At 38.4% G+C, this 125,126-nt stretch overlaps 6 protein-coding genes across 11 annotated transcripts; 4 read left to right on the top strand and 2 right to left on the bottom strand.

The window, feature by feature from the left end:
• Positions 1-5,313: 5,313 nt before the first annotated feature.
• fdft1 (farnesyl-diphosphate farnesyltransferase 1) lies at positions 5,314-20,221 on the top strand. Of its 2 annotated transcripts, XM_088626240.1 has the most exons (8): positions 5,314-5,527; positions 7,630-7,727; positions 10,029-10,212; positions 11,308-11,436; positions 12,464-12,655; positions 16,375-16,551; positions 17,410-17,562; positions 17,862-20,221. In XM_088626240.1, the coding sequence occupies exons 1-8, from the start codon at positions 5,429-5,431 to the stop codon at positions 18,081-18,083; spliced, it is 1,254 nt and encodes a 417-aa protein (XP_088482366.1). In that variant the 5' UTR covers positions 5,314-5,428; the 3' UTR covers positions 18,084-20,221. The 2 variants fall into 2 exon arrangements, with proteins under 2 accessions (XP_088482366.1, XP_088482365.1); XM_088626239.1 differs by lacking the exon at positions 5,314-5,527 and having other exon boundaries at positions 7,205-7,727.
• Positions 20,222-23,152: 2,931 nt separating this feature from the next.
• Positions 23,153-36,468, top strand: ctsba (cathepsin Ba). The gene is made up of 10 exons (XM_088626246.1): positions 23,153-23,311; positions 30,584-30,707; positions 31,626-31,711; positions 32,224-32,338; positions 32,665-32,780; positions 33,470-33,555; positions 33,783-33,929; positions 34,311-34,427; positions 34,788-34,916; positions 35,225-36,468. The coding sequence occupies exons 2-10, from the start codon at positions 30,585-30,587 to the stop codon at positions 35,299-35,301; spliced, it is 996 nt and encodes a 331-aa protein (XP_088482372.1). The 5' UTR covers positions 23,153-23,311; position 30,584; the 3' UTR covers positions 35,302-36,468.
• A 1,351-nt stretch (positions 36,469-37,819) lies between these two features.
• Positions 37,820-46,015, bottom strand: LOC148675176 (uncharacterized). Of its 2 annotated transcripts, none has more exons than XM_088626248.1 (5): positions 45,878-46,015; positions 41,777-42,094; positions 40,557-40,745; positions 39,656-39,699; positions 37,820-39,337 (listed from the first exon to the last, which is right to left on the bottom strand). In XM_088626248.1, the coding sequence occupies exons 1-5, from the start codon at positions 45,918-45,920 to the stop codon at positions 39,236-39,238; spliced, it is 696 nt and encodes a 231-aa protein (XP_088482374.1). In that variant the 5' UTR covers positions 45,921-46,015; the 3' UTR covers positions 37,820-39,235. The 2 variants fall into 2 exon arrangements, with proteins under 2 accessions (XP_088482374.1, XP_088482375.1); XM_088626249.1 differs by having other exon boundaries at positions 40,557-40,724.
• Positions 46,016-53,160: 7,145 nt separating this feature from the next.
• On the top strand, positions 53,161-66,953 carry LOC148675175 (protein ABHD1-like). 3 transcript variants are annotated; one of them, XM_088626243.1, is made up of 9 exons: positions 53,161-53,346; positions 54,878-55,038; positions 58,588-58,770; positions 60,929-60,974; positions 62,634-62,746; positions 64,586-64,759; positions 64,852-64,900; positions 65,008-65,173; positions 65,582-66,953. In XM_088626243.1, exons 1-9 carry the CDS (start codon positions 53,332-53,334, stop codon positions 65,788-65,790), a joined length of 1,116 nt encoding a protein of 371 aa, XP_088482369.1. In that variant the 5' UTR covers positions 53,161-53,331; the 3' UTR covers positions 65,791-66,953. The 3 variants fall into 3 exon arrangements, with proteins under 3 accessions (XP_088482369.1, XP_088482368.1, XP_088482370.1); XM_088626242.1 differs by having other exon boundaries at positions 53,164-54,250; XM_088626244.1 differs by having other exon boundaries at positions 53,164-54,353.
• A 9,518-nt stretch (positions 66,954-76,471) lies between these two features.
• Positions 76,472-103,821, top strand: prkg3 (protein kinase cGMP-dependent 3). Of its 2 annotated transcripts, XM_088626237.1 has the most exons (23): positions 76,472-76,713; positions 80,402-80,445; positions 80,971-81,068; positions 82,395-82,457; positions 84,254-84,389; positions 85,109-85,275; positions 86,305-86,418; positions 87,338-87,443; positions 88,774-88,837; positions 89,427-89,504; positions 90,432-90,520; positions 92,039-92,104; positions 92,655-92,702; positions 93,238-93,279; positions 93,748-93,859; positions 94,838-94,974; positions 95,563-95,652; positions 96,431-96,572; positions 97,597-97,760; positions 98,385-98,501; positions 99,309-99,371; positions 100,219-100,294; positions 102,593-103,821. In XM_088626237.1, exons 2-23 carry the CDS (start codon positions 80,405-80,407, stop codon positions 102,677-102,679), a joined length of 2,100 nt encoding a protein of 699 aa, XP_088482363.1. In that variant the 5' UTR covers positions 76,472-76,713; positions 80,402-80,404; the 3' UTR covers positions 102,680-103,821. The 2 variants fall into 2 exon arrangements, with proteins under 2 accessions (XP_088482363.1, XP_088482364.1); XM_088626238.1 differs by lacking the exon at positions 80,402-80,445.
• cgref1 (cell growth regulator with EF-hand domain 1) lies at positions 103,822-111,435 on the bottom strand. The gene is made up of 7 exons (XM_088626247.1): positions 111,337-111,435; positions 110,727-111,003; positions 109,834-109,945; positions 108,016-108,093; positions 107,582-107,655; positions 106,173-106,297; positions 103,822-105,613 (listed from the first exon to the last, which is right to left on the bottom strand). Exons 2-7 carry the CDS (start codon positions 110,734-110,736, stop codon positions 105,236-105,238), a joined length of 777 nt encoding a protein of 258 aa, XP_088482373.1. The 5' UTR covers positions 110,737-111,003; positions 111,337-111,435; the 3' UTR covers positions 103,822-105,235.
• Positions 111,436-125,126: the final 13,691 nt, after the last annotated feature.

The raw sequence follows: 125,126 nt of genomic DNA, 5'->3' as shown, positions 1-125,126 counted from the left end.
GCAAAAAAGACACCGGCACACAAAAACAGACTCGTCGGGTCACCTGGGGTACAGGAATTTTAGGGTGGTTAAGTGGGTACAGGTATAAAAGGGTATAAACCGGGGATAACTATTTACATGGCAGCCCAACAGCCCACAACAATGTCCAACCACACAAGATAGTTGACCCGCGCTGGCCGGTAGTCCTCGGTCCCCACTTTGGCTCCTCCTCCCCTCCTGCCCTTCGCCGCGCATCTCAGCCGGGCGCTCTCCGGCCACAACGCCAGGCCAGGGCGCCACAATGTTCAGACGTAAGAACAAAACTGCAACAGTCGAACCACACTAGCAAAAACGTAAACAGCGTAACTACACACTCATGACAACTAGTGATGCCCGGTTGAATCGGGTTAAAAAAAAAGATTTTTTATCAGGTTGGGCAGGTGCGGGTACCGGTAAAAAGCCGACCCGTGCATCACTAACAACAAAAGACTGCTGCACAGCGGCAAGGACAACTGTCTCGTTTTCAATGTGTGACATCGTTTCATTCGTGGTGCATAAAACTAAAACATTGAAGCGATAGGCACTGATGGGGAGAATGAAGAGGCGAGGTGGTCCGCCGTAAGTCAAGCTTCATTAAAACACAAAGGCAACAGAAGGGCACAGCCAAGGAGAATGAATGGAAACTTTGCCCTTTCGTCCGACCCTCACGCCAGCCAAGCCTACGACTAGGCTGGTGCTCGCCAGCTCCGTGAAGATGCCCCACTACAAACCCACCTCATTCGTTAGTGCTTCCTTTGTGCCGTTTCATGTTGGCAAATGTGCTTTGCATAAAAAAAGAGCAACACTGGTTCAGAAAGTTGTAAATTCAGGTCCAATCTTCACATGTCCCTTCATGCCTATGTTTATTTAAGAAGGAGACAATGCTAAACTTTTTACTTCTTCAGATTTTTAAAAAAGGACACTGCTATGAGGTATTAAGACGTGTTCGTTAAAGCCTCTTTGTAAGAACATTCAATTGTTTGCTGATGTTTGCTTTTTAAGGCTACACCCGCAACTCTTCTGATTCGGGTATGATATTGGAGACAAATTTAATTTCCCCGTTCACACAAACGCATAGAAGATAATGATATTAAATGGAAAATCCACCGCCGTACCTTCACCAGGGAAAACAGAGGAACAAAGTTGCAGAATTGTTACTCTCGCACCGGTAACAGACGCTTGAACTCGGCAGGCGGGGTCACTGGAGGTCAAAGGCACCGTGCATGGTCACGTGATCACCGGAAAAACAAGGCACAATATCTCGGGAACGAAAGCAGCACAAACGCTATTTTCAACGGCACAAACGTAGCACTAACGAATGAGGTGGGTTTAACCGTTTCTCAACTCTCTCCACAGAGCCTGCACAGTGGATCCTCCCTCATACCAAGGGGCAGATTAATGAACAGGCTAGCATAGGCTATAGCCTAGGGGGCCCTGATTGGCCAGAGTATTTTTTAAACGGACCTGTGGGCCCCCATTGGTCCATAAAAACGTAGAATAATTTCTGAACCAATGATTGGTTAGATTCAATGGGTTCGCAGTTCAAATTTATTTTGGCGGATTCATTGTGATCTCTGGTGCAAGTTTACGGTAGCCAGCCTCTAATGTGCGATAGAAAATATGATAGTGGTGCGCAAAAACGAAAAGCACGGCGGTTAAAAGAGCAGTGTGAGCGGGATCTACTTAAACAGATTTCAAGTTTGCAGAGCCGGACCCCGATCCTGGGTTTACGGTTAACTTTGCAACCAGTGCTACAACAACCGCGGTTGAAAAGTTAGCTGCAGCTAGCTCTAGCCTGGGCGCAGTCTACATCAACGCCGATCACGAGGACCAGCCAGCTCCCGCAACGGAGTCAAAATAACATGAGTCAGAGGCAGAGCCATCTGAAACGCCACCACTATCCACCACCATCTCCACAAGATCAACGATCCACGTCCAAGGCACGCACCATGGCTGTTGCACCTGCTGCCGTGGAGCTAACAGAGGCCGCAACAGCAGCTCCTGCTTCCTATAGCTCGGACCCAGCATGCTGGGGTAAAATAGATGAACAGATGAGGGTATACTAGGTGAAGCTGGGTCTGAAATCGTGTCAAAACCATGACACGGATGTTGCAGCATCAGAAAGACAACATAAACACCAAAAGAGGTGGTTCTCAAAAGAAAACTCGGAAAAGGCGAGTGTGTGTCATGAGAATGGCTGCCGTATTCCCCTTCGAAAGGCGCAGTGTTTTGTTTCGCATGTAAATTATTTGGGGGCGGCGATAATCAGTCCGGACTGACCGCAGGCTAAAGTGACTGGAAAAACACGAAGTGTCGGAGAGCCAAAGAAAGGCTATAGTTGCATACATTATGCGCTGTGCTGATAATGGTCTAATAGATTCAGAACTAAAAAGTCAGTTTGACAATGAATACGAGTATTGGACTATCGTCTTGAAAAGGGTGATTGCAGTGTTGAAGTTTTTAGCAGAGCAAGGGCTGCCTTTTAGGGGACGCAGCGAAATGTTCGGGCACCCTGACAACAGGAACTTCATGGGTGTCCTCGAAGTTATCAGTGAGTTTGATCCCTTCTTGAAAGGCCACATAGAAAAATATCTAATCGTCAACGCAGTGTATTGACCGATTTGAGTCTATTGACTGCAATGGACTTGGGACGAGTTGGAAGTGTCCTGCTGTTCTTGAAATAATGCGCTCAAACAGGGTGGTCATTGGTCCCTGCTGTGTTGATCTTGTTGTTGTGCATTGTCAGTTTCAAAGTAAGCGTGCACGTGATTTCTCTTGTCAGCTCGCAGATTGGCTGTGAATCTGATTTATTGGTTGTATTGCTGTACTTACATTAAAGGCTTTTGTAGTGTGTGTGTATTTGGGTTCCCTGTGTACGTGTGTGTTCCCTGCGTGTGCCGCGTTACATTCCATTCAAATTGGCGGTAGCAGGCTCTTACTCTGAACGCGTTACTGAATTATTACAGAATTTTCTCTCGCTTTTTTCCGGTAATGGGATGGGTGGGAGATGGGGGGCTACACAACGTGTAACCTAGGGGCCTCTCATCACCTTATTCCGCCACTGCTCATACCCCACTTGTACAGGTTCGTTACGGATGGGAGGGTGCTGCAGACTACCCGTAACGGGAAAGAGATTTGAAAGAGCTCCAACCTCTACAGCTCTGTCCAAGTCAATCTCCTTTCAGGAAGATTCCTCTTTGTCCTGCACTCCCAACTCCACTGCTCTGGACTTCTGATTCTCTTCCTCCAGATTCCTCACTATTTCCGGTACTGTGGTTCTCCTCTCCGTTGAGCTGGCTTTTCCGCACGGCTGGAGGTGTGCTCTTCCCAGGCATTGCCTGCCAGTAGATAGGTTCCCAATGATCATATTTCAGTACTAAGAAACTTAAAATTCGAGAGTGAAATAGTTAATTCTTTTGGGAAATACACTTTGGAGATAAGTAACAGCTACAAGGGTGTTCTACTGGTCAAGTCACAAAGCACAAATGATTGCATTGTGTGTGGACTGTAATGAAGAGACATCATGATCAGACAGCAGCATTACACAGAACATGAGAGTGACTACTGATGATCAGAATTATTAGAATGTGATGATAAATAATATTGGTAAGCTTAGGGGTTGTAAATGACATTTCTAATCACTTCATACATGGAATACAATAATAAAGTATTAATAGAGTAATATAAAAGTGATGATGACCAATTGCTACTGTAAATTAATTACATATTTATTCTCTATGAATTGGCTACATTACTCTGCACTCCTCCCCACTGATAGCTGATGTGTGGTGAGCGTTCTGGTGCACTATGGCTGCCGTCGCATCATCCAGGTGGATGCTGCACATTGGTGGTGGTGGAGGGGAGACCCCATTACCTGTAAAGCGCTTTGAGTGGAGTGTCCAGAAAAGCGCTATATAAGTGTAAGCAATTATTAAAATTATGAATTATATAAGTAAATAAACTTTAAACTTGAGCAAAAACATGAACTATACTAAATCTAAAAGGGTTCATAACATTATTAATAACATGCTGATAATTCATTAATCGATCAATACAAATGATTACAATAAATCATTCAAAACACAAGAATTACCAGAATGACATCTTATAGCAAATATTGGGCCTGTTTAAAACGTTAACAGTTACAGTACAGTTGCTTCCTGCTACAAAGGACAGGAAGGAAATTCATTATTCTGTATAAAGTTATTATTGTTTTTTAACCAGACCTACCTAACTCTCTCTCTAGTGAGTCCTTTGCATTCCTGTGACTGCCACCTACAGGTCACACAAAGTCATCCCTTTGATAAAGACTATTGTCCTGGCCTGCTCTTGCTCTGGTGCCTCAGATCTGGTTCAGAGATTTTTTTTCCCTGACTGTTGTATTCCACATTATTCTGGGTCTTCCACTGTCTTCTGCTAAGTATACATTTTAGTTGGGTGATCATTTAGTTGTTTTGTTCTTCGGTTCAGTTCACAGCACTGGTTCCTGTTCTGTTTAGCATTCTAATAAAAAATATATATATTAAGCCCACAATTGTCAAATGGAAGCATAGATACTGTAAATGGCAATTAACAAAGGCTATTCTTGTGTCTGTTAAGATTAAAGTATTTTGTACGACATCTGTGACACTACTGTATATAACTACTGTATGCCCTAAATACTTGTAAGCCATGTACAAGCTGACACACAAAAAACATAACAGACTTTTTAAGTTTCTTTAAAATTTTAAATTATTTCGAAATCGCAAATGTGAGATATAAAGTCGTAATTCTGAGTTTTTAAGTCGTAATTCTAAGATATAAAGTCGCAATTCTGAGATACCATAGCGCTGTTTTTTTTACTCCCTGACGGAAACGGGCTTCCCTAACAAAGCGCTTTGCAGATTCGTATTGTTGTTTTCATTATAGCAACGGTTGATTGGACTCAGAGGACAGGGAAACCAAAATAATCTCCAAGTAGGAGAAAATTAAGTTTTGGAGGTACTGTACCAGGTCCAGTCATTTCCCCACTCCTGGTAATAGAAGTTATGGTCTAAACCTTTTGCCCATTTCTCTCATCTTACGCTAACACACGCCTACAAGCCACAATCAAAATCTCTGCCCAGTAATCGCTTTGCAGCTGAGTGAAATGTCCTATGCTTGTAGGTCTGCTCAGCGAGGCGGGCCATCACACCAGTCTTCCCGTGCAGTGATTGGTCGCTCCCGCCTGAGCCCATGAGGATCGGCCTATCGCCAGCGTCAGTCCATCTGACGTACTATTTGATCGACTGGAGAGTGAGTGGAGGAGGCGGTACCTGTCTTGGCCGACCATGCTAATGTCAAATAGGAGGCTATCGAGCAATAAACCTGCATCTTTCACCTGTACATCTTACTGCAGCATCACTACTGCTCTTACAGATCAAGTGTAAAAATGGATATACTGAAATCACTTGGCCACCCAGAAGAGATATATAATCTTTTCAAATTTAAAATGGGAGGCTGTAGGACGGTTATGCCAAAACTGGACTACGTGAGTATCAAAATAAATTTTGTCAGGAGACACTTTGTTACATTGTAGTAGGTTTAGCATTTTAAGAAAGGCACTGTACTGTGTAGTGAGGTATAGCAATACAATGTTATCTGAAGGTGTCGTTAATATTAGTTTTCTATATTATTTCCATCAAGGCAGAGTAGAGTAAAAAACTGAGTTATAAGGAAATTAAGTGATATTAAGTACCACATAACACACCATTACACAAATCGAAGGGAAATTACAGTTTCAATTAAATGTTTTTATTCAAACTTGTCGTTGCATCTTTTAATCCCGGTAACAGCTGTGTAGATTGCTTTTCCCCCATTGGTTTCGAAAGATTGGAAATGCACTGTAGTGCATAGTTTAATTAAATTAGCATAAAGATGGGTTTTAAACGTACACATTTGTTTTTTTTCCCACTATTTAAAAGTAAAGCCATAGAAACAAATTATATTAATACATCATAGATAGCAGCGATAGTAAAAAACATATATAGCATTTATTAGTTAATTCCTGTTGATTTGAGTGTTTAATGGTTTGCTCTCATACGCGTTAAATAACTGACCTCTTTTTAAGAATGCAACTATTTGTATGTGGAGTCTTGAATAGTCGAACACTGTAGAAGCAGCAAACCCTGCTTGTTGACTTGCACTAAAGTATACAAGCAGAAAATATGATGTTTCACCAGTACAACCTAGATAAAATGACAGTAAAGTAATTATATATGAATATTAAAAGTTTACAAGCAAGATGAGGCCATTTCGTGAAAGAAGCCAGTGTATAGGCTTTAACTTTAAAATAACAAACAGGAGTTTGTACTTGTGTTCTCTGGTTTGTTTCACTGTTCACTTTAAAGAAATATGATATGGTGACTGTATGCATTTAAAGATTTTGAATACCCAAAAGATATTTTCTTCAGCTTCTCAATGTAGGACATTACCTTAAGCCCCAGCCTGTACTGTACCTTTTCTATAACATGGTGACCAAAAATGTTACTCAGTATTCTAGGCCTTCTACTTTTAACTATGCTAGCATTTTTCTACCTTCTTAATTGCCTCCCCATATTGTCTAGAGAATGTAGAAGGTGTGTGAACATATAAACACCTACGTCTTTTCCTAAGTATCCTCTTCTAGTTCACAGTTTCCCATTTTATATTATAGTTAATGATTTTTTTTCTGCTTGTACTTAAATCTCAGCAGTTGTTTGCATTACACAGAAGCTGCCAGGTATCTGCCCACTTTTGAATTTTATGGAAATGTTTTTTAATTTAATTTGCTGCTTCTGCTGAATTTGGTATAATCTGGAAACATGGGTAGTTTATTAATCAGTCCTTCTCACCTGACAAAAGCTAGATAACCATCAAGCATTTACAGCGTGTGTTTGTGATGAAAAGTAAGCAATGAAAAGGGTCACCAGTTGCCACTAGGGGGCGGACCAGCTATATAAATTATAATGTATCGAGGCTCCAAAATTATACGATAGCGTCCATTTTCTGTATTTCCTAAACCGTTAAGATGATTCTTAAAGATAACCACGTCCTGCAGTACACTTTATGTATTAAGACGTTAGGTTATTTTTCAATATGTACTGTTTAAAGGATGTATAAAGTCTGTGCTGTCAGTAACAGATCCGGGCGAGTCGAGGGGGCAGTACAGTGTGTGTGTTTTGGTCTGTAGTTGATATGGGTGAGAGAGGCGTGGTGCCATGCAGCGCTGTTTTGGGGGATGTAGGAGGAGTGGAAGGTGTTGTGTGGACTGGGGCGATATGGCTGCCATGCCCTTTCCCCCTGAACAGCGAGCACGCACGGGATATTCAGACACGGAGATGACAGGAATATAAACAGTATAAAAGTTTAAAACTGCGGCAGTGCAGTCCTTTCATGGCCGGCCCATGCTGCAAGAGTACCTTGCCCTTCTCGGTGTTCAAACGGACTCTCTCTGCGCCACCACGGGGCCCCGTTACAACTTCGCGGCCTCTGCTGTCGTGGGGCAGGCGAAGTGAGAGGGGTACCCAGGAAGGCTGGTGGGCGGCCCGTCCCCCTGCCCTGAAGACGGGGCTGTCTTACCGACGCCCGGTGTTTCTGTGTTTCTCATGCCAGGAGTCGATGAGCGAGAGCCTGCGAACCTGCTACCTCTACCTCAATCAGACCAGCCGCAGCTTTGCAGCCGTGATCCAGGCTCTAGACGGAGAGTTACGGTAGGTGTCCGTGAGATTTGGACAGTGTCACTGACTGTACTGACAAGCTCGGTCGGAGTCTGCACGAAGTGCCGAGTATTGCTTGAGGTAGTAAACAACGGAAGAGTTGGTCTTACCCGATAACACCCATTAAATTAATGAAAATGCAATTCACTTTTAAACTGTGTTGGCTAATAACTACATTATGAGAAATAATACGCATAGAAGACTCTGTTTATTTTAATTTTATGGAAACAACATCCATTGACCTTGAAAACGTCAAAATATTACCAAAGAATTACATAACGATTGCAACTTTTATTTTAAATATGAGGGTGGTAGATGGGATACCTGTATATATATATATTGACAATCTGGGAGCAGATCCATGTTGATATTATTACATAATATGCTTACGTATATCCGTTTAAACTCCGAGAGAGGAAGATGAACAGTCTTTAGGGCGGTCACGGAGTTTCTCTCAGAACGTTACTGTTTGTAAACAATTTCTAGTCGCCCTTGTGAAAGGTTAAACACGGACGTTGACACCAGCTCAGTGCGCTTTAGAAAATGTAGATTTCCCGCATGAATAATATAGGATAGTTGCTGACCGAAGTTGAATAGTATTTTTTTTTCGACAGCCAGTCGTTCCTTGATTTTAAAATAATTGAGACAGTATCAGCCAATGAGTGCTAAAGCAACCAGTACTATTCGCTATACAATAAACAACTGCCTTTTAATATTAATTTATACTGTATACCAGAACTGTGTTCCATTCAAAATAGACATTTACGATAATACACCGTGATCTAAATACGTTCTAAAATATTTTATGGAAGGTTAGGTGGGCAGCATGATGGCACAGTGGTTGTCATTGCTGCCTCACAGCGCTGGGGCCCTGGGTTCAGTTTCTGAGTTTGTACTGTATGTCCTCCCTGTGTTCCTGTCGGTTTCCTCCACAATCCGACGACATACAGTACTGGTAAGTTACTGTAATTGGTTTTAGGAAGATTGGCCCTGGTGTGAGTTTGCGCATGTTTGCTTTTGTACATTAGGAGCGCAGTAATGGACTGGTGTCCCATCCAGGGTGTATCCTGCCTCATGCCCATTGCCTGCTGGGACAGGCACTGACACCCTCCCGACCATGTGTTGGATAAAGCAGTTAGAAAATCGATTAATAGAAAGTAAGGAAACTTGTATAATATAAATAATAGATAAGAACAAATAACTCAAAAAGTTGCAAGGACAAAACAAGGTAGAGTGACATAGATTGTAGACATAAATCTACAGGAATAAGTGACGCATAATGACTTTGCAAACTATTCATCAAGTATGGTTTAGGATAGCTATACAATTTATCTTTGTAGCAATACAGATATATCTTTGTGAATCTTCCAATCTCAGGCCAGTTATAAATATTTTTTGGGCCTCTGCCCTCTCCTCTCACATTACACACTAATAGCACTATAACAAAGTAACTTATTTATTTGATTTTTATCTTCTGAGCCAACGATCATTGTTTTGGGTAACGTCTCTAAGGAAAGGCCCAGGGAGTTCACAGGAGCCATTTGGTACAATATCCTGCTTTACTTGTCTAGCTGTTGTATTTTCTGTAAAATGTCCCCTTTCGGTTAGATAAATAATTCACTGCCCACACCATTATTGGAGATCATGGGTTTGGTGAATACAGTACCTCTTCATCGGAGTAGGTACCACCATTTCCTCACTAGTCACCGCAGGAATGGCTAGGTGACATGTTGCTAACAAGCAATGAGCAAGAGTTAAGATTGCTTTGTATTGAAGTCTTCATTGGTGGTAGCCTAGAAAAACCCAAACTGCTCCTTTTTTACTTTTCTTTTGAGAGTCCCACTTTTCAACTTTTGTGGTATAGGTGACATAATATGACTTTATGCAGTGGTGAAGTGGCAATGACCTGTGGGTATTTAAAAAAAAATTGCAGCAAAGTTCCATTTGCTTCCTAAAACTAGTTTGTAAGTATCATTTTTAAATACCCGAATCAATCTATTTATCACAGACCTTTATGTGGTCATCTGGATAAGCCCTGCCAATTATATAAGTAAATTTTAATTAAATTGTATATCGATATACCTAACTTTAACTCACTGTGGGTTGTACTGTGAGTTACAAGTGGGCCCATACTTGAAACACACTCCATATACATACAGTATGTGGGGGGAGGTCAGTTCTGGGCTTCTCCTATGGCAGGTTCCCCTGTGCGGTCATGTACTTTATCTGTCACTGTTACCCATTGCCCCTCCTCTCCGGGTGTTTGAGCAGGTGCGCTCCTCTCTGTTCCCTCAGACACGCAGTGTGTATCTTTTATCTGGTGCTTCGTGCTCTGGACACAGTGGAAGATGATATGACTATTCCACTGGACAAGAAGGTCCCACTGCTACACAACTTCAACACCTTTCTGTACCAGGAAGACTGGCGCTTCACCGAGAGCCAGGAGAAGGACCGGCAGGTGTTGGAGGATTTCCCAACGGTCAGTATTCCCAATGGGAAGGAGTTAACTGCCCTGAGCTGAGTTCCCCTTTGAATTTTGTCTTCTGTTTATTAACGGATGTTCTCTCATTTCCAATACAGAGGGGTTTTTAATAGAGCATGAGTGTGTTTTACCACTTGATAATAAATCATAGGGATAATAAATGGAGCATTCAATAAACTAATGATAAATTCAGTGCTCCAGAGTAGAAATTAGCAGCAGTATGTACTCTGTAATATTTATAAGAGTCAAGGATGCAGTAATATTTGTGTCATGCTACTGTAGCTGTGCCTGGACAGCCACTTACAGTACAGTCTGTCCAATTACTTTTAGTCCTCTAAAATGGGATGACTGTGTATAAAAAGGGCTGTAATTCATATACGATTCACCCAATATAGATCCTCGAATTAAAGCTGACATTCTGCACTTTAACTTCATAGTCATTGTTTAATTTCAAATCCATTGTGTTGGAGTACAGAGCCAAATCAACAAAAATGTGTCACTGTCCAGATGCTTATGGACTGCACTGTATGTCATTGTTAACTCGTTTCCCTACAAAAGTTGCTGGGGAAGTTAATCACTAGGAGCATCTGGAGTTGGTTTGTGACCGTGCTCATTCCAGGTGTTCTTCAAAATAAATCCCCGGATGTGACCCAGCTTGGGGTTCCCTCTGGTCCTGGGAGCAGGCAGTCTTGGACTGTTCTTTGCGTGCTGCTTTTAGGTTCCCCAACTCGACTGCCTCTTGCCCGGAAATTGGGTTCTCTCGTGTCCCTGGATCACGCTACAAGTCCCACTTCAGTAGACTGCCACTGCAACATTAGGATGTTTTCAAATGGATGATTTACTGTATTTTATTTGTATCTGTCTGCAACAGAAGGTGGCTCACTTTAGCAATGACTTCACTTCTATCACTGACCAAGTCAGCATGACCAATCCTAAGAACATTAGTAACCGTTGTGAAGGTTTCTTGAATAACAGGGTGTTGAACAGAAAATGCTGCGCACCGATTACAAAACACATTCCTGTGCTTGAGGGCATATTTCTTCCCAGTTAGTCCCTGCGCATGATGTTGTGATTATTATTTTCTTGATGCAGATCTCATTAGAATTCCGTAACCTGGGCCAGGAATACCGGGATGTGATTTTTGACATCTGCCACTGCATGGGAGTGGGCATGGCAGAGTTCCTGGAGAAGAAGGTGGGCTCCATGAAGGAATGGGACAAGGTAACTTAAGCCCTCTTCCTAGCCTTAGAACGTACTGCCGTACATGGTTATTTAGAAGATTCTGCTGTTGTAATTCTGATTGTGTGTTCAATGTGAATAGAAATGTAGTTCTGTCCTTCAAATCTAGAGCAGAGAAAAAATTAGTGGAGATTTGTCATGTTGTACAAAAATGATGTCTCTTAATCTGTCTATTCCTATTGCCTTGGATTCAAACACAATCTTGCAATGCTGAAAAATGACTAGTGAGACAATGCTATCAGAGCACTTCACTGATTGTTTTCAGAAGCAGAGTCTTGGAATCGTAGGCTTTCTGACTGAAGAAAAAAGGAAAATCTTCCTTAGTATGGAAGTGACTTAGAAAAGCATGCTAGCATCCAGCAATCAAGTATCTGTCATTGTGTTTGAGCACAAAGCTTTAATAATCATTTTACTTTACAATTTCATATCGGATCCATCAGTCAGAATTCATACATGTATAGCTTTGGATTATAACAAACCCTCACCCTTTATCTGTAATAGAGTCCCATCCTTATAAAGAATAAAATGCAAATCATTACTATTGATTTTAAGTTTGCACAAAGTTCCAGTGTTCCTCCAGCATCTTCTATTGTTGTTTTCTAAAGAAAACAAGACTAAAAAAAAAGAAATGTAATTAAAAAATAAAACAAACTAAAAAGGATTAATTGAATAAAGTGCTATACTGTATATGCTGAATCCTTTTGAAAACATATCCATAAAAATATAAAAGCAAGGCATTCATCTGACACTATTCCAGAATATGTATTTAAAGTTAGTAGAGTTTTTCTTTAGAGAATCAGATATAGATTAAGGATACATGCTTGTTAAGCTTACTAGTTATTTGTGTTTGTCTCAGATTTACAGATGTGTAAAAGGTACTTATAGGGGAGTGAGAAATAAAAAGTCTTAGCAGTCAACTGCAGCAGTGATCAATGGAGTCTTTTGAAATGCCTTACAGCAGTGTGCAATCCCTCAGGTTTAATGTCGTCGTGTTAATTGTCTCTGGCAGTATTGTCACTATGTGGCTGGTTTGGTTGGCATCGGGCTGTCGCGCCTCTTCTCTGCCTCCCAGCTGGAGGATCCTGAGGTGGGCAGAGCCACAGACCTCGCCAACTCCATGGGCCTTTTCCTGCAGAAGACCAACATCATCCGGGACTACCTGGAGGACCAGAAGGAGGGCCGGGCATTCTGGCCAAAAGAGGTAATCGTAGCCTTTTCTTCCCTTTTAGAGATGTCCCTTTCGCTCAACTGGCTGGGTCCCTGTTGAGTGATGCCGGAGGCTCGGGTTCGAGTCCCCAGCGGTGGGGGGCCGACCTGAGGCGGCAGCGGTGAGGCGGCATACCCACTTGAACCCGAGAGCGTTACACTATCGTTCAATTTGTGGCATGAAACAGCGCTGTCTTAAGGTTTTCCTCACTTTCCCTTCGGGATCAACAAAGTCTTATCTATCTTTTGTATTTTAATAAGAATTCCTTACACTTATGTAGAACTTTTCTGTTCCACTCAAAGCGATTTACAGGTAATGGGGGCTCCACCACCACCAATGGTCACCGCACACCAGCTATCTGTGGAGAGGAGAACAGAGTGATGAAGCTGATTATTTGGAAGCCATGATTAGTAAAGATCAATGGGAAATTTGGCCAGGATGCCAGGGTAAAACCCCTACTCTTTTCAAGAAACACCCTGGGTTTTTTTCATGACTACAGAGAGTCAGGACCTCTGTTTTATGTCTCATCTGAAGGACGGCGCCTTTTTACAGTATAGTGTCCCCATCACTATTCTGGGGCATTAGGACCCACACAGACCGCAGGGTGACCGCCTTCTACTGGCCCCACTGACACTTTTTCAACAGCAGCCTCAGCTTTCCCAGGAGTCTCCCATCCTGGTACTGACCAGGCTCACACCTGCTTAGGTTAAGTGGATTGTAAGTTGTGAGTTGCAGGGTGATATGGCTGCTGACATTTTGGATGCATGCAGCACTAGCAAGGCTTTGACATAACATGTTCACTGTGTGTAACATATTCATGGCAGCACATAATGTGTAATGTTAACATTATTGGCTTAGAGAACTAGCCTACTGCATTTGACATTTTGCTGTAATTACATTTCTCAGTGATGCGTAACTTAAAACTGAAACATGCTCCTTACAGGTTACCTTATGTGTAAAAAATCATGGTACTTTTTTTTTAGAATTAAAAAAATGGATTTGCTCCAGGGTAGGGTGTGTCATTCAGGATGTTGCTGCAACTGATAATATTATCAGTTACACAGTTATGTTGCACAAAACAGATTTGTTCCTCTATATAAAAGTTCAGACCCTTGATGGAAAAGTAGCTGGAAGTCATAGAGCCTGACTTGTCCTTTAGGCAAACTGTGGGAAATGGACTCTAATTTTATCTACTGTGAAATGGGCTGTTTTCCCACAATATAAATAAGGACCACAGTCTCTTTAATGCTGATTTTTTTCACAAACCACATACTTGAGCAATACTTTTTTTTTCAGCAGAGTATTTCTTAACTCTGAATAGTCACAGACTTGACCAACAGTCAAACATAAGATATCTCAAAAATAAGAAAAAGTTGACGGATAGTACAGTGATTTATAATATATTTTTACTTTTATACTTTTAATACTATTTTTACTAGATAGTGTTGGCATTTTATATCTCATAATTACAATTTTTTTTTCTTTTAAATACCATCAATGACATTTAGCCTAGAGTAGCCTTTTTGGCCATTGCATGTTTGCAAAAGTTAAAGCATTGTATTTACATTTTAAGAAGTATGAACTCCAAACATATTGGGACACATAAGTCTGACCTGTGAATTTTACTGTGAACTCTAAAAACCGTTTTCTTACAAAAACATACATCATTTAAGTAGTATATTTTTACTAAAGTAAATTGATTTCTACCCCTTTGAGCCAATTAAACAAATGAAGTGTGCTCAACAACTTTATTTTGAAGAACCAAAAGTATTGGAACAACTGAATGACAGTTGTCAGTGTTTTAGTGAGGTCAGGCATAATTAGGCACTCATAAAAGAGCAATCCCCTGTTGCTTTGACTTCACTCTGTGGACTTTGTAACCGAAAGTCAAAGTGAAAACTACAGTACTTTGTTAAAGAAAATCAGACTATTTTGAAGCTGAAAGAGTACAGAAGGAAAAGCACTGCAGATTCTGAAAAGGCTCTTTCTCCAACAGCTATGAAGCATTGTTGAGGAAATGTCGTGGTTTGGGCATGTGTGGCTGTCTGTGAAACTTGCTCACTGGCCTTTACTTATGATGTAATAATTATGGCAGATTGAACACTGAAATTTGCAGAAACATTTTGTCCGCTTATATGAAAGACAAAGCTTCCATTCGTAGTGTTTAGAGCTTCACCATACAATATGACAATGAAACCAAAATACACAGCTAATAGAAACAAGATGTGCATCAGAGAAAAAAGCAGAAAATCTTAGACTGGCCAAGGCAATCTCCAGACTTAAATTCGGTTGAGTGAACATTTTACATGCTTAGAAAATCACTGATGTCAGAACACCCCAAGAATAGGCATGAACTCAAAATGACTGCAGCAAAGGCTTGGCAAAGCAGCTCACGTAATTACGCAGTGTCTGGTGAACTCAAAGGGCCATAGACGTCACTAAGGCACTTAGTAACTCAAGGGAATATGCAACCAAAAACTGACTTTGAACTTTTTGTGTATCCCTATACTTCTGGCACATGAAGCCACTGATTCTAACATAAAACATGTTTTCTAATATAGATAGATAAGACTTTATTGATCCCGAAGGGAAATTAAAATATGATCAAATGTGTGGAATTACCCCAAAATAAAACATATTATCTGATGAATTAGAGAGATATTATACAGCACTTCTAATTCATTTTAGTCTCTTCATCACAGATAGAATGGGCTTGACTGTTAAGCAAAAATAACAGTTTTGACCTTGCTGTCCCAATACTTTCTGAGGATATTGAAGGTTTTCTAAAGGCATAAGAGATTTCAATTCCATAGATGTATTTCATCTTAGGATATGTTTGTTAAAAAATACTTTATTATGATTGTTATCACAGAATTAGAGCTATGGTACTATATGTGTATGTATGTACATCTTTTTGATGTAAATAAAAAAATAAACAAATGGAAATGATGTACTCTTAGAGTAAGATAATGAATTCTACATAAAATCACTTTCTGTATTTAAATCATTGTAATGGTCTAGATGGATTTGTTTTGTTTTTTGAGTGGATTAGGTTTTCTTTTCCTGGTGTAAATCATAATTTACATTATGATAGACTACATATGGGGTAGCACTGGGACCCTGGGTTCGATTCCAGAGCTGGACTGCTATCTGTGTGGAGTTTGTATGTTCTCCCCGTATTAACATGGGTTTTTGCTAGGTGCTCTGATTTCCTCACACAGTCCAAAGACGTACTGGTAGGTTAATTGGCTTCTGGAAAAACTGGCCCTGGTGTGAGTGTTTTATCTGTCTGCCCTGTGATACACTGGTTTCCAGTCTAGGGTGAACCCTGCCTTGCTTTGCTAAGATGGGCACAACCTTGAAGTGGATGAAGCGGCTACATGGTTATCTAGAGAATGACATTTCATTTGTGCAGCACCTTACTTTTTTTGGTGAATACAGTATGACACAAAACAGGTTGTGACCTAATACACTGATAGAGCTGAGCGCTCTAATGTTAAAATGAGCACCTCCGATCTGTTTCTATTTTGTTATGTTTCCCTAATAGATGATACTCAAAGTTAAGGTGTCATGTCCAAACGCGTCTGTACCAGTTTCATCTTTCACCTGATATCAGGTCGGCCATTCTTAATTAGGCAGGTGCCTTATGTTCTAAGGGCTCCTGTTTAAAAGTATTGTGTTTTTGTGCACGTTGTGCTCTGTGGTTCCTCCAGGCATGGAGTCAGTTTGCTGCCAGGCTGGAGGACTTTGCACAGCCGCAACACCTGGACTCAGCCCTGAGCTGTCTCAACCTCCTGGTGACAGACGCTCTCCGTCACGTGCCAGACGTCATCAGCTACCTCTCCCGCCTCCGGAACCAGAGTGTCTTTAACTTCTGCGCAATCCCCCAGGTGGGTTTCCTAGACACCTGGACCACCCTGCCCTTGTTTCTCTTAACAGGGACTGGGAAGGATTCTCACATCAAAATTGCTTTGAGAAAAAAGGCACATTTGCAGTGTTGTCAGCGTAAGTTAGAGTAGAATCCTCATACAACCCTTTCTGAGCACACTGGGGAAGGTTACCTTGAAATCCAAAATCCTAACATAAACAAGGGTAGGAGTGTGGAGTAGAGGTTAGGGATTCTGGACTCACATTTAGTAAGCTGAGGGTTCAGATCCCAGGTGGAGCTGTTGTACTGTACCCTTGAGTGAGGTACTTCACCCAAACTTTCTCTAGGTAAATATGCAGCGGCTTAAGTGGGTGCGGAAGTAAATGACTTTTGAATAAGTGTCAGTCAATTAAATTAGTAATCAGATGGAGATTAAGAATACCTTCAACTAATTCTAATTTATTTCATTTTAGCAATCCTAGAAAGAGTAAAGATTTAACTCTTGAGAAGATTTTTTGTAGAGGTGCATGCAAGTTAAGATCGTGTATAAATGCTGATTATGTACACAGGATTTAATGGATAATGTAAAACGTAAAAAATGTATTTTATTTTGCGTTTTATGTTTACTTCAGAGCATGCTAACCTACACGGACACTACGGCACAAGCTGAATTGAATTCAGTTCTTTATGTGTATACAGAGCTTTAGGTTAAAGGGGGGGTTCCTATGATTACACTATCATCTGATGATTGCTTGATGTTTCCAAAAAAAACTCTAAAGGGATGTCTGCTTTCATGATGTGTACACTACAGAGAGCAAGGCAGACCACGTTTTCCTCTTTGTAACCTCAATTGTTCATACTTCTCTTTCTTTCACCCCAGGTGATGGCAATAGCCACTCTGTCAGCCTGCTACAACAACCCACAGGTTTTCCAGGGTGTGGTGAAAATCCGCAAGGGGCAGGCAGTGACCCTCATGATGCAGGCCACCAGCATGGGAGCGGTGCGGGTCATTATCTCTCAGTACATTCAGGAGGTGGGTTTTAGTCGGTCAGTCTCTAGGTATGAGATGTGAAAGGAAGGATGTTCGTGTGTGTGAGAGAATATGCAAGCGAGGAACCTATACTATGGCTATTCTGTGAAGTGAGTTAAAATATTTACTGTCTGAACTGCCTTTGATCAGACAGATTATTTTTTTTATCTTCATTGTTCTCTCTTTCTGTTTTGTATAACAAGTGACTGGTATTTTATTGTAACCAGCAACTAAAGAGAATAAAAGTTTTTTTACATCAGATCTGAACTAAAATACATTTTTGGCTTTCTCATCCTCACCAGATTCGACAGAAGGTGTCACCCACAGACCCTACACAGGACAGAACGTTACAAATCCTGGATTCCATCCGCGATAAGAATCTGTCCCAGGACCCCCTGCCCTTCCGTGTCTCTAGTCTCTCTCCAGTCTATCTTTCTGCTGCCATGTTGCTGGCTGCTCTGAGCTGGCAGTACCTGAGTGCCACCACAGGGCCGAACAGCACGGGCAACATGCAAGGACACTGAGGGAGCCTGGGAACCTGACTGGCAGGCTGGGGAGCCTTCTTTTTCTTAGGGAAGCATCCCACCTTTATATTCACACACTTGTGACTAAAAAATAGATGTAAGGGATCTTAACGGTGGTTGTCAGCAGGGTAGCACTTTATTATTACTACAGTAGTGCTTTTGACTTTAATTTCTCTTACTCAATATGCAGTGGCTGAAATCAATACCTTGTCAGTGTGGGTAACGCATTGTAAACTTCCACAATCCTCTGCTTACAGGGCAGTTCTTGAGAGGACGTTGTTGTGATCAGACGAGAACAAGGGAAGGTGGCAGGCCATTTGAAATTCATCTAGCGATTAAACCGATTGCAATGTTAATGGAAAATACGGTATAGCAAGATTTGTTTTAACAAAAAAGTCACACTGTAGTCTGAAACATAGTTGCCGTGAAGAGTAAAGGTAAAGTAAGGTAAACGACAAGGTAAGCATTTTAATTTCCCCCTTGATAGATTTTAAAAGTTATTTAACATCCATTTTAAAATTATACTGTGCTATACCTTGGAAAAACATAAAATGTATTGAAGCACATTGAAATCAAGCTAAAGAATGATAGAACACACCATGGTTTGGGGAAGCTAAATGGAAGTCAAGGCAAGTGCTGTAAAGGCATTGCATTAGCATTGTAAAACAATGGGAAAACTGAAAATTTAGTTTATGCGAGTAAAGGGACAGGACATAAGGGACAGAAATCAAGCACAAATCCAACATTAGGTGTTGCGGTCTTTTTTCAGATTTTGTTTTTCTCTAGCATCAGTGTTGAGGTCTTTGTTTTAAATAACAAAGATCACACATGATAGGAAGCCATTTACTGTAGCCCGTCTAGACAAATTATTAGTTTCTAATTGATCTAAGGATTTTACCCAACCGTTTCCAAAAAAGCTAGGGTGTTGTCTTTGATAGCATGGCTGGGTAATGTGTTCCATACTCCTATAATCCATCCTTTTCTGGAAAGTGCATCCTGTTCTTGCTTTAAAATGCATTTCCACATTTTATGGAAGTAAAAAGAATACGTGTCCTGTACAATAGTTTACCTTCTGTAAGAAAGATGTTTGTCTGTTCAAGTTATATTTTATAGTGTTGCTGTAAATGTCCCTCATTATTAGGGCAGAATCAATAATTAACTATAAGTTGATGTGTTAGTTACTACTGTATATCAACTCCAGTGAGCAATTTAATTGGAGTTGATGTTCTGAGGTTTTAACCTGAAATGCTGGTTCAGGTGATACTACACACTGACGTGTGAAATAAAAATAAAAAAAACGACTTATAAGTTGATTTAAGAACAAAATACACAGTAGGTCAATTAAGATCCTGCCTTAACTTAATTCAGTGTAGAGATTTAATTGACCCCTAATGTAAGTGCTTTTGTTCAGATAAGCCCATGGTGTTTTTTATGGACTGTGCCAGAGTGTTTGATTATACCAACTTTCAGTTACATTAACACATTCTCGATTTTATTTATTTTAAATCCTATTAAAAGCATACAGCGTCCTAAAAGAGAAGACAGTGTTTTGTGCTGCTAAATTCATTCATTGCTTGTGTAAGTGAACAACTCACTGTAACATATTAATTTAGTCCTAATTGCAACCTCTAAGTAGTCATATCTGGCACTTTGAGAGACATTTAACCTTCAGATAAGATACATGTGATGTTTAAGATATTTGTTGATATTATAGTCTTACTAAGCTAGCTCTCATTGGCCTATTGACTTGCTGATAATGCAATGCATGTGTGCCAGTCAGACAAGTTAAAACACGTTTGAAAATAATTTTACCTTTATTGTTCATTTTTAATTTGGTGATTTTGCTAAACCAACTTATGTTAGAAGGGTTAATTACAACAACAAACTTGTAAAAAAACACTTCTGTATGATGGAACCTGCAGGAGAGTTATGGACAGCCATGCATTCTTTTGAAGTATTTGCTGTATACCATATTGCAGCATTATTTTGCTGTTAACTATTCTTAACACAGAGCTTTGTTCTGTAGAAGCTGGCATGATTGTATTTTGAAATAAATAAGGTGGCGTTCTACCATTGCTATGTAATGTGTCATCTTGATTTGTACATAATTGATTAAATAATAAATGTTAAAATAGAAACTTTGTTGTGTTTTCTTTTGCCAGTGTTTTTGCTATTTCCTTCAGTTTCCTAGCACCCCAGGAGTGTAATGGTCATTATCCTGTTTGGTTTCACAAATCACTGAAATTACTCAACCCACATTGCTCTTGTGATATTCCCAGAATGTATGAAAATAATTTGATAATGAATGTGCAGTCTTTCAGCTCCTCTTCCCTTATGACAAAAAAAACAGACAGGTGAGCATTAGTCTTGTTTGAGCTTTAGCAGTCAATTACAAGATTTTCCATGATTCTCTGTTGAGCTACACTTACTTTACTTTATTGTCCCAGATGGGAAATTTTCTTTGCAGGCATGTACTGTAAATGAAACACAACATGAATCCATTAACAAATAATAGACATACCGTACTTGTATCATACATGAATGGTATGAGAAAGTATGTTGTTGGTTGAAATGTAGCTACCTTTCCGCAGCTGGGACTGAGTTTGGAGAACTTGGACCACAGATTTGCTGTTCTCCAGTTACAGTATGTGTCAGTTGTTTCTTTTTGTGTTTCGGAGAACGTTTTCAGTAAAGGGACTTGGAAGGTTTCTAGCTTGTCCTATGATGCACAGTCGCACAAGGGTGTGGATTTACATGTTCTCTTCATGTTCATTTAGGTTTCCTCCCACAGTCCAAAGACATACCGTTAGGTTAGTTGGCTTCTGGGAAATTTGGTCCTGGTGTGAGTGTGTGTCTGTGTCTGCCCTGTAATGGACTGGCGTTCCAACCAGGGTGTACCCTGCCTCACCCGTTGCTTGCCAGGATACACTTCGGCTCCCCTAAGACCCTGGATTGGATGAAGCAGTTAAATGTGGATGGAGTACATTTCTTACGTGCAGCATTCTACTCCTTTGGTGAACACAGCATGTCACAAAACAGGATGTAGTCTTTTACACAAAATCCACAAAACAGGATGTAGTCTTTTACAGAACGGAGCTGAGTGCTATAATGTTAAAATACCTTGTAAATCATAATGTACATTATGATAGAGTAAATCTAGGGTGGCACAGCAGTTAGAATTTTTGCCTCGCAATGCTGAGGCCGTGGGTTCTATTCTGGATCTAGATTTCTGTCTGCATGGAATTATACGTACGTTCACCTCACGTTTAAGTGGGTTTTTGCCAGGTGCTCTGATTTCCTACCACAGTCCAAAGACATACTGAATCAAAAACACGTGACTTTTTTTTTTAAAAGAGAGAGCTCCCAAGAAACTCCATTGTGATGCAGCCCCTTCCTTCTCACTAGTCACTGCATTGACCAATGTAATGCGATGTACGAGCGAATAAGTACAGGTTGTACTTCAGAAATGTTTCAGCGTGATCAGCATGCAGAATTAACAAGTATGTAGTATTTGTAGGGAAAACTGTCTTGAAATCGAGAATAATAGTTCTATTAGATTAAAAGAGATGTATTCACAAGCCTGCCTGTTTACAATGTCATAGGGCCACATCACCTCACCAGACGTTTTGATACCTCATTTTGAATCGCAGAATATGGTTTTGCACGTTCCTGCAAATTCAGTCTACTTCAGTGGTCATATGACAAGAGATTTAAAAAAAAAGAATCATTGTGGTACAGTGAATTTGAAAGAAGAAGTGACTCATCACTATTGTACAGCTGAATCCTGCGACCTCATCATTCTGTCACACTATCTTACACAACTTCAGGGAAGTGTTGCAAGCACTCATGCTACTGCATACTTGCACTTCTGTGGGTCACAATTAAAGTGTCACGGTATCAGCAAAACCAGCTGCTTCTTTCTGGTGTCTTATTTGCCCATTTCAAAAGATCGACTCAACAAGTTTTTGTTTGAAAAAAATGGTCTATATAGAAGGGTTTCTCCAGTCTTGGACATGGAGGGCCGGTGTTTCTGTAGGTTCGTTAGTTTTCATTAGAACAGTCGGACCTGGAGCTGTTGAACTATCCCAGATAAACGAGTATAAACGGTGAAAACTATGAAACATCTAATAAAATCTGTTTTATATGTGCTGCTGTCTGCTCATAAGAACTTCTTCATCGCATTTTTCTTGTATCTTGCTCAGTAGCTAACCTTCTGATCTCTTAGAATGCTGATATATACTGGGTGCAGTTGTATTTTGTGTTGTAATCCCCCGAGAGCTGAGACCCACCTGTTGGAAGTCTAAAGTAGAGCCAGTGTAAGCGAAGAGCATACGCGTACAGTACCTATTCAGTTCGGGATTTCCACTTATTCTTTTCCCACAAAGGTTTTCGATTCGATATGGTTATTGTGATCGTACTTTGCTTATAGTCATAGACGTGTCTGTTTCGCTGCCGCGCTCAGTTTTCGTTCTGAATGAGATGAATAGATATTGGTACAAATACCACCAAAACCCGGGAGCCTCCTCTTTTGTGAATGTTCAAATCTGACTACCATAACTAATACCACTGGCATTTTATTATAATCAGGAGCTCGTGGGGATAAAGTTGACATAATCTGTTTTCGTGCAAGTAACACAAAAACCGCAGAGGATCTTAGGGTACTGTTGTGAAAGGAATAAATCTTACTACAGCAGGTAGTAATCGATTAGTTATCTTCGAGTGCCACCCGAAGAAGGCTCCGCCGAAGAAACGTTGTTTCCTTTCTTCTCTTTTCAGCACGGAATAAACCTATTACTCGTTCCTTTGCAGCCTACGCATGCTGACGCAGCGACCTACTTTATCTATGACTTCTAAGTTTCCTACCGCCAAATTTAAACAAATGTCAGCCACCCCAAACTAAGAATTAAAAATATATATATATACCAACAGAAGTAACTAGACACGTCGTCCAACCTATCAAATCAGAAAAAAAATGCGAACAATGTTAAACACATTTGTCTAGTTCTAGCAAATGCATAATTCCCACCTATACTTGAAGCACTCGCTTGACTCGACTCAGTCAAATCACGTGAGAGTCATCAGCGCCCTGGTGCACATGACCGGTCATATGACGACAGCCTGGCCGGAGGCTTATTTAGGGCAGGGGCACAGGCGAGGATTGAAACCTGCGGAGAACGCTGAGAGTTGGGAGACCATTAGAAGAGTTGGTTGTGGACTCGAAATAACAGGTATTAAGATATTGTGATGCCCATGGCGGCCTGTTTCTGTTTGTCTAGAGAAGCTGAGAGTTTTAAAACAGGAAGCTGGTTTTAGAAATGCAGTGATTGCTTGGTCATGCTAGAGTTCAAGCGTGTTTGCCCTTTGCCCCGATTGTATGCCTGGGGTAAAGCATTGTTCAGTGATCCTCCAGGCTGCTCAACGTGTTAACCGATTGATTTTTCTCGAGTTGGTCTGTGGGTGAAGTAGCTACCGGTGGCTGTAGTAATTTAATTCAGCTAATTTGGATCGCGGTTACCGAGTCATTTGAAGCGTCGGTCTAGTACTGAATGCTTTCATTACCCAATTCGCGCCGTTTTCCTATGTGAACAGGTTTGTTTAAAACGCATTGTTTGTTTTGGTTAAAATTATACCCATGTTCCGCTGTGCACTGTACAGGTTTGTTTTACTGGTATCGTGTGAAAAAGTGTTTTATGCCGTTGAGTGTGATCGGCATCACGTGACGAGAAGTGAAATTAAAGTACGAAATGGTTGGCTAGGGTTTCTTTGATAAGAGATGTACAGGGTCTGCATCGCTTCCTGTAGTACACTAGTTTTAGTACGTATGGGGATCGTGATCTGAGTATCTTGGTTGTACTTTAAGATTAATATGGGGATGATGAGTGAAAAGCACGTTTCCTTCGAATGTAAACAGCCGTGCCCTTCCATGTACAGTGCGGAGTTCTAGGGTTGGGCACTGCGTCTCGGATGCCCCGTTCTCGCTGGTAGTACGATAAAGTTGCCTTGGTAGTCTGGTAGCACTTGGAGGGTGTGACGCTGCTGCTCTTAATCTATTTGGTGTGTGTAACTTTGATAGTGGAAATGGGGAACAACTACAGTGACTGCTTTGAGAAAGAAAGCAGTCGTTTTTCTTTGCCCTCTTGGCCCCTGATTATAGATTTCCATTGCTGTTATGTTTATCATCCAGGGTGGAATGTGTACTAGTGGGGAGAAATCTTTCCTCCCTACATGATGCTTTATATTACTAAAACAGTTTGAGAGTCCAATTTAGGGGTGAAAAAGCACATTTTGGTAGTCATCTTGTTAATATAAAATTTATTCTGTGGACTGTGGCAATTGCCATCAGTTCCCCCCCCAAGTGGAGCTCTCCCTCTGGATTCTTTAATTGTAATAATTTCTAATAGTGGCCTTTTATAGTAGCCTACTTGTCTGCAAAAGGAAGTCGCAATGAAGAAGGATTTTATTTCAATATTGTCATTCAAAGCCCGTGTTGGGGAATCTTGCATGGTTATCCATCTTCCACCTGGGTACTGTTGCTGGGTTAAGAGCCTTGATCTTTAAAATTCCTGTTTGATGCTAGAAAATGAATGTGGCTTTATTTTATCTGAATTAGACTATTGTATTGACTTACTGCGATATCCTCTAAGGTACTAAGCTTTGGTGTGTACTGGCTATATAAAAAAATCCTCTGCATCAGCACAGAACACCTTTACTTTGGGAGTTTCATTGACTCCCTGCAAAATTTCGGGTTAAAGTTCTTGTTTTCGGATGTCGCAAGTAAAATCCAATACTTTATTCTACGATCTTGCAGTTAAGGATTTCTTGCCCCACAATGGGTGATAGACCTTCCTTGTGTGCAGCACCAGGTCTGTGGAACTTGCCACTAGAAACTGACTGCCATCTGTGAAGCTCTCTTAAAGACTTGTTCATTTTAGCATGGAATATAATTTGGTTCTTTAGATTTAACCAAGTTGGTTTGTTCTGGTTTTCTGTTTCATTTCTGCTGTGTCTAGTTCTCATAATGAATTTTGCAATCCAATGCAGATCTCTGTGATAAGAATATAATCGTGGTTTTGAGTTTTCCAAATCGATTCTGAAATGTGTGGCCTGCAACTGAGCATGTTAACGTTTTTATGTGGAAATGGCCACGAATGTATAGTACACGGTTTTAACCTTCTTGCATACAAATGATTATCCCACTACAAGTACCCTGTAAGAGGCTGTTTTTAAATTGGGTATTACTGAAAACAAGAGAAAAGCAATCTTTTTATATTGGCAAATGCCTGCTTGGGCTACATTAGGCCATTCAATGTAGTAAAAAAACATTACTGCAGACTTGTCTGGGTGCATCTTTAATTTAGTCCATTAAAACCTCTACTGGTTTCATGAGTTTGTTATAGTGAGACTTTCTTTACAGTGGGTATAATTATTTGGACAAGATGTCTAATGAAGATGCTATCGGATTCTAGATTAATAAGGGTTTGGGATGGATTGGGGGGGGAGGGTTTTTCTCTCTCTCAAATGGCAAAGACTGAGGAAACCTCAATTAAATCCTTTTTGGGTAGGTCTTCAACCAGCAATTAAATAAGCTAGATGTGCTGAATGTTGGCATCCTATGGGCAACACTGATGGGGAAGGCGATTAAGAACTCCTGCATACTTGATTTGTGTATGTTTGGCTGAATTACAATAGTTGACTGAAAATGCTGGATATAGTAGTCTGTTCACTGACTGGTACATAATAGCTGTTAACTGTATTGGGGTGGGGGGGTAAACATCTTGTATGACTGGTGTAAAACAAACTGCTAAAGTGAAAACTGATTGCCAGAATTGGAAGAGCTCAGAAGTACTTGTACAACAAGAAAAGCCTAGTGCTGGGCCATGATAGAGAGGGCTTTCAAGTTACCATTTTAAGCTGTAATTGTTTAACTAAATTTGACACTGGGGAAAATAACTGGGACAGTTTGGCTGCTTCTGAAATTAGTTGTAGCTTTTTACTCCCATAGTAGTGATGTGATCCTAGGACACATGCTCGTTAAGAAGCAGATGGGTGGTTGGAGGGAGCAATTAAGTAATTTCCTTTCTTCTTTAAGATTTTCTTGTATGCTTGTTCAGTTGAATAGATTCACAGAAGTATGCATTACAGCTAAGCCAATTTTTAAAATCTGGCACATCACTGAAAATATGCAGTTAATGCAAATGCTTGAGCTAGAATTTAAAGCTTAAATGACAAGATATTAAGATTGAAAATTGTTTTTAAATAGTGTAATTCTAAAGTGCTACAGGAGTATCCTAGAAATGACCTGCACCTTTAAAAAAAAAAAAAAAAAAGTGAGTGGCGCTGAGCCTAGTACTAGTAATGTAACCTCAAAGATAATAAATTAGATGTGTGACCTGAGTGTAGTTTTACTTGTCCTGTCAGTCAGTGACCTTTGTTGATGCTTACTGTTACATTGCGAGTGTGAGCCCAGTAAATTTTGCTTTCATTTTATACGGCATGTTTCAACAAATGTCCTTGCAGGTATAATTTTGTCTGCTGTGAAATGTTTTGGAGAACTTAATGGGTACAAAATATTTAAAAAGGTTTTGTATGTTAATGGTCACCTGAAAACTTAAAATGGTAACTTACTTTGCAGGTCAGTTTCCCCAGTTGTGTTTTTGTGATCATAATTCAATAAAAATAATCAAATGGATTAAAAGAAGTAAGCAAATATTACATTATCAGTTGTCATACAATTTACATTTGAATTGATTACTTATTACCTTTATTACTTGAATTCATATTTGTGCTCTGAAGCACCATTTTATAACATGTATGCCAATAACAGACAGGAGTGTCTTGCATTTAAGTGCTGGAGACCAACATTGGTGACACCAGCCCTTCATGTATAAGCCTTTTCTCAATGGAGACTTTAACATCACTTTACAGTGACCGAAAGTGCTGTCCATGTAACTTAACAAAATATTAAGTTAAAAATCATACGTTTAAACAAATCTATTTGCAAAACAAATGAGTAGCGGATATTTGTCATGGTAACTTCCTTTTCTGGATAGTCATGCCTTTGTGTGTGTGTGTGTGACTTTCTAAATTGCTCAAAGTTTCCATTTTTTGGTTCTTTCATTATTGGTTTAGTTGCACTGAAGCAAGTACCGGTATATGTGGCTGGGGGGAAAAAAAACAATGAAGCAAGTGAATGACTTTACAGATGAGAAGTATTCTACATGAGCTGTTGTGCAGTTTCACCTTTGTGCTGCTTAGTGCAATGCAAGAAATGTATTGCCTCTGAATCCATTTGGTTCAGCCACTTTGTACAAATATTCCAACCAGTCCACACAAGCCTGTTTGAAGTATACAATATTAATGCAATAGTCTTAAAGCAGCCTTTTTTCAAATTCATTTTTTCCCCTGTTTTCGTAAATTTCTCAGTTCCAGTTGTTACAGTACATGTACTTGTGTAGGCTTGAATACTCTTGTCCTTGCACAAAGATGGGCATGCGGGGCTTCTCCAGAAAGAAACTTAATTTTTTTTATCATTAAACACTTGTTGCATTTTCACAAACCCTCTCCATTCAAACTTGTTGTATATGAGGAACTAAATTCTTTTCTGGGTTCCTATTTCAAACCTCAGTCTTGTGCTTCTCTGTTCTCCGTTTGTCCTTCCTGGTTTAGGTTCTATTGTTTCATCTTGTGATTATCTCGAGGGACTGTCTGCGCTAGTGTTAAAATAACAAAAACAAGCTATCTGATAAGTGTGGTACTCGTTCGAAATCCTCTTCCTCTTTTTGCTGTGCCCCACTGGCAGCGGACCAAAGAATTGGTTGAAGGTGGTAGTGGTTGTTCAAAAAGCATCTGGCAGTAAAAGGTCCTGCTGTATTTCTTTTTAGTAGCATGCGGTTCTCGGAAGAGGAGTTTCTCCACAAGACCTTGTTCTTGCTGCATTCCCAGCAGCCCTCCTACTGCAGTGGGCAGTATATTGGTTATCTCATTTGCTAAGTGCCTTCCTGTCTCCAGTGGATCAGACTTGTTATCCATTCACGTGTAAATGGTTGCTGAGTTTTTTTTCCTCCCTAGGCCTATTATATATATATACACTGTAATGCGATTTAAGAGCCCTGAACAACCTATTCTGATGTGATCTGCTGGGGTCGTCTTTGCTTTTGAATCGTCTAGGCTTCATCCAGAGTCTTTCAGTAACATAAAAATAAATCTGGTTGGAGACGAAAGAGGAATTGGCAAGTAAGAGTGCTTAGTACTCGCCTCTCTACCTTGGAGGACAGAACGCGTTCAGCTGGAATGAAAAGCAGCAGGTGTGTGGGGCCTCCAGGATTGGTAATGGAAAGGTGCTGAAGAGACTTTAGTATGTCCCAAATTCAGCAGTTTGTTAATTCAAGTTACAATGCATCAGCATATAACTACAGTCCTGTGCAAATTGCATTGACTTCCCGTGAAAGTTAGTGGGACTTCAGGGTTCTTCTGCTGGTCTGTTAGGACACTAAAGCACTGTCTAGCTGCAGTCTGTGTATACTCTATTTCATGTTCAACCCTTCATCTGTAACTTGCCGATTCTGTCCCTCTTACTTTTAGTGAAGTCCACGTTTCCACCCAGTGAGATACACAGCTTTGTTGTACAGCTCCACAACTGGAATTCTCTCCAGTATCTCCCAAATGCACTTTTGAAAAACTACATTAAGCTCAAATGTAAATTTTATGGTCTGCTTAATCATTTGCTTCCCAGAAACAGTTATGCAACTTGAATTATTTTCTTAAATTGTCTATATGCTTTTGTAAAGTAATGAGTTGAGAGAATTAAACGACATCTTCATTACCGGAGTAACAGTTCACTTGCTGGCCATCTTTAATCAAGCAGTTAGCAGATGTCACTGTAGAATATTTATACTATTGGGGAGGGGTTCCTGCTTTCTCAAACCCTGCTTCTCCTTGCTCTCTTAATTTTCTAGAACTTGAGGAGAAAAGTCATCCGGAACATCACACTCTATGGGGGGGGGAAAAGCACTCCTGAATAAGTTTGTTCAGACTGAGTACTTCAAAGCCCTCACAGGGGGAACAAACAGTGCTGAAAACCTCCTGTCAGGTTTTCAGCAGAACAGAAGGTCCCGCGTTTTAACGGAACAAGTGGTTCACATACCCTTTCTTTCAATAAAGTCTGCATGGATGAACTAAAACATGACTGATTTGTTAGGGCTCGACTAACGTGTTATGTAATAAGTGAATAGTTTGGCGTGTTGACGTTTCCAATGTATTTGTGGCTTCACAGCTCGCACTGTTTCAGGAGGAACAAAGATTTGCAAAGAGCATTTAAACTGGCAGCATCAGGTTTCCCTTAGTCCTAATCGATCAAACATCCTGCTGGGTTGAGCCTTGGGGCTATTGCTTTTTTTTATACAGTATATGCTTCCTCTGTCAGATTATGCGCAAACATGGTCATCAGTTTTGTTATGTAGGTGAATTTACATTAAAACATCTTTACCCTATAATCTCCTGCCTCTGTCAACTATTTCTGTGTGACATTGTACTCTGGTTGCCAACAAATTCCTTGAAGCTAAGTAGTGATAAATTTTACTGGTGGGCAGCAAATAAGCACTTTACAGTAAAGGTGGATGGCATCCCCAGTTTTTAATGCATTTTATGGGAGCAGGTGACATAATGTAACTTGCATTGAAAAGCAAAAATACCTTATGACAAGTTGAGGATAAATCTACACCCCAGTTTTAAATTTGTTCCACCTGTTTCTTTTTCAGTAGAACAATTGAACTTCTGCCGGAGTTCACAATAAAGCCGGTTAAGAAAATCGGTAGTGGGGCTAATGTTTTTTAAAAAAGCTGACTCAAGCACGGATACTGGGGTTGGAGTGGTAGAAGTATAAAAGGGAACTTTAGACTTTCCCATGATTAATTTGTCACGGGCAAAAACTGAAGTCATCCATGACTTGCTGTTGCTAAGCAGAAGTCTGTACTATAGCTGTGATAGGGGAGAAAAATACCTCGGATGTGGCATTTATATATGAAGTATGGGGTAGAAATGAGCACAATATAGGGATCTGTTGTATGTTATTTTGAGTTTCCAGTTTTAAGTTTTACAAAAGTGCTCATAAGAATTTGAGACTCGCAGTGGGGAGGATAACTCTTGGGACACAGCAATATGAAAGATCTTCGACTTACTGCAGTCTTTTACTCCCAAGATTCATTTGCAGAGATTTAAGGTCAAATAAACTGAATCCGAAAGTGTTCTATGTGTTGGTGTACTTACTACCGAATATAAGTTTTCTGTAAGCAGGGCATTTTCTTTTTACCTCCCTTTTGCTAAAAAGGGATGAAGCCCATATCTGGCTTCCAGTTTATTTGACCTCACCATCACATACAGTAGTTGTGTCCCTCTGACTCCCTTGCTGTATGCACCACTTCAAGCCTTTGGGGGAGGGGGAGCAGGGATGTTTGTCCATGGTTGATTAATCCTTTGCTGTGGCTTTTTTTCACCTCTCCTAGAATGGTGCGCCTCGCCTTTCTCTGCCTGCTCTCGGTTCTGACCATTGCCTGGGCCCGACCACGGATCCACCCGATGTCACAGGACCTTGTCAACTATGTCAACAAGATCAACACCACCTGGAAGGTAAATGACCATCTATGCCTGAAGATTTCCCAAGAGTAACGTTTGTCGTTTTAAAAACTTGTCATGTGGAAACTTCCTGCAGTGTCAAGGATGTACTTTTCTTCTGACAAGGTCACTGCATTTCTTTATTATAATTCCAGTGTTGGGGGGGGGAATTTAGATTGAGCATCCGTTATCCAATAGTGTAAAAAGTCTATAAACCTTTTTCTTGTGATGGTGACTGGTATTTCCTCTTTAACCTTTTGAAAGCTAAAAGATTCTCTTCAATCCACTTTTTATTTTTTTTCCCACTTTTTTTGCTATCAAAAGTGAATGATTTATTATTTTTTCTGTCGCTCATAAATCAGAATGACAGAACTTTAGTTTAGTTTATTTTCTTCATGATTTAAAGACATTAACAGCTTACGTTCAAGTGAGGATGCGATGTGGCTTTTGCGGTCTTAAAAACTATCCGGAATTAAACACTGGGCAGTACTCAAGGCACATTCCCGTTTTCCTAAGAAAATGTGTATATTTAGAAATTGGGTTAGGAGAACTAGTTAACTAGGTTCCCCAGACGAACAATCCATGAAAGTCAGTTTCATAAGGCTTAACGTTACAATTATTATTTTGCTTTTTAGATGGTTGTCAGAATGCATAGTATGTTTTAGTATTTAAATACTACATGTAGGTACAGTAGACGTAGGTGTTTAGGTAGATTTTAGTCACTCTAATACTGTTTAAAGCATCATAGAATGTCAGTTTAGGTGTCTCTAATGCATTGTGTAATATGGTTTAGAAAAGGACTCAAGCCTCCCTCTCCCATACTTCTGTCCCTTTGTTTTGGAAATGGCCTTCCATGTGGGACATGGAAACGGTTTCCTTGGCCAACAACAGGCAGAACGATGAATTCTCTAAACCAGATTTTTCTCTCCCCAGGCTGGACACAATTTCCCAAATGCGGATTTCAGCTATGTAAAGAAACTGTGTGGAACACTACTCAAAGGCCCCAAGCTCCCAGTTATGTAAGTCTCAGAGTTGATTGGGAAGATGAAAATAAACCATTTTTTAAAACTAGTATTTATAAGTAGAATTAACTCTAGGCTTTTAATCTAGAAAGTAGTTGGTAAAATTGTATGTTTTTTAATCTTAAAAATACACTGTAGGAAAAGTGGTGCCCATATCAGCAATTGAAATCCTGTTTTATTAACCTTGCCCTCTGTGCCTTGCATGATGTGAGGTTGTAGCAGGGGTATCCAGTCCTGGAAGGCTGGTTTCTCTGCAGGTTTTATTCCAACCTTGCTCATATATTGTTCTGGTTAAGCTACCTGATAGTTTTACCGCTTCATCTGGCTTATCAGGAGCTGGTACTTCAAAGATACTTTGAAACCCTTGATTAGATAGCCTTAGACTAGTTAACCTGGTTTCAGAGTATTTTTGGTGGTTACAATTCATAATTAGGGGAAGCAGTCCCCATCACAAACTTGTGCTCTAGTTCACCCTAAAAAGCCTTGTTGGTGCCTTTTCCTCACTGCAGGGTGGAGTATGCTGGTAAAATTAAACTGCCTAAGAACTTTGATTCCCGTGAGCAGTGGCCTAACTGTCCCACCATCAAGGAAATTCGAGATCAAGGTTCCTGTGGCTCTTGCTGGGTAAGATCTTGCAAGCCTAATAAACTACATTATAAAATGTGAAGTGTAGATAATGGCTGTACTACATGAAAAATGAATTGTAACATTTTGTGCTCTATACAAATGAGAAATTTACATAATATGGCTTAAAGAAATGGTTATTTCAGTGACAGTGGTTAAGTCTCAAGTGAGTTTTTAGAGCAGTTATAGTTTCACTGATCCTAATCTAACCAATTAATTTAATCAATTAAGCCATAGCTTGCCAGATTTCTACTATAAATACGTTTGCTAGTAGGATGAGGGTATCGGTGCCTGGATGTACCCTAATTGCATGCCTTTTGCACTAGGCTTTTGGAGCAGCAGAGGCAATGTCTGACCGTGTGTGCATCCACACTAATGGCAAGGTCAGTGTGGAGATCTCTGCTGAGGACCTGCTCACCTGCTGCGATTCATGTGGAATGGGGTAAGAGCCACACTCTTGTCTAGTGGCCGTTAACTTTGTTTTTCTTTGTGCCCTCCAATGCATACTTGACTTCAGCCAGATCTTTTGTCTTGGATGTACTATTGAGAATCTGAATGTAATTTTTCACTTCATTCAAAAGCTTTTTTTTTTTACTTTTAAATGTTTGTCAAAGCTGTTAATTGTTACACTGCCATGTGTAGTTGAAGGAATGTGTGTGTATATATATAAATTTGGAAACTTGAGCTGGTGGAAATGCATGCTGTATTCAGTTACTTTTTAAAACGCTGAGCTGGTGGTGAAGATGCAGGATCATTGATAACTCCCTCTTTACTAATTTGAAGGTATTCCTTTAGTGTAGGCATAGAGTGAGCAACTTTGCCGGATTACTCAAGTATATCGAGTGGATAACTGCGTCGGCATACATGGGCTGCAAAGGAACGGGTAAAGGTTTATTCCTTTACACTCGAAGAAAGTTCTATAGCTGAAACGGTGTCTCTTTACCCTTCAGCGTGGAATAAACCTGTTCCTCTATGGAAGTCCATGTTCTGGTCTTGAAAACTGCCTTGACCTAAATTCCACCTTTTGTAAAACCAAGGATAGTTTTGTAGGTCTCAAAGCTGAATGCTTCAGTTGATGTATAAATTTAGTTTGGAGTTCTGTGATGAGTGAAATTGGTGTTTTCTGTATAGGTGTGATGGAGGTTACCCTGCATCAGCCTGGCAGTACTGGACCGAGAGTGGGCTGGTGTCTGGAGGTCTTTACGACTCTCATGTGGGTAAGTATCCCTTGGGAAGACATGCCTGCCGCAAAGGACAGCGCTTCCCTCAAGTAATGCAGTTTAACGCCATTATTTTTTTTTTAGTCATTTTGGGGAAATGACCAAACATTTCAGTACTACTAGTTAGACGGAAGTAGATTGTAACTGAAATGCACGTTCCTGGGGCTGTTGGTTTCACTGGGTGAAAGTCCCCGGGTCTTGATTGTCTCGTGGCTCTGACGCAGGCTGCCGGCCGTACACCATCCCTCCCTGTGAGCACCATGTGAACGGCACACGCCCCCCGTGCACTGGGGAGGGCGGAGACACCCCGGAATGCCGGATGCAGTGTGAAGCTGGCTACACCCCCTCCTACAAAGAGGACAAACACTATGGTAAGAGGCGTCTGTGAACATTGGACTTTTTTTGTCCCTCCCCCCGTCCTATGCAGGAGGAATGCAATAGCCTCTTCATATATTTATGCTGTTGACTTTTGGCACGGATCGTTTTTTCTGCACAGTCCAAGCTCACTTTCCGATTTTCCTTCTCCTGCATACGTCTGATTTCAAGTTTTTTTTTTAATCCAACGAATTAAAAGTTATGCAAACAAAAAGAGGTTTCTGGGTTATGTGCTTTGATACTATACTTATTTGATCCCACTCTTCTAAATAAAGTAACTTTTTCAATGCTTTCCCACTCCTCTTCAAAGAGACTTTTTTGCTGCTTGACCTTTTTCGCTCCTGTATGTAATAGTGTGTGCGTCTTGCCTTCTGCAGGGAAGAAATCGTATGGTGTGCCCTCTGACGAGACGCAGATCATGACGGAGATTTACAAAAACGGGCCTGTAGAGGGCGCTTTCACGGTGTATGAGGATTTCCTCATGTACAAATCAGGTAGGCTTCTCCTCTGTCCAGCTGCTTGTGGTTACCTTTAGCGTTTTGCAGACAGACACCCTTTGACTCCTTCCACCCTGGGATGGGATGCTGGTCTGTTGTGGGGACTATTGCCCAACAAATGGCCACTCCTACTGTAGTCCATCCCCAAGTATGTGCCTTGCTCATGGGTACAACAGTATTTACAGTGGGAACTTCAACCCAAGACCTGTCGGTTAAGGACCCAGAGGCTAATGCGTTACTCTGTGCCATCCTTTCCATCTTGATCTCCAGGCTGACCTAAAAACCAGCAGCTTAAAGCTGTTAGAATGTGAACTAGTGCCTTGATCCAGATGACTATTTTTTCTCCTATTCTTTCAGGAGTGTATCAGCATGTGAGTGGGTCAGCAGTTGGGGGCCATGCTATCAAGATTCTTGGCTGGGGGGAGGAGCAGGGCACCCCCTACTGGCTGGGTGCCAACTCCTGGAACACAGACTGGGGTGAAAATGGTAAGAACTCTTCACAGACTTGAACAGGATAATTCAGAATGCCATGTTTTTGGTAAAACATAAATGGCAGTCTTAGGCTTACTTGAAACACTTCATTTATAATTGCATAATTTCTAATGGGTCCTAGAAGTTAATTTTGTCTTACGAAAGGCTTTTTAGAAATTAGTAACAGTTTTAACATTTTTTGTTGGTTTTGTTTTTTTTCCCTTTTTGTGCTTGGCTTTTTTTTCTGAGTATTCACATTTCAGAATATCTGAGATTTAAGCATAGATCTGTCTATCAATCTTAAAGGCTTGTTTCCATTTTAGGATACTTTAAGATTCTTCGGGGGCAGGACCACTGTGGGATCGAATCGGAGATCGTTGCTGGAATACCCCGGGATTAGGACTCCATACAGCTAGCTGCCTTTTGTGCAGGGCTGCAGTGAGGATCTGGTTATGGTTAAGCACCACTGTTCTGGTGTCTTGCTTGGAATGGAGGGGATTAATGATCTGCCCCTTTCCAGCTTTTAGCTGTATAATATTAGGCTTCAGAAACCTATTATGCTGGCTGTCTGCAGATGGTATACAAGAGTTTTATAAATATTTTTAGCCACATTTTAGTTTTTTAGTTGAGAATCACTGACTTTTTTTTTTAGTGCTTTCATGTGCTGCTTGAAATTTACTGCAACATCCATCAGCTGGTGTGTTATTGTAGTTGACTACTTTGATTGATTTGCCTTCTGAACATGGAGTGAAGTTGAAAATGTGTTGCAATAAACGGGTTGATGCAAGAATAGGATAAGTTAAGAATGCAGGTGACCATTCACACTTCTAGTGTACAAACCAAAGGACTAAGTGCAATGTGATAAGAACAGAGGCCATCAAACACCAAAGCATTTCCCTCCATAATGAAAAACAACTAATGGGGAAACCTTCATCCTTATTTTTGATATTTTAGCTGCCTTTCATTTATGAAGTTTGAACAAATAGTGAATTTGTTCTACCCCAACATGATGGCAAGGCTCCAAGAAATTCTTTAACACATTAAATGAGGTGCACACGATTTGTCTTCAGTTGGTTCTTTGTGAAACTGTTGTAAAAGGTGACCAGTGTTGCTTCCTTAGAAGTGGATAACTGACTGAAATCTGCTTGAGAGGCTGGGCTGCTGGGGAAACTAGGTGGAGATTCTAATGGATACGTCTTAGAACTGGTTTCAGAGAGCAAGATGGAAAATACAGATCAAGTGCTGTAAGTGTGAATGGAGCACATAGCCCGCTACTTAATCCTGAAATGTCCTGCAAAGCAGGATGAGAGTTGTAACAAACTCAGCACTATTAATAATCACTGACAAATTGTTTTGTATTTGATGCATTTGGAATTTTAGGGGAATATTTGTTTTTAAAGATGAAGCTTAGGTTAATGTTTTATTTCTGGAATTTTGATTTCCTTCTGTTCAAGTTGTATTTTTACTATTCTTCCTCCTTCTGCCCAATTGTATCATGATAAATGGAAGACCACCTTGAGGTGGTGTCACCATGGAAAGATACTCAAAATAAAGATCTGAATCTGAAGTTGGTGTTGATCATTGCAGTATATTTGACTTTGACCTTGCTGTTGCTTAAATTTTCTACACATCTATAAATTCAAATGAAATTGCAAAACATCAGCATTTGTGGGTTTTTGTTTGTACTGCACCAGTTCTCAGTTCTGGAGTTAAAACTTCCTGGATTGGTTTTAACTTGATCCTAATTCACCTGTGCTAATTGGTACCTGTGATTTGATTTACTTAGTTTTTTTTTTTCTCTACTCGGCCCTTGGTTTAAAAAATACTGTAGTTGTTTGTGATGACTACATCACATGCAACATTTTGCAGTTGCAGCTTGATAATTAAATTTGTCCTTATTTCGGACTAAACTGCTTTTAATGGGTGATCAATTCATGATGGCTGGTGGGAGTTATAGTTTTGGACTCCAACAGCAGGCCAATGGTTTTTCTTTTGGATAGCACACCTGATCTGCAATGTAAATGTACCAGGTAACCAGTATTAAACCTAGATCCCCTGAGTTGATGTATGGTTTCCTCTGTGAGGTTCTGGGACATCTAAACTTGCCCAGTTAGTCTTCCTAGCCCTAGCTTTAGTGACCAAGCAAATAAACTTGCATACACCAAGCTGACACTGTGGTGGGGGAAAACATATGGGCGGAGTGGTGACTCTGTGGCTAAGGATTTGCGCCCGTGACTGGAAGGTTGCCGGTTCAAATCCCGCAGCCGGCAGAGGAATCCTACTCTGTTGGGGCCCCGAGCAAGGCCTTTAACCCCAACTGCTCCAGGGGCACTGTACAATGGCTGACCCTGCGCTCTGACCCCAAGCTTCTCTCCCCGTCTGTGTGTCCATCTCATGGAGAGCAAGCTGGGGTATGTGAAAAGATGAATTCCTAATGCAAGAAATTGTATAGGGCTAATAAAGCAACATTATTATATGGAGTATTCCAAACAAAAGCAAGAGGAACTTAACATGCAATCTTGAGTCTGATTTGGTGGCCTCTAGTGGTAGGTCAGTGGTTAATACATGCTTCATGCCAAGGCACTCTTGCATTAGATAAGTACATTAATTCAGAAACTGAGTTACAAATCGCTTGTCTGTTTGATGCTTAGGATTTCATTTATCTGAAGACTTCAACGGCCAGAAATCAAGACGCACTTATGTTCAGTCACTGTCAGTTCACAACAGGGTTTTTGGTAAATATTGTGATTTATAGTCTATAAAATTAAAAAACTTTTAAAAATTATAATTAAGAGTTGTAAGTGCATATTCTCCGTGACATTATCCAAATGCCACTTTGTGTTTTGTAAGAGCACACCTTGCCGATCAATTTACAAGTTATAACTTTTAAAAAAAACCACGCTCAGATGCCAAGGCACATTGCACAAACATTCCTTTAATTTTGACACCCCCATTACAGTTTTGGATTTTTCTGGAAAAAACATTTACATAAAGTTTACTATAAGTATGTTAGTACACTTTTAACAAATAAATGCAAACAAATTTATGAAGCAGTGTGACGGCAATTCTTGAACACATCCTAGAAATGAAGATGAAAAGTTTCCGCTCCTGGGTAGATTCCGCTTGTGTGACGGTTACGGCAGGTTGTGAAGAGTGTGGTCAACCCCTGACTCACAGCACCCAGTGTAAATTGAACATTAACATGAGCATGATTCAACAGGAAAGCAATACCACAAACTTGTCGTTGCAGCTATCCACAGAATGGATCAAGACGGCCAAATCATGATACACTGTTCATATTGTTTTATAACTTTTAACAGATTGATCACAATCTGAAAAAGACCGAAAATATGAAAACGAAAATTAAAAAAACACTGCCATTGCCATCCTGGAGTCCATTTTGTATCTTCAAGCACAGGATGGTTGAATATTGGCTGGTTTAGGACTGGGTGTAAACGGGATATTAAAATAAGACTTGTCTGTCGTAACATAGCTTGGTATTTTACTGAAGCAAAGTGAATGAAGTATGTCTATATACAGTATGCAGGTACTGGACATATAAACTTTTTATTTACAGAGTCCATTTTCCTGTGTTCATTCACTCATTTCTTATACATCTTGTGCAAGAGATAAGCATTAAATGAGTAGATGAAATGCAGTGATTCTTCAGTGTATTGAGATTTTCTTTTTGGTGGTGCACCTAAACATTTTTTATTGCCTTTGGATATGACCAATTCCCATCTACCACAGACTTAGTAGTAATTGGAGTGGATCCCAGTCAACAAGATTAAAACAGTTGTAAATACTGTTGGTCAATTATCAATTAATCTCTTATTTTGATTTCTTTTTTTTCCATATCCCATGCCAATTTTAAGAATTCATCAAAGGTAAAAAGCGAATTCAAACATATTTTGAGGAAGAAATTTCCTCTATGGCATAGTTCATCCTGTTCTTAATTGCCCCTTGAGAATGCTAGAACTTTGTAGGTGCTACAATATATTTTAATTTACTGAAATAAAAGTAAAACATCTATATTAAATACCTGTCCTACCTGAGTTGTTTTCCTGCTTTCAGTTCATGATTGAAATTGCATTTCATGAGAAAAACTTTAAATCTCAAATGGTGTGGATTTATTTAAGGTTGTGCCTAAATATATGACAGTTTTTAAAGAATACTCTGTATTAATGTATGAATTTTATCTACATGTTCTATTTATTTCCATTTTTAACTCTGACATAAGGTGGTTTGATTGAGAAAATAGGTAGCAAGACTTAAGGTCATGCAGAGCTCTTGGACAAAAATGCTTCTGCAGTTCTTGTTCAAAAGTGAGGCATCTACTCTATGGGAAAAGAGTTAAAGTTTATGTAATAAGGTTTCTCTTCATAGATGTTTTCTACAGCCTTCGGGATGGGCTTCTTGATTGAGACTTGGTTTAGCTGTGGGGAAATATAATTAGATGAGGCATTTAACATGATAAACATTTACCATCATTCAGTATTACTATTCATTTAAAATGAATATTATTGACAAAATGGTATTTCTTGATAGGTTTCAGCATAGCAATGTTTAACATTTCTGAGAATAGATAACTTTTATTCTAAGTTTACATTTAAGGAATCCTGGGCAAAGAATGGCCACTCTAATATACTCTAAAATACTTTTTACACTGTGTACACTTTGTAATGTGGACATAAAACTGAATAAGCATGTACTTTTTTTCCTATTGTCACATGCTTAAAAAAAACGTCTTTTACCTTTTTTGGGCTGCTGTGGGAGTATTTCTTGTACAGAATAACGCCTATGAAAATAAAATGTGGAAATGAATGACTCTGTAGTATGAAAGTAATATTTTTCAGACATAATAATGCATAAGTTAATTCTTTATGTTAACACTGATAACATATAAAACCAGAAGCCGTGAGCTGATCCAATAAAAAGAACACTGTAGTCGGTCACATTTTGATAGATTGTAGTCTCACACGAATGTAATGTTAAAAACCGTCTCTCCCTGTATTTCAGAGCACTGCAAGGGCACTATATTTGTATGGATGTGCCACTTCCATCTCATACAACTACAGGGTGTATTTCACTTTTTGTAAAAGCTTAGTACAATGTACTCCTCTATTCACTTGCCTTCCAGCCAGATTCTTACTGTTGAGGCCTCCCTTTCAAAGGGACTGAAATCTTATTAGTGTATTATATTAGATGGTAATACAGCACATCTCTGTTGGGTTATGGTGATACTTTTATTTTTCAATTCATCTGATGTCATGGCTTGCAGATTACTCTGACCCCATCAAGACTCGATTAAGGTCAGTTAGAGCATACACAGTGCTGCTCCTTAGCCAGTGACAACCTCCATTACACCAAAGACTACAGTAGATCTGCAAGAGATCTGCTGCAGGAGAATCCTATAATCTCCAGGTTTTCAAGGCCAGGGATTCTTTTCTGCAATAGAATGTAATGTCTTGTAACAGCTATCCATTTTCTAACCTTTTTATCCTATTCTGGCCTGAGGGGAAGCCGGAGCCTATCCTGGAAAGCAACAGGCACAAGGCAGGATATACAATGGACGGGACACCAGTCCAATGGAGGGCAGACACACAGACACTGGTATGCACACACTCACACCAGGGCCCTGTTACATTTACTCACCCAAAACAATTGCAGCCACTAGGAGTATCCCAATTACAACAGGTACAACAATGGCTGCTATTGGAAATTTTCCCCTGTCTTCAGGTTTGTGGCAGTTGTCATCATAACTGTCATTATCATCATAACCATCATTGTCGTCAGGTTTGTGCCTTAATTCGGGCAAGGGAACTGGCACAAGAGTGGAAGGAACTGTAAAGCACACAATAAAATTAAGTTTTACACAATTACACAGTTACTGTACATGCAGCTTTTAGAATGGGGCATTAATTATTGAAACAACATTATTTGAAGTAAAAGGTTGTACTGTTTTGTTGAAGGCTTTATTTGAAATTGTTAATTAATGTTTACTGTGTTCTTGTTGATTCTTGTTTCAATTTCTTTCATTTTTCTTTCCTTCTCTCTTTGTGAAAGAAGACTATAGACAGAACATACCAGCACTCATAAGCTGGATATGAGCACAGTGGATCATAAATGTAAAAAAAGTGTGTTTTCCATAAACCAAGTTATATACACACATATACAATTTAAAAAGTCATATCTGTTCAAAGAAATCGTAACAAATGTATTAAATAAATTTGAACCTAAATAGTATAGAGGCTTGTAACATTCTGTCTCACAGGAGTATGGAAACATACTGTACTGTATGGTGCATTCATTCCGCATTGCAGCATAAACTGAAAAGATACAATACTAAACACTGAGCTACTGAGCACTCATGATTCTTCTGCTTCAACGTTACTCTTTCAAGGCAGTAACCAGTTAAAGAATGGCTGAAAGAGAATACTACAGAGATGCAATATACAACCAGGAGAAACCCTAACTGCAAATAAGCACTCTTAAGCATAGAAGTAAGATTTAAGATCATTACCGATTGCACATCATTCACAACAACAAATGTAATGTAATCTAAAACTTCTAGAGAAAATCCACATTTCAGCACAATGAATACTTATAAGGCCAAAGCCGCACTGGAGTGGTTTTGTCAAGAAGAGAGTGAGTGCCCTTGAGTGGCCCAATCGAAATCTTGAGTTGGATATTTCACCCATTAAAGTGTTCCGTCTAAAAAATGTGAACATCATTTGTAATTCAACAAAAATGGGACATCATCTGAAAAGTGGGGAAACATTTGCAAAGTACTGTATATAGAATACATATGGTATATGTATATTCAAGATGCAGATTGAAACAGGAATTCTGAATAAATCATTATCTTTACTCACCTTTCACAAGCAGTACAACGGTGTTTATCTCAGTGTAATTCTCTCCATTGATTCCCAAACAGCTGTAAGTTCCAGCATTCTGCATTTGAACATTCAAAATACTCAAGGAGAAATCAAAGAGCAATGGATCTCCAGAAAGCAAGAAGTCGTTTGAGTATTGAATGTGTTTGTCTTCATTTATGTTGAGATCTAGGACTGGATTCTCAAGCCCTGCTTTGTACCATCTGACCACTCCAGATTCAACCTCACTTACATTACCAAAGCAAGGAAGAATGACTGCTGTTCCCTCTAATGCTTTTCTTTCATCGATGGAAGACACTGAAGAAGAAAATAAAAGAAGAATGATGGTACATTTCTGTACTAACCTATATCTTCTCACCTTCAGCTGTATTATTTCATCACGGTGAATTCAATTCAATTCTGAGCTTCAGACACAAGCAATAGATTTTTCCGGATTTTATCATTTATTTTTAAATTACAAGTAACAAAACCATTGACAGTTACAATATTAAGCATTTGTAAAAGATGCCACAACAAGTCATTTACACGCAAAGATCTCTAAATTTGATCTTTGTGTAGGTAAGTAGCGAATTGCTGCTTTTCAAAAAGTATAAACTGGCAAGCATTTGTATAATTATATTTCAAAACAAAACTAAATGAGACCTAGGAGAAAGTTCGGGAAAGTTTACTTTTATTTCTTTTACAAGGCTCATATTTGTGCTGTGTCATCCTTCAGCACATAGGTGTAATCTCATTTCTTTTCAGAAGAGGTCACTCTCTTCATGTCAGACTTCACACCATCTATAGGGGTTGTCCTCATTATCCTGCGCTCTGGGTGTTATGGATATGAACTCCTGTGACTTCCTTTCTAAGAATCCAAGCGATTTTTTGGTTGCACAAAGAAGGCAAGTATAGTCTCACATGAATATCTGATACTCGGGGAGTTATTCTGTTGCCATTCTGCATACACTGCTGCAGCTGTGTCACTGATCGGTTTGGAGTCGATCTCTCTTTTTTTTTACTTGAACATTTAATCATTTAAATGCTTGTTTCAACCATCTCATGTTAGTACTTTAAACTGTGCCTCTGCTACTAAATTCCTATTCATTTTGTGTTATTGTTCTTGTTTCATTATTTACTTACATTCTCAGACCACCGATTTATCTTTTGAGTTAGATGATTCTCTTTCATTAAATTTCTACCACCTCACCTCACTTCACCTCAAGGCTTCTCGATGGCCTTCAATTACTCACATATTTTTCTATGAATTTAATAAATGTATATATGTTTGTATTTTATACACTTATTACACATTTTTAATGTAGAATGTATGCTCTTGACTGAAAGGCACTATATGAGGACAAATGATTGATGTATTGATTATTAATACACAAATGGTCATAGATACCATTTGTTTACCAATTGATCAGTCAATGTTCTCTATGGTCTCCTTTATTATTATTAACTGCTTTAGATCTTGTATGTTTTTTTCACAAAAGAGATTTAACATAAGAAATTAGGTATTTGAAATCTTTCTAAACCAGGTGATTGGTATTTTACTAACATATTAACAAAGTGTATCTTCCTGCTATTGAACTGTTTCTTCCTCATTGTTTTTGTAGTTAATAGGTATTTTTATTTTTAATATTAATATATTGGTGGTTTAATGCATACTACGAAACTTTAATAAGTGTTAACTCCATTAAAAATTATCCCTTATAATATTATGTTAGTACTCTTCTGTTTTACTTGATCTACTGTTATGGTACAGTATTTGCTGGCTGAAATGACACAGATGTTATTACTATTAAAACACTTTCTTTTGATTTTTATCATTTTAAATTGCTATATCTCTCCAATTAGCAATTGACTAATATAAATGCGGATAATGGTGTCAGCTGAGTTCAAAAGCCTGCTGTCCTGCTGTCTTTTGAAAACTGGGTTTTAGACTGATGAGAACTGAAATGAATCTATAAATGGAATTCCTCGTTTAATGTTTTGCTGAATTCTATGAAACAAAAGTGGCATTTTGTATTAATAACAGACATCAACCAACTATTGTCCATCAGACAACCAGGAAAACCAGAAAGAAGAGGTGACTCTATAAGGAACAAGGAACATTGTGCCACTGTCGAGACAGAAGGCATTAATCCTTGAGTGTTACCAAAGCAATCACTGGCTGATCCTGACGTCATGCAAGCAGTGACTGGCCAAACTTCATTCTTTAAATATTGTAGAGCATGACAGCCAATTGCAGGGTTCATTTACAATAAAGAAACTCAAATGTTGCTTTTGCTTCCCATATAGGACTAGAGATGAGGGTAGACAATAGCCTGGGAAACCTTTCTGCAGGCAGATTCTGGCACAATACCCACCCCCGTTGCTTTTGAAAACTGGATTTTAGACTGATAAGAATTGAAATGAATCTATAAATGGAATTCTGGGATGAATGTTTTGCTGAATTCTATTAAACGAAAGTGGCATTTTGTATTAATAATAAACATCAACCAACTATTTTCATCAGACAACCAAAAAAAACTAGAAAGAAGAGGTGACTCTATAAGGAACAAGGAACATTGTGCCACTGTCGAGACAGAAGGCATTAATCCTTGAGTGTTACCAAAGCAATCACTGGCTGATCCCGACGTCATGCAAGCAGAGACTGGCCAAACTTCATTCTTTAAATATTGTAGAACATGTCAGCCAATTGCAGGGTTCATTTACAATAAATAAACTCTAATTTTGCTTTTGCTTCCTGTATAAGAGTAGAGATGAGGGCAGACAATAGCCTGGGAAACCTTTCTGCAGGCAGATTCTGGCACAATACCCACCCCCTGTCCCAACACACACACTCTCATACCAAACAGCGCCCCACGCCACACTCCCTCCCCCAGTTTCTGACATAATGATCCGCCAGTCCTGGGTTAGGTCATGATTGGGAATCAATAAAGAGTGTATAAGGACTGCTAGAGGAATCTTAAATTTAAATGGACATAATGTAAACTTTAAACAAATTGTGTAAGCATATGATGAATGCCATTTCAAAAACAGGGAAAAGAGAAATTTGCCCTTGCATGAAGGTTGTTGTCACTGTTTTGAAACATGCAGGAACAAAAATCAAAAACATAATTTTAAGATTTTAAATAACTACATGCATTTAACTCCATTGTCATTTAAGCATATTAACTGATATGAAAGATCATCCTAAACACAAGTAGAAAACAATTGTAAATGCAGAATACAGATTAAAAAAAAAAGAATAACAATAATAATTCCGTACACTTCTACAGTGTTTTGTGGACACTCCACTCAAAGCGCTTTACAGGTAATGGGAACTCCCCTCCACCACCACCAATTCGCAGCATCCACCTGGATGATGCGACGGCAGCCATAGTGCGTCAGAACGCTCACCACACATCAGCTATCAGTGGGGAGGAGAGCAGTGTGATGAAGCCAATTCACAGATGGGGATTATTAGGAGGCCATGACTGGTAAACGCCAGGGGGACGTTTGGCCAGCATGCCAGGGTAACACTCTTATCTTTTTTGAGAAATGCCCTTGGATTTGTAATGACCAGAGAGAGTCAGGACCTTGGTTTTACATCTCACCAGAAGGACAGCGCTGTTTTACAGTATAGTGTCCCTGTCACTATACTGGGGCATAAAGCCACACAGGGTGAACGCTCCCTACTGGCCCTTCTAATACTCTTCCAGTAGGCTCATACCTGCTTATCTTCGGTGTGTCGCTAGTTATGAGTTGGAGAGTGATACAGCTGCTGACAGACTAGGCTAATCAAGTCAGCCTGTTAAAAAGACTTTTTCTTAATATAAATACTTTTCTTTAGCTACATGTGTGAAACATCATATTTACTCGGTTACTTTGGAATACTTGACTTCAAAATGGAGGATATTAAACCTGACTATATTTCTTTAGGTCTTTAATGTTCAACCCTTCACCATGTGGTATGTGTTCTTACCTTTCCTACTTTTGTGATTTCTTTCTTCACATTAATTTAAGATAGTCTGTTTGGTAATGTCAGAGTATTAAGTCAACACATTTATTTATTTATTCTTTATAATAAATGAGAGATATTTTACTCACCAGAATGCACCACAAGCAGAATTATAAACAGCCTTGAACCCATCGTGACACAGCAGAAATGTTACTGTAGGGACAGCACATCAGACAACAGATCCCTGTGTGTGGATGAAAAAGACTCACATGCTTTCTGTAACTAATACCTTGAAAAAGTAGGAGGAGTTAAAGGTGGCTGCATATATGACATACCAGTAAACACTACAACCTGAGAGATTGTTCAGAGACATAGTTTGCTCCAAAACAGGTTTAATTTCTTTGCGAAAAGCATAACTAGGAAGACTATCAGCAGTTTGTTTCCAGCAACCAAAATATTCAGATGATGTCTTATTTATTGCAATCGAACCTCATCATATTGCAGATCTCAGCTATTAAATTCATTTTAATTTTATTGATTAAATCAGTCCTAGCTGAATGGTTAACTTTCATTTTCAAGTTAGGAATACCATTTTTCCCCCTTCTACCCAGTTTGGAAAGAGTAATTGTAAAACTTTGACATTCTGTGGTGCTGGGAGATTAGCACCCTCCATGTGTTTTGGGAGTGAACCTTAAGAGCTTTGTTGCATTAGGAAAACTAATTGATAAAATGAGAGGAAGCCATTCAGACTACCATGCTTATTTGGTTCTTTTTAAATCATGACCAGTATTAGTTGTACTTGAAACTAGCTCGTTGGTCGTATTTGGAACAAAGCCCATACACTAGTCATACTGGGGACAGACCCTTACCCTGAAATGAGGAAATTTAGAATAATTGATCAAACCTGGCCTGCATGTTTTTGATCCGACTCTCTGTAGCAAACACTGGGAGGAAATGCAAACTCCCCAATTGACTACAACATGTCAAAAATCACATCAAAATGAACAGTAATACTGCAGGTGTAGGACTCCTCACAGTGAAAGTGCTCTGACCTCTTGAATCAAAAAGCAGATATGTCAGTAATGTGATGATGACAGATTTCAGCCTGTATCCCTCCCTGACTCTGGATTATGTTAGATATACATTGAAGCCATTTGTGATATTAATTAAGCTTGCTAATTAACCTTGTTGTCACGAACACGGACTGAGATCCATGTCAGATCTTGTAGAAGACCCTATGCGATGCGGTAAGAGCTGGAGAAAACAGGAGGCGTGGTAAAAGGGAACACACAGGGGTTTAATAGTGCACAAAATAATAGTGACAGTCCGTGAGACAGTGAACGGGGAAGACGAAGAATGGCATCCAAATCCAAACGGGTCCAAAGGCAGGTCAGGGCACGGTCCGAGAGTCCATCAACGAGTAATCCATCCTGGGATGCAACAAGGTTAACATCCCCGGGAGGGGGGAGCACACGGACAGACAAAACATGGAGGTCCAAGGGTGACGGGGCGAGATCCTCCAGACCCCGGGCTCAGGAAGCGGGAGGTGTCGGGAATGAGGCCTATGCCCTCAGGAGACGGACATAGGGTTTCCTGGTGCTAGGCGGGCCTCGCTACATCTTACCCTAATGATGAGCCCTGAGGACTGGAGGAGTAGGTCTTTAAATAATAACACTAAAAGGGTACACCTGGGGAGCTTAACAATCACAAGGACAATAATGGGAGCAGTGGAGCGCCGTCTAGGGAGGGATGTCAGGCGTGACACTTGTAAAGAAAATGTATTGATGTTCTAAAATGTACAGCCTTCTGTATCTCTCTGTGCAACCTTAACTACATAGGTAAAATGTCAGCATTTTTATTTCTGGTAATTTTATTTACATACTTTTAAACTCCTAAGTTTCAAAGTCAAAATTGTCTTTGTGTCTGATCACTATCGTAAACAAGTGCTGCAGCAATCAGAACAGATGAGAACTCATGAGGACAACACTGTATGTTGCAGAAGACTTCTTTTTGCAGAGATCATACTGTAGGTCTCGTACTCCAAAGACTCAAGAGAAGCCCATTACTCTATTACTGCTAAACTCTAACAGTCTCTCCTGACTGTTTCCTAAAATCCAACTATTACTAAAACTGTAAAAGCACTTTATATATCCAAAACATAATTAATAGCGATGTAAGAATATGTAATCTACCTCTCAATAATAATAATAATAACAACAACAATTTGACAGCCAGTGAAACTATTTACAAGCGATAAAGGCCTCCGACTATCACATCTAGTGGCAGAATGGATCGTATTCCAATTCCCCTTAATGAACTGCCTGCTATGCCTTAATCATGATGACAGCAAGCTCCATACTAAAAATGTTCTCATTTACCCAAAGTAACAGCTGCTGTAATGATATCACATTCAGGACTTTTGTTCAGCAGTATCTTCCTAAGAGTGATATTATTTGAAGACAACAGGGACTTTGAAGCGTGAGAAACATTGCATCTTGGGTAAGTGTGATGCATCTAGTGTTATCGGGTGAATATGATTTAGGGTAGAATTTAATTACGTAAGCCATTCTATGCACATTTTAAGAACATCATTACATATTCCATCCATCCATTTTCTAACCACTTTATCCAATACAGGGTTGCAGGGGAGCCGGAGCCTGTCCCAGCAAGCAACAGGTATAAGGCAGGATACCTGGATAGGATTCAACTCCAACACAGGGCATACATACACACTCACACCAGGGCTAATTTTCCCGGAAGCCATTAACCCACCAGGATGTTTTTGGACTGCAGAAGGAAACAAGGCACCTGGAGGAAAGCCACATGCCCAGTAGAGAACTAACATGGAGAAATTATTAGCTTCTGTTCGTCTCATTGAACTCTGTGGTGTCTCTGGGCCAGTGTTTCTGAATTGACATGGTAACCCATTATGTGGTCCAGTCAAACCAGGCTGTTATTTTACCAGATACCATTCACAGCTGTGTCAGTACACTGATACTCACTATCTAGAGACCCCAGAAAAACTGGAACCTTGGCATGGGTAAAGATGCCTTTCTAGAATAAGTTGCATTACTTCTTACAGACATTTAAAAAAAAACCCTGACTCACAATAATACTATATCAGGTAATCCATTACTGTTGTTGCTTACTAAAGAAGTCTAAAGGGTTAAGTGACACACCCCTTTTCTAAACCCATGTTGAATATCAACAAGAATCAGATTAACTGTGTGACACTGTTGAGTTTTACACACTGTTACAGTCTAGTTTAAAATTATTTTCCTTATTGTCGGTTACACCTTGGACAGTCTCTCTCCACCATTCTAATCCATTATTGAATAACAGCACAAAGTATACGTTTTTGTTTTACTTATGTTGTAAAAAGAATTCAAATAGAAAAAACTCATCAATCCAGTTTTTCAGGTAGTCTTAAACATAATTAATTAGCATTCTTCTAAAAATAGATCAAAGAAAACAGCAGGTCTACAGATTCCATTCAAGGCATTCTTTGCAAGGTCTGTTCTTATAGGAGCAGTGAAGTATAAATGTACTGACTTGCAGCAAAGGTCCTGTCTACACTTACTTCATTAGTTATCAAGATATATGAGGTGGTGTCATAGCAATAACCTGGACTTAAACATGAGTAAAACAAAAGAACAAAGAGTGGATTTTCGGAGACACAGGCCGCACACTCACAGCCCACTCAGTATTGATGGAAGGAAGTGGAAACAGTCACCAGCTCTAGGTTTTTGGGAATTCACATTTCTAATGACCTAACCTGGACTGTGAACACAGACATTATCTTGAAGAAGGCTCACCAGTGCCTCTATTTCCTGAGGTGCCTCAAGTGATGGGGGATGCTAATACCTGTGTTGGTGAATTTCTACCGCTGCACCATCGAGAGAGTTCTCACCAACGGGATCACTGTGTGGTATGGCAAAACCTCTTCTCAGGAGAGAAAGGCACTGCAGAGAATGGTCAATATGGCCAAGAAGATCATCGGCTGTGGTCTCACCGAGATTAAACAGCTCTATGTGGACTGCTGCCGTGGTAGAATTCTGGCCATCACAGAGGACAGTCACCACCCCAGGCATAATTATGCTCTTAACACCATTGCCCTCAGGCAGGAGATACAAGAGCATATGGACACTTATCACTAGATTCTTCAATAGCTTCTACCCACAAGCAGTGCGATTGGCAAACACATTTGGCCATGCCCCTCCGACCACACCTACACCATCTACCTCATTGTAATTTTATTTATTGCACATCTGCAGTAATAGTTTACATGTCTGCATTGTTTACATTCAAACTGTTTGCTTGTACATTGTCTACAATTGATTGTCATCAATTTCCCTTCGGGATCAATAAAGTCTTATCTATCTATCTACTCTTTGTTTGTATTGTAGCACTCTCGCCTGGCGTTGCGGCCTGAAGAGCGCCCGGCTGGGGTGCGCGGCGAGGGGCAGGACGGGAGTAGTGGTGGCCAGGGTGGGGACTAGGAGAGCCACTGACCAGTGCAGCTGACCAATTGTGGAACTGGTGTACACAGTCGCGAGATTGCCCGAACTCATGTAAATAGTTTCCCTGGTTCTGCACCCCTTTTATATATGTACCCCATTTCCACCTTATACCTGTGTAACTGTAACTGAATTGACCCCAGTGTGTTGTAGCCTGTTTGTCTGTCTGGCTCTCTCTCTTTCCCCCCCTGTAGTGGTTGCTGTGCCAGACACACATTCGATAAATAAAGCGCTGTGTTCTCAGTTAACAAGAGCCTGAATTCCTCTCTCCGTCCTCGCCAAACCCATCGCATTACAGTATATTGTCTTGATGCACTGTCTGCACTCTGTGTTTTACACTTTTTTTAACAATCGAGAGACTTTCTGTAAGAATTCCATTGTACCAGTACATGTATCGGTTACATATGGCAATAAAGTTCAAGTTCAAACTCAATGCAGATAGCACCCCAGAAATTGAACCCAGGTCTCCCGCACTGAAAGCAGCAATGTTAACCACTGCACCACAATACCACCCTAGCAACAATATATTTTTAGAATATCATGACCACAAATGTACCCTATATTCTAAATGAGGTCTTAGTAGAGTATTTGAAAATATGAATAAAACATCCCTTGATTTGAATTCAATGACTTTTTACAATATATTCTAACATTGATTTGCTTTTCTATTGCATCCTCACATAGTCTAGATGAGAGTGTGAATATACTGTACTGTATAAACACAATACAATAAATATTGATCCTCTTTGGGTCAATTGTTTTGCTGAATAATGACCTGACACTCCAGGTTATGTCAACCTTATTTTTTTTTGCCACTGTGTTTTTGTGGTGGCGATATTATGTGTGCACACGAGAGCACTGTGATGTTTACACAATCAGAGGAGTCATTGCATCCCCACACGTATCATACAGAGCTGTGTGATACATGATAATAAAGTAAGAGCCCACACTGAGAGAATCTTTGGGATTTTAAAACAGCTCTTTGCTTGTCTATAATTTGGTCTATGTACAGTACCCGTCCAGTACAAGCCAGCAGCATCACTGCGTCACACACTGTCCTCCACAATCTTTCTAAGGGTTTGGAGGAGTCACCTGTTCCATCTCTAGGAGACACATTCTGTGTAACTATCTGGTTTGCCTTAAGAGCAGTTTACGTCCCTCTACAGAATAAGTATCTCAATCTATATCTCAGAAGTCGGTAACTCACTCATATACAGTACCTCCTGAGAATGGACTGTGCCTTTTTCCACTTCCCCTCTGGATCACCCCTTTCCTGCCTTTTTCACCCCTATAAAAGGACTGAGAGACCACAGCTCTCTCTTTTTTATTGCCTGGGACTTTCTGAAGAGCAGCACCTGTCTTTCTCTCCCTCTTCTCCTTGCTTTTACTCTCTATGATTAGCATGCCCTGCTGTAATAATAAGGGAATAAGGGTACCAGATCTTCTCCAGTGAGCCACGAGAACTGCCCCCTTGACTCCTTGCTTCCACAAACTGCCTCAAATGCTCTGTACAGACCCTCTCTCCATGTTCTCCCTGTGATCATGGGAAAATTGGCCCTGCTGTGTGTGTTTGTTAGTGTCTCTGCCCTGTGATGGACTGATGTCCTGTCCTGGGTATATGCTGCCTTGTGCTCTTTGCTGGCTGGGATAGGTTCTGACTTGCCTCTGACCATAAAAAACGTATGGATGATTAGCAAGACCTGTACTAACTTAGTCCTGAATGTGATATCATTACAGCAGCTATTACTTTGGGTAAATGAGAACAATTTTTGTATGGAGCTGGAGACTGATTTCAGCAGGCATGTTTGTTGCATTTAGCATGCTAGTTTAGTACTGTAACGGCTGGTTGTGACAGCCGGCTTACCAGAGGGGTGACGTCACCGCCCTTCCCTGTGAATAGCAGGGACCGCAGTCGCCAGGCTGACAGGAGATTTCCCTTTGGCTCAAGAGGCTGGATCCCTGTTGAGTGATGCTGGAGGCCTGGGTTTGAGTGGTGGGGGGCTGACCTGCTGCAGCAGTGGCGAGGGTGCCCATGTGAACCCCAGAGTGTTACATTGGTGTCAGAATGGGATGGGATAGCCCTTCGCTGAGGATGGCGAGTTAAGCGGGGGAGAGTGTAACGCATATGGCCTCCATTGCTTGCGAGAGCTGAGCTGGCTTACCAGAGCAGTGATGTCACCGCCCTCCCCTGTGGATGGCAGGGGCTGCAGCCGCTGGGCTGATGGGAGATTTCCCTTTGGCTCAATAGGCTGGGTCCCTATTGAGTGATGCCGGAGGCCCGGTTTCGAGTCCCCGATGGTGAGGGGCTGACCTCGTGAACCCCGTAGCATTACAGTACAGAACAGCGTACTAACCACTCTTCCCTAGTTAATAGGCTGCATTCAGTGACCCAGTATACGATAAAATTCTTTATACTGTATATTTATGTGCTGTTCTTCTTACAAAAAAAATGAGAAACTTTTTACAGTTTACTTAATTGGAGATGAAAAAATGTTAGCTATTAAATATAATGTTTACACTAACAAAAAAGTAATGGACTTTAGTCGGGAAACAGTTATCATAAAACACGAATACCTCATTTACAAAGTTTACACGAACACGTCTGTTTTTCGTACTGTATTGCATTTAGCAACTTCAGCATACTCAAGTTTATGAATTATCTCTTCAATTTACTCATGAAGAATTTGCTCTTTTATTTGTGTCTAAACGTTGTTCAACTGAAACAGATGGGACTGATAAAGAAGCACCCGCAAAGTAAGAGGTTTTTTTTATTTAACTTACTAAAAGCTGATAGATGATTTAAAAAGCACATTTAAAATCAACTGGCTTGCGATTAAGAACTTTGCAAGAGCAAAAACAGAAAAAGACAAAGGCAATCTGATAGAAACGCCTACTTTCTGATGTCACATCAGCTGACAGGTTTTCTTTCTGTTTCCTGGATCTAGTGAGGATCAATTTACAACCTTGAGATACCGCCATTCGCAAAACATATTTTACGTTTTGGTGGCACCTGAAGTTCTTGGGGGATATTAAAACAGAAGCACCGGGACTGGAGAGGAAAAGACGACTAAATAGCAATCTTATACATGTTTCTTTTTAAGGCATGTTTGCGGACAGCTATGTTTGGGTCCAGGCGAATTGATCAGTGGGGTGCTTTATATTTTGACACGGCAATGGCTAGCTGACCTTCCTGCATTTTGCTTTATGTTGTCTTTGTTGGTGGTTGTTCTGTTTTTATGTTTATAGTTTTGGAGAATGAAACATTTACTTGTAGCAGTCATTTGTGAATGTGACACTGTGGGAGCCGGAATGTATATATAATGAACTTAAAAGAGCTTAGGAAGTCTAAGGTTCTAGCGGTGGACTGCACAACGGAAACATTTTAAATTAGCATGCTAGTTAGACAGATTGGCACAGAATGCTGTAACGTCGTTAGCTCTTTTACTCCGATACTGTACCTTCCCTTACCTCAGATCCGCTCTAAAAGAGCGGAGCACTGTCGGGATTCTGTGCTGTAACTGAAGAATGCAGATGCCGCATGAGATATTCTAGGTGCCTTATTGTGAATTACAGTAATCATATGTGTTTATCACAAGCACAGTTTTCACGGTATTTACGCATCCTGCCAGATCGCCTTTTCTTGTGGCTTTTCTTAGTTTCTGCAATTTCGCAAAGGAATTTGCTGCTTCGCGGACTGCTTGCATTGTCACTTTTAAGGGTTCCCGTTAAGTTTATGGTAATTGTGAGGTGCGCGACTTTTCCAACACCAGATTTCACTTGGCCTTTTTTTTGTTGTTAGATTTGCTTTAGAGGTCAGATCTCAAAGTGGTGTTTATATCGGTGCTGCGGTATCGCAATATGCTACCTGTTTTAAACTATATAGCCATGCAACTACCTCACGGTGATTTGTGGAAAGTGTGCTTGGACTACCTCACTCGACCCTGTGCTGTGATCCTCGGTGCTGTTACTGCCTTCATTTATTCCGTCTGGGGATGTGAGGGCCAGGTTAGTCTCCTCAAAGAGAACCACGGCAATCACTAGGCTCAGTTATGGACAAAACTACAACAGCTGTGGTGCTCAGCTCTGATTGCACAACCACAGTGACGATGTATGTCAAATAGAGAAATTACTCAGTTTTGCCATGGTTCAATTACAGTTTATTACTAATCACACAGCTACAGTACACATACAGTGTGCACTGGGGACTGTTGTTTTCAGATCTTTAAATTGGTTCATTTTTTATTGTTTCTTTTAACAATTGTAAAAATATATATTTTGAACATCTTTTATTAGCACCAAACTACTTTTTAAAATTGCTCTTCAGTTCAGATAGCTACAGCAACAAATAAAAAAATACCAGCAAGAAATCAGTAAGAAATAACACTACTTGGCAAATCTTGTAAGATTCTTAGTTTAAATCCTCATGTTTACAAACTTACTTTCTTTTCTTTTATTTGTGCAACCGCCCCCTTCCTACCAGCATACAGTATGTACAAGTGAGGGGTATAAACATCAGCGGTGCCCAATTTAGCTGCTGTAATTTTCCCTCTGTCACTACCTTTGCAGCTGTAGTAAGACTTTTAAAGACTTGTAAGGACACACTGAGTGGTAACTCTCTCTGCTGTTATCCAGACACCGATCCTGGTGTGTGGCGATGGCTTCCGTGCCTTCCTGGAGCGACACTGCCCTGTGGTGGCTGAGCGATTCATACCCACACCCTGGTGCTGGGGAGGCCGTCTTCAGACCGTGACCCGTGTCTTCATCAAATCCAGCCCTCCCATCAGCTACAGGAAGTGAGAACCCCATCTCTTATCTTTTATCTGTTTTTTCGGTATATTGTACATTGTATGATGGATGGCATGGCAGCGCAGTGGTCTGCATTGCTGCCTTGTAGCTCCGGGGCCCTGTGCTCAGTTCTGGGCCTGGGGTTCTATCTGTGTGGAGTTTGTGTGTTCTCCCAGAGTTCACGTGGGCTTCCTTGGGGTGGTCCGCTCTCCTTCCACAGTTCAAAAAGGGAAAACTGTCCACTGCGACGGGCGGTGGGCTGGAGTCCAGGGTGCATCGAGCCTTGATCCAGTTGTTTGCCAGAACAAAGTTTGTGAAATGTTCCTGTTATTGACTTCAATTTGATTATTTAATTTATTGTTATTTTCTGTTACATCTAGAGATCTAGTTTTTCTGTGACCCTTTTTTTGTTCTGTAAATGGAATAAATGGATGCTTCAGCTGTCAATATACACTGAGGACACTTGGGTATAGCTACTTAATACAGATGTTCTTTTTAAATGCAAGTACTTATAATTGATGTCATGTGTATGAGAATTTCAGAAAATTGTGGAAGCTCTTGTGAAAGATCTGTCATCGTAATAGAAATGTGAGCTTAATTAAAGGGTCATTTTTTTAATTGATCAAATTGTAGAGGTTGACAAAAATGAATAACTTCTGTTGTTAATGTGTAGCTGGGCTAGGAGCTTGTGGGCTTTTGTGATATGATTTCTTTATTCATTAACCCGAAACTAACTTCCATAAGAGAGGAGCCACGTGTATTGTGGGTGAAAAGCCACATTCAGCTGCTTTTTTTCTTTGCAAAGTCCACTGATGACTTCGCTCATAGTTTTTTGCTTGCAGAGTGTGTCTTTCTGAGTAATGTCAGTGTTTACTGTTTGAAATTTAAATTACATGAACAGGGTGATATACATTGCACAATATTTATATGTAGCCTCTTACACATTTGTGGGCAGCATAATGCCACAGTATTTAGCACTGGGGCTCCGGGTGCTATCTGCATTGAGTTTTATATGTTCTCTCCGTGTACTTCCTCCGTGTATATCACTCACTGACTTGAGTTTTATTTAACATCATGCAGTTCAGTTAGTACTGCCACTGTAGTACACATTTTCTAACAACAGTTAGAAGAGAGGGAAAGCAATTTGGCCTGTCTAACATGCTTGGTAGTTAAGAGTTAATTAATGCAAAATTCTCATTCAGCTATTTCCTGAAAACTGCCAGGGTATCGGCTTTGATGGTGTAGCTTGTTCCATACTTCCACAACCTTTTCAGATGGCTTCCACGTATCATGTTACATTGTTCTTCCTGAAGTTGATATACCTTTGAGTATTTTCTGATGCTTGTATGAGGTCTCCTTCTAGATGTCACTGTGTAAGATAATATAGATTCAATTCCTTCAGCCAGTCAGTGGCAGCAACAGTGCTATCTTTTCTAAAACATGGTGATTAACAATGTATGCCATATTCTAAAAGAATTATTGTATTGCCTTACTACAATTAATACAATCAGTAGGATACAATGGGAACCCGGGGATTTATTAATCTTGAGTGCTTCTAATACCCAAGACATTAATACTGTTTAATACAGAATGTTGACCTTATGCTGCCTATACAGGCATTTCCCTTTCATTGTCTAGATTGACAATTGTCTAAACTAATTTCCCATTAGTGTTCCAAATATATAGTATTTGACTTCATTCTTAATGTTCCCTTTGCTTTTGTATTACCGAGGAAATTGAAATGATTTATTTTAACCACCATTACAATGTCCCCTTAAATTTCTCCTTTGGTCTTTCCAATATCCTGTTTCTTTACCTGTTTTTGCAGTTCATTGTTTCTTTTCTTTAACTGTATCTTGTTGTTTTTCAATCCTTTTTTTTTTGTGAGGGAAGATCGACTTAGATTTCATCTACAAGTAATGACGGTTATTATTTCACAAGTATGTGTATATTCTAGAGCAGTGGTTCTCAAACTGTGGTACGCGTACCGGCAGTGGTACGTGGAGTGCCGCCAGGTGGTACGCCAAATGTACCTGGAACTGTGTTGTGTGCGCTGAAAAATTGGGACGGGTTTTTATATTTTGTATTTTAATATGTGTCGAATACGCAGCCTACGTACTATGATACAGTGCGCGCTAATACTTCAGTGGACACAAGAGACACTCTGTAATTCTATACCACTCTATAGGAATGCGTGCTACGGATGCAAGTGACCAATTGTATTTAAAAAAAGCTACTGTATCTCCAGCAAATAGGGAGAAAGGAGAATGTGTTTGATTTTGGATCAATGCCAACGTTGTAAACACAGGAATGCATAGAAATACGTGCTACGAACGCAGGTAATCCTGTGAGCACACGAAAGCGTGATAACAGAAAAATATTTAAGAACTGTTCTAATTTGAGAAAAATACACAGAGCGTCTCTGTGTTTCGCTCCCATGCGCATGAAATAAAAACTTTAAATAAATACGGAAATAAAAACGGAAACGCAGAAAAATGCAAGCTTGCGGATTACTAAGGCAGGTAAGCTACACTATTTTTGAAGAACCTTATTTACCATTGGCAAAAGAGCTGACACGTATTATGTGTAGAGAAAAAGCTGCTAAACAGCTCGACCTGCTGCCCCCCTCCCCCTGAATGACACAGTCATTCATAGAATTATTGAAATGAAGGATTATATCAAAAGTACACTGATAGAGCGCATTAAGATGAGCAGATGTTTTTCACTGCAATTAGAAGAGTCTGTAGTCGATTTGGCCAATTTGCTCGTTTACGTTAAATACGAGTTTGAGGGCATGTCCCATGAAGACTTTCTGTTCTGTAAACCGCTACCAACAGGAACTACAGGAGAGCACATATTTCAGCTTCTGAATGAATTTATCGAAGAGAATGGCCTCGACTGGCTAAAATGCGTCTGAGTTTGTACAGACGGTGCTAGAGCAATGACAAGCCGACATAACGGTGTAGTTGCACGAATTAGAAAGGTTGCTCCAGAAATTAATGTACGCATTACAACATCCACCGCGAGACCTTTGCCGTCAAGAAAATGCCTGACGATTTAATATCTGTAAGACTCTGTTGTGAATTGTATCAAGGCTCGAAAAATTATTTCACATCTGCTTTGCTCAAATAAACAGGCTCACCTCTCTCACTGAAATGGTGCTTTTTTATTAGTTGTTGTTAATGTTTTTTTTCTGTAAAACACTTTGAGAAGCCACCTTTAAAGCCGCTATATCAAAGTTTATTATTATAATATTTATTATATGTATGTGTGAGTGTGTGTGCACGCGCGCTCATGTTGGTCATTGAGAATTTCTGGGGTTCCTATGAGATGATGACTTGTAGGTGGTACTTGGATGCTTTGGTTGGATTAGGGGTGGTACTTGGTCCAAAAAGTTTGAGAACCACTGTTCTAGAGCGTATTCATGGTTTCAGATTATGTTTTGAAAATACAATAGCAAGTTATTCTGACATGACTTAGTTGAATGGGCACCACATGTCACTGGTGTGTGGGACCTTAGTCACTGTATCTAAAGATTTCTGTTGTTTTGTCTCCAGTGAGCTGATCCGGACAATGGATGGTGGTCAGATCTCTTTGGACTGGGTTGACAACCTGGAGAGTGCTGTCTTCCCAGACTGTGGTCTGAGGCCCACAGTGCTAATTCTTCCAGGCCTGACTGGGAACAGCCGGCAGACGTACATCCTTCATGCAGTGAGTCAGGCCACACGCCGGGGTTACAGGTGAGACTACCGCCTAAATCGAGTCATTGTAATGGCTCTCCTCCCAGTTTTGTTGTAGATAATTATGAGGTGCAGTATAATCTGTAGTGCAAAAAGCAGTCAGCAAAACAGAGTTTAATATTGTGTTGATTTTGACAGGGTACTGTAACTCATGGTGTCCCTGAGTGTGACCTATCATTGACGGACTGTGTCTGGTGGTAAATGTTTATCAGTCTAGAACTTGCTTTCTGTAAGCACTCCAGATGCAAGGAGTGGTGCACAGGCTTGGTTAAGTCTCTAGCAGTGTTTCTCAATCTATTTCATCCCTCAGCAAAATTTTGATTTTTTTTCAAAATGTGCACACTGCTCCCCTCCCCCACAAACATGTACATCTCCCCGTACAGAGTATTATTTGTTCTAAGCAAAACTTATTTCAGTGTTTAATCTGAATTTGCGCATTTGATAGTGCATGTTTTGGCAGGAATTAATGACAGTAAAACACAAGGCATATTTCTCAAGTGGTCTCAGATATTTCCAGTTTTTCATGTTCGTCAAAATGATAAAACAGTATGTCCTGTAGTGGAAGTGCTAATAAAAGTCTTAAAAGTGTGGCTTCTGTCTTGTGTGTATGCACTGAACATGCAACACAACATTAGCTTTTCCACAAAACTTATATATATATTAAATAATATTTAATTAATTAATTTTCTATTTTTCTCTTATGTGAACATTCCAACATTTTGCGGTGTAGTCATTAATGTCTGAAGGCTCAGCAGCTGAGAAATACTGCTCACAAATGTCCCATAGTAGTGTTCCTTTCTTCCTTCCCGTGCTTGTATTTTATTATCAGCAGACATGACATTAAACCAGGTAAATCACCTCATCAGGTATCTCACTGATAAAGTGAATTAGTGCAATATACAAAATTCTTATTTTATTACTCTAATAACTTGTGCAAAAAGTGATATTGGTACTCATGATAGATCCAGTTATAGTTGAATTAGTATCTTTTCATTGACACAAATCTATTCCTGTGGTTTAAAGATCTCATTTGGTCTCTCTTGTCTTGTTAATAAAAATGTTTCTTAGTTTAAAAGTAAAGGTGTGACAGTGGCGTGATTGCTTGACATGCATAGAAAACGTAGCGTAGCACTTGTGAACAGCATTCATGCAAGAGTACTTAATCTCTTTTATTCACTATGCCCTGACATTCTAAGAACAAAAATGTTGTGTTCCAAAGGTTTTTGCATAATATTAATGCACCAAAAGACTGACAAAAATGGTTTAACCTCAGAAGCTTTAATATACAGTAAATAATCTTGTGATGGGGCATTTCAACTTTTATGAGTAAATTATGTAGGGCTTTATTTTGAATTTAGAGTCACCAATTACTGTTCTCTGTACTCCCCTGATTTATTTTAAATGGCCAGTTGTTTTTCACATCTCGGTTCACAGATATGTACACCAGAGAATGAGAAAGTGTAGGCAGACTCCTCCCACCTGCCTATATTTCAGGTGCTGTGCTTTTTCCACACCTCGGTGTGTTTCTTCACACACTGTAGGGGTAATTGTGTATTAAATCCTCCGTATGTTGGTTTCTTTGAGCGGGAGTTACTTTCAAAAGTAATTCAGGGATGACCCCAATTTGAGCCGTCACACAGCCCCTTATAAATTGTAAAGGAGCACTTCGTGGGTGCCCAATACATTTATAGGGCTCATTTCTCACTAACATCTTTCATACATTTTTAAAGTAGAGAAAGCTACCATGACAAGGTTCGAAAAGATATAAGTAATCCAAAATTCACAGTGAATAGAAACCACCAATTTCATCCCTATTTCCGAAATTTAGATTAAGACTGTTTATGTATTCAGGGATACCAAGTACCCAGAGATTATATCTGAGGCAGAATGCACATCTGTAGTTATGTAGTTTTTCCTCAGCATATTTGTACATTGTTTCCAAACCCTTGAACAAGTGCTGTATTAAGGGATACGATGATTATAAACATATTGCTTTGGGGTTATTCTTACCAGTTCATTCTTTCTTTCAAAATGGGTTCATAAGCTTTTCTCTCCTATTTTGGGGCTGCTTCTTGGTTTGCTCTTTGGTGCACACAGGGCATAGGTTTACGGGTGGTATGTGGAATCTTCTCTTACCTTTACATTGCACTCTCTCTAGAACTGTGGTGTTTAACAACAGAGGCTTCGGGGGTGAGGACTTACTGGTGAGTGAAATCAACACTGTGTCTTGATAATAGGGCCTCCAGGTTTCCAGACCTAAAGTAAAGTACCTGGAGGCCCTATAACCATTCCAATAAATAATGCACATTTCTATTTTTTCTGACATTGTTACTTGATATTTCTGTCATTGTAAACTTATCTTAATAATCCAGATGTGTTCCGATTTCTTGAAAAAAGCACATTATTATCCATCCATTTTCTAACTGCTTCATCCAAGTCAGGGTCGTGGGGGAGCCAGAGCCTATCCCAGCAACAACAGGATAGAGTCTAGTGTTTGTGGTGATTTAAAGGTGTCTGGTCTCACTGTAGGAAAGTAAAGCTAACAAAGAATTGCACTTCAAATATTGAGACTCCATGACTGTATGCTGTAATGGTGGCCCCTTGAAGTGTTTGGGTGAATTGTATACAGTACCTGTTGTAACATTGAGGTGTGACTCTGATGTGGTGTTGAAAGGCTGCCTGATACAATACAATAATATGTTTTTGTGTAACATCAGTTATTCCGTTAACTATCGTAACAGAAATGAAACAAAGAAAAGAAATACAAATATTTTCTTGCTCTTCTTGACACAGAGGCCTTTGAGAGTATAGAAACAAGCTACAAACCTTGCTGTTGAAGCTGATACCCACTAACTTATTATAACTAATAAAAATATAGGCTAGTAACCAGACAGGCCATATGGGCTAAATGACCTCTTCATATTTTGTAACCTTTGTATGTTATAATTGAAATACTGAATATTTGACATATACTTGAATTCTGGAGAAAGTTCCCATGGCTTAAAAAAAATGATTTTGTATTATGAAATAATAACGAACAGGGTGTACTTGTAATTGCTTTTACACACTATTTTTAGTTGTGTATGCCGTAAAGAAAATTTGAAGATTAGTAGTTGCCTACTGTTTATTCCCTTATAATGAACAAGTATAATTATGAAGCCTTCAAATTAACACCCATGACACTCACATTTTAAATAATTTAATATGCTGTCTGTTTGTGACCTACTTAGCATTGCTTATGCAAAAAAAACATAAGCTCCTCTCTTAGAATAATGTTATTGAGTGGAGAATTTTGTCTTTCTTTGCCTTTTCTCTGAAATTAATTAGAATTCAAGCCATTAGCACAAGCTACCTTACTATCAGCTCAGTAATAAAGCGGACTCTTGTTTACATATTTTTGACAGTAATTTTCCATTACTTAGAATTTTCCAGTATGATATTCCCGTCATGTAATTTTTCCTGACAAAAGTTTTATGAATAAGGTAAAACAGTCATTGTGGCATTGTAATGTGGACATATTAGTTTTGTGAATAACCTTCACCTTTATCAGGATTTTCTGTATCTGAACAAGTTGTTTCTAACTTGAAGCAGTAGTGTGATTGTTTTTACTGGGAAGCTCGGTTAAACAGAGTTTTGTAACTGTTTTTCACAAAGAAATGGTTAGGACATTAGAGTGCAGAACTTATTCTTGTACTTTAAACACATGAAAATCTTAAACTGAAACAACACACGCAGTCATATGTCATTGTAACTCAGATTTCGTTTTCCAACAAAACCCTTGAGGATTCTCGGTAACCGTCTACGATAGTCACTGAGCAATCACCTGTTCATCTCTCAAGGCAGTCCTTTATCTTCCTCTCTAGACTCCACAGACGTTCTCTGCAGCTGACACTTCAGATCTGGAGTGTGTGGTTACTCACATTAAGGACCTTTATCCTAAGGCTCCCTTGATGGGAGCTGGTGTTTCACTGGGAGGGTAAGATTTGTTTGTTTTTTTTTTAATTTCAGTATAGTTTATAAGTATTGTGAGATAGTAAACAGGTAAAGGTTTATTCCATGCTGAAAAGCGAAGCACAATGTTTGAGCCTTCTTCAGAACATTGTGTTTCATTTCCTTTCAGCACGGAATAAACATTTACCTGTTCTTTTGCAGCCTGTGCATGCTGATGCAGCTAACTACTCAGGCGTCTTGTGAGATAGAGGCCAGGTTCACTCTGTTTTGCATAAGCTAAGCAGGTGTGAGCCTGGTCAGTACCTGGATGGGAGACCTCCTGGGAAAAACTAAGGTTGCTGCTGGAAGAGGTGTTAGTGGGGCCAGCGGGGGGCGCTCACCCTGCGGTCCATGTGGGTCCTAATGCCCCAGTATAGTGACGGGGACACTATACTGTAAAACAGGCGCCGTCCTTCGGATGAGACGTAAAACCGAGGTCCTGACTCTCTGTGGTCATTAAAAATCCCAGGGCGCTTCTCGAAAAGAGTAGGGGTGTAACCCCGGTGTCCTGGCCAAATTTCCAATTGGCCCTTACTAATCATGGCCTCCTAATAATCCCCCTCTATGAATTGGCTACATTACTCTGCTCTCCTCCCCACTGATAGCTGATGTGTGGTGAGTGTTCTGGCGCACTATGGCTGCCGTCGCATCATCCAGGTGGATGCTGCACATTGGTGGTGGTGGAGGGGAGTCCCCATTACCTGTAAAGCGCTTTGAGTGGAGTGTCCAGAAAAGCGCTATATAAGTGTAAGCAATTATTATTATTATTATTATTATATCTCTTCAGGAACAACTCCATGCATTTGTTTCACTTTGTTCATTTGGACTTCAGCCCTAACTCTGACCCCAACAAATGCCACTTACTGGTCTGCTATGGAGGAGACACTCCTTGACAAAGAAGATTTATTGAAGGCACGCCACATTGTAATTAATAACCATGCCAGGCCATTCAATTTTCACATTGCGCATGGACTAGGTAAAATGCTTCAGCTTTTGAAAGTTTTCAGAGGATATTAAAACTTGAAGGTTGGGGAGATAAGACCCTTACCTTTCATCACTGGCCTCGTTTTATTGGTGGTAAAAGGACAGAGTCCATCGTTCTTTGCTTTGCATCCCTTCTCCTTCTCTATCACTGCCCTTATAGGGTCTCTCTGGATCGTTCAAGTGACTGGGTGCCACCTACCGTGTAATAATTTCCCAGAGAAACAAGTTTGATAAAAAAAAACATTTAAGAAATATTATGTTGTTGGGCATGTTCTGTATCTCTTGAAACATGTCTAAAGAAGTCCACTATATAATAATAATAATAATTGCTTACACTTATATAGCGCTTTTCTGGACACTCCACTCAAAGCACTTTACAGGTAATGGGGACTCCCCTCCACCACCACCAATGTGTAGCATCCACCCGGATGATGCGACGGCAGCCATAGTGCGCCAGAACGCTCACCACACATCAGGTATCAGTGGGGAGGAGAGCAGAGTGATGTAGCCAATTCATAGAAGGGGATTATTAGGAGGCCATGATTGGTAAGGGCCAATTGGAAATTTGGCCAGGACACCGGGGTTACACCCCTACTCTTTTCGAGAAGCGCCCTGGGATTTTTAATGACCACAGAGAGTCAGGACCTCGGTTTTACGTCTCATCCGAAGGACAGCGCCTGTTTACAGTATAGTGTCCCCATCACTATACTGGGGCATTAGGACCCACATGGACCACAGGGTGAGCGCCCCCTGCTGGCCCCACTAACACCTCTTCCAGCAGCAACCTTAGTTTTTCCCAGGAGGTCTCCCATGAAAATGAAAGGTTTTCCTTGTCCCTCAGGATGCTCCTGCTGAATTATCTGGCACGGAAGGGCAGTGAGGCTGGCCTGCTGGCAGGTCTCACCATGTCTGTGAGCTGGGACACTCTGGAGTCCTGCGCTTCCCTGGAGAGACCACTCAACAAGGTGCTGTTCAACTGGCACCTCGCTGCCAACCTGTGCCGAGCCGTCAACAGGTAGCCCTGCCGTGAATACATGGGAGTCGCCTTTTATTACTGAGAGCTCTCGGGCATGTCTGACATTGCTGTAATCCCTGTTTGGTCTGTAGGCACAGGAAGATCCTGGAGTCCGTGGTTGATGTGGACCATGTACTGCAGGTATTCCAACAGAATTTACCAGCACATTTTATCCAAATGGACAAAGGAAGCAGAAAGCTGGAATGGAGGACATTTGAAATTAAACTGCATCTGCTTTTCTTTTCTAGTCTCGGACTATCCGTGAATTTGATGAGAGGTACACCACTGTTATGTTTGGCTACAAGACATGCCGAGATTACTACAGGGATGCCAGTCCCTGTCACAAGCTGGCCCACACTGCCATCCCTGTGTTGTGCCTTAATGCAGCAGACGACCCCTTCTCCCCAGAGCACAGTAAGATGGCCTACACACTTGTCTTGTGTAATGCAAACATCGGACATGTCTGCTTCATTATTTAAATACTATCTGAGATTAAACACCAACATTATCTTACACTAGGATCAGTATTTAGAAAAAGGATAATATGTCAGGTGTTGAAAAGGATGGCTGCTTTGGAAAAGGAAAACAAAACTGTACTATGGTGGTTTCCATTTTGAACTGTATCATTATAAAATGGTAACACATGGGCTTGGAGCAATAAATTCTCAACCAAAGTGGTAACATACTGTACTAGTATAGTCTTTGTTGCATCTACTGTATGTATTCTGCAGATTTAAATTCCTGTTTGAGCAATTTCTTTGTCACTGTCCTGCCCTTTAATAGAGATGGGTTATGACAGCTGTGTAAATTCTCTTCCTTCAGCTATCCCAGTGGAGCAGGCCCAGCGGTTACCAAACGTCGCCCTCCTGGTCACAGCCCGTGGTGGCCACATCGGATTTCTAGAGGGCTTGTTCCCGAGAGGAGAAAGCTACATGGACCGGCTGTTTGGTCAGTTTGTGCAGGCGGTTTTTGAAAACCCTGGGGACTTGAGGGGTGCGTGTAAAAATATCGAGAATGATCCCACTGATTGATTCTGTCCCCTTAGCAGTCCTAGTACCTGAACAGGTGCATGGATTTCAGTTTTTTTTTACTTCTTTGACACAAAGTGCTGTAATTATTTCTCTTAGTGTTAAATGCATCACTAGCAAAAAAAAAATGTAATCAACACAAAGAAAGCATTCTAAGTTTATACTGACTAAAAATGCTTTGTATTTTGTAAACTCGTAGACAGAACAGAGATTGCAGCAAGTAATGAGATCCATGGCTTCTCTAATTCATACTTGTTGAAGGAATGTGGTGAATTTGAAATAAGGTCTATGGAAATGCTTGTCATTCCATCTGTTCTGAATATTTTTCAAATTAATTTCTAATTATTCTAGTGTACCTTAAAATATAACGGGTTGCCTTTATTCTAAATTTGAAAGCCGATGAGCTGACATCTTTTGAATTAAATCAAAAGCAGAAAGAAGAATGTTCAGTTAATTGCTAAGTGCACACATAAGCAAGGCATTAGTTGTTTTCTCTCCACATGAAGGGTGTAGTTTGAAGAGTGTTTGTGCTGACAGAAGGGCAAGACAATAGTCAAGAATCCCTCGAGGGTGGTTGGAACACCTTTCCTGTTTCAACTAAACAAATATTTCAAATGTACATTGTTGTAAAAGGTTTAGATAGATGCAATGAATGTTCAGCCTTTGGCATTTTTCAGACTTCTTGAAATTTGCCGTTTTTAATGGATTAACACGGTGCTAACCGTTTTCCCCCAAAATAAGTCAGAATAAGTATGCATTCTTTACCCTTATAAAATGAAGACATTATTGTGAATAAAAATGTGTAAATATCACCAATACAGTGTAGTATTCTGGTAACCAGTGCTAGTGACAACTAATGTTTGGCACGTGCTTTGAAGGATGTAACTGAGATTTTTTATGTTTTAACTGAATGTACGGTATTACAGCATGAAACTATCTTTTACACAACTGGGAAACTTTTTTAGAAGTTATGTGAGTAACATCTGTGAATATTTATTTTTTTATGAACTACTGTATATTAATCAGATCATTCACAATCATTTGATTGGTATTTCAGGTAATGGTGCTGCTTTGGAAATGTGGCCATGTAGGCTGGCGACTGGGTTCATTTTCTTTTTAATATCCTAGCTCTACAATGACAGGTGCTGCTCTTCAGATTTTGTCTGTTTGAGGAAAAAAAAATCACAGAACAGCTTTGCTGCTGCTGTTCTAGAAGCATTGCTGTTTATATTGCATCTCTGATCTCTGTGATTAAGGTTACTGAGCAAATTCCATCATTTAAAAAATAAGCAATTGAAATAAAAATAGAGCCAATGCATTTAAAATTATACATGAAAGGAAAATATATAAACTACGTCATGAAGATGCATGACGCTTGTTATGCTTGAGTTGCATGTTATCTAGTGAGATTATACTGTCTTTAAGGTGAAAAGAGTAGTAAATTCAACTGAAGTGGCATATTCTTAGATGGTAGGGGAGCAAATGTTTGGGGGTGAACAAAAGAAAAAGGAATAAGAATTGGGCAACACAATGAATGAAGGACAAAACGTCAGAACTATCGAGGGAAAACAAAACATAATATTAAAAACAGTTTCTGAATTTCCTTTTTTCCTCTTTTATCCTCCCCTATTCTCTCATTGAGTACAGAACAGTGATTTTTGTTGTCTTCCTGTACGTGTTGAATATGAATTGCTTAACAATACTTCAGATTTTAGTTATGTTATTATACAATGTAGAAGTACATTACATGCAGACAGCTCCTTACAGACAGTGCTAGTTCAAAACTAGTTTGGTTTAAAATGGGTAGCACTCTAACCTACGTAATGCATAATATATGGCATGTATATTGTTTAATATACAGTACTGTATGTGTAGACTCCACAGAATTCTTACCACTTTTACAAAAATATGTATATGGTAGGGAAAACAATCTGTAATAGGGTCTAATTATAAACACCACATACAGTAGTATATGAGATTACAGGTGCCATTAAATAACTGCCTTGCTTGTATACATACAGTACAAGTTAAATATGGGATAAGCAATTGCTGTTTCACTTTGGATGTATTTTAAATCAGCAACTTCAATCACAAGCCTAGTTAAAAACATACTTCAGCTGGTAGTTGTTTGAGACCGTGCCATCTTCTGCTTTGTATTTTTGGATCTATAGGAATGGAAGTGTGTTCATGTAGAATTAATCTTCAAGACTAGCAAATACGTTTCCCAGAAACTGAAGTTCATAAAATGTTTCAGTGTCTTTTATTTTAGCAACAGTTGAAAAAACTTTTTTTCCGTGTAATGATGATAATGAAAGATGAATCTGCAGCAAAATGGCCTGAAATCCCAGCATGTGATGATAACATGTTACACATCCAGCATGTGTGACAGTCTAGGTGCTAGTGACAGATGTTTTGATTATTTTAACCTTTTAATGGGATTAAATTTAAATCACATTATGAGTCCTAAATGAAGGCTGGAAAGTTGTGTGCAAACTGGCCCAGTTTACCAAAAATATGTTTTGGTAAACTATGCCAGAAATTAATAGTTATATAATTCATTATATTAATTTTACAACATTTTTTTCACAATATAAATGTAGTTGTGTTGCCAGGACTCGGTTTGAGAAGCACTGGGTTTCTGTATCAGGACTAGAGGTCTGCACGGGCATGAAATTGAAGCCCAAACCCGGCCCGTACCCGAGACCTTGAGACCTGACCCTGAAATCGGTCACTCTCTTTTCCTCTCGGAGCCAGTAGACACACATGCACGCACGGAGACGGATTCTCACAGGCGCCGTTTTACTGTGCTTTGCTCGGCTGCTATGCGCTTGGGTTGATAGAAAATGCCGTGCACTGAGGCAAAACTGGTATTTTATCAATCTGCAATACTTTTTAAAGCGGGGAACGGCTGATAACTGTAATAGGCCTACTACAAAAAGCTAGCGCTATAAGCAAAGTGAATATCCAGCATATTTCAAAATGAAAAACCATTACTGGGTTTTGCTCTGTTAGTATTACGCACATACGAGAGAGAGAGAGAGAGAACGAGCGCGCAAAATGAGTTACGAAATTCTTCTAATAAAAATAAATTAACATAAAATAAAAGCTAATTTTCACTTATTAGGAAAAAAAAACCGAACCAGGCCCGAGTCCGACGTTGTACGTGAAAAAACCGTCTTGAAACCAGATACTCGGCTCGGGTCGGGTATCGGACTTCTAATCAGGACTGAGGAATTGTGTAACACAGGTCTCCGCACAGTAGATTTACTGCCACCCTGTGGAAGTTAATGAATTCGTCACAGTTTAGAGCTGTCTGTGTTTTGGGTATCGACTTTTATGTTACACAGCAGTTCAGTCCATACGAGAAAAACGTGCCTTAGCTTTTTGGATTTCAGTTCGCATGAATCTTTTCCTAGGTTTTGTTTTTTTTAAATTGTGTGTTTTAGCTGTTGATTTTTAATCACTTTTAATAAGGGAAAAAATGTTTTTCAACACAATTGCACACACTTTGGGCATACCATAGGGAACAAATGAAGTCCGTCTTAAACATTTTATTTTGTTTCTGCTGCTTAGTACTATATAACTCATCTTTGTATGTAAATGTTACTCAGTGGGCATTAGTAGTACAACAGATACTGTATGTATCTGAATGTAAAATGACGGTGGGCACTGTTCCCAAAATGTTTCAAAGGAATTTTGAAGGAGAATTGCTGTAATTTATGCTGTAATTAAAAATATAATTTCCTGCTCATGGTTTTCAAACATGTCATAGAAATCATTTTGCATTTCATGAAGTAAATTCCCTGCAATTGGAAAGAAATTTTGTGCTAGACCATGAAAATGCAAATGTTGTAAATGAGAATAGGGGATCTAGAAGACTGAAGAAAAATCATTGAAGATTGTTATTCTGACTGCCACTGGCAGTTGAATTACTTCTCTGAAGTTACTCTTTTTTCTACTGTGCAAATGGAGAATACATTAGAATACTGCATTTATCCTAGATTCAGATTCAATTGCAGAACACATTCTCCTAAGAAATGACATTGAGAACAGTGCCCAACATTTTGTTTTCTTCTGGGGCCCCTGTCTTTAAAGCAATTGTAGATAATACATGAAGGATAGTAATAAATTGTGATTATGGAAGTTATTCTGATGTATTACTTTAATAATAAGTAATTAAAACAGATTTCATTTTGCAGCCTTTGTTTTGCAGACAGTATTCCATTACTTTTGTAAAAAGTTCTCCTTTGTTTAACAGCTGATTGTGAAGGCAAATTGTACTTCATTAAAAATGTTGCTTCGGTGTGCCTCTATCTTTATTGTTAAATGTCTCATTTTATTTGCAAACTAAACATTTTGACTCAGCCAGTGAGTTCCAACACTTGTTCCAAAGCTTTTATTGTGACCTCTCCGCTTCCCCTTTTCTCTGAAGCTGCTACAAATTTGCGAGTTCTTAAGGACCACCTTTCAGGAAAACTGTCAAGTACTGTATGTGGAAGATGCAAAATTGCATCTTGTTAATGGCAGGAGTAGAATCTGAGAAAATAATCTCCAGCTAAGGTATTGAATCATTCAGAGACAGCTACTTATAGCAATGGATTATCTAGACCTCAGAGGAATATATAAATATTAAATTGGAAGTGATTTGCTGCAGGAAATGATATGTAAATCTACCTCTTTATCCACACTCCATATTCAGTCATTTTCTCAATGAGAGTAGTGGCCATTTCTTTAAATATGGAGAGAAAGCAAAAGTGAGACACTATTTCACAAGTCCACATGACCCTTTTTTCAGCTCAAAGACAATTTTACTGGAGGGCTATGTAAACAGTATTTAAGTGATTTTGTAAAAAAGATTTAATGGGACTCTATACTAAATGTGTTACATTTTACTCTTCCTACATCAGAGATTAGTGATTTGCCACAGCAAATTCAGCTTCTTTTTTCAGATATACAGTATTTAAGATAACAATACTTCAAGTGCTTATATAAACATTTAGGTTTTTGTATTTTTATCCTGTACAGTAATATATAAAGTAAATCTTTGTTATATACTGTAGCTTTAATAAGTTTGAACATTTGAATCTTGGGATTGTGTATTGTACAAATTCTGTGACAAGAGCATGTACTTAGTGATATGATTTTATCAAACTATCCCTGGATTGAGCTCCTTCACGTTCCACACGTTAAACTATACAATTACAAGATTAATTGTTTTTTTTGCTTTCTTTTCACCACCGCAATCAAGGTTTGAACCCATGAACATTTACCAAGCCAGCTTGTTTATTCTTCTCTCTGTAGGGAACTATTAGAATACAGCATTGGAGTAATTCAATACCTTGTTTTCAGTGATGATAATAATAATAATAATAATAAACTTTATTTTATATAGCGCCTTTAAAGGTGGCTTCTCAAAGCGCTTTACAGGATGACAATAACAATAAATAAGAAGACAACAACAATAAATAAGAAAAATTTCACAAGACAGGACACAATTATAATTACAGCAATACAACAATAACAATAGAGGAGACCGTGGAAGATGGTATTAAGAAGAGCAGAGGGGTGAAGAATGGAACCAGTTAAGTAAAGGCTTTTCTGAAAAGGAGGGTTTTGAGTCTGGATTTGAAGGAGTTTAGAGAAGGTGACTCTCTAATATCCTTGGGCAAGGAGTTCCAGAGCTTGGGGGCATAGCAGGAGAAGGCCCTGTCGCCCATACAATGTAGACGGGCTTGGGGGACAGTAAGGAGGGCAGAATTTGAAGAGCGGAGGTTGCGAGGTGGGGAGTAGGGCGATAAAAGTTCAGACAGGTATTGAGGTGCCAAGCCATGTAAAGCCTTGTAGGTGAGCATGAGGATTTTAAAGTCTACGCGGAATTTGACCGGAAGCCAGTGCAAGGACTCCAGGATAGGAGTAATGTGAACACTTGCACTAGATCTGGTCAGGATTCTGGCTGCTGAATTTTGGACATACTGCAGCTTGTTCAGAGTAGATTTAGATACCCCAGGGAGCAGAGCATTGCAGTAGTCAATTCGAGAGAATACAAATATGTTGATCAGCTTTTCAGCCACAGTTAATGATAGCATAGGGCGTAGTCTTGCGATATTTCTAAGGTGAAAAAAAGATGTTTTGACAGTATGCTGTACATGTGGGTCGAATGTTAAGCCAGAATCGAATATAACCCCAAGGTTTTTCAATTTTGATTGGAGCTCAAGTACAGAGCCATCTACAGACAGGGTTACAGGACTGGCTTTGCGAAGTTGATGGGGGGTACCAATAAGCATGACTTCAGTCTTGTCACAGTTAAGATGAAGGAAGTTTTGAGTCATCCAAATTTTTATGTCAGAGATGCAATTAGATAGAATAGAGACAGCCACATCAGTGTCGGGTTTGGTATGGATGTATATTTGAGTATCGTCAGCGTAAAAATGAAAGCTGAGGCCATGTGATCTTAAAAGCTGACCAAGTGGGAACATGTAAATGCTGAAGAGCAAGGGGCCCAGTATTGAGCCCTGAGGGACACCAGACTTGACAAGACCAATTTCAGACCTGTACCCATTGAGAGAGACAAAGTGACAGCGATCAGTGAGGTAAGACTTAAACCATTTGAGGGCAGTGTCAGAGACTCCAAACACAGTCTCGAGACGAGAAAGCAAGATGTTATGGTCAACAGTGTCAAAGGCAGCACTGAGATCAAGAAGGATGAGTATGGAAAGAGAACCAGAATCAGAAGCTATTAGGAGATCGTTGGTGACTTTGACTAGGGCGGTTTCTGTGCTGTGAAGTTGACGGAAGCCAGATTGGAGGGGTTCGAAAAGGTTGTTTGTCATGAGGTGGTTATGTAACTGAAGTGTGACAGCACGTTCTAGAATTTTAGAGAGAAAGGGTAAGTTGGAGATGGGGCGAAAGTTGTTAAGATTGTCGAGAGCCATGTTAGGCTTCTTTGGCACTGGGGTAATAGCAGCAGTTTTGAGGACCGTTGGTACAATGCCGGTGCTCAAGGATTCATGTATTATATTGAGGACAATGGGACAGAGAGAAGAGAAACAGGACTGGAATAAAGTGGTGGGAATGGGATCTAAAATAGATGTGGTGGGTTTCATGCGCGTAACTAGTTTGTTTAGGGATGCTGAGTCAAGAAGAGAGAAGCTGGAGAGACGGGAACCAGAGAAGTTGGATGAGGAGGGAGGAGGTGTGGAAATTATATCCGTAGTGGAGAGAATGTGATGCCGGATGTTGTCAATCTTAGAACTAAAGAAATCTAAGAATGTGTTGCAAAGTTGTGATGAGGCAGGTAATGTGGTGGGGCAGTTTGGCTTGAGCAGTCTGTTGATGGTGGAGAAAAGGTGTCTGGGATTGTTTTGGTGATTTTCAATGATGTGAGAGAAGTAGGTGGATCTAGCAGACTCTATAGTAACCTTATAATCAGATAAGTAATCTCTCCAGGCCTGATAATGATGACTGGACAGGTACTATTGTTTCTTATAAAAATCATTGTCATCCTTGGGGCCAGAGCCTGTGAAATGATTTTTTTCAGCCCTGTACAAAGCCAGCTTCTTCCTTCTGCTGGTGCATGTCTGCTGTGGAGTTCTGCCTGCTTCCTGCTTAGTGCCCAGGGAATCTGGTGATATCAAGGGGTAATTAAAGCAGCCCTAAAAGTTTTATGAGGAGCTTAGAGAATAAAGAGGATTAGGAGAAGGGAGCAGCTTAAAGGAGCAAAGGTCAACTATTATCTTTTCCTTTAATCACTGTTGGCTGATTAGCATTTAAACAAGCCCCTGCACTGACTAAAGAGGCACTTGACATTATTGCAGTTTTCATTACAGTAAATACACCAAAAGCAGCATTCCCAACTATGTTGTGTATGCTACCTATATAATCTTATTTCCTGGTGTTACCCAGGTGCAAAGCCATCAAGTTGATAAAGGGTCGGGAGAGAAAAGTGACAGAAATTATTCTGTCTCTGAGTCCTGAAAGGCAAAAAAATATTTCTGTAATAATAATAATAATAATAATAATAATAATAAAATTTATTTTATATAGCGCCTTTAAAGGTGGCTTCTCAAAGCGCTTTACAGGATGACAATAACAATAAATAAGAAGATTTCACAAGATAGGACACAATTATAATTACAACAATACAACAATAACAATAGAGGAGACCGTGGAAGGTGGTATTAAGAAGAGCAGAGGGGTGAAGAATGGAACCAGTTAAGTAAAGGCTTTTCTGAAGAAGAAGGTTTTGAGTCTGGATTTGAAGGAGTTTAGAGAAGGTGACTCTCTAATATCCTTGGGGAAAGAGTACATATCGTTTTGTAGAAACTCGGTAAGTGGTTGAATTGCCATGTCCACCATATCTATCTATATATATGTCTACCTTTTCTCTGTCTTCATACAGGCTTATAGTACCCTCCCGATTTCCCGATGAAAAAGAAACAAAAACAGTAGAATTACTTATGGTTTGGATAATTTGTCACAAAACTTCTAATAATGTTAGACTTTAATCAAAATAGCATTGCGCAGAACAAAGTCATGCATGTCATCAATATTTGAATTCCAGAAAACCAGTGGGTCACATTTTTGCACACCCTAACCTGTCCTTTAAATAAAATACTGCGAAAATAAGGTGATGCACATAAAATATTCTGTAGTTGCATGCATCATCACAATTTAGGTCAGAGAGCTTATCGGACTACAGGCAAGTAGTCGTTGACTTCCAGATGTTGAGGGATAAGAATATGAGGAAGGTTTTATTTAGAAACACTGTCACATCTGTGCAGGTATGCTTTGCCAAGCCTTCTTGTCCTCATCCATGTAATGGAGTTTATAATTTTCACATCTGAAGTGCCAGAAATAAATAACACACTACAGGAGGCATCTAGAATTCCTGCCAAGAAGAACTGACAATATACTAATTACAGTGGTGTGAATACAGTAAATGTGACCCCCACTCTTAGTTCACTGAAATCTCTTATACTTTATAACAAGTATGAATTTCTCTAAGATTATTGTATAACATTTTAAAGGTATTTTAAAGAACTGTTTTTAAGCAAAGAACATTCAAGCTGATCACTTGTATGGGTGAAATAAGAAAAGCCAAAAACATACTGCAATGTAAAATCAAAAACAAATTGATTCCATGCCTATGCTTTCGGAAACCTAAATTAGTTCACTTACGCAAATTACTTTGTATGACAAATCACATGATTAGTTGAATGGCTTCTTTGTGCAATAATAAGCGTGGACATGATTTCAGCATGTTTTTAAAACATCTCGGTGATAAAACCAGAAAAAGGCACAGAGACAGAAGCATCTTAACCAGCAAGTACTGTACCAACCAGCAGCTAGACTGCCTATACTGTATCAGACTGTCCCTCCAAAATTAAGGAACCAAACAGGCAAGAAGAAAACTCTCTTTGGGATACTGCTTGTAGTGACAGCTAACAGACTTCAATGAATAACAAGATAGAAAATGTCCATGAGTTAACAATACCCCTGTGACTCCCCAGAATTGAAAAATAAACCCCATCTCAATCATGGAATTTGTACTAAACATTTAGGCGATACTGCAAACATGTCATAAAAGGTTATGTGGAAACAAAATTGTAACTTTTATGTCTGCATGCAAATCATGATGTCTGGAGCAAACCCAACATAGTGCATGTTGTTGGCAGCATTATGTTATGAGGCTGCTTCTCACTTGCAGCAGCTAAGAAGTTTGTCAAGATTGACAGGGAAATAGGTGGAGCAAAGTACAGGCAAACGTTAAAAAGCATAACCTTCTTTAGCCTGCTAGAGACTTAAAAGTAGGCCAAAAATTCACCTCTTGGAAGAAAATGGGTCAATGGGCTTGATAAGAAAGGGAATGCTCTGGAGTGTCAAGACTTGAAAATTGCTGTCCATTCACGATCCCCAATCAATCTGACAAAGACAGAGCAAGTTTGCAAAGAAGAATGGGCAATGACTGCACCATCCCAGTGAAGAACGTTGGTAGAGATGTATCCGAAAAGACTGGAATTCCCTTCAAAGTTGTCCACCAAGACCTCTTTGAATACTTATGCAAGCAACATATTTCAGTTTTTATTTTTTCTTCAGCCCAATTTTCTCCTCAAGTCCAATGACATACTGGTAGGTTAGTTGTTTGATGGGAAAGTTGGTCCTTGTGTGAGCGTGTGCATGTTTGTTTGCCCTATGATGAATTGGCATCCTGTCTAGGGTGTATCCTGCCTTGTGCCTATTGTTTGCTGGGATTCGTTCCAGCTCCCCTGCGACCCTGTATTGGATAAAGTAGGAGATAAATAAACATATTGTGATTTGAAAGCATCACCCCTGGGATTTCTACTTTGACTTAATTCCTTCATAATCATTCAGGTTCATTTTGAAGATTAACACAACATCTATACTGTATATCTAATGTATGTATTTATATTATTTTCAGACTATCAAAATGCAATTCACATTCATCTCAATGGTGAGGTCAAAATTTAGCCTATGTCCTAAAAGGGGAACTCCACCTTGTGCATTACCTTATGTGTCTGGCTCCCACCTTCACGAGAATACCACTAAGGTGAGGAACCCAGATCAAAGGCAGCAGAAAGAGCTTTCCCCTCCCACCTCATGCTAAAGGAGGAAACAAACCTGAGGGAAGCTGGTTAATGTTTCATTTTAGTCAAGTGCATGCTGCGATAGAGGGAGCAGACCGGATGAGCCTCAGGGACACATACAGTAGGCACACTGGGAGAGAGATTATGTGCGGATAAGACATATTGTTTTGCCTTCTTGTGCTGCCAGCAGATTTCTACAGAACTACACCTTTACCTGTCCACCAGGAAGCACAAGCTCTAAGGATTCAGTTGATTCTTTGTTCTGCTGTAGTGTGAAAACCCCAGATTCTCTTCCCAACAATAAGCCTCTCCACTGAGCTGGGTGAGTTAAGACTCTTGCCTCAATAGATTTCTTGGATTAAAGTCCAAAGGTGTGCTGTACAGGCAGAGCAGCTAGTCAGACAGCAGCTAAGCATGAGTACTCTATCACAGCACAGAAAGGATGAAAGAATTCTTTGCTAATGAGTAAATGTTCTTTTATGTTAAAATATAATTTGAATAAAATAACATGGCAAATGATATCAAAATTCTAAAGAATGATTCTTTCTTTTTTATTACAAAATATGTTAGTAGCATTTTGATGTATTCACCTGATATTTTTAGGCTGCTTTTTAAGCGTTTCATCAGTAGCATATTGTTTTTCACTTATTTGCAAAAAAGTCTTTGAAGTTTGGTATTATGTTTAAAAGTGGTTTTAGTGTTCAATTATAATTTGAAGAATATAGCTGTGCATAACAAATTAATTCAACATTTTAATTGATTTATCTCCTTCTTTACCCAGGGGTTTGATGTTTATTAGTATGATTATTAAATGCCTTTATAGTAATTTATATATCTGGTATTTTTGTTGACAGTTATAATAAAAAAAAACTTCCATGTAATTCTTTACACCCTGAAAGATCCTGTGATTTTTTAATGTGAAAAATCTATGGAAAAAAGGGACATGGTTTGTACTATGACAAAAGCAAGTACAGTGTTAGTACATTTACCCATTTATAAATATTTTCTTGAATTTCTTTCATATCCTTACATCATTCAGCTTAAAATAAAAACTGCACTGAAATGTTTTGTATCTCTTTACCTCATGTAACTATTATATAAATGACATTTCATTTAAGAGTAACAGGCACCTTGATTAGTGTCTTTAATTAATCGATCTCCAGGTTTGTGTGGATGAATATATATCACATTAACCATTTGCAAACAATGAAAAAATAATGGCATTTTGCATTGTAATCCATTCATACTGTAAATAAATCTAGCTTGGCAATGTTACAGTGATGTTTGGCAAGTGATGGGATACTTGCCTAAAACACAGCATGGTTTGTTGTGGCAAATATTGGACTTAACTGACCCAAGCCAAAGTTAAACCAAAGAAACTTGTGGTTTTAAACCAGCCTTTGGCAACAATGATTGATTAAACCAGAAAGATGATTTTTACTGTCAGAAATACCAAATAAATGCTTAGTTTTCAAATATGAAGCTAGCCACACTGTTGATACTTATCTGCAAGCAAACAAAAAGAACAGATCTGGGCTCCCTAGAACTTTAGATCATACTCGGGCTAAGGGAGAAGGATATTTCAATCAGTGTCTACTGTATTCTGAAGTGGACATTTACACTATTCAACACTAAATATATTTTTACATAACAGATACATAATCTATGCTGTCTGTTTTTTACATATATACTGTAAATGCTATTGACTCTTAATAAAATATTGTAATGCTTACTGATCACTGTATCACTGCAGTGTCCAGAGTCAACAAACAAAATTGGCACAAGCTCAGTAGCAAATTAAAACACAATGATTATAGCATTGCACGTGTGTCACATGATATCTCAGTTCTGGGCCAAAAAATAGCAGCCTGCTAAAATAACAAATCTCAAAATATTTCACTGTGGGCACACGGCACCTGGTGAAAGAGATGCTGTCTTACAAATGCCTCTCTAGCTGTGTTAAATTTAACAAAAGTCACAATATACTTATTAACATTAGTTGTACAGTATGAATATTTATATTCTATTAACCTGTTCTTATGTAGTCAAATTAAGTCTTATATATTCAAGTTATTAAGTTGAAATATTAATATAATCTCAGCAAGTTTAATTAATTGTTTATTGTTGTAAAGAGTAGTAAGCTTCAATTAGGGAATCAGTGGGAGCACAGTGGTGCAGTGCTTAGCATTGCTGCCTTGCTGTGCTGGGGCCCTAGTTTCAGAGGCCTAGAGTGCTATCTGTGTGGGGTTTGCATTTTTAAACTGTATATATTATACCAATTTAATATTGGTTAGATTTTGATTTTATGTACTGTTATATATTATACCAGTTTATATATTTGTATGGGTCATTTATATCAAGCAGAACACACATGTTTACTTTTGAAATTAATATATTTTGAAAATAAAAATAATTAAAATTATATTCAGAAAGGCATTTTCTTTCCTTTCCATATAAGATAAAACTTTACTTTTAGCTCCAGTTATGAAATGTAATGTTATTGGGGTACTGTACTTGTAGTGTAGGTTTAGCTCAACTTTAAAAAAACAAAACTTTTCATGGACTGCCTGTGAGACGTTTGCTGTTGACCTGAAACAATGCTCTGAAGCAACATTTGTTAAGGCCATTACAGTTATTGTGAATGTTGAAAAGTCATGCTGTTGTACTGCACAAGACAGTTTCACAAATTGCAATCTAAAATTATAAATCTATTAACATTACTAATCTTCACAACTCTTTATAAATGCAATATAATATATACTGAGAACCACTTAAAACACAACAATTGTATTCATTTCAATACATTTTGTTGTATTAGGCAAATATTGTAGAGGACATTCGTTGTTATACTATGTTCAGTGCTACTAAATCTAAATTATACAGAAATTGTAATATTCTTCCAAGGAAGGAAAAAAAAATATTAATAACCTAATTAAATAGACTTTATAATTGCAGATTTATGTCAGTATACTCTGACACCTCTGTATCATGGCATTTCTCTGTTGACAGGAGTGTGTCAATATTCCTAATTGCATTCCCAGCAGTTTCCATTCATATTCATTATTCATAGAGAGCAAGGAGTCATACTGAGCCAAACTCTGAGTGTTTCTACAATAAGACTAGTAATTGTATTGCTTTGTTATGGCTTATGAACTGACTCATACATCTTTACATCATGTAAATAATAAAAGTAATATTTAAATATCAGGTAAGTGACAATATTATGTGTGACACAATCACCAATATAAATGGCAAATTTAAGACTGAGATTTATGTCTATTTCTCTGAGAGCAAATATTGTAATGGGTTAGGTGTGGGGACAGAGTTAAAAGTAAGAAATATAAATAAAAACTGAAATACACCTCTACCTCTTTTTCGGACATAATTCATTCCCAGAAACCCTTTCGTATAACAAAAATTTGTAAAAAAAAACTTATTTCCATTATTTCTTATGGGGAAAACTTACAATCCATTCCAGTTCCTAAAATCTCACCCCTACTTTTACTTTTTCCACCAAAAAATGACAAAATAAACAATAACAACTTACATTCATACTGTGGTTATTGGTAATAAACAGGAGTACAGTATCCACTTCATTTGCTTTTTGTGTAATTACAAACACACTCACATTTTACAACTCCTATTGTTAGGGACTGAATGTCACATGCATTTTCTTTGTTTTTCCCACAAAAAGTAACAAAGTATTAACCTGGTGATGAATGTGAAATAAATAGATATTTATAATAATACAGAATTGCAAAATATGCAACATTTCACAACTATGTATAGATATTTACAATACTGTGAGTATCAGAGCCCTGTCTTCCACAGACATGGAAACACAGAACTGTACCTGTCGACTGAGGCACAAAATGCATTACTGTACTAAACAAGTGGGACTATGCAAAATTACCTTAGCTTGGTGGATTAGTAAGAAATCTGAATTTCCACAAAATAATACAACACGTGGATCTTATTAATCCCATTAAATCAACATTTGATCTCTTTAGTGCATGGATTGTCTGGACAGGTTCAGGTCTCTTGGTCCATTAAAGTAAGTGCTCTTTCCTTTCTTTCTTATTTCTCATGTTCTTAATGTAAGAGTGGCTGCAGCAATTATTCCATAGGTATGACTTTAATGTAAGTAATGCTTTACGTCAAATCTACTACTTAAGAAAAAAAAGATCAATATTCATTGGAGACTCTTACCATTGGCTTCATATATCTGGATTAGCAATATTAACTGGATTGCCTAGTGTGATTTCAGGTGAAAACATTTTAGAGAATGCCTAATGGCCTCTTTGCAACATTTGGAAGCCTACTTACACAGAATGGAAACACCTTTTCCACATAAAGCAGGCCAGAAAATCTCTCATCTCTTTTATTGTAATTTATAGCATATATTATAGATTCCAAAGACATGAAGGAGCCTGAAATCTCTATGTTCCAAATTCAAAGACCCCCATGGTTCCTGTTGATGGGAATTTTTGTTCATTTGGTATTCTTTCAATATTAATTAACCACAGGAATCGCCAATGTTAATGAGCGTCTTCTGATGCTCAGCAATGTTCGATTACAGATTCCGAGCCATGGAGGCACAGCTTCGGGATCTGAGGTTACAGCTGGAAAGGCAATGCATGCAGAACAAACATCTTGAGATCCAGAATCAGGAGTTGGGTAAGACAAAACAAAATCCTTGAAACCCTAGTGTTACGGCGAGTATAACGAACCCTGTGCAGGTCTCTGATGGAGTCCGGGATGACCAAGTCAGAGAAGGGTGAGGCAGGAGAGTAGTCGATCGCTCCAGCCGTCGTCGAGTCAAGAGAGGAGAGCTAGGCTAACGAATCAGAGAAGGACGAGACGAAAGAGTGGTCGAAAGGTACAAGCTGGAAAGGGGTCCGATAGGCGAGGTCCGAGAGCGCAAGATGTCAAAGGTTGTAAGTAACGAGAGCTCAGGAGGCAGAACGATTCCTAATACCGAGCCATGAACAAGGTGAGCAGAGGGTTTAAGTAAGATAAGATCACTTTATTAGCCATAAACAATTTCTTGCATTAGGAATTCATCTTTTCACATACCCCAGCTTGTTCTCCATGAGATACAGACAGGGAGAGAAGCTTGTGGTCATAGCGCAGGGTCAGCCATTGTACAGCACCCCTGGAGCAGTTGGGGTTAAGGGCCTTGCTCAGGGACCTAACAGAGTAGGATTCCTCTGCCAGCCGCGGGTTTTGAACCAGCAACCTTCCAGCGACAGGTGCAGATCCTTAGCCACAGTGCCATTGCTCTGAGTAGTGAGGGAAGGGGGTGTGGTGTGGTAATTGGATAATGGGAGTTAATTAGGGCTAGCTGCGCTCGCAACACCTAGTTTCATTTTGGTGCAACATGAGTGGAACAATTAGATTGGACCTCTGTGAACTCAGTGATCTTCTCTTCCGACACAGTGCAGACCCTCTGTTTTCAGTAATTTTCTGTCTTTGAGTTCTGGTTAAGACCAAATTTTAAAATCAGTCTTAGGCCATTGGCACAATGGCAGTAACCTAACATCTGCAGTACCAAAACAAGAAATATAACAAGAAACCTGATATTGATATGCATTGTGAACTGTGAAATATTTGCCCTTAGCTTAAGTAGCTTCCTGCACGGAATATTTTTTTTATTTAGATGGGCTTGGTGTGAACAGATAAAGAAGTTCTAAATAAAAACTAAATTCCAACTATATTCCCAGTTGTATTTTTCAGTCAGGTTTTAATTTATTTTAATTGATGATGATGATACTTATTACAATGTAACTGGGAAAAGAGCTAGTTAATATTAATACCCAAACTTCATTGTATTCACCGATGTTTGGTTTTTGGGGAGATGTACAGTAAACATCACTGTTCGGTTTACAGCAAAGAAGCCCAATGAAACAATATGCATATGCTGTGCTATTCATATGATGCTTTTTATCAAGCAATTATACACAGGTTTGAATACACTTTTTCATAACTATTCTATTCCCTTAGAGAAACGACTTCAAGAAAAGGAAAAACATGTTAAGGACTTACAGACCCGTTTTGATGAGCTGGGTGAGGATTTTTAACTGTATCTGGATTTGTGCTTGATGTATGCGCTGAACTTGTGGGGTTTTATATTGTAACGTGACGGGTTCGAGGAGGATAAAGACAGGAATTCAAGCTCTCCTTAAATGAGAACACAGTGCTTTATTAATCGGATGTGCGTCCGGCACAGCAACTACAAGGGGAGAAAGAGAGAGAGACAAACAGCTCTGCAACATATTGTGGTCAATTCGAGTGAAGTTACACAGTTATAGGGTGGAAATGGGGTACATGTATAAAAGGGGTGCAAATCCAGGGAAACTACATGAGTCCGGGCAATCTCGCGACTGTGTACACCAGTTCCACAATTGGTCAGCTGCACTGGTCAGTGGCTCTCCTAGTCCCCACCCTGGCCACCACTACTCCCGTCCTGCCCCTCGCCGCGCACCCCAGCCGGGCGCTCTTCAGGCCGCAACGCCAGGCGAGAGTGCTACAATATTTTCACATGTGTGAATATACTGTATGCATGTGCATTTATTTGATAAGGAAATTAAAAGACTTTCTGAGGAATTCTTCAGCCGTGTCCCTACATGCACACTTCTGGTCTTGCGCCCTTCATATGCACGTTCTCACTCAAGTCTGCAAGGATTTAGGGTGTCCCATTTCTAAATTTGTGTTTAACAAGGGTGCTCACCAGCGCCCCTAATCCGTCCTTAATGTGCCTTTCTCTGAAATCTGCATCGGAGCAGACATAGTTTAAGAATTTTCCTCAATTCTTTGCGGAATTGTGACGTTTCATGTTCTAGTCAAAGCAGAGATAATTTACTAGGGAGAATAAAATATTCAAGCATTATGTAATGATTCCTGGGGTTTCTGCTCTTTCCGCTCCTGCCCTGGCAGTTCGCCCCTCACTGCCTGGGCGCGAACCCTGGTCTCCGGCGTCACGCAACAGGGAAATTGCCAGCTGAGCAAAAGAAAAACTCCCCTAACAGCCGGCTGAGATCCCTCTTATTCGGAGGGGAATATTCGTTACAATTAGTACAATTTAACTTTTTTAGTTTTAAAACTTATTATATTTTATGTAAAAACAACCTTTTATTGGGATACTTTAAATTCATACTGTATGTATTCTTGGTACGAAGTTTTGACATAAAGCTTTTTTTTCGTCACCTGATTTTGACTGATGAATATTCGTTTACCTGCAGTGTATTTTATACACGGAATATTTAATAGTACACTTATTTAATAGTATAAAGCTTTGATGTATTGCCAAGTTTACCTTATTTAGTTTAGTTGAATGAATGCGTTATGTTCCTCGAAGTGTCATTTTTGTACTGGGGCAGACGACGAAAGTAGTAGTACAAAGCTTTTAATAAACAGAGAATGGTATTGCCAAGTTTTCCTTAGTTAACATTGCCCGTTTTGAGTCGAGCCTGCTCAACGTGAATAAACACGATGTGTCACTACCTTTGTGCAGGAATAGATCAGATGAAATTCAATTTCAATTCAATTGCGAACGGAGAATGAAAAACTTTAAAAAATTATCTGCCGACACACAGCCACAGGAAAACACGTACTGTACAGTATCAACTACAGACAGCATTTTGACCCTAAGCCGTGTAACCAGTGAGTTCTGTCCCACTGTGTCCCGAGGCGCACTTGAAGTCCACACTTGCGCTATGTCACAGAAGTGCGAACTTGGAGGAAGGGCTTACAACTCAGTAGAAGAATTGGGACACGGCCTGCCTGTCTTAATGAACCTAACAAAAAAATCAGAACTGAAAACTAGGAGTGTCCTGTCTCTCATGACTCCCATGTATACTCAGCCATAGATCATCAGCAAGGGCGAGCCAGCGTGGACAATGAGCCACAGGTGCTGAAGAGCCGCACAGCAGCCATCGCTCCTGAACCACTTCCAGAGGACTGGGAGCCCACCGAGCACAAAAACCATAAAACAATCAGGTACTGAATACGCCCACAGAAAGAAAATATGACACAGACAAGAAAATGTAGTTTTGTGTCTTTTTCTTGTGAAACATACAGATTGAAACCTTGATAGAACCAAATATTTACAAACAGCATTTTCATTCACTTATGCTACCATCCCAAATAAAGTCATTTGTAAATAAAGTTTAAGTTTCTCTCACTCACACATCTACTGCACTTGCCTTTGAATTTTGGTTTAGTACAAGCTTATTACACAGTACATTAATTTACTTTACATTTGAGTGACTCATTTCAATACAATACAGCAGCAATTCATAATTTTGCAAGAGTCACAAAGCATTGAAAAACTTGATTTACAATTTGTAAAATAGAATAATGTACAGTACATACTGTCCTACAGAATATACTGTATGAATACAGGTTTTAAGTTTAGTTTTCTGTTGGTAATAAAACTGAATTGATTCCATAGTCATAAAATATATATTTGACAAAGAATGCTCAGTTATTATATGTTAATAAAACCACAGTAGAAGCTGTTGTTTTAAGTATTAAAATGATTTACTGTATGAATTTAGTCTTATTCCTACTGTATATATGGTAAACCTTATCAAATTTTAAAGTAAAAACCCATAATTTATTTCACTAAAACAAATATAGAGTAGACTTTACTGTATATTTACCTTTTTTAAATAAATTGCTCTTCAAATATCTCTTTTTCTCATTTCTGCCCTAAGTGAAACCAGCCAGATTATAAAGGCCATCCACCAAAATGACTTCCTGCACCGCCTGAATGATGATCAGATCGCGATGATGCTGGACTGTCTGTTGCCTGCTGAACGAAGCCGGGGAGAAGTTGTTATCGTAGAGGGTTTTGAGGGGAATACCATGTACATTGTTGCAGGTATACATGTGTATTTTCAAATGAAACTTTGGCTCAGGGGTTAACTGACTCACAGTTCTGAGGCCAAGGGTTCAACCCCAGACCTGGGGTGCTATCTGCATGGAGTTTGTATGTTCTCCCCTTATTTGTGAGGGTTTCCTCTAGGTTCCTGTTTTCTCCCACTGTCCAAAAAGATACTGGTAGGTTAATAGGCTTCTGGGAAAGTTGGCCCTAGATATGAGTGCATGCATGTCAGTGTTTGTGTCTGTGTGTCCACCCTATGTTGGACTGGAGTCCTGTCCAGGGTGTAACCTGCCTTGCGCCTGTTGTTTGCCAAGATAACTTCCGACTCCCCCATGAACCTGAATTCAAAGAACCTGTTAGAAAATGGGTGTTTTGTAACATTAACCCTTCCTTTGTTTCTTCAATCTGCACAGCTATGTAAAAATATGTGACTCCCATGAGAGAAGATAGGTACAGTAGATACTAGTGTGTAGACATCAATTCCAGAGTGCTATCTGTGTGGAGTTTGTATGTTCTTCCGATTTTTGTGTGGGTTTCTGCTGGGTGCTCTGGTTTTCTCCCACAGTCCAAAGACATACAGTACTGGTAGGTTAACAGGCTTCTAGAAACCTGGCCCAGGTGTGAGTGTGTGCTTGTTTGTGTCTCTGTGTGCTCTGTAATGGACTGGTGTGCTTAGCTGCCTTGTGCCCATTGTTTGCCGGATTTAGCTCTGTCTCCCCACGATCCTGTACTGGATAAAGCGGTTAGAAAATGGATGGATGTCCTTATAAATTATGATGAGTTCATGTGACATCCCTCATGCCTGGTACTTATTCTGAGCTATCATGGCATGTGCATTTGATTAACATTAGTTTCTCTGTGATAGAGCTTCTATGTATTCTACAGAAATACAGGGTAGCCGAAAATATTAATCTCTGTATCAAAGCTCGTTCTTTATCCTGTATTCCAGTACAAGTGCTGCAGGTGCTGCAGTCCTACAATACGTCTGTCTGAGATTTGCTAATGCTTGTGTGCTGCTGTTCTCAGCTGGCGAACTGGAAGTGACCCAGGCAGGTCGGCACTTGAGGACACTGACCTCTGGAGATGTCTTTGGAGAGCTGGCCATCCTGTACAACTGCAAACGCACGGCTACAGTCAGAGGTGATGCCAGGCACATACTGTATATTCATCTGTACATCCTTTTAGTTTCCAAATCTCTCCTTCAAAGTAATGTCCTGAGAAAGGGAGGTGTGACGAGACAGATAGAATAGGAATGTGATGCAATTTCAGGTAAACATCACAAGCAGCTTGTTTCTGTAGAGCGAGTGACTGCATTTATACACCCTAAGTGTAATATCTCAACTCAGAAGATTTAGTGGGAGGATAAAGCATGAAGACTGCAAATATGGGGCTTCAGTCCCTTCATTAAGAAAATAAGCTTGAATGTAATCATGAAAAGTTAAAGTAAAAATGCAAGTGACACATTACAAGAAGATCAGTTCTTGGAAGCAATCTACAGTATGTACAAAATTCAAAGTATGTACAAAGTAGTGTAATTGAACAGACATACTGTATACTGTGGCAGTGTCAGAGATAAAGGCAACAGGTGACACCTTTACATTTAAAAGACTTCATAAATAATCATGGAGGAATGCACTAACAGTAGCCAACTACACCGCCTTGTGTTTCTAAGTAAATAATACTCTGCAGTCTTAAATACAATTTTACCAACAAGGTTTAATGTCCAAGCCAGACTTCATCAATATTGTATTGATTATTTTTATTATTGTATTTATCTGACAAATCTAATCCTGGTTAAAATGTGGAGGAAGGTCAAATTTGTAAGATTGTTTTGGAAGCACATACAATTTGAACCTTTCTTTTGTTCTTAAGTAAAATAATAAAGCCAATCCCCCCATGATTTTTCCTAGCTTCTGCCTTATGTCGGTTACCTTTTAAATCTGATACCTAATTAGCTGGCAACTAAAGTTAGTAAAGAAAATATAAAGGCATTCATGTCCTTTGCTCTTGCACCACGTGTGTCAAATCACCTTCCATTTCCCTTTCTGTCTTATTACAGCTATCACAGACATCCGACTTTGGTGTATTGACAGGCAGACATATCGAATGATTATGACCAACAAGTCAAAACGGAAAAGGGAGCAAATTATGGGTTTTTTAAAGATGTAAGTGTGTGTGTGTGAAGAGAAACATTATTGATATTGTACTGATATTGATATTGAAATGATATTCTCAATACAGTATCATATTTTTGAGAGTTACTGTGAAACATATTCCATTTTTGTGTTTTTATCTCATTAAGGAACATGTGGCTATAAGACTCTCAGTCCTCAAGAATTTGAGAGAGAATTGCAAATGCAAAAGAAAATAATAAACCTAAAGCACTGAAAAGCAAACTTTTTTTTCTATTGTTATGGACTACCTGTATAATGTTAAAATATAAGCTTTCGCTTTACAATTTTGTGGAATCTAATGGCACAGTCTATAAAGATTAGTTTTGGCAAGTCCTCAGATTGGTGTTGTCAATATAATAATCTTTTTCCTAAAATATTTTTCATCAGATTATAATGTTGGCTTTGGTGTTTACTACATGAGCTGTTGATGAACGTGCAAACCTTGTGTCATTGGCTCCTACAGACACAGCAATTGTAAACACCATATTGGTTGCTGAGTAGCCAAACTTTGTATACTTTGGGATTCACAAGCTTCGTAATATTCCAAGTAATTGTTCTACCAATCATTCAATCATTCCACTCAATCATAGCACAAGATGGGTTCTATAAACCAGGGATTTCATTTTGGACCTGAGCTGTAATCTTACCTGTCCCCAGGACTCACCCAGTCCAGGTGTGCTGGATTTGAAAGGCCTTGTGTCAGAGAAGAAATCTTAGATTTCCCAGTCATCTCTGGAGTTTTCCAGGCAGCAAGTCTGCAGCTCCATCATTTAGATATTCATCATACATCAAATTGTTATCTATTCTCTTGCTAGACACTATAGGTCCTGCAGAAAATATCGGGTGAATTTGGAAATACCACAAATCTCAAATTTTGGAAATACAATACAGTAGGTATTTTTAAAAAAAGTGTGCACAACCCTCATTCACTATGATGGTCTGAGAGTTTTAGCAGTGAATCTAGGCGATTAACATTTGCCAGTTCCAAATTTATAAAATAATTAACAATAAATTTTAAATAATATTGTACTTTAAAATACAGTTCTACCCTTATTAAATTACAGAGGATGCTGTTATTTACACTGTTTACATAACATAGGGTGCCTGCACACTTTTTCACCTAAATACAATTGGTAATATTTTTTACTGCCTATGGATATTTATTTCATTATGTTTGTTCTTTGCCCAAATGTTTACATGGCCTCATTATGCACAAAAGGTGTGCACACCGTTACCCATAATTCTAACAGTAAGCTGTACAGAATAAATATAATGTTACAGAAATTGAGATAAAAGCATCTCTCCCTGTGACTTCCTGCAGAGCCCGAACTCTGAAGGACCTAAGTGATGCACAGCTCTCAAAAATAATTGATTCCATGGAAGAGGTTTGTGCTCTGGTCTTATTTGCTTTCTCTTCTGAACACACTGTGGTGCCAATTCCCACCTCAATAATTTACTCACAATGCTGATTCAACTGCCGGAACCTGGAAGGCCACTGTAATATTCATCAATAGTAAAATCTTGTTTTTGTGGGGTCCTGCTGTGTACCAGCATTTCAAATGAAACAGAAAAGGCCTTATTTTTTATTTAATGTTACTTTGTTGCTACATTGTCATTTTCAACTTTGTAATATCCAAACAAAAAAGTTGGAAACACACATCTGACATTCCGTCATTCAGAAAGACTGAATGTTTCACATTGAAGATTCAAATTTGCCCTAAAAGCATTTTCAATATTAATGGTCTTTATTTTTTGATGACTATTGCATTTAAGCTTTGATCTCACTTCTGCATTAACATACAGTATTTAGGACAGTCCCCATTTATCGTTTACTCGGAGTGAAAATGGACAAACTTTACATGTATTTAATACATGACTACAAAAATAGTCCTGCCAAAAATAGCTGAAAAATGTTAAAAACAAGATTGTTGATCTTCTTTACATATACAATTTGTGTATGTTTTTTTTTTCCAGTGTAAATTCCAAAATAATGAGGTTATTGTCCGAGAAGGAACAGAGGGCAATACATTTTATATCATTCTGAAAGGAGAGGTATGTGTTCAGTTTGTTATTAATTGTATGTTTTAGACACACTGTTAATCCAACGAAGAAAATAGTTCATATGAATAATAAAAGTTTGTTTTTTGTCTGAATTCAGACTTTTAAAAATTGAAAAAGGTAGCAAAAGTTGCAACAGTAAATGAGACAAGTGTGTCCATCAAAATGCAGCAATATAGAACATTTGCTTAAAAATGCATCTTTTTCATCATCTTGACTTTTGTGAACCAAGGCTCTCTGACTGCCTTTGTAAACTTGGATCTGTTGTCAAAAATGTAAAAGGATTTAACAAAATTCAGATTTTTCTAGAAATGCTTTATTAAATGGATACAAATTCTAATACCTGGGCAGGTTGCCATGGCAACTATCTTTAACAGGACTTCTTGGTAAAAGGACACACAACAGCTCTAAAGTTAAAACAAATTGTACTTTATTTGTAGTGAGGGAAAAACAGTGCAAACTGCAAACAAAACTTATTTTTAAGTGTCCTCTCAAGACATGTTGCTGTGCAGCTAAACTGATTAAGGGCAGGCAACAAACCCCCCCCATCCCAAAGTATCAGTCTCAAAATGCATTTTAAATGTGCCCATGGATTGCTTCCTTGCTCCCTTCACTTCTGGTGCAACGCTTATCAGAGGCTCTGCTTTCTTTCTAGAGAGCAGAGCTTGATGGAATCTGATGCTTCCTGGTTTCTGAATGTCACTTGACCAATTGCCTTCTTCCAATTGTTCAAGTGACATGAGATGGCTGGTCATTCCCAAATAGGGGACCTTGTCTCCACCTACTGATGTATACAATGTCATTTGTCAGTCTCGCAAGTCAAGTTTCTCACTACTTCTGCTTTTTTCTCTAATTATTGCTATAAACCTAGATCTGAAAGTATTGTTTCACCTGTGTTCTCCTGCAATATTTGTGTTTCAGGTGAAAGTGACAAAAATGGTGAATGGGCAACAGAAGGAGATCCGGATAATGGGAAAAGGGGAGCACTTTGGGGAACTAGCTTTAATACGGTAATGTCAGGTGGTATGCAACATTACGCTGCTTACAGTACATGTGTTATTGAACATTGCCTGGAAATGGCAGAGCTGAAGCCCTCCCATACATTTAAAATGACAAAAAGAAGCAGTTTTGAATCATGTTTTTATTCTAAATATCACTAGCCTTTCAAAATACTTATTTTTATGCTGTGTGTTAAATCTGTCTATTTGTTTGAACCTGCAAGGGTGGGCTTACAGGAGTGCTGGGAAATGCATTTTCCTCATTGCCTCTGGGAAATGCATTTCTTATCTTTGTCGAGATAATAATATCTCGATAAATAATATATATATATATATTATTTTCTTAATAATAATAATTGCTTACACTTATATAGCGCTTTTCTGGACACTCCACTCAAAGCGCTTTACAGGTAATGGGGACTCCCCTCCACCACCACCAATGTGCAGCACCCACCTGGATGATGTGACGGCAGCCATAGTACACCAGAACGCTCACCACACATCAGCTATCAGTGGGGTGGATAGCAGAGTAATGTAGCCAATTCATAGAGGGGGATTATTAGGAGGCCATGATTGGTAAGGACCAATGGGAAATTTGCCCAGGACCCTGGGATTTTTTAATGACCACAGAGAGTCAGGACCTCGGTTTTACGTCTCATCCAAAGGACGGCGCCTGTTTACAGTATAGTGTCCCCGTCACTATACTGGGGCATTAGGACCCACACAGACACCAGGGTGAGCGCCCCCTGCTGGCCCCACTAACACCTCTTCCAGCAGCAACCTTACTTTTTCCCAGGAGGTCTCCCATCCAGGTACTGACCAGGCTCACACCTGCTTAGCTTCAGTGGGTTGCCAGTTGTGAGTTGCAGGGTGATATGGCTTCTTCCTCTTGCTTTCTTGTCCTTGTTTGGGTGACCGAGTCTAAAGGGACAGCCTTTGTCCCTTTCTTACTTTCCTATGTGCTCTGTGTTTAGCATATTTCAGACTGTTCTATTCTGTTGAAAATTTTAGATATTTCAGTGAAATTAGTTTGTTTGCTCCAAATTGCCACCACCAGTCCATTTTGTTTTTATCTGCTATCCAACAGCAATATCACATGTCAAAAACCATAAATCTCAAAAACACAAACACCCTTCACACTGCGGTTGTTTAGTCCTTAGGGCTCATGTTAATAAAAATGTAGGAACATTTTCGGAATAATATTTTAATCGTGGCATTTCATAATTACTATTCATTGCATGATGTTTCTACATCACTTCTACATTATGACAAAGGTGGAATTCTGAAGTCTTGATGTCTACAGTATAGAAAATAATGCAGAATTGTGAAACATTTCTTAGGCCTCATTTTCTACAAGGTGAAAAATACATAAAACAGATTAAACATTTTATCACTTAGAAATTCTGATTTTGTCATATACATTATTCCATAATAGAAAGACATTGAGTTGGTCTTTATTGCTTAGATTTAGTAACTTCAAATATAGGCATATAATATAAATAATTATATTTAATTTTCATCTGTTTTCAGTGAAATCTGCAGAACTGCAACATGCACTGCAGTGGGACCTGTCACATGTATTTCCATCGATAAAGAGTAAGTTAATATTTTATACTTGCCTTTGAGGTAAATTAAGTTTTAATTAAAATGATAAAATACTTTAGTTAAGAACAAACATACAGTATACCTGTTTTATCAGAAAGCTATATTTTGTGTCCATAACTTCACTCACAATTAAAATCCATCATTTGGTGCTAGATTTATTATAGATTAATCAAGCCCTTAAAATTATTGGACTTGATAATCAAAAAGGACACATTATTACATTATCAAAGCCCAAGCTTGGAAATAGTCCTTCTGAAAGTGAGTTAGAGACCAATTCGATTGATTTGTTATTGTTGAACAATTATGAATCAGTAGTACTACATGAAGCACTGTCATTAAATTTAAACCCCATTTTGTGGACATTGCAATTGTTATGAGATGTAACATTTTGTGCTAGTTTCAGAAAGTCTGGTTGTCTCTAAAGAAATTTAGTAAGATCCTAGAATCAACAGTCTTTTCCACCTAAACTTGTCTCAGCGACAAGTAGTTAAGTGAAATTAAAACGTTTTACGTAATTTAATAAATGTGCCTTTTTTCTTAGGGTTTTTGAAGAAACAATACCAATTAAGAATATAGAACTGCCTGATGAGTGAGTATTACTAAAGCATGTGTTGTTATTATTAGTAGTAGCAATAGCTTTTATTACCTATTACCAATTTGTCTTTAATGTAATTATTGTTAATATTTCTAAAAGGTCCTGCAAGTGTATACCTTAACATAGGGGAGACCAGCTTCAGCTCTGATGTGTCACTGTCCAGCATGTCTTATAGGTCTCTCTAAATCTAAGAACATGGAGAGGCTTTAACTTCAATTATGCAATTACGGGCACAGGTGGAAAGAAAACCATACTTCTGTCCTCTAGGACTGGAGTTGCGCTCACCTGCCTTAATGGACTGGAAAAGTCTCTATTGTACTGCTGATTTTGTTCAACTCAAATTTCCTGTCACTCTTTTTGTTAAGAAAACAGAATTTGTGATTATTCTTTTATTTTGCCATGTGGCTGAATTGAGAAGTTCTCATATAGAGTATGGCTAATTAATGGTGTATTTCATAAACCTCTGTCCAGAATGTTGTAATGTACTGTATGTTGCAATACTTTTAATATGACCTTGTTCTTTTTAAAGCTGTGAAGTTTTTGAAAACATAATGTTGCCAGAGAGAAAGAGGTGAGTATCTCTAAATATATGTAGATTATTCAAGTATGTTGCAAGAGTATATTTAAATGCCTTAACCATATTTTGAAACATATGATGTTTTAATGCTTTATTTAAGGAGGACATGAAATGGTATGTCATCTATATACTGCAATAACTAATACCTGTGAATACATTCATAATTTGTTCTCAGATGTAAGCTTAAAAATCCTCCATTGTTAATTCTTGACGCACACTGTTAATTTAAATTAGATTTCTCCAAAGAATCAAATTGTACAGCATTATTTGTGTTTTAGAAACGTAGACTAGCAGTTACTGTGAAATTAAGAAAAGCCAATCATTTATGAGTCTCTCCTAATTTTCAGACACAAACCAGAAATAAAGCCCGCGTACTAATACAATTGATAAGTTTGCTGGTGTTGTTTGAAGGGAAATAAATAATCAGACAGGCCAATATTTTGCCCTTTTCTTTTCTTCCAGGCTAGGTGCAACATTGCAGCTGCAGGATCTTATTCCAGTGTTGTACCAAGAAGGCCAGTTCCACGGAGAGCCTGTCACACTTGGAGTGGGAGGATTTGGGCGAGTTGAGTTGGTAAGTTCACAGACTTCAAGAGAAGCAGTCCACACATTCTTCATAACATCAGTTCACTGTTTGACATTCAACTGAATGTCTTCTTGAAGAATGTGTGAAGAAGATTTTGATGTGTTTGATGAAGAACCAAAATAAACATTGAAAAGTCCTTTAAAGATTCCAATTAAAAATCCAAATAAAATGCTTGAGATATACATATAGATCTAGGGTCACCAGATATTTCTAAAAAATGTGTAAAACAGCAGTAAAGGTTCATACCATTCACCATTTATACTGTATCTTACCTTAAAAAAATCATGACTACAAAGCCTGTAGTGCAAATGAAGCCTTTATTTTCTAAAGATTTGTTAATTTTGGCATGAATACCCATGTAGTTTTTTACAACATTTCACTAAATATCCGAGGCAATGTAAAAATACAGTATTTTATGTGTGTGCGATGTACATTTTATGTTGTAAATATAGTAACATATCATTATCTTTTTTCATCCTAATGTGTAACACCTACTATACTGTATATAAAAAATAGATGTCTAAGACACGATTAACAGAAAAGCACTTGGGCTTATGCTGGAGCTGAAAACTGAGTAGTAATATGAAAGGCGATAAGAATGGAAACCTTTTTACCTTATTACATTGTGTTTCAGCTTGATTGATGGCCTCCAAATTACATACAAATGAAATTCATTTACAGGACAGCAAAATGTACATGATGTAATTTCTTCAACAAAGATTTTTGTATCTGAAACACTAATCAAATAAAACTTTAATTATTTATGAAATTATTTACAAGAATTCTTACTCCTATATAAGCTTATAATATTGAGTCTATATATAGTATATACATGCATGATTTGTTGCAATAACTTTGCATTCTATATGAAGTACCTGTATAACATTAGTAAATTAAACCATATTGTAAAAAAGTGTAATTTTGAAAGATATTACTTATATCCTTAATACCTTTTTTTTTCTTTAGGTGACAAGTCTTGAACTTTCCAAGTTTTTTGCCCTGAAACGTGTCAGCAAAAATCATATTGTTGCTAAGCAACAGCAGGAACATGTCAAAATGGAAAAGCGCATCCTCCAGGACATACAATGCAATTTTATTGTCAGGTGAACTTGATAATTAGTGAAATGGCTTTGAATAAAGTATTAAATAGGGTCATGAGATATTGCAAATCAGAAAAGATTGAATCCTGACTGGCAAACATTTGACTTTTCTTTGTGCTGTGAAAATTCAGGCATTTGTCTTTGTTCTATAGTTTTTGGGGAGAAAAGCATCATAAAGTTGCTCTTTTTATAAGTGCCCCGTATTTACAGTAGCATTACATTCTCACTTCAAGTTTGAAAGGGACTGAATACCCAGCTGAACTGAAACACTGTAACTGAAAATAATTATCGAAGTCCAGTTACTGAATGGATTATAATTGTGGGGCATGATGGGAGACCCGCATCCCAGAAGAAACGAGTCTTGTTAACAAAAAAAACAAACTTTATCCCAGCTTTAATTGCATACAGAAACCTTATTCTGGGTAAATTGTTTAAAACAATAAATTACCAAGCTTTAGTTCAAGATGTGTGTATATATTAAATTAGATTGTTTTGCATAACATGAAGCTGTATCTTTGGATACTGCAACTTTGAGTGCAACATATTTCTCTTTTTGCACTTTCAGAATCTCTCTTCTATTTCTCTTATCAGGTTCTATGCTGCATTTAAGGACACAAGAAACATCTATTTGGTTTTAGAATTTTGCTCTGGTGGGGAACTATGGACCAAACTGAGAGAAAAGTAAGAAATGAATGCTAAGAATTTCCTTTACAGCATCTGAGCTTACTTTTTTCCTCACTGCTTTATGTGTAGGAATTACTATAGCTATAACTTATTACTCATTCTGTAGCACTTGGCCCCAGAGATCATGCAGAGCAAAGTCCACTTTAAAGCTATTTTGCTCATGTCTAAAGGGCGAATTTACACTAATCGGTATAAGATTTGTTTCCTTTTTTTACTTGTCAAGATCACTGAGTCATCCACTATGATTTGATCATTTTCCAAAAGTTTGCATTCTGCAGGACTACTTTAGATGTTATATAAATGATTTATGAGCATGTATCTGTGAAATAGGAGGAGAAAGAGATTTGTTCTTCCTATATCTGCAACAATAGCCTTGACCTGACCAGCTCAGTGAGTTCAGCAGTTGAGCAAGCATTTGTGAAAGAAAGCAAAAAGCTCTTTGATTATCATCTTAATTGAGAAGATCTCAATTATAATTATATTTGATATATCTTAAAAAGGTCACATTCTATGTGTGTTTTCCTCTAATTTGACAGGCAAATATTTATATTTATCTAATTTTTAAGCACCCAGCAGTGAACAATATTGAGAAAATAGTCCTTAATCAGTCCTTGCCAGCATAATGTGTACTGTATACTGCAAGGGTGCACGGATTAACAAGTCAGATACTAACGTTAATTGTTTTTGATTGTTTGAGAATGGGATATCAGAAACTATCAAGCAGTAAAGTAAACTTTGGGAGCCTATGTAAAAGAGTTTATTATCCTGTTTACAGAGGTCGTTTTGAGGAACCTGTAGCAATTTTCTGCACAGCTTGTGTAGTCGAGGCTTTTGCCTATCTCCATGTGAAAGGAATTATTTACCGGGATCTTAAGCCTGAGAACCTAATGCTGGACATGATGGGATATGTGAAACTGGTAAGACTTTCTTTTTTCCCTTGCATTCTCAGTGAGTTCTCCTTCATAACAGTCAATTTTTTTAAACAGAGAAAATTCTATAATCTTGTTACTTAATTTATTATTATTTTAATTAAAATACTGAATTATTTGCTCCAGAGAGATCATTAGAAATACAAAATAGTAGTTACCTAATAACTGTTATTTCTTGTCTTATAACTGCTTTGAAATATGAGTTCAAATACAGAGGCTTTGTTTTTTTGGACAGTTGGGTTTAGCCACAGGTGTAAGAAGAAGTTTTTCTTGATGAATTAAAACAACAAGGCTGTCCCCTTATTAAAACCTTATTTTTTAAGATTATTTTTAGTTTGATCTAATAGTTGGTTCACATGGTTTTACACTATAGCTTCCCAACAGTCATTTACAAGTAGAGAACATAAGTACATTGGTGACACAGGAAGGGGAAACTGCTTCAGAGAACATGTCAAAGATCTCTGCAAACCCATAGTTTCCCATTTTACCTCTAACAGCCATGATCATACTGATCTCTCCGTCTGCGTTCTCAAAGAGGGGTTTCAGAACTCCTATTGCAGAAAGACAACCGAATCCAAAATGTTCCTGGAACTAGGATCACACCTTTCCCCTTCTCTCTACGTTAGACTTGTTTCCTTCCAATCTTCTCTATTCATTGGCACGTTTTGACTTCAGACCCCTCTTCAACTCTCGTGACCACACCGACCTTCACACCGGGTGTCCACTCTGCTTCTTTCCTGTTCCCGCCTCCTCTCCAATCCCTGCTTTTGTTCTCCTACGCTTTATCAGCTGCCAGTTTTCCTCTCTCTCTCACACCCAGAGAGGGCTCCACAGCTGTAACATTGTGTTTCTTTTCTTCCCTTTTCAGCACGGAATAAACCTTAACTTGTTCCTTTGAAGCCTACGCATGCTGACGCAGCTCCCTACTTTAACCACATATCTACAATGTCCATAACTGGATACAAGGTCTTCTTATCCTTGTATCTAATCATAGATCCTTTGCCATTGATAGGTAGACTTTGGATTTGCAAAGGAACTATCTCGAGGAGAGAAGACATATTCATTCTGTGGCACTCCTGAGTACTTGGCGCCAGAAATCATAAAGAATGAAGGCCACGACATTGCTGCTGACCTCTGGTCCTTGGGAGTCTTGGTGTTTGAGCTGTTGGCAGGCAGGTCAGTCTATGGTAAAGAATATGTTATAAGTTCGGCAATTCAACGCTTTCATATTTTTTCCTATGTACAGTACATGTTCACAAACTCAGCAAGTGTTACCTTTAAATTTGTTGGTTCTGCCACAATGTGCTTTAATTTATTTTCCAAGACCAGGTAGCAGTGGAATGAGTAGTGTGTTTTCCAGCCCTTATATTGTTAGATAAGTGCCATGTGCCATTGTTAGATAAGTGCAATGATGAACTGATGTCTTGAATACAATGATGGAATCCTTTCATTCAGCTCAGAATAAAACTATGAGTGCAATACATATTCACAATACAAATAATTAAAATGAGTAGTATGTTTTAGGCCCTTATCTTGTTAGATACTGATAGTGTCAGTGCATTGATGAATTGATGCCTTGAATGATGAAATAATTTAATTCAGTTGAGAATTAAGCTACCATGGTGAAACAGAGATTAAAGGATAAAGTAGACAAAAGCAGATCGACAACTATACAGTAGTTGTCTAAATCAATGTTTTTTTTAAAGAACAGAATGAACATTTAATTTTCATAATTTTTCTGCGGGGGGGGGGTCTTGGCCACACCTTTGCCAACGCATGGTGTCTTGTGCTCTTTCACAGCCCCCCCTTCACAAGCTCAGACCCTCAGAGAATATACAGCAAGATTCTTGATGGGATCCTTAAATTCCCCCATCACATGGGAGAAGGAGCCAGATCTCTTATCAGTAAGCTCTGCAGGTAAATAACATTCTTTACCATATTTCAGAAGCACAGCATTCACTCACACTGCTTTAAGGTTTCCTGTACTAAAGGGAAAACACCTCTTTAATGAAGAGGTTTTTGATAGTAAAAATCAGAGAAGACAGAAATAACATCATATTCATTGTGAGAAAGATAAAGAAATATTCACTTCTTTTTATTAACAAATCAAGTTTTAATTGTTTTTTTTTGGAAATTAATGTATAAAAAAGAAAAAAATACATTCAGACTCAGATATTCTAAAGACATCAACAATCCATTTATAATAAAACTTCTATTTTACATATGTAATTATCATTTACAAAGCTCATCTGCAACAATTACAGTACATTAAGATGAAAAGTTTCATGCTAGTGTGTTGTGATGAAATTAGGAAAATGGTGTTGTTTGTTTTTATTTAATTATCAGAAGACATTACATGTCATTCATGCATGGACCACTTTTGTGTGCCACAGACGTGGACATGTATAGAATTACATCAAGTGAAATTGACCACTCTTAATATACAAACAACATCATGTATGATCTATATATCATGAAAGGTTATGGGTGATTTTTTAGTTGTGTTTTCAGCTTTTTCCATCATAGAAGGTAATATTTAATAAAGCCAATTAGCTAATCACTAAAACAATAAGTCAAATAATGTGTTCATCAATATGTCTTTCAGAAATATGATGTACTGTAGGCTATTTAACCTTTCATAGCAAAAATGCAATCAGTGTGTCTTAGCTTAAGGTAAGACTGTTACAATATTTATTTTCTAATATGCAGTATGTTCTTCCACAGGCTACGACCAGGCCAACGGTTGGGAAACAATAAAAATGGAATAAAGGATATTCGGAACCACAGGTACTGAAACTACAGTATATGGATATTCATTTCATAGCAAAAACAGATTTGATTTACAGTGTATGTTCCTACAGCAATTAAAATGTAAAACAATGTATATACTGTATACTCTTTTACTTGTGTGCAGTGAGTTTTGTTGTAACCAGTTTTGTTTGGTTATATTTGACATTTTATCCTTTTGTGATATATAGTTGTCTGAGTGGTTGGTGTACTGTACTGTATATCATCTGAGAATAAGCATTGTTAACTGTAGATTTTATGGTTGTTAGATGACAAATATTTAAGAAATGTATTAAGAAAATAAGAAAGAGTACAAATCAGATGCCTTTTAGCCCTTTAGATTCTATTGGTTTCTAGCAGGTAAATGAACTCGGGATCACATTCAGTCATTTCATGAAAGAAACCAGTGTATCAACAGTGTATCAGCCACATGGCTGGGTAGCTTGTTTGATACCCCCACAGCCCTTAATGTTAATGAAGTACAAACTACTAGATCTATAATTTATTCTCCATATCCACTATGTAAAATAATGTATGGGGAGAAATCTCTGGATTAATTCACAAAGCAAACATTTAAGTTTTTGAAAATTAATTTTCAGATCATTAAATTGCATTTTAATCGAGTTAAAACTAAAACCATGTTTTTGTTTTAATTTTCAACATGCTGTAACAAATATGGCTTTTTTGCTTTTTAATTTGCATTTGCTGTCATAAAAGCCTTTACATTTGTAAGAAGATTTCGAAGATACCTAAGTATATTTGATATTTTTTATATAAAAAGCCAACACCACTTTGGAAATGTCAGTTAACTGCAACAGCCTTCACCGCTTTTCGTTTGTGTGTTTAGGTGGTTTAATAACCTCAACTGGCAGAAGCTGCGGGCTTGTCAACTGGATGCTCCCACTATGTGCCTCATACGAAAGGTAAGGGCTGAAGGCCTATAGTGCCAAGAGACAGCAGGGGGATGAAGAACATAAGAATAGTTACAAGTGAGAAGAGGCTGTTTGGCACATCCAGTCCTTCTGGTAGTTTGTATCTAATTGATCTGAGCATCTCAACCACTTGTTTTTTAACAAAGGCAGTTTATGGGCTTCACCGTCATGGCTGTGTAGCTTTTTCCATACTTCCACAACCCTTTATGTAAACAAGAGCCTCCTGATTTTTGTTTAAATGCTCCTGCGTGTAATTTCCAGTTGTGTTCTCTGTTTTGTGTTTCACTACTTATTCCGAAGAAGCTCCGTGATTTGACTTTATCACTGCCTTTGAGGATATTGGATACTTGGGTCTTTTTAGGCTTCTCTGTTCACAACTTAATAATAATAATAATAAATTGCTTACATTTATATAGCGCTTTTCTGGACACTCCACTCAAAGCGCTTTACAGGTAATGGGGACTCCCCCCCACCACCACCAATGTGCAGCATCCACCTGGACATTTAAGTTAACATTTAATTAACTTAAATGTCAATTAAGTTGTTAATTTAACAACTTAAAATGTTAATTTAAATTTAATCTGTCAGTATAGGACATTACGTCTAACCCTAGACTGTATCTGGTTACTCTTCTCTGGATTTATTTTTAAAAACATAGTTTGACCTAAATTAAGCACAATAACCTAGTTGTGGTTCTACTAATGCATTATTCCATTTTAAATAACATTCATTGTTGTCACTAAATAGGTCATTTTTCTAAGTAGTCTCTTCAAAGTCAGCTTTTCCCATCTTTTCTGTTTTTATGTCATTAATACCTTCGTGTAAAGCTGAACCTACAGTACACTGTTTCCAAATTGTGTAGCATTTTTTAAGTGACTGGGGTTTGGTACTTGTTTAATCTCCAAAGTGTATTCTGCACCACTGCCTATTGAACAATAACACAAACTTTTCAACTTCTTCGACCTTTCTTTATTGTCTAAAATATAGCACAGATACCTACATAACCATTTAACAAAACTAATTATTATACCCTTTAATTTATGGATATTTATTTACTTGGCCCACGACGTCATCAGTTGGCCATAATGCTTTACATGATAGCACAGGGAAGCGAGTAGCAGCAAGAGGCTCATCAGCATCGCTAAATGCATCCTATACACTTACAGTAATGTAAGTAGGAGAAAAAAAATGGGCTTGAGCCCTAAAAGACCCAAATGGGATGCAGAGCCTCCTACTGTGCTGCAATGCTGATGTGTTGCACACAATGCCAGTGTAAACTGAAACATTGACTACAATAGCAGCATACTAGGAGGACATCCAGTGCACCTACAATTGTCAAATATGCTTCTCGTATCAGCTCTAAATCACTGCAACACTGTACCTCTCTACATTATATTATAATGTCACTTACTGAGTTTTTGCCCAGTCTTGAATTCTGTCCAAACCTTCTTGAACTCCATCTGCTGCTTCTGTCATATTTGGTAGTCTGCTACATCCACATCATTGATACGCTGTAAATTAGGAAGAGCACTGGCCCTTGTACTGATCCCTGTTACTCCACTAATTACATCACTCCAGTTGGAGTATTCACCAGTATTGCCTGTAGTTTGGGAATTAATCTTTTATTGGGGAATTTTGTCAAAAGTCTTTCAATAATCTAAATACACCATGTTGTTTGCTGTGCTTGTGTCCACTGCTGTAGTTCTAAATATAAGTTAAACAAGGCCTATGTTTTCTAAATCCATGCTGACTATCCACTAGGATATTCCGCTTAGATGGAGTGGTCTATAATTATGTGGTTCAGTTTTGTTACCCTTCTTATGTATTAGGAATTCTCCAATCCATGGGTACAACTTCTGTCGTGAGCAGCATCAGTTCTGAACGATTTACATTTCTAGTTTCTTTAAAATCCAATTAAACGTGGAACGTCTGTAAGATGTTTCTTTTGCCCTCCATTTGGTTTCTTCTTTTGACTTCACAACCCACATACAGTATCTTCCATTTGAATTTTATTGGTCTTTTCCACCTTCCATTCCATTCCTGGATTTCTTTGATGGATACTTCTTTGATGACGACTGAGATTTGGTATAAAGCACATAAAGCAAAAATGGTTCAAGATATTAAACTGGTTCAGAAAATCAGAAAATGTAATGAAAACACACAAGTAAGTATCAATGTCTAAATATGGTTATAATGGCATGCCAGGCTAAATGAAATTGTTTTTCCATTGTGGTAGTTGTTATAGGAAATTGATACTAATTGAACTGGTCTCTAATTGTCTTCCTCTAGGGTCCTTTATATGTGAACTTTGACAGGATCCCTCCAGATAATACACAGGCAGAAGAGGAATTCTCTGGCTGGGATGATGATTTCTGAATTTCTGAGATGTCTTTGCTTGTCTGTGACTGGCTATTATCTTTGCATTTGCTGAGACACAATGGGACTGTCCAGGTCCATTTAATCCTCAGAGATTACAACAACAAAGGAATCTCCTCTATTGTTATTTTAAGCATTTAGGCCAGCAGAAGTGATGTCTGGTCTACGCACTTAACTTATTGTGTGGGTCTCAGGACACAAATATTCAATCAATGAATAGGATTCAAATCTTGTTGGTTCCTTCTCTTACTCCAGAACAGCACTGAAGAGATGATCTGTAAGGGTCAACTTTGCCTCTTTGTTGAACACTGTGTAAGTACTGCCTCTTGTGCTAGAAGAGAAAGCCTTTAGCATGTAAATAATGAACAGCAAAAAATGCTGAAGGCTGAAATACAGACACCCTTCCTTTGTGGAGTGAGAACTATTCTATCGAACTATTATACAGAAACTAGCACAAAAACCAAAAGAGACCTCTAGTGTATGGATGCCATCAATGTCATGTGCTAAATTAAAAAGAAATATATATATAGGGAGGTTGTGTGATCAGCCCAAGGTTATCTAAGGACACAAAACCCAGACGGGCTTTTCGGCTGATAAATGCACTAATCCTCAGAGTTCAGTTCTAGTTCATATATACTTGCCCTAGAAATGCCACAGTTTCTCAAGTAGGGAAGTTGATAAAGACATTGAGGTACAGATGAAATTACATAACATGTTACATGTACTACTGACCTCCTTTGGTTTATTAAACTATTATAGCCATCAGTTTCCCACTAAAGTAGAAACTACTACATACTGCTTACACTCAGTTACTGTACTTATTTTGTCTAAGAGCTTTCAAGAATTCCTTCATGATTTATAGCTTTCATTATAATGTTGGAAGGCCTTAAAATAGCTCTTGCATTTTTGTTTGACATTAGCATTAGATCTAAGATAAAAGAAAAGGTAACAACTTTTATCAACGGATTTACAAGTGTTTTCTCATTTCTACCTAATTTAAAAAAGACAGATTATAATATAATAATAAAGCTTTTTCCCAATGTACCAGAGATGTTTTGTACAAGAAATGTGTTAGTTGAGCTCCAGGAGTAAATTCACCAATGCAAAAGGTTGTGTCAGGAATAAAACAACACCAACACCAATTTTATTACAAATGTCTTTATTTATTCAAATGTTACATCTTCTTCTGGAAATTCAAAGGCAGTTTGGCATGCTCAATTGATTTCCACCTTTAGGGTGCAAAATGCTAAGAAACTTCCGAATTGTAAATACAATAAAAAAGAACAGTAATTCATAGTTCAATCAATTTAGACAACTGGATTTCCTGTTCCCGGGAGATTCAATTCTCTGTTTTTCATACATTAACTATTGAAATCAGAATATCAGAAAGGCCATACATGAAAGGAGGCCCTTTGGCTCATCGAGACTACAGTATGTGGTTACAATTTAACTCCCTCAGTTAGTCCTGGATATAGTATGACAAACAACCACCTCGCTCCCAAGTATGAAATCAATGCATTTACAGTATGAAATACAGTATGGGGTTTTATGAAAGCTAACTAATGGATACAATAGTTTTTCATTAAAGAATATAAAATGACACACAGTGCCTTGCCTTTCTACATGTGAAACAAAATACTGAAACTATTCAAACTGTAGTTTTAAAGGACTGGTATTGTTTTCCATGAGAAACATTGGAAGAAACTGAACATGTCTTACGGACTACATGAGTCTAGACTGCTAATGAATGCTGTTAAAGCCACAGGAGAAGAATAAATGTACAATATCTTTTATATGCATAGGATTGGATCTATTTTGAATGACCTGACAAATAGAAATATCTTATTTCATGCATGTCAGTTGTCCAGCTGACAGGCCCTATAAATGGTCTGTAAATTTCTACAGTATTCAATAATTTTATATTGAACTAATAAAATTTGTATCCCTCACTTGCAATACTATGCACATTAAAAGCTGCATAGTAGTACTTGTGTATGGTGATCAAACACTGTAGATCAAAATAAATGTAAAAACAAAACAGTACACTTTTTTTAAAAAGCCAGTGCAGTCTATACGACAGATATTGATTTCAAGTACTTGTTTTCAGCCACTGAATTATTTTTCAGTTTTCCATTTCTTTTTTTATCAGAGCCATTTCCTTGAGGAAGAAAACAGCCTGAAAAGACACTCTTTGAATTTTTTTAAAAGTAAAACTTTTTGAAGCTATTTACAAAAGTGCACAAGAAAGCCTTCCTTGTATTTTAAATACCAAGAATTAAACATCAGTACTAATGTTCATAATATACATTTTAAGGACAGAAGAGGGAAACGTACCCGAAACAAAAGAAGTTGTTTTCAAATATTATTTTCTGCTTTGGTGGTTTTATACCAAAAGGAGCACAAATCATTTAAAAAATCAAATACATCTCTACTGCATACTGCGGCTGCAAGACAAAAAGCAACTTCATTGTTTTTGTTAGAAGCAAATACAGGATGTTAATAATTGTGCCTGCAGTGGCTTCTTATATGGCTAATTCCTAATTCTGTTCAGTGCAGTTACATCTCGGGTTCTTCCTGATGCCCTGGAGGTTCCTTGAACTGCTCCTCCCGTTCCTCCCCCGTTTCTCGTATCTGCTGGTCCTGGATCTCCAGACTGTGCTGCTCTGCACTGTGAGAGCCAGGTGGCTCTGGTGCCTTGCTGTCTTGCAATTGCTCTGTCTGCGGCACACTCTCCTCTGACTGCAGCAGCGATGCTGGTTGGGTTCCCTGCTCTGGTGGAGCATGGGCAGCGGTGTCAGCCTCTACCTGGTTTGGCTGCTGATCAGCTGGTGCTGACCGATGCTCTCTGGGGGGAGACAGCAGTTCCGTAGGGTTCAGCATTCCATCCTGATTGAGGTCTTGGGTCTGCAACAGAACGTCCACCATGGAGATCACCTGGGAAACGCAGGGGGAGGAGAGTAACTACACACGCACTTGCAATTAAACTAAAAAAGTGATCCTACTAACACCTCTTCCAGCAGCAACCATAGATTCCCAGGACGTCTCTCATCCAGGTACTGACCAGACTCAATGCTGCTTAGCTTCAGTGGGTAGCCCATTGAGAGCTGCAGGGTTATATGGCTGCTGGCTCATAGAGCTACTGTATTGACAGTATCAACTTCTCAAATTATTTGAAAGAACTGACTGCCCAGATGTGTAGGAGGGAAGCAAATAAATGCCAGATTACAATGAAAACTTAATTAAAGAAGGAATATTTGTGTAACTGATATACTCTGGTACTTCTTACCAGACATTAAGATGAGGTTTCAGTATTTTTCTTTGTTGGTTTCTAACTGAATATGAAAAAGGGGAAATAACTGCACTTTTATACCATAGTTAAAATGATTTGAAAAGTGAATTCCAACAAAACACATGAAAAGATTTTTGTCACACTCCCACGCTCACACAAACTTTCGCCCTTTGTTGTGACGCAAAAGACTCAAGTGCTACTAACAGACTCTGATGACTGTTGTGTCAGAGACTGATGAGAAATGAAGTCAGACAGCAGTTTCATGAGCTCCAATCCATCCATTTCTCCGCTTTTATCATAGTCGTGGAGAGAGAACAAGTAGAATATCTCTGTAAACAGAAAGAAGAATTAAACATGAAAGACAGCAAGTATTTCCTGTGTTATAGAAGAGCTGACAACAGCTTAATTGGTATTACTACAATTTCACCATAAAATTGCATATATTCAAAGCGCTCTATCACAATAGAGTGCTGACACAAAAGCAACAATAACTACTTTGCAAAAGCTTATCAAAACTAAATTAAAGCTGAAAACAATTATAATTTGACAGTGTGATCTCTCAAATACAAATTATGTGGTAGTCTTAATGCATAAAACTTCAAGTGTAAAAGAGTATATCAGAATTGAATCAAACTGAATTTCAACTGCATATACGAAAAGCGCTCAACACTCTGGTACTCTCTGGTACTACAGAGATTTAAAGGCCAAGCAGTGAAAAGGGACAGCCAGGTGATCAGACAGTGAATTTAAGTTAAGAAGCACATAAAAGCGAAAGATGTTGGATTCAAATTGAAAAGACAAATATTTCAATCTGACCCTGTGTGGCTCTACAGATGAAAGCACTTTGATGGACCACAGTTTGAGCCCTATGGTTCAGACATCGTCATTAAGTCATTGTGATCAGGAATCTCCAAGTTGTTGCGAAATAATTGCCAAACCCAGCCAAAACTGGAGGGGTCTGGAACAGCTGGGATATCTTTAGCGTGCTATGAAAGATTGACCACTTTGACTGGCTCTGACAAAAGCATCAATCCGAGTGGGATGCTGCTCCATTCAAGGTGCATGACGTGAAAAACACTTTGGTGGAAGGCACGTGTTTTCCTCTTTCCTGTGTTAGCAGAAGGATTGTAATGGTGAACTGTAATGACAGTTGTCAAATACCAACTGATGTGTCATCATAACAAAAAAAATAATTTAGATTATCGTCTGAGAGCAAATGCTAATCTTCCAAATATCTTAGCAAAAGATTAAATTCTCCACAGATCTAAGGTTCCCAATCATGTTCTTGGGAATTTAAATACCTGCTAGTTTTAATTTCAGTTGTGCAATTTCCTTAAATAAATCCTTTATTGGACCAAAATGTTGCTTGGGTGTAACATTTGCAAGGTTTTTTCAACTATATTGTGGGAGATCTTAAATTGCTTATCACTCACGTCTACTCAGTGTCATCAGATCTGTGTCCCTTTCCATAAGTATACTGTACAATTTTTTACCCTTATCATTCCAATATACAAATTATTTTTGAAAGAGTTAGAATGTACAAAAAAAAATCTGAATATTGTGGGACTCAAAAAACCCCAAAACAATAGGCAGTGATATTTGTTGCTGTTTACCTTGTTCCCATGTCATGTGATCAGGACTCCCTTGTACTTCCTTCAAATTACTATTAATGTACATCTTGAGTAACCTGTCCAAGAAAGCAACAACATGATTATAGCTATCAGCCACTTTACCATGTTATCACTATAGATCTGAAGACACTTCAAAACTGAATGTGGTGTCATTATCTTCTATCAATCCATCATTTTTGTGCCAGGCAGAAATCCATTTCAGGCTTTTGTGCTTAAGACAAACCAGGTTATTTTTTGTGCAGATAACAGACATTAAATAAGCTTTTTTTTCATTTCAACCATAGGATATAAGGTATAACACATGATAGCTGAACAGTAGTTTTATTCTGGTTTTGGAGGCAAAGATTAATAATGCAAGATTGCACAACTACACTAAGAATTTTTTTAGGTCATGAAAGAGAGAAAGCAAGTTTTACCTGCGCTCTTCTTCTCCAGAGCCAAACGGATTTGTCATAGTTAAAGATGGAGACTTTTCTCCCAACTCTGCATCTGCCCTGGGGAAAGATATGGACAGATTTGGTTACCAAATGCAGTTCCAGTTTTTGCCTTAAGAATGGAAAAGCAAAGGCTCTGAACATCAATTATGCTGCAGATGTCCGAGGGAATTCCCTGATCTGCACAGCTGGGAAGGCATAGGATGAATTCTGTTTGCATAATTTGCCTGAGAATGTGAGAATGACAACCTGAGCACAAGGATGAGGATTACTCCTCCTTTCATTTAAGAGAAGCCTACAAGCTGCTGCCAGAGTGATTATGGAGTATAGGGAGGGATATGAGATTAAATTAAGGACATAAGAAAGGTTAAAAAAAATAATTAAGCCATTAAGCCCATGATGCACGAGGGGGTGCTCCAGAATCAAGATAGTTACAGTACATGTAGGTGAGAGGAAAAAAGAGAGGTCAGGGTTTGACCTTCGTAGCCTGTGTTAAACATTCCAGATCCTGTCAAAACTTGTTATTGTGAAACAAGGTAACTAATATAAACTGCAGTAAAAGTTTTTTTTTATATTTGTACATTACCAGGTATACTATATTAAAGTAGACTACTGAAGTGAAAACTTTATCATCCATTACTTTAAAAAAGGACAAAACTCTGGGAATAAAATAACCTGCTTTAACAAGTTACTGCTTCTGTTTCTTTACAATGATTTGTAATTCTGCTCCAACCTTTGAATATGTATGAACACTTTTTTTCTGGGGCTTAAATGAACCTTTGATCCTTGCCTTGCCTGTTGATCAGTTTTTAGAAAAGGAAACATACTGTACATCAAATACAGTATTCTTTCATGAATACAAACATAATACAAGTGACATACATAATACTGTATATAAAGTTCAAGTTTCTGTGGTGAAAATTATATTTTTTAAAATATTTTTCTTGTGGATGAGGGTGTTAACGTGAAGTACAATAATTTGCTCAATTTGCCACATTAGATGAAATACAAAACAAAATCATTGGGTGTCTTAACAGATATTTGTTTTATATGTTCCATTCTAAAAGGGACAGAGACATTCAAATGAAATATTTAGTTCAAAATCAACTTACAGTATCTTTATGTTTTCCTTATATCTTTCGTTTTAGGAACTTAAGAATGAAAATCCATTTGTAGTGACATTAGTCTTTTGGAGAGGTAAAATTCCTCTGATAAGATGGAATGTTAGGAATCTTTCAAAATGCATGTATCATACAGTAAATGAACACAGGATTTTACAGTTCATTTGTACTTAGAATAACCCCAAATTAATATACAGTATATATATATATCAATTTGAACCATATATATATATTCATTTGTTATCACTCATTGTTGAAGCGAATTATCTTCTATGAACCTGAAGGTGGCTGATCAGATTATTCTGTGCAGGACATTTTCTGTGTGTAATACGAGTACTTTAGGTGTTATTCCATTACATATTCTCCAAATCACAACCAAGAAAAGCTTGACATTTTACATTTACACTACAGAAAATGAAGTAGGATGGCATTAAATAGGTTTTTGAGAGGAGCTATTGTCCGTGTTCTCTCGTCCAGGGTATGTTCGTTACTCTAAAGACCATAAAGTTTTAGATACTCTATTTGCCAAGTACTCTAATTGTAAAACCCACTCTTTCTCCAAACACAAGGGCAGGTGGTACTAAAAAAATACCTTTAAAATCCCCCCGGCTTCACATAAACAGAACTTTCTGGAATACTGTTTGTGACAACAAGTCCAGTCGCTGGCTGTGTTGCCTACCTTTGAGAAGCAGAGACCTGAGGCGCTGCTAGGCACTGGTGTGAGAACAGAAGCAGCAAAACTACGGTCGCCTTCAGCACCTCCTTGTGTCCACAGAACCGCGACGCCAGCCCTAGAAACAACACTGTGCAGTAATTCAAAAGGTATCCGGGTTTCGCTCTGAGTTGCTGCGGGTTGACAACGGGCTGCGGATCCAGTGTAAATGATCGCGCAGAGTACACTTCAGAGGTGACAATAAGATTAACTGACTCCTTAAAGGAGTAGCCTGTTATTTCTGTCCATCGGACACATACATTGATTAAAACAAACGCAAGAAAATCCATGTATGCAGCTTAATATAATTACACGGAAACCTGCAAGTTCGATAAAATGCCAATTTTCCATTGTAAGTACAAATGATTATGAATGCAATTGGAACATTATGTTCAATGAGAAGATTATATCACAGCTCATATGCCGTATGATTATTGGCATATTGTCCGATTATTGTTCAATCGTTTTTTTCTACAGAAAGGATCATAAAACATTTGTTGTAAATGAATGCCTTTTATTTTCAAGTATAGGAAAGAGATTGAAAACGAAAGTAAAATTTTAATACATTTAACCATATAGATCAGGCATACATGTTATACCGGTTACACTATTCTTGTATTACCGATAATCATATTGAATGCATTTACTATACAATGCTCCAATACAGTACAACAGTAATACATTCCGTACAGTAGCCTATGCAACAGAAACAGGTACTGTACAGTTACCGTACATGAGCCTTTTCTGTTACTAATAAAAACTGATGCAATCCAAGTTAGACCTTTAACCATTTACCATATTTCTAAAACATGCAGTATAGAATAGCCATAGCTCACTTGCCGGATATTGTGCATTTGTACCTTGTGTCATGATGGCTGCTGGGTCGAGGATATGTGTTCTTCGCTGCCTCAGGGAAATACTGTACACGACTTGCAACAGCACTCGCTACCGACTCGACCCCGGTGTTCTGCACTGCGGAGCTCTGTTTTGGTCAATGACAGGTTCCACGTGGATCGCGAGGACGTGTCGCGTTTATCTCGGTACCGCACTGCCTGCTCCGCCTCGCCTTGCTGTCTTTCCGCCTTTCTGGGCCATCTGATACTGGCGCCACGTAGCTGCAGCGGCTGCTCATCTTGGCTGTAGTGGGCAAAGAGAACAGCACGCATTTTGAATTTCTCGTCAGCGACTTATACCCTCATATGTTCTTGTACTTATACCCTTATACTTATGTTCGAAATTAACCTGATATTTTAAACTCAAACCTTTTCGTTTTTCCTACAGCGTAGTCCCACGGCAAAATTGAAACAGAGAAGATACTTTGTTGGATTAAGCCACAACACTACCGTTACACTACTGATTCGGTCATTAGAACAACTTTTATCGTTCTTCATAAATACCTCTGACTAATAAGCGCTACTGTCACCGCGGAGGGTAAAAACAAATCTTTAAGAAATGAATGCTACAACTGACCTTAATCGTAGTTCCTATTTAAAATACAATGTTCGAGGTCTTTATTTTCCCATGAATGAAAAGATTAAAAACGATGTGTATATGGTATGGTGTTTGCAGGGAAACACCATTAACTTATTTGGAAAAGGGTGGGTGGGTACAGTACCTTATTTTACTGTTCATTTGTATAGTCGTTTGCATAGTAAATACAATATTTTCACTCATGACAACATAAAGGTTACAAACAATAAGTGGCCATTTTGGCAGATTTACTCATCTGTTATTCTTTACTTTTTAATTTATAGACCACCTTTCATAAGGTCCAACACCACTTTAAAGATAAGAGGGTACCAACTTCTTCCCCTTCTGAAGTGCACCAAACACCTGACTGATGGGCAGCAGACATTATGCTGTAACAGCCACACTATACCGAAAAGCTGGTAGATAATTGAGAATTGCTTCACCAATTCAATTAAGGGGAACTTTAGAATGGACAGATTATTCCAGTATGGTTGCTAAGAGCTTGTTGATAAGAGGATCTCAGCATTGAGACTACACACCGTACTACCATCATTATATTACAGAACATTTCTCAGACTTGTGATATGACAGAGATATTACACAGAGCAGCAACATTTTAAGGGATTATGTCTTGGACTTTTATACTGGGTCTGAATTATGTGTTTTCAATGTGATGTTTCTGTTTGATAGATATTATAAATACCATCCGATGATAATATGAATAATAGTTTGGTTTTCAATAAAGAATTGTATTTATCAGCTACAGTACACGTCTATAAAGTATATCCAAAATCTCTCCCTCTATATTTTGCTCAGTGTTGAAAATAAAAGCCATTGTTTTAAAGAAAAAAAGCATTAATTTTATGAAAGTCAGTACACTCATTTAACTAATTTAGCTACAGTAAGCTTATTGAGTTTACTGTGGACAACACAGCCACTAAAGGAACAGCAGATTAACTGGGAACCCTTGATTATTTATACTTATATAGCCACACAGCACAGCAACAGAATAACACGGCCTTATCTCACAATAGGCCCTCACATTATAAGAAAATCTAACCAAATCATGGTAGGAAAGGAAACAGTATACCGTACGTATGATTCAAACTGGATTCCTATATTTCATGTGAAAGTTGAGAAAAAATATCTATTGCATCTGAGCAGATTTTAAAAAATAATTACAAGGACATTTTATTTACTCTGCTTTCTGCAAGATCAAGTGAAAAAATAAACTTCAAAAGTCATGGGAATCTTGAAATGTAGTGACTACACTAATGTTCTTTAACTTTATGTATATTTATTTTTCTGAAAGACCATAAATAGCATCAAGAACAGCAAACAAAAAGCTGTTCTTCTGGATATAAAGATATTAAGTCCACTAGACACATTATGAGCTTTAAAGTTTTCCTAGTCTTTGAATAAATATGAAAATAATTTTCCAGGAAGTAAATGAAAAATTTAGCCCCCTTTTTTGCATTTTATAAATGAACCTTTGTACGCTAAACACACATCCTCTATACTGTAAGTGGAGAGGAGAACAGAGTGATAAAGCTAGTTCAGAGATGGGGATTATTATGCAGACATGATTGTTAAAGGCCATTGGGAAATTTGAATGTGATAATGGTGTAACACCCTCACTGTTTTTGAAAAACACCCTGAAATTTTGAATGACCACAGAGAGTCAGGACCTCAGTTTTATGTCCCATCCGAAAGATGGCACTTTTTTACTGTATAGTGTCCCCATCATTATTCTGGGGCATAAAGACCCACACCCTCAGGGTGAGAGCTCCCTACTCCTCCCACTTACACCTCTTAAAGCAGCAACCTTAGCTTTCCCAGGAGTCTCCCATCCAGGTACTAGCCAGGCTCACATCTACTGAGATTCAGTGGGCTGCCAGCTGTGAGTTGCAGGGTGGTATAATCAGATAAAACAGGTCCAGGGAAGATGGCAGCCCTTATCCAGACAAATTTCCTCAAGAAGCTGTGGATAATAAACTGCAGCCTTTGGTCGCTTGGCTAGTTAGTGGATGACTGGTCAGGTTAGAGTTAAAAAAGCAGGAATCAGAGGCTTTCAACAGTTGGTCATATCTGCTGTCTGGAGGACTGAGGGCAAATCTTGTTCATTGCAACATCAGCAGAGGGAAAGGAGAAGGAAGCAACTGACTGAGGGTCAAAGGGATCAGTGAATTTGAGAAATGTTTGGTAATGTTTTTGAGAAGAGTCTGAGACACATTCAGTTCCAGTACTTTCAGTGTATAAAAGACTGTATTTGGTTGTATATCCCTTTGAGGCAATAACGTTATGATGTCACTGACTCACTGAATTCACAAAAGTCTGGATATTGACCTGGTCATTCTAAGGTTTTCCATTTCTTTCCTATTGATAAACACCTATAGGTCATTGTTATACTGCACAGTAAAGCACAGCCCAGTAGGTACTACTGTACATAAGTAGACAAAATGTTCCTGTAAACTTCAGAATTTATTCTGCTGCTATAAATAGTTACATCATTGATAAAGAGGAGGGAGCCAGTTTCAGAGGTGGGCATGTGGGCCCAGGACATGACATTACCAGCACCGTGCTTCATTGGTGTGTTGGTGCTAGTTTCTTTTTTCCCCACACTTTAACTTTTCCATCACTTTGATAAAGCTTTAATTTGGTCCCATCTGTGCATAGAGTCTTCTGCTGCATCTCAGCCTTCTGAAATGGTGGATTTTGATACTTTCACCCCAGCACTCTGAAGGTTGTTGTGATTTCACTGACAGTTGTTTTAAGCTTTTCCTTTACAGCTCTGATACATTTTCTATCATCCATTGCAGATATTTTTGTGTATGATGGTTTGGTCTTAGTTAATTGGTAGTTATGCCTGTGTTTTCATGGTTCTTCATTATATTCCAAACAGATGATTAGGGCTTGCCCAGTTACTGTACTATTGTTCTGATTACAGTTGTATTTTCTATCAGTTTCAGATAGAACAAAAAAAAGTGTTTTAAAAAGACTTCAAGGGAGACAGGCTGAGAGAATGTCCACACCTCTTTTATGAGTGACTAATTACCCAACAACAAACACCTGTCAGCCAATTTTCCCAATGCTTTTTTCTCCTTCATACTGCAATAAATACATTCAAAACTATATAATGGACCATAGGGTCATAGAAATAAAGTAGCTTAATCAAAAATAAAACCTACAACTTGTAGTTATCAGTGGTATTTTTATGAGAATTTCCAATTACAATTCATAGTGAAAATCCCAGTTTAGAGTTTCACTGCCCCAGTACTTTTGGAGGGCACTGTAAATTTAAAAAGTGGGGAGTAAATCAATTCCTCAAGCACCACAGATGTCCAAAGTAATAAAACATTGCAGGTTTTCCACATGGTAAAAAGATCAAGGTCTTTAAAAACTTGAGAAGTAAATATATCTCAGATGTTACTGTACTTTCTAGTAATAAACACACCACAGTAATAACTAAACAGTTCAGTGTTGCATACACACAGATCCTTCCTGCCTCTGCTGAGGGCTCTTCAATCAGGACCCACAGTATCCTTGGAACATCTGGGGCTCCAGATGTGAAGGCAAGATTCTTCAGCGTCCTGAGCCCAATACAGTGCAACATGAGACCCTGCAGCCATGTGCCTCGAAGAGGTTGATACAGATAAAGAGATACTGTAGGTGACTACAAACTGAACTTATTTAACATTCTGAAATCCATAAACTGTTTTCAGAGGCAACGCAATCAAGGGAAAAAGTTAAATTTGTATTACGTAATAATTTTATTTAACATTTTTGTGGGTCAAGAAACAATATTATATTATGGAAGAAGAAAAGGTTTCTGAAAAGAGAAGAAAAGAAGCACATTTCAGCTATGGAGCTCATGTATTATGCTATTTATTAATTGCACAGTAAGACATTGTTATCTGTTTGATATTTGACATAAATTATGTTAATTTATTAATGTGATTTATTTTACCAAGAACATGCATGTGCTATTATTAGTTATGTCAATTGGAATTTAAACTAGCCAAATTGTCATATATACACAAAAAAGAAGGCCTTGGTTACTGAAGGTTACTGAAAGAGAGAAAAAAATATTATGCTGAGATGAGATGACTCATACACTTTCAAAGTGCTGTCGATATTCAACTCAACTGGTATTTCTAAAGGAGCTTGATTATACTGTCCCACTGATGTTTTCTATTGATTTGATTTCAACTATAACACTTACACAGTACTTCCATTTCAATCTAGAGTACGTGAAAAAATAATTTAAGGGAAAAAAAGCTTTTGCCCATGTTTGAACCTATTGTCAGTGTGTCAGGTGATAGATTTTAAGTGTACCTGGGGGGCTCACTCTTACAAGTCAGGCCATTCTCTTATCCAATTTCCATCTGTAATCCACCTACACAGACGAAACCAGCTTAATAAACACATCTCAGAAAGTACTGCTACTGTATGTGCTTCTGTCTTACAATTGCTGCTCATGTATTATTCATCATAGTGTTAAAAAAGAAATAAAAATAGATTTATTTCATTGAAAGCAAGTGTTGGGGGCTTGGAAAAAGAACTAGGGAACAGCAATTATGAGAGAGGCAACTTTCATCTATCCATTTTGTAACTGTTTTATCCAATACAGAGTTGCAAGGGAGCCAGAGCCTGCAAGCAACAGGCACAAGACAGAATACACCCTGGAGGGGTTCCAGTCCCTAGCAATGGAGAGACAATTTTTTAAAACATAAAATATATGCAAAGTATAGGCTGAACGCCTATATCACCTTCTGTGGAAAGAACATCCAGAATACTCCCTAGTCCTTGAACAGCATCTAGATTCTAATTCTAATAGATTTTAGATTCTAAAGGTTTGAACTTAATTTGGCTTCCTACAGTACACAGCCCTGAAGTGTTCTACAAAGTATTTGTAACAAAGAGATTTCTTATAATTACTGTATACTCCAATTTCTATTTCACTTTAATGTTGGTGACATAACCTTGCAAAATGATTATTTCTGTCAAAAGGAATCTGTTTCAGCAAGAGCAATAATATTTATACACTCAGTGATGGACATTTGGAAAGCATTTGTTCACCTGAAGAAGGCTCCACAGCCGAAATGTTGTGTTTTCTTTCGTCTCTTTTCCTTATTAGGAAAACATTGCAATTTAATGACAAAAACTTTCATAGCTAAGGGTATGCTGTTTGGATAATTAGATTTCAATGAAAGAGTTTAGGACTCTGTAACAGAAAGTCTATGGCCAGGTCTTCCCAGAAGACTGCAGTCCAGACTTGAGCTCCAAATGGATGGCAGCTGTCACCAATCACAGGGCCAGAATGACACACCAGTAAGCAGAATAACACACGGGTCTGCCATATGTCCGACAATCACCATCCGTGTGGCTGAATTAAAAGTTGTTTCACCACATCCTGTGCTTTCTCTCCAAGGTCCTGGCAACTTGACCACATACTACGTTAACAGCAGACAAACTGTCCTCACCGAACTGCCGAGAAAAAAGAATTTCAGCCAAGAGACATTGCTGTGCCGAGAGAGAGTTTATGTAGAACAGAATACTGTGCAAAGCTTCTTAGGCAACCAGACAAATTCTGGAATGTTCTTAAGTGTGATTTTATGAGAGAACCAAGTAATAAAGTGGGACATTCTGGATGTGTGCTATATGTCAACATGACTGAATATCAGGCACAATTTAATATAGATTCTGGGTTCAGCTAGTTCTATCACCACAGGGCTTTCTGTCTTCATTGGGAAACATTGCATGGTCAAGCGTATTAATTCCTATGTACACTGTATACTGTAGAACATTCCAAGATGGCACAGCAGTGCAGCAGTTAGAATTCGTGCCTTGCCGTGCTGGGGCCCTGGGTTCAGTTCCCGTGCTGCTATCTCCATGGAGGTTGTACAGTATGTTCTCCTTGTGTTTGTGTGGGTCTCCTCCACACTCCAAAGACGTAGTGGTAGGTATTGGCTTCTGTTAAAATTGACCCTGGTTTAAGTGTGTATGAATGTCTTCTGTGTGTGCTCTGTGATGATCTGGCATCCCATCCAGTGTGAATCCCGCTTTGCGTCTGAAGCGTGCCAAGATAGGCTTCCGCTTCTCTATGACCCTATATTAGATAAAACAGTTAAAAAATGGATGGATAAAATATTAAATATTCAAAATTTAACACTCTAGAATTAAACCATTATTCCAAACATATTAATGCTACCAGGGGTATAATATTTACCTGTCTTCTCTAAATGTTTCTACTCTAAATATTCATTTTCATGATTTGAGACTTTATGAGTTTGACCACACTGTCATCTACTGTATCTTTAAGCTATTTAACTCCTTATGAGTGAGCAGTTGCAATCCCAGAGTGATTTATCAGTCATTTGCATATATCATATCACTTTGGCTTATATTTACACTTGCCTTTGTAAATTGTCGCATTTTATTATTATGTTAAGAAATTGTATCTTGTATTCTTTGAGATTGTTGTAATATACCGTGTGTAATTTAATTGCTCTATTTGATTCCCAATAGCCATAAACTATATTATTAAACATATCCTCTGATATTACTGATCAAATTTTGAATTTTCTAAGTAAATTAAAACCATCAAATCACTACAAGTTATTAACTATAGAAATGAAGTTGCTAGATGCAAGAGTTCCTTGATCCTACGGTCAAGTTAAAAAAGCGAGTAAGTGGGTGTAAGTCTAGTTTTGAGGGGGCGCACTTTGGAACACATTAAAAATTCTTCTAAAATGACTACTGGACAAAACTAATTGGTCTAACTAACCTGGTCATTACTAATTTCTTCAATGGCTGGCATGGTGCCACAGTGGTGAGCATTGGTGCCTCACAGTGCTGAAGTCCTGGGTTCAGTTCCTGGGGTGCTATCTGTGTGGATTATACAGTGTATGTCCTCACTGTGTTCACCTGGGTTTCCTTCCACAATCCAAAGATTTATGGGTAGATTGACTTAAGGGAAAAAAAGCTTTGTGTGTGCCCTGTGATGGACTAGTGTCCCACCCTGCCCTCTGACCAGTGCTTCCCAGAATAGGCACTGTGTCCCTGAATTGGATAACTGGATATTGAAAATGATTGTGATAAGTGAGTTTATTAAATCATTTGAATGTCTTGTGAAGCATGTGCATGTAATTAACATCTTCAACCTTTCTAAGCTGAATATCATTAAGAAAAAATTGTGCAGTTTGAATAAAACTGTGCTAGATTCTTTGCTATATTTCCTTGGGTTATACACAGAATTGCTGAGGATGTACACAATAATCATGTTTTCTCTTGGGCACTAAGAAACACCGACACTAACTGAAAAGGAGGAGAGCAGCCGCCTAAGAAAGTTAGTTAAACCTGTTATTTCATGAAACTGACAGCAGGTGGAAGGCTTACACCATTTATTTTGATTTAGACATACTGTAAATTAGATCCAATGGGTTGATACAAGAAGTGTAAAGGTATGCAGTAAAAGATACCCAAGTCTAATCTTATTACTGTATATCATCATATTCAGACATAAAAATACTTTCTATCCTATATTGCAATAATCACATAGATATGGAAGTTGTTCAGGTGGGCAGCTGTATCAGCATGTGTAGGCTGCAAAGGAACAAGTAATATATTTATTCCATGCCTTCTTTACGAGTTTCTAAAACATTTAGTGTATTTCAAAGGCAGGAATTGCTACCTACTGTATTCAGGGAACATTAACTATAAAATGAGTCACATACATATTATGTTGTACACTATGCTCATTTCATATTGTATTGTTTTAAAATTGTGTGATTTTGTGTCACCACAGAAGAAATTCCATTTGTCCAATAACAATTGTGTACATTTTCGTCAGTGGTCAGTGAAATGTCGATCTTTTAAAATGACAAGCAGATGGATATTTTAACCTAAATGACATTTTTCTTAACTAGTCCACTTCTGAGTTGGTCCATAGGCTTTTCCTAACAGTAAACACTATTATAAAGGTTCTATTTCTTACTTTGAAACAGTTGAAGAAACTCTACAATAACAATTATATAAGAGAAAAAAGATTGCATTCATACTGTAGTGTCTTCATCAGATATACCAGATATATTTTTCTTTTCTATTTCACTTTCAGCATGGAATCAGTCTCTACTTTTTCCTTTGCAGCTGCTCACCCTAACCTCATAATGGGAGAACACAACTGAAGAATGCAGAAATGAATTGGAATACTTTTCAAGTAATATTTCTAAAAATGAAATCAGCAAGGTACTGCGCGAACATACTGTACCTCACCGCATTCTCTTAAGGGGAAAAGAGAGAGGGAAAGAGGAACTATGAAAGAGCAATAACAAGTTTGGACAGGTTTCTACAGTTACCTGTGTTACTTTAATGAATAGCAATATGTAAAACATGAAAGCACAGCTGTGTTCTCCTTTTCAAAACTTTGACCAATACAAACCTTACTGGAATTTCTCAGAACAACACATTTACAGAGAAAACTGTAGTTGTGAAGTAACCATGCAGTAGGCTAATACTGTCACAGTGCAGTCTGCTTTCTTCTTTATCTTGAAATGAACTGGGTGGAAATGCAAATGTATCAGTTTCAGTAAAGACACCTCAAACATTTTGCATAAGATGAAGTTTTGGGCATAAATGAAAAAGTTATAAAATATATGAACAGACAAGAATTCTTAAACCTGCAAATAAATGTTTATTTGTTGATGGATTATTAGTGCATTTATTAATATTAACAATATTTAAGTGTTAATATTAATGATAATATAATAATAACAGTAATTCACTAAATTATTCATTATTGTGTCCTATACACTTAAAGCGGTTATATGAGTTTTCATAAAATTATTAACATTTAAAAAAATTAAAAAATAAAACTTAGCTTTCTCTTTGCCCGCATGGTTCCAGATCATTCATCATGATTGGATATGAACTGTGTTTCCATAATTACATAATCAAATGGCAAATGTCTACCTAATTCTTTTTATTTGACCTAGTTTCCAGCTGGCATTTTTAATGAGATGTAACCGGTTCTATAATACTGTATATTAGGATGGTAAAAGAAAAATGCATGCTACAGAGACTATAAACTACAAACTCTGATCCTGGATGATCCCTCTCTCTTCTGGTTTTATTCTTAATCACAGGCTAATTACTTTAAATCATCTATTGAAGGCATATTAATACACTTGCCTTTAGCTCTTAATGTGTGGAATGCTACAGTATCTCTAATAAGTATCACTGCTGTATTAATACCCCAGTTACAGACCTGCCCTCATTCATCTGGACCTCTGAGGAAGGATAGCAGCACTGTGGGACTGTCTGATACTGTACATGGCCATTCTCACCTGTTCATAAGGAACTGATCATCTATTTAGTGCTGCATAGACAGAAATAAGGGAGCTAAACTCTTACTTAACAAAATAGAGAAGAAATAGCTGCATAAAGGTCTGTTTGCCGAAGTAGGCTATAATCTACATGTATGATTTATGTTTTAAACTAAAAAGTGCAGTAAAGGGTAAACATCCAAGCATCAATGAATACTTAGTTCAACAGACAGAGACAAGGGATCACAACCATAGCTCTGAAGGGCCTTCGCAAACAAGAGAAAATAAGAAATTTTAAATATAGATGCTTCTGTAATATACTGTACATATGGAATGGAGAAAGCAAGTAAAACATATACAGTATATATACTGTACATAAATATAGAATTGTTTTTGTAATTTACAGATGCCTTTACTCACGATGACTTAAATAATCATGATTTCTGTAATGAGGTATTACAGTTCCATTGTGCAATGTAAATTAGTCACACAAGAAGCAGAGTGATTTAATAATGCTAATGTTTTAGTTTATATCAAACAGTGCAGTTCTGAATCACAAGTATCAGGAGATCGGGGTAGGAATCACAGGTACAATCTAAAAGATGAGTTTTGCAAAGGTGCAAAAATTTAACCAGGAAGATCCAAAGGTAGCTGGTTCTACCCCAGAAGTATGGGAGAAACAAAAAAGTGGGCAGGAGAGAAAAAAAAAGACAAAAGGTGAGGTTGCATTAGTCAGTTAGTAAATTGAGAAGAATGGAAGTGAAGGATTTTAAGGTAAGACAATAAGGTAGGATGAAGCAGAGAGATGTAGAGTGCTAGGTAAGAGTTAAACAATCTTGAACTGGACGTATGCAGAGATAGGGAATAATGAAGAGACTGAAGGAGAGGAGGTGTAAGAAAGAATCCAGGCAAAGTGAACACATGACAAGCTGTAGATTTGTGATTGAGATCAAGAGGGTGGACTGCTGAAGCAGAAAGAATGGTTTGCAAGTAGAGAGCTGCAGTTAACAGTCTACAAAGTGCTAGTGTCTGACAAGTACAGGGATTGAGTACAGTAGGTTGCTAGGAAAAGATGTGTCCTATAGATGTACCACAGTTTAGACAGAAAGAAGAGAGGAGTGTTAGGATAGAGATGTGCTGAGTTAGTATTGAGATGTTAAAGCAGGCCACCTACAGTGCACGGAGCAGCACAGTTACAAAGGGACAAAACCAGAAGACAACAGGCTCCCCAGGTACTGATTTTGAAACCCCTGATGTAAATGTTTCTGTGGTAATTGAACAGGAATCTGGAACTCGTACATGGGTTGTATTTGCAATAATATATTTCTCTCACAGAATAGGAAAACAAAGATGGGCATAAGGGAAGACTTGGTTATTGTGGCCAATAATTGTGGTTAATACAAGTTCTAGTTATGGGAAGAAACGTGAACCAGGACATCCCAACAGGGAAATGTCACAGTTGGTACCAAGGTAAAGCTGAGACTTTTAGAAGAACACATGTGTTCAGAACCGTATGAAATAAAACTATATAGAAGGTGAATAAGTATAGTAGTAATATATTTAATAATACTGTATAATAGACCTTTAGAATTTTTAAGATTAATTTTTACATATTGCATTCTCCTTTAATCAAAGATAAAGTAAAATAAAATACATGCTAAGATGGAAGATTGTCTGTTAAGGGTATGGATGTGACTATAGATGACCCATGCTCTGATAAAGATATGTATGATATTGGGATATGTTGCAGGTTGTTTAAAACAGCAGTAGCTATGAAATCACTAATAGGAAAGCTGTAGGACTGCTGATGCATGACTCTTTTTAGATGGACTCTGTAAGCTGGTATGTATCACTGATAACGTAAAGACACATACAGTATAATAGCCTCTAGGATATTCAAATCTAGTCATGCATTTGACTATTGTGTCTTTGATGAAAGACGTAGCCTCTGAGCAATTACAATGCTGCGCACAGAATGTCCACAGATGTTCAGAAAATGTTGCTAAATAAAGACCTAATTTAAGTATTTATTACATCTGTTATCCTAATACTCAAGCGATGCTTGAAATGGACCGGCAATAAAGATAGATGGAACATCAATAAATGGGTTCCTGTTCTGCAAAAAGAGAGTGGATATTGATTTTAAAGACAGACAGACATGGCTCTGGAGAGAACGTTTCTTGTCACACTGTGTTGTGGAAAATGAGACATATGGAGGAGGATCTGTCACGGTGTAGGCTGGAATGAAAATAAAAGCTTTGTGAGTTGAATGTAAATGTCAATCAAAACCCCATACCATAAATAGTCATTTTTTCATTATTCAGGAAAGAACATTTACTCTGCTGGTGGGCATGGTTTTCTTTTGTTCCTCTAGCGCTGATGAAAACAATATAACTCTCCGCTCTTCCATCTGTTACTTAAAGCAATCTGTTCTTGTAGTGCCTTGGTGTACCAACTTAAATAACCCCAGAAAATGACATGCTTTGTAGAACCGTTTTACAGAGTTACAGAAAAAAGATTACAACCAACTAGGAATAAAAGAAGTCCCAAGTTTCCAAAAATGAGAAACCACTGAATGGGAAAATATAACTATTTTCATTTGACATCATTTACAGTGTACTCCAAAAATGTGTTCCTAGAGAAACCTTTTTGTTGTGATGTACTGCATCTTAGAAATGCAAGAATTAGAGTGCAACTACATTAAAATATCATGTATAATTCCATTTGGTTTGTGAATTCATTGAAAGGCTCTCAAAGGGAGAAGGCAGCAGGCTATGTGAAGGCACTCAGCATGTTCTCTCAGCTCGTATGCCAGGTTGGTTCTATGACGCAGTCAGCCACTGAGTCAGTGAACGTTTTCAAAACACTTCCAAACTATCGCAATCAATAATAAATGCAAACATTTTAAAAAATGCCAATTTTTAAAAATGCTCTGTTTCGTGTGTTGTAATAAAAGAGGAGTGTTTTGGGGGCACAATGATTTGCATTGAATTTTGATGTACTATTTGCCTTCAATTTCCAGAGGAAAATGAGTTTTATGTTCAAGCTCAAATGTTAATTTATACGGTTTAAGATGGCTAATCTGCCATTAGTAGCTAGATGAAGATATTTTGAAATGTTCCTCTTTCTATTGTACGAGTTCTTTCACATTTGGTTTTGCTATTGACAAAGAAACAGCAAACGTACAGTATGCTTTAGATTCAAGATCCAAGGGACAGGTAGTAACTGAATATCAGCTTCTTTAAACCTAAAATATGTTAAAATAGAATTTTCCATCTCCTTTAAAACTACAAATGCATACAACGGAAATATGTTGTACTACAGATACTGATGTCTGTTCAGGCATGCGACTAATGAATCTCCATCAAAGCGCTTTACAGGTAATGGGGACTGCCCTGCACCACCACCAATGAGCAGCTCCTGCATGGACGATGCTACTGCTGCCATTAAAACTAAACTAAATTAAACTTATATTACTGTATATCACAGAACAGAGTTATTTTTCTTGTCCATTGGAGTTTGTTTAGAGTTAAATACTGTAAAATGAAAAAAAATAATTGTTTCCTTGAATCCTAATGTGCCTTATTCTACTGCCTGCAGTGCTGCACTTTTGTGTGTGAGGTTATAGGTGGACGTAATTGTTAAGCTTTGTGATGATAAGCATTGCATGTACTGCTGCTAAGACATTTATTTGTAAAATAATAGTAGCCCTAGCTGCATACAGTAATAGGTGTGTGGGAAACCAAGATGCTGGATTAGGTTAAATGGATAGTAACATGTACAAGATTGGATTGCTAAAGATGGTTTTGCTGCAGGTGGCACATGGTATCCCTTATTTCATCTTTTGCCTCTTCACCCAGGAGAGTCTTTAAACATGGGCATCCCTGTGTGGGCTTATTGTAGGAGTCTTGGAGAGTGACCTTCCTCCTTTTCCACCTTTGTTCAAGTGCATGTGTGCTGTTGGAATTCTTTATTTTCTCTCTAATATTCTCTCTTTATACTGTCTGTAGAGCCAAGGAGCTAACCTCGGTAGTCTAACACACATCAGCAGAACCCACTGAAACTATTTATTTAATCAACATATCTAACAAATTCTGAAATTAAGAATCCCAAACCCCTAACTTTGATAGACAGTCCTTTCCTACTCTTACCAATATGCAGGTGTACAGTGGCGGGTCTCACTTTTTTAGGAAAGTTAAGATGGGTTACTGTGTTACATCTGAACAATTGCCTTGCAATTGATTGAACTGATTTGATGTGCTACTTTTGTTGTTTATCTCTTCATTTAGTTATTTTAAGATTTTAAAGAAACGTACAAAAATAATGGCAGAAACAATAAGCAGAGAGAACTGGCCGATGAATGAAATAACTCATACTCACTTTGCGTTTATAAAATGCTACTGAACTGGAAATTGATCTACAGTATTTATGTACAGTATATGTCTGCATTTTACATTTACCTATAAA

Source organism: Lepisosteus platostomus, chromosome 3 (assembly GCF_059453375.1).
Source record: "Lepisosteus platostomus isolate fLepPlt1 chromosome 3, fLepPlt1.hap1, whole genome shotgun sequence".
NCBI classification, from domain to species: Eukaryota; Metazoa; Chordata; class Actinopteri; order Semionotiformes; family Lepisosteidae; genus Lepisosteus; species Lepisosteus platostomus.
The sequence above is the reverse complement of the archived record's forward strand: the minus strand, read 5'-3'. Positions and strand labels throughout refer to the sequence as shown.

Excerpts from the sequence above, each read along its gene's own strand:
- fdft1 (XM_088626239.1), top strand. The coding sequence starts at position 7,411 with ATGGCCGGCCCATGCTGCAAGAGTACCTTGCCCTTCTCGGTGTTCAAA. Across the intron at positions 10,213-11,307 it reads TGTTGGAGGATTTCCCAACG|ATCTCATTAGAATTCCGTAA; the intron begins GTCAGTATTCCC and ends TTCTTGATGCAG. Across the intron at positions 16,552-17,409 it reads ACTTCTGCGCAATCCCCCAG|GTGATGGCAATAGCCACTCT; the intron begins GTGGGTTTCCTA and ends CTTTCACCCCAG.
- LOC148675175 (XM_088626242.1), top strand. The coding sequence starts at position 54,104 with ATGCTACCTGTTTTAAACTATATAGCCATGCAACTACCTCACGGTGAT. Across the intron at positions 55,039-58,587 it reads CCTCCCATCAGCTACAGGAA|TGAGCTGATCCGGACAATGG; the intron begins GTGAGAACCCCA and ends TTTTGTCTCCAG. Across the intron at positions 62,747-64,585 it reads GCTGGTGTTTCACTGGGAGG|GATGCTCCTGCTGAATTATC; the intron begins GTAAGATTTGTT and ends CTTGTCCCTCAG.
- cgref1 (XM_088626247.1), bottom strand. Across the intron at positions 107,656-108,015 it reads TCTGGAGAAGAAGAGCGCAG|GTTACTCAAGATGTACATTA; the intron begins GTAAAACTTGCT and ends TTTCTTGGACAG. Across the intron at positions 105,614-106,172 it reads CACAACAGTCATCAGAGTCT|GTGATCTCCATGGTGGACGT; the intron begins GTTAGTAGCACT and ends TGCGTTTCCCAG.
- prkg3 (XM_088626237.1), top strand. The coding sequence starts at position 80,405 with ATGGATTGTCTGGACAGGTTCAGGTCTCTTGGTCCATTAAA. Across the intron at positions 84,390-85,108 it reads AAAAACCATAAAACAATCAG|TGAAACCAGCCAGATTATAA; the intron begins GTACTGAATACG and ends TTCTGCCCTAAG. Across the intron at positions 94,975-95,562 it reads CAATGCAATTTTATTGTCAG|GTTCTATGCTGCATTTAAGG; the intron begins GTGAACTTGATA and ends TTCTCTTATCAG.
- LOC148675176 (XM_088626248.1), bottom strand. The coding sequence starts at position 45,920 with ATGGGTTCAAGGCTGTTTATAATTCTGCTTGTGGTGCATTCTG. Across the intron at positions 40,746-41,776 it reads CGTTGTACTGCTTGTGAAAG|TTCCTTCCACTCTTGTGCCA; the intron begins GTGAGTAAAGAT and ends TGTGCTTTACAG. Across the intron at positions 39,700-40,556 it reads AGTGGCTGCAATTGTTTTGG|GCGTTATTCTGTACAAGAAA; the intron begins GTGAGTAAATGT and ends TTATTTTCATAG.
- ctsba (XM_088626246.1), top strand. The coding sequence starts at position 30,585 with ATGGTGCGCCTCGCCTTTCTCTGCCTGCTCTCGGTTCTGACCATTGCC. Across the intron at positions 30,708-31,625 it reads AGATCAACACCACCTGGAAG|GCTGGACACAATTTCCCAAA; the intron begins GTAAATGACCAT and ends TTCTCTCCCCAG. Across the intron at positions 33,930-34,310 it reads CAAAGAGGACAAACACTATG|GGAAGAAATCGTATGGTGTG; the intron begins GTAAGAGGCGTC and ends TGCCTTCTGCAG.